Below are 103,875 nucleotides of genomic sequence, written 5' to 3'. Positions count from 1 at the left end.
AAAAAGTTTTGGAAACTGGTTTAAACTGTCACGTCAAAACCCTCTAAATATTGCTTTTAAATATAAAAATTCCCATTGGAACAAACACGTTAATTGCATGTTAAGTTTAAAGTGACTGTTATACAAAGACTAGTAGTAGTATACAGAGTAGAAAATTATTTAAGCATATATATATTTTGGACAATACATATATGCACTTTTTGCTTGTAAAATATACAATTTGAACAGCATAACAAAAGCTGAAGAATAAACTATGGAACTATTTGATACTTAATTCAAGAGGAGATTTGTGAACTTCATCTGCTTATATATATGTATTGATATAAACCATCTGTTATACTCTGTTATACTCTCATCTGTTATATCTTTTCATAACAGATAGGTTTTTAAAATGTTCTTTTACACCATAATATGTAATGCGAATTTCTGTTATTAAATTATCTAGACAATCATTGATACTTAAAACAATATCCTTATTGTGCATAACATTAGAATATATATCTAGCAATCAAAAAACTAAATTGTAGGACTAAAATGTCCTTTAATTTGGCAGTGCTTGTTGCTCTGTTTATAAGAATGCTGTTATAATGAAATGTGTGAAAGTTTTACCTCTTTATCATTAAATATTTTGTTTCAATTTATTATCTATATTTAACAGATTTTTGCTCTGTACACCTGAATACAAAATCTTCATTTTTTCACCTATCTCCATGAAATTCTGTATGTATACTAAACAGGGCAGCAAGCAATAGGCTACTTTAACACTAGAAAGGCTGGTCGGAGAATGTACCTAGAAAGATGGGCAGGGGTCTCTGACCCATACCTTTTTCCCTGGCAATTTTTGAACATTTTAATATTTTAAAGCATGGTATATTTTTATGATAGAGTTATAACAAATAATTAGTGGGTGAAGCAATTGGTCTGAATCCATTTTGATTGACTAATGTATAGGTCGAAAGAGGGAAATCTTGAGTTTCACATGCAGTTGCAGTCAGGTAGAGCTAATGCTCTTCCTTCGGCCACCACTTCCTTGTTTGTCAAGATTGCGACTGTGCAACAGAAACCGTTTTGTGTTCTAATCTGTGCGAGTCCGTAACAACTGTTCATCGTCAATACCCTGGTGCAGGCTGTAGCTAGCCATCCCTATGCCAGAATTAGAATTTAGCCCCCTCCCCTTTCCAAGTGGGCCCTGTGCAGGTGCACGTGCCTAGTTACAGCCCTGCCCTGGTGTTGAACTTCTTACTGCTCGAAGCATTAGGCGATGGTATAAACAATTACACATCCGACAGTTTGTTTTGCATGTAGTCCACAGAAATCCACTCGCAGTGGATGCAAACATGCTCGCAAAAGTTTGGGACAAATCTGACTACTGTATAGACATGCTGTGTATCCCAAGGTGGACATATTGAGCCCCTTTAATTTGGTTGGTAAAAAAAAAATTTGATTAGCCATGTAATTTATCTTAAGTGTCTATGTTCAATATTTTTCATAATGTACGCATTTCAAATTAGGTGATTCTTTTTGAAATGCCCTGTATATTTTTATTTAGTTTTTAAAGCATTCTGAGCAAATGACCTCTCTCGATGTGTGTCAGTGTGGAGGATACTCGAGTCTGGGGGATTTGTATTTTTTATATTCCTAGTAAGGATTTCAGTGTTACATTGCTTCTAGGTCCTGAATGGGATCAATATGTGTGATCTTGATTTATTTTTTTACAGAGTTGAAAGCGCCTGAAAATATGCTTTCTGAGGGGTTTCCAACCAAGCTTGTCAATTTAGATTTGAGAAAATTTAAATAATTCCAGTGATGTGGAATATGTATCTGTAAGCAATGAGTTTCTTGTAAAATAATTTGGAATCCTTGACGTCCTATTGACAAGGAAGTGTCCCACTATATTTTATACACTTTCATCTGCAATAGTTTTTTTGCAACCGATTGGTGGGATATTATTGAAATCTTGGATATTTATGGCATCAAGTTTGGGTGTAGGCAGGGGTGCAAGTGCCCCTCATTCATTTTGGAACAGCAAGCTTTCATTTTTGGAGCAGAAATTTTGAAAATGAAGTAGAACTGAAAACTAACTATATCTGTAATATATAAGGAGTAATTTTTCTGTGAAATGCCAAAAGTGTTGCCAAAAATGATTGGAACAAATAATTCTAAATAAATTTCCTTCACAAATTAAAGTCCCTTTAAATTTTTTCTGAAGTATCTTATCTGTCACTACTAAAACATGCATTACTGAAATGACGAATAAAAATTATTAAATAAACTTAGATAAAATTATTAGTTAAACACCATGCATGCCAAAAATCTAGGTTAAGCAAGAATTTCTGCTGCTGGAACACCAAAATTTTATTCATCCTGCTGATATAGTAAAAAAAAAAGTGTGTGCAGAATATAATAAGGGTTTCCATGAAAAAAGGTTAGCTTCTCACAGAATTTAAAGAAATAACTAAATTTAAAAGAGAAATATAAAAAAAACAAGAAAAATATAAATACCTTATTTACTTAAACAATTTCTCAACATAATAGCATGTTAATGGATTAAAAATGTTTTTTCCGCTGTTTTCTTAGCCTGAAGCCTGTTACAATATTTTCTATACGAATCATGAGTCGCTTTCAGAAGTGCAGCATCTCAATGACAATTTTTTTCAAATTTTTCATGCTCTTGAAAATGAGATTTTGTGTCTTATTTCATTAAAGCGTTTGATGGACAAATTTTGCATTGTTCAAACAGACTTTTGTTAGCACTGAACTCTCTTTCATTGTCTGCGTTACCATGTGCTTCACCAAAACTGGCAAAATTTTGAACTTTGGGCTGCTTTCAAGGTTACAAAATTTGAATGTCTACCTAATATCTATCTATCTATTCTCTGAACTGATTTCACTTCTTGTAATTCTTTTCATTGTAGAGCAACCCATTTACCACACATAATTAACAGTTCTGTTGGGGATACAATGTTAAGCAACATCCCAGCAAAATACGTGAGAGAGTAATGTACCATCCCAGCAATGCACGAGAGGGAGTGCGATAAACAAGAAGAGAGGGGTGCAAACAAAACATTTCATTCTCTCCGACAACATGTTTGAAAAGGTAGGACCTTTTTATTTATATATATATATAAAGGTCCTACCTTGGATATATATATATATAATAGCTATACAAGAGAACCGTTGCTACATGCTGCGCAATTGGCGCAGTAGGACAAGGTTTTTCATTGATGCTTCAATGTGGTTTGCATTCACTGTTTCTAGTATCATTTCCTTTTGCATCAGCTGAGGCACCGTTGTATGTAAAATTTCATTCTGATTCACACACATCCATCATCAATACTGTTGCTTTTTTTCACATAAGTTTCACTTCGCATAGTTTTCATTCTCTGAATTCTCATCACCACTGCTTCTGGATTTTTCTCATGAAATCTCTGCCAACTTCCAAAAAAAATTTCTCTTCTGTGAATCGTTTGTCATCTGTTCGTCATTTCTACAGCAATCATAAGCACATACATATTCAGGGATGGGATTGCTGTTGACTCTTTTCGGAGCAGTTTTGGAGCAGAAATCTGTGAATTCAGATCAGTGCGCAGAATCATTACCTTTGTGAAAAAAGAAAATTTTTTGAACCGAGATAATCAGATTATTAAATTTTGAACATTTTAACCAGTTATAGAGTTCCGGCGTCAAAAATCAGTTCTATATAAACTTACATAAGTAAGTTTGATAAACTTACATCCACTTGTAGGGACGTAAAAATTAGTCATAATCCAAGCTGGACATAAAAAGAAAAAGTTTACTACAGATCAAACAAATAAGCATACATTAAAAAAACCATGACATTTTGTTGACTCTGTTTTCCTCCAATTTCTCAAGAACACTACACATTTTTTCTTTCTGTGTTTTCAGGCGAACTTGCCCACTTTCGATGTCCACAAAGTTTTTCTCTTTATCCTCACTTCTATCATTTTCTCTGCAGTGTTCAGCATAGTTTTTGATGACAACTGAATTTCCAATTCCCTTTCTTCTGCTTTTAGTCTTTGATTCTCATCTGGTCGTAGAATTTTCTTATCAAAAGCTTTTTGGTGCTGAAGTCTGTCTTTAATGCGAGTTGTGAACAGTTTTCAGAACATTGGCATCACCATCAATATCTTTAGCATTTTGAGAATGCTATACATAGGATTTTATTTGCCTAATGCCATTAATACTTTCAATCGAAATATTTGATCTATGCTGCAGGAGATGTTTGTTTACACTAAAGACCCACAAGCAAAATTTTGAACTTTGCACTTCCATCCAAGTTTTTCAGATCAAATATAGATCCCCAATACTTATCTAACATTTGATAACTCACCTGTATATCTTCACACTGCAGAGAAATCCATTCATCCAAGAGAAAAGGGGTATCTGAAGGACAAACAACTTGCGGTGCTTTGAAACAATGTACTTAATACATGATAATGAAGAGTTTTCCAGTTGGGAAACGGGATACAAACACTTCATTTTTTCCAGCATGGTGTTCTCAAAAGGTAAAACTTTGAGCAAGTGCTTGACAATCTAGCACCAGTTGCAAGTGATCTATCACCTCTAATAAAAAAATTTTCTTGGGAACATTCCCCAGCTCAGCAAGATTGGGTTCTATTTCAACATCAACAACCACATTTTTCATTCCACTTCTCACTACTTTCTATAGCTACATTCTGGAGCTCAACAATTCTAACACTCGGAATATGTTCAGACGTCAGGAAACGAGCCCTAATTTTTCTCAAAAGAGGAGTTAGCTCGTCATACAAAATGTGTATGAGGAGCTCCTCTTTTTTGAAATAATGTCAGAAAGCCATTGAAAAGTTCCAACACGTCTTTCAGAAACAGCTTTCACCAAAACTTTATCTGAAAGGACTTCCTGGATTTGATGCAGTCAAGATGAGTCTGATCTGGACTCCTTACTTCTGAATCAATGCTGAATTATCTTTCATTAATTCTGGAATTCTCTTTCATTAATTCTGGAATTCTCTTTCATTAATTCTGGAATTTTCCTTCATGAATTCTGGAATTCTCTTTCATTAATTCTCTTTCATTAATTCTGGAATTTTCCTTCATGAATTCTGGAATTCTCTTTCATTAATTCTGGAATTTTCCTTCATGAATTCTGGAATTCTCTTTCATTAATTCTCTTTCATTAATTCTGGAATTTTCCTTCATGAATTCTGGAATTCTCTTTCATTAATTCTGGAATTTTCCTTCATGAATTCTGGAATTCTCTTTCATTAATTCTGGAATTCTCTTTCATTAATTCTGGAATTTTCCTTCATGAATTCTGGAATTCTCTTTCATTAATTCTGGAATTTTCCTTCATGAATTCTGGAATTCTCTTTCATTAATTCTGGAATTTTCCTTCATGAATTCTGGAATTCTCTTTCATTAATTCTGGAATTTTCCTTCATGAATTCTGGAATTCTCTTTCATTAATTCTGGAATTTTCCTTCATGAATTCTGGAATTCTCTTTCATTAATTCTGGAATTTTCCTTCATGAATGCTGGAATTCTCTTTCAATAATTCTTTGGGATTATTTTTTCTTTATTCATTATTATTTCTTTTAATTCTGAAATTATTTCTTATTAATGCTGGAATTATCTTCCCTTAATTCCGGAATTATCACTCATTTATTTTGGAACTGAAATTATCATTAATTCTAGAATTGTCTTTCGTTAAATCTAAAGTTAGCGCTTTCATTAAAATTTTTGGAATTTTACTAATACTGAAATTATTTTTCATTAATTTTGGAATTATCTCAACGATGCTGAAATTATTTCATTTATTGTTTTAAATTCCTATTTATGCCATAAGAAAATAACAGGGGAATTGTGTTTTCACCGAGTCACGTGATCTTCCGACTAATGATGTTGCGGACGACGTTCTCAGCACTGTCAAGGCTAAAGCCGGGTTTTCCTAGGAGTAGAATTTCTGCACCGTGTGCAGCGTGAAAAAGCTGATTGGTTAAAAACTTGAAATTCAGGTTTTTTTGACCAATCAGAGTTTTCACGCTGCAAATGCTGTAAAAACCTGCTCCTAGGAAAACACGTGAGTCTACAGCCTGCGGTAGACCCAAAACCAGCAACCAATGAAAAAGCAGCATTTTATGACGTCAGTAAATAGGGAGTGGAGAAGGTTTTTTCCTCTGACTCTTCGCTAGAGCTTGATGGCAGAATATGATCTTGGTTATTTGGCACGATTGTTGATTGACGCCAACATACTTGGCGACGTTTAATGATAGATATGCTTAATTTTACAGGTGTTTTATAACCCCAATTAGTACAGTGGTTAGAACGTAAGATCGGCGTTACACTATAAAAGTTTGATAAATTTTCTTTTATAAAACTTGGCAAAGATCTTTTATAAATTTTGTATCCAATTTTTTTTTAAATTTATTTTATAAATGAAATGGACCACATTACACTATATAAAAGATTTATATGAAATTGTTTTTGCAAAAGTTTTCGTCCGTTTGTCAGTCTTCGTTAGTCTTGTGCTGTTGCTGGTAGTAGTTATGGATGAAGAAATTTTTTTACCATTTGCTATAGGAAATTTATCATTTGCAACCTCTGTAATGTCCTCGGTTTTAAAAAACATGAAACTTATGTGGATGATTGTATTGGATGGAGTAATTTGCGGAAGAAGCTCCAAAGACTGGTTTTACCAAAGCAAGTTGGTGAAAGTCCAAAATACGCTTTTAAACGTCTTCATTTCGGATTTTTACAAAGTCAAAGTCCGTTTTAAATGAATCAGTTAATCATCACGAACTTATTAGTTCCTGATGATGATTAGTTTATGAATAATAATTCATTAATTATAAAAAATAATGAATTAACAAACGAAATAACCACCATGATGAGTTTTGGATGCTATTTAAGTAATTGATGCTCATAATTAATTTACTCCTACCAGTTAAAGCCCGTTTTAATTAATTTAACATCATTAACTCAATCGTTCCCCCAACCATCTTGATTAATTAATAATTGTCTAATAATTATAATTACTAGTGTGAATGATACTTATTGATGAATTAATAGTAATAAGTATTCAAGTAAAACTTATTTCGTCATGAGATGGCGCGCGGAGGTGCCGAGCATGGGCGGAGGTACGGGGGGGGGGCATGGGGGCGTTGCCCCCCAGCATCAAAGATGAAGTCGACTATCTAATCCATATTATGTATAGATGAATTGATACATCATCATCATCGTGTCCTCCCCCCCAGACTTCCAATTCTATATCCGCCTATGATCGTGACCTACGTGAGTGACATGTGTATTACTTTCGAAGGTCACGCTATGATGCCGAGTGCGCTTTATCCACTGTCCCGCCTTTCCAAGCATTGAGCGCATGATTATCCCGCACCCCTCTGGAAATGTTGGGACCCTAACTAATGGCATTGAATACAAGTGAACCTAAACCTGGATGAAATGAGTAATTTTGTGGGAAGCGAAATAATCTAGTTGATCTATAGCAAAAGAAATACAATTTCAAATTTATGGATTCATTATTTTTTATTTCGTGAAGGGTTCGTTTTTCGGATACGGAATTTTATGGAGGGTCCGGAAAGCGGACCTAAATTTCGGATGAACAGACCCCTAGTAAGTGTAAATTTTTGTGCGCCACATTCGGCTCGGAGCCCTGGGACAGTGCCCCGATTGCCTCAGCCTAGTTATAGATTCTTGCGGTTTTTTTTTCAACAATAAATATGATAGAAAATCAAGTTTTTTTTTTTAAATCCAAGAAATACACACGGAAAAGAATCTTTTTTTGTCCCCAGAGAAGGGAGTGGCAACAGGGCCGCAAATGGGGGGGGGGGGAAGCAGGTGGGTCTGGTGCCCCGGGCGCTGAACCAGAAGGGGGTGCCGAATTCACCCTTTAACTGCTTCTACATTACAAGGGGCGCCAAAATGCCGACTTGCCCCGGGTGACAAAATATCTAGTTGCGGCCCTGCGTAGAAATAACAGGTTTTTGAAGAGTTAATACGTCACAGTGCAGGATAGGAAGTGCATCAGCATAACTCTTTTATCAAACATTGATGAGGAGGCAATATTTGATAAAAGATTTCCCACCTGATATTGGTTTACTGTCAACTATCTCAGATGATAATGAAATAAATGTATCATCTATATGAACCAACAAATCCAGTGATGTGTCAGTCGAGCCCGGATATAGCGAAGTGGCACGTGAAAAAAATTCGACAGATCCGATATTCGTGAAAACCGATACAACGCAAATATTCGAGTTTAATGAAGAAAACGGAGTCCTCAACCTATTCGCGATGATGGAAGAGGTGGTCCTCGAACAGACTTAAATTATAATTAAAACTATTTATGTATGTATCACAAACATTAAAGATGTTCACGTAGCTTTTGAATAAAATATTAATACCCGTGTACTGCAAGTCAGTTGCTCTCAAAGTGTGAGTCGCAGCTTCTATGGGTGAGTCACCAGCCTTTATCAGAGCCAAGCTATCTATATTGATGTGTAACTGTTCAGTGATTTGAAGTAGCACTTCAAGTATTAAGGGAGCCGTGGGTAAACCGTGTACTGAGACAAGGGAGCCATTAAATTGTTATCAATATTTCAATGGTTCTAACGTTTAGAAAGACTTTCTTTCAAACCTAGCAAAACTCCGGTCTATCGTCAAGTTACTACCGAATGAGTTGTGCCGGAAATGTGGGAGTGTACCTAACAGTCTGAGTGCCTATCTAGTGTTGTCTGATTTTCCAGTGCTGCCATCGATATTTTAAATTGTGAGTGAAGTGTAATGATTCAATATTTGTACTGTTGTAGGATTCTTGCTCTCAGTGGCGCGACTTTTTAACGTGAGATCGACTAGCCTTCAGGGCTCAAAGTTGAAAATCAACCAACGCTGTGGCGTATTGGCTTACTGTGAGGAACTCTGACACAAATCTGTAGTTACGTCGATCCTTCTTTGAGTGGTATAGGGGAATGAACAGAATCAGAGCATTATCTAAAGCTAGAGATCGCCATCTAACTATCGCGTTGACAAAATACACCCGAAGCCGATTCTCGCAATAGTAAGGTAGTGCTTCAGAGAGATATTCGGGCTTTTTTCTTGAAATACAACTTTCGATTTTATGGAACTTAATCCATTGAAAAAAAAATCGATCCACCAGTGTGGCTCCCCAAAGAAAAGCTTGGAAACAACCCCGCCCCCTAAAATTTGCGGACTCGTAGATTGTCACCCACGACATGTAACCTTCATTGACCCATCCAACCCCAATCTTTCTATAACCCATGTCTGTAAAACTTAAGAGCATCATAAGGCCCCGGGCATGGCCCCCACATCCTGAAGCAGGGCCCCTAGGCTGGGATCTTTCACGGGCCCCTTTATGATGAATTTATAGTTGAAAAAACAAAATGGTGAAAATCATCCCGGACCCCAGGGCTGGAGCCTTGTCAGCCCACCCCTTAGGGGGGCCACGGCTCCAGACCGAGTGATGTTATAGGACTCCCACTACCTGATTGCAAGTACCAGAAGTATAGGGCCTAATTTACATAAATACTTTACTTTCGGAAATAATATACCATTTCTTATATACCAACCAAATACCATAACCCAATTTCATATTTTCGTACCCCTCTATTTCTCAAACAATCATCACTCGAACTCCTTACCCCCCCCCCCAGTGGCGGATCCAGGGGGGGGGGGCGATGGGGGCGATCGCCCCCCCCCAAGAGCCTTTAAACAATAGGTGAAGGGGCGATCGCCCCTCCCAAGAGCCTTCAAGCAAACATAACTCCAGTTACCTCACTTTTTTTCTTTATTAATCCTTAATTTTTTTAATTAATTTCCTTTTTTTCTCAAAGTTCCTTTCCCTAAAATTTGTTCCCCAAGTTCCACCTTGAGATTTCTTCTGCTGGTAAGGTCGAAAAAATAAAGAAGTCATAGCCGGAGGAGGGTCAATTGTATTCCCACCAAGGTTCTACAGGGATTCCATACGATTCGGCTGTCACGCTGCCTTTTCGCTTACCCCCTAGCGCCTAAGGGCTCGTGTAGAGAGGCAAAAAAATGTACACCCTTCAGTTTTCTTGGTAACGCGCAATAAAGCACAAGTCATCCAATAAGATGAATCATCGTTTTCTAGCCTTTGTTATCTCTTTTTTTTTAAATTCAGTCCTGAAACCCGCAAGCTGGACGTGAATCAAAAAATGACCATGTCTTCGAAAAAAACTGTTTTCAGTAAGCAAAAATTTAAAAATTTTAAAATAAATGGATGTTAAGAAAATTAATTCTATTACTTTTTGTAGCACATCTGGGGTTTTCCCAGAGAATGAAGCTGCATTCGCTTACGGATTCACTGATAATGACATTAACGGGGGGTTCCTCTACAGGGTGAGGCTAACGGGGCTCAGGACGATTATTATCATTTTTTGATTTTCACTCTACAAATTCACTATAGTGGGGCCTAAAAGTATGAAAAATCTCAGCAAAGCCCCCCCCCCCCTCCTCGAAAACGTAGCTCAAAAGACCTGCGCCAGAAGGTGAGCATTTGAACACACATAGCTTCTCTATAATATCTATGAAAATATAGGCCTCTGCCCCATCTAATAATTAAAGCCTTTGTAATTTGAAATAAGTACCTGGATTAAACATTATAAGTGGATCGCGCGTTAATTATTATTATTATAAGTTAATAATGTTAAAGGGCAGGTAAAATGTTGAAATTCACGCCCCCCCCCCCTCCGGTCCAGCGCCCGGGGCACCAAACCTACCTCCTCTTCCCATGTTTCGGCCTTGAGGAACGTTATAAGTGGAATCCACTATATAAAATTGATTGTGTGGAGTCGGATGTTCTGCGGGAATTAAATTTAACCACCATCTTTTCAGACAAAAAATCTGAAAATTAATATTGTGCACTTGATAATCATAATTAAATAATAATGAAAATCATTTCAATTTTCATGAAAGTAAGCTTTTGCTATTTAACGTATCTGTGGCGAAAAACTGTTTTTGAATAGGGTTTTGACAACCATATAGTCTGCACAAAATCGAATAAGAAATTTATTATTTTAAATCGCGCAATATTAGAATTTCATTAGGAAGTTTTTTTACTCTTAAATTTTTCTTAATTATGCAGACAAATTAGTACCCACATATTTTATTGAAATATGCGTCAATTATTTCTTGTTATCGAAAACAGTCTATACTTGTTTCAATAACTTTTCAATGCTATATTTTCATATTTAAAAACATTTTCATATTTTATCTTGACGTCCTATTCGAATAAGCAAGATTTACCATTTAGTATTTCGTGTATTTGTGTTTCCAAGATTTTATATTTCCTGATTAGCATTCTCTGAAACTCCTGCTAAGGTGGTTCCAAATTAAAGTTTTCATCCTTTATGAGTTGTTTATTTGAAACCGAACCAGAGATTCAGGTTAGGAGATTGAGAGTAATTTTGATAGATTTAGATGGCTTTTTTCTCAGCCAGAGATATCAAGGAAACAGTTATTTTCCGGATATTATGCTGAGGTGAGCTCGGAAAGAAAAGTCATCACGTCTCCGCCGGGACTCGAGGGCCTGCAAGAGGGCCTGGGTTCGAGTCCCGGCGGAGACGTGATGACTTTTCTTTCCGAGCTCACCTCAGCATAATATCCGGAAAATAACTGTTTCCTTGAGTAATTTTGATGTTCAGTCAGAAGCGCATTTACGGTTTTGCCGATTTGAAGGCTATTCAAATTTCACCGCCCTTCCACTCTAGTCTAATTTTCTCGACTACTCTATCCACGAATTTTCCATCCCATGTTATAGCCCTCCCCCCACTCGTGCAAGTACACCTGTATTAAAGTCACTCTTTTAAAGGTCCGTCCCACGAGAGTTTGCTAGGTGACGCTGGATAAGATAATTAAAGTTAAAGATAATAAAAGTCTTTGTCAGGATCCGCGGTCGTCTCGGGCCTCGGGGAAGCAATAATTTTTAAGGCTTTCAATACAAAGGCAGAGGAACGAGCGTCTTCCTATGTGAATGACCGAACAAGCACGGTTTACTTCACGCCGGCTGTTATTTTTGCGGATTATGTCCGACAAAGACTTTTATTAACTTTAATTATCTTACCCAGCGTCCCCTGGCAAACTCTCGTGGGACGGACCTTTTAGTCATTTACATGTTTGCACCCTGTTTGGTCACACACGTGTTTGACGCTGGTTTTGGTAATTGTTTCGTTACTTACACGCGCTCTAGACAATACGGTCTTAACGCATTCCCCGCGGGCGGGGGCCTCAAATGCAGAGGGACCTCTGGTTTAAAATTTTAAAAGTAAACGTGTCTCGCCAGGTAGGGGGCTCAGAAAAATTACTTTTTCCGAGGGCCCAGTATACGCTTCTGACGGCTGACTCTAGGCCACTCACTGAACTGGTCCCTCACTCTTTATGTCACTCATTTGATCATTCATTACTCCCGCTCTAAGTCACGCTTTTGCTCATTCACGTGCTTGCAAACTCTCTAGGTCACTCACTGACACGGTCACTTGCTGTCTGGGAAGAGGTGGGTTTACATGACGGTTATAAAAATTTCACCGCCCTTCTCCCATTTTGCTAATTTTCTTGGCCACTCAATCCTCAAATTTGCCGACCTTCTGAACTTGCCGCCCTGGGCTATAGCCCATTTAGTTCTGTAAATAGGACATTGTCTTCAGTAACGGGGCATGAGGATGGTTAAAATCAGTGTTGCAAAAAAAAAATTGAGGGGAAAAACTGAAAAACTACCAGCAAAAAAAAAAAAGGCTGATGGAATTCAATTTTTCTAGAACTAATAGAGATATGAATTATTAGTACAGTAGACTCTCGCTAATCTGGCACATATCACACCAGGGTGTACTGGGTTAACGAAATCGCCGAATTACTGCAGATTGATTGAAAAAGTCCATTTAAATAACAAACTTCTGCTCATAAACATGTGCGCACTGTTTTCCTCTTCTATGCTCGGAGAAAACCGGCCTAAAAACACCGGATTACTGGAGGGATTATTGAAAGTCTGACTCTATACGTAGTAGGATGGGAAACTTTATTTGAAGACAAAAATGGGTTTCAGACGCAAAATATTTTCATAAATCGGGTATACAAAGCTGGAAATTTGTGATTTTTTAAATTTTATCGTCTCGTTTGAAAATTATAAGTGATAAATGAGGAAGTTAAAGGTATTATTTGTAAATACAGACATGTCATAAATGGGTGTTTTATTGTGTGTAGTACTTATTTTCATTTTAAGAAAGGATACAAGTTTGGTGTGCTATAAAATTGTTCACAGAAAGAAAAATTAACTGTCTAGAACGTGAGTAACTGAAAGAAGACTGCTTAATGTTCTTTACATCAATCGCCAAGTCCTCGAAGCGTATACGTGAACACGAAAAGTTGCTGGAGTGAGTGTAGCTCGGCTTTGGTTGCTTGAGTTTCCAGCAGCGGTTCCGAACCTTTTCAGTGCATACGCCAAGCAGATCATGAGTAAATACTAAACAAGGTATTGAGCGAAACAAGAGGGACCACCTTAGGGACCCCATGGATGGAAACAAAGTCCCTTTGGTCGGGTCCAGTGCCGAGTGGGGAGTACTGAGCTGCTACGAGACAAGCAGAGCCAGTTGAGGGCCCCACATGGATCTGCCGGCAAATAGATAGAATTCTCTATCGAACGAGACAGACCACAGAGGGCTCACCTGGAATCATTGATGTAAACAAAGCTCATTTGGCCGATCCCATCACCGGCATTCAAAATCTGAACAGGGAAAACATCTACCCTGTGCTGTACTGAAACCGAAACTGCCTTATCACGGACCCTACATATGAGAGGACAAAAGCTGCGCCGCATAGGTTCAGCTTTTTATCTGAAGCCATGAAGTCATTTAAAGTTTGAGCGGTCACAAGAATTTTTCGCAAGCTCAGTGCGACTCGTTACGGGTAAGGGGGCTGTCGGTGTGCGCGTAGTAGCCTACCTATTTATTTGATAACTACTTTGTTGTTGTGCGTAAAGTTCATGCTCCCAAGGGTGGAGCTGACAGGGCCGGGGACGATTCTCATCATTTGTTTTGTTTTTTTAAGCTATAAATTAACTATAAAGGGGCCCGTGAAAAGTCTGGTCTGGGGGCCCACTAGAGGCTTTAGCCTAGGGGCCCGCTCTAGGATGTGGAGGCCATGGTCAGGGCTTTAGATAATTTTTTTTTCCTTCAAATGTTCAAGGATCGTCTCTCTTAAACGAGGTTTCTTGTATCCGAGTTAGCTTAGAATTCATTTCCTCTGGTTGACCGAGATCCTTATTTTATTCATATTAATTTGCCTAATTGTTATCATAACGTCACAAAGAGAAACGTTTAATACTTTCACAGGGATCAAAAAAATTAAATTTAAACGGAAAGTATCTCTCTACTTTGACTTGAAAAGCTGGAAAAAAAGCATTTATCGAATACATTCGGATGAATTTTTATTTGTGCGCATTGTTTTGTCCGGTTAACTGTGAGCCTTAATTTTTAATTTTTATCAAGCGAAGGAGGAAGAAATAGTATTCTAGGAACATTTTAAAATACCAATTCTTCATACGCTTTTCATATTCTGCTCTCTTTTCATCTGCAAAGTGTTTATTTATTTGTACAATTGCTCATGATACTGTTAATAAAAAAACATTTTTAACTGGTAATGTGCATCAGAATTCCTTACAATGTTTATAAATATAACACACATTATTCAGTCTGCACCTCAAACTTTAAATAAGTTTTTAAATAAGTATGCTGCATATTGAAAAAATATAATTTTTATAAATATAAATTTTAATTTAGATTTAATTTTTAACTGCCTTCAATTTTTAATTAATTTTTATTTTCAATTAAAATGTAATCGTAATTAATTTTAATGTTAATTTTAATTAATTTTTTAAATTAAAATTAATTGAAAGTTTTAAATAATTTTAATTCTTAATTAATTTTTTATTAGTTTTTTTATTTTAAGTACGTTTGGCACCTGCGGACACTAGGTTGGGTCTCACCGATCGACATCTTCATTGTGAAAAATCGCCCCCCCCCCAACACATCACCCTGGATCCGCGCCTGTACCCCCCCCCCCCCTTGTCATTAAAGGCAGCAAACGCGAACCCCCCACCACCACCGCGAGTGGTGACGTATTACTTGAAAATATGAGACCCCTTGTATCACATATATATAAATATGACCATTCGTTATAACTATATATTCAACATTATTTTAGTATTGCATTGCAGGTTCACTAGGACGGAATTGAATTCGTTATAACCGATGAGCATCCAACTGTTTGTTTCTGTTTTTGTAGGCTGATGTTCACATATACGGTATTAAGATATTTGTAGCTCCCACTGACTACCTTATTAATCATTTTCTAATTTCCTTATGAAATCATAAAGTATAGCCTATACGTAAACTTCAGCAATTGAAACTGCAGTATAGAAAGCATCAGCATTAATCTTTTTTCAAATATAGGACGAGGAGGCTAACTTTGATAAAATAAAACTTGATAAAGAGCGACTTTTATCGAAGTTGCCCATTACACTATGAAATTTTTTTGTCAAACGTATTTTATAAATGATCTTTGAAAAAGAACTTTCATAGTGTAAGGCCGGTATTACACTATCAAAGTTTGATAAAATCCCTTTTATAAAACAAAAAATTCAACCAATAAATCTCATAGGTTACATTCGAGCAAATGCTACCGATAATCTTATTGGTTGAATCTTTCAAGTTTTATAAAAGGACTTTTAGAAAACTTTTATAGTGTAATACCGGCCTAAGACACGCATTGCGAAGGTTGTAGGTTCCGAATCCCACTAACTCGACTGAGGTTTTTTGTTTTTCTCATTACTATCTTCGTTTTTTTAATGTATGATTAAATGTGATTCATTCATATCACCAGTATCCAATCAAAATAAGCATGATTTTATAAATAAATGTTCTATTTATATTATGTCTGACGATAGAATCAAAACAGGATCAATCACACAAATTCGCGCCCCAGATTCTGAAGGGGACGGTCGTGTTTTTGCTCGCTCCAACTAGGGAGCCATTTCTTTTTTCGTTACAGGTCCCGACATGGCTAGGACTAAAAAGAAGCCGAGGCAAGCCGCAACCAAGCCAGCGCCTGCTGCCGAGAAGAAGCACCACTGCCTACTGCATCACGAATCCTTTGGCAAGAATTCAATTGCATGGAAAAAATTCTTCTCGGAAGTGGACTGCACTCGGAGGGACTTCAAACTTCGCTCCAGAGAGGAAACAGCGAATGACCCCCATCTCCAGAGCCAAGCCGTGATTCTTCTCATAGACGTCGCGGCGAGCATCAACCCTAGGATCACCACCGAGATCCGATGCGAACTTGAACGACAATTCATGGAAATTGTTCAGTCTCATCGAACCTCGTCATATGAGAATGACGTCGTGGTCAGGCTACGAGATCTCAAGGGGACTTCCTGTCTCCTTTACGAGGACGAACCTGCAAGTGAAACCCTCCCGGATCAGGCTATGCCAAATCCGTCCGAGGTCACTTCTTCTACTTTCAGATCTCAATGTCCGGGTGCTAATACATTTACACCCGAGGTAATCGCTGCTAACGAAACGACGCCTCTCCCGGATGCTGAATCTTCCACTCTACCCCTGGAGCTACGAGACAAGCCCGTCCCGTATGCTTCCCCTGAAGGACGTATGGCATCCACTCAACCAGACAGAGATCCAACGATCCCGACTCAGGTCACGCCCGATCAGCACGAAACCCCCGTCACGTCGCCCATTGGTCCAGCGGCCTCCAACAGCCAATCAGAGCAAGGCTCCGAGGCCTGGTCAATCATGATTGACAGCAAGGGGAAGTGGTTCGGCATAGACGCACATCTATCCGAAATTTGCTCGGAACATTTCTCTGCGACCATAATCGATGGTCGGATCAAAATTTCTTTTCAGGAAAAAAAAGACTTTCTGGTGGCAAAAGACTGGCTACACAACGAAGGGCTCACGCCCAAGCCAAAAGAAAAACGCTCCGGCCTCTTCTCAGTGCTACTCAGAGGTCTCGAGAAATCTGCCAAGGCAACCGACATAAAGACGGCCCTCGAAACCCTAGGTTTCAAAATAAGAAAAGCTGAACTCTTCCGCAAGGCAAATCCATCCAAGCCAGGTGTCTGGAGAGTTACGCTCCCCAAAACTGAAGAGAACAGAAAAATTCTGCTTCTAAAGAACATTCACCACCTAGACATCACTGTGGTGCGGTTCATTCGGAACTTCCACACATTCCAGTGCCACCGGTGCCTCGGATTCTCGCACTTTGCGGCAACCTGCACACTGCCTTACAGATGTGTCAAGTGCACGACCTCCCATGAGCCGGGAAAATGCAGCAAGGTGCCGGGATCCGATCCACCGGAGTGCGTCCTGTGTTCTGGACCGCACCCAGCGAATTTCAAAAAATGTCCAGTCTTTCTCGACATTACGTTGCAAAATAAGAAAGAGAAAACCAACTCTCAAGGAGGAAAAACCAGCATTCCCTCCCTCTCTTTTTCCAGGAGCAACCGGCACTCATCCAAGTCTGTGCTCCCAGCGAAGGTGCTAGACAAATTTGAACTTTTCCTAAAGGACAAATCGTCATCACCGCCAGCGGCCACTACCAGGGGACCCCCTGGCCTTAGGTCAACGGGGTCACCTCCATCCAGACCTCCGACAGCAAACTCCAGCCGAACCGTCTCGCCAGCCCGCCCGAGTAGTGAGTCGAGAACGCTTGAAAAAGTAATAGATGACTTCACCTCCATCGTTAGCAACATGGCCGCCGACAATATCATGGATGGACTTGCGCTCGACGAACTTCGCTCATTTTTCCATCAAGCGGAGCGACTGAAAAAAAGATGGACGCTGGAGATAACTTAGGCCTATTCTAAGTTATCGAACTTCACTTTATTTTCCTGGTATCCTCTATCCAAAAATTCAAAAACTTCTTCAAAAAAACTTAATAATTCAAAAAAAAAAAAAAAAAAAAATCTTTTATTTTTTTTTTAACTAACATTTATTCTATTTCTTAACACTTTTCCCTATCGTCTAGGAACTTTGCCTTCCCATATTTTATCTTTTCAGATCCTGGATAGCAGAGAGGTCCAGCCAATCCCAGGGCTCGAGCTTAAAGGTCCAATCACCGAGGTCCAGTCTCTCCGGCTTTCTTCAACAGCTGTACTTCTTCACTAAAACGACTAACAACATGGGGTTGTGACGGCATTACTCAGCTCCGGAATTAATTTTATTAATTCCGAGATACAGATCCACTCTTCAAAATTTACCACGACGCATATTCCTGTCGCATTGTTTTCTAAATTCTCTCCCCCGGCACTTTTGTGCAACACTGCAAAAAATTACGAAATTTAAACTTCATTAGCGGATTCGACCCAATTTTGACCATGGACCTTGGGTCAGGAAATTTATTTCTTGGCTCATTGACACTTAGCTGCCAGGCCTTTTGTAAGCCGCTGTAATAGCCCTGAGGGCAGGACTCGGCACAAAATCCTCGCATTCCGCCGCAAAACAGGATGAATCTTGTTTTTTTTTAAATCATATTAAGTTATTGTCAATAACACAGCCCAAGAAATTTTAAGGATCAAATCCCTGTTAAAGCAGAAAAAATACAAATAGAAAAAACATAAAACTTAATTGTTTCAATATTTAAATTGCAAAGGTGATTAATAAACTAAAAAAGTAAGGGGTTTAACGCAGATTTCGCATGAATAGCTAATATGAAATGACTTATAAAATTTATTTTTTTGTTTCATAGATTTTTTTTTAATTATAAAAAAATCCATGTTTATAATTTTTTTGAAGGAAAACTCATTTGTTCTTGATGATTATATCCTTGTAAAAGAATGCACTTCTTTCAAATGTTCTCTGTAATCACAAAATGTTCTAAACTTTGCAGAACGGTTCTCTTCAAAGCAAGAAATGGAACCTTCACATAAAATTTTGTGGGCATTTCTTACGTGTTTCCTTAATAATGGGGGGGGGGGGGAAATTTAATTTTGAAATCCTTTTTTACAGACGCCACAAATTTCTCTCGCCAACATGACATACAAGTCCTTTATATATTAGAAACCTTGATACAAGTCGCCAAGCAGGACAAGTCACCACTAAGCGAGGAAGGGAGGGGGAATCTCCCTTTTTGGCGGCGTCATAAATGATGCTTTTGATTGGTTGCTGGTTTTGGGTCTAACTAGAACACACGTATATGAAGGCGTCTTAGGTCTACCGCACGTTAGGAAAACCCGGCTTAAGGCGACTTGATAAGGGATTATTAATTTTTTTTCCCTTATTCTAGTGGCTATAGTCAAGGCGAAGCCCGTTGACGTCATACTCCCTCCAGCCGGGGCTAGAACTCCTTAATACATATATGAAGGCGGCTAACGAAAAAGTGTTTCTCGTTAGCCCCGCCCTCCATCTCGATGGTGCAAACTAGAACCCCTATATACACCCATAGTATATGAAGGCGTCTTAAGCCGGGTTTTCTGAGAAGTAGAATTTCTACGCCGGGTACAGCGCGAAAACGCTGATTGGTTAAAAACCTGAAATTCAGGTTTTTTGACCAATCAGCGTTTTCACGCTGCGCGCAACATAGAAAACCTGCTCCTACGAAAACCAGGCTTTAGTGCGTCCGTATTTCATGTTCCGAAAACCCGCGTCGTCTCCGATTGGTTAAAAACCCGAACTTTTTTTCAGTTTGAAATTATGTTTTTTTTAATCAATCGGAGACGACGTGGGTCGGTTGACGACTATGGGGTCATTCAAGTATTACGTCAGCATGGAGAGGGTTTCGGATTTGCTGACTTTTGATGACAAGGTGGGGGGGGGGGGTTGAAGGTTGCTTACGTCATCAACCACCCCTTTTTGAAGATATGAAATATTCTAAGCTACTGACGAAATTTTGCTCGGCGACAGGGGGGTCAAAAATGACTGAAAATCTACTTATGTAATACTTGAATGCCCCTATCAAAGAATTTTGGCCTTACAAAATCAATTGCGACAACCAGGGTTGCAGTGATTTAAAAATCAACTTTTTTTTAAAATCCCCGATTTAAATCAATTTCTTTCAGATATGAAAAAATTATCTGTTTTAATCGAATAAAATTATTTATGCAGCTCTAAAGTGATTGAAATTTTTATTAAATTATTTTAAATATCAATCAATTAATTTAAATATATTTTCAAATATTTTTATAATATTATATATATTAATATGTACATCAAATATCAGATACCATAGTCGTTAGTCATACAAATTTAGCTGATAAATGGTTACCCAAGATTTACAATGATGAAGTTAGAGGATGTAAAGTTGACTTAGAAAATCAAAAATTGCATGGCAATGGATGGATATACATAATGAATAAATTCTGTGTTATCAAACGGTATGGTAAAGCCATCCATGTTGATACTACTGACACATCTGGCTTATCACACGTTGGAAATTATTTAGCAAATGTGATTTTTAGTTCAGTGAAGTCAACAGAAGAAAACTTCAAATATAACATATCAAGTTTTGTTACAGACAAAGTTCTGTTACTGCAAATATGGTTTCTTCCAGAAAGACTCTGGATAAAAAGCTTGGCTTTTCAGGACTTACATATTGGTACAGTGTCCACATTTTAAACTTGTTAGCTGAAGATTTGGTTAAAACTGGTGTAACAAAGTATGTTACAAGTATATTTAAATACTTCCGCAACCATCTCTCAAAAGCATGGTATCATGTGTAAGGTGGAAGTGCATTGGTCTTCCTGCAGACGTATGATGGAATACTTATTGCGATACTCTTGAATCTTATGTTAAAAATTTGTCAGGTGTTACCAAAGTTTGTGAAGACCACAGATCTTAAATATTGATTCAAAAAGAAATGTCAAGGACATAATTGCAATTCTGAAACCAATAGCCAAAATGAATGATTTTGTACAAAGGAACACACACACACAAAACTGTTCCATAGCTGAATATGTATTGGCATGGAGAAAGCTGCAATTGAAGATAAAAGAAGCATCAACATCGAACAATAAAAAGGTTTTGTCATCAGAGTACAAAAATATATATGAACAATCATTAACAGATGCACACTTTGCTGCATTTATTAAGCAAAGCTTAAGCTCAGTGTTAACTTCTAGGGAATTAATGTCACAAAACAAGAGAGAAATAAGGGTTTTGAATTAATCAAACAAAAATGTGGCTCTGGTTTCTTGGCAATTACATTAAAGTTTTTGGGAAAGTTGGAACCATTTTTCATGCTAAATTTTTTTTAAGGTTGTTGATACAATGTCTGATTTTGAGTGGTGGAATAGTTTTTATGTTTTGGGTAAAGATACAATTACAGAGAGCAATATGTAATTTGTAAATATGCTAACTACAGCCAAATCATCATGCCTGTGTTGAAAGGATTTTTTCAATGTGCAGTTCATTCCAAATAGCGAAACAGATTAAGAGTAGACAAAGCATTCAAACTAGTGTTTCTAATGAAACAAATGAATAATTATTCACACGGTTAAATTATTTAATACTTGATGTGTAAGATTTATTTATATTCAAGAAGTGTTTTTTCCCCCTTTTCTTAATAAAATGTTCCGAAATATTTCACAAGTATATGATTCTTTATCTTTAGTTTGCAAATATTTTTTAGTCATTATTTTTGTGTGTGTAAGTTTAAATTTCTTTAATTTTATATTCTTTAAAGAAAGCATAGATTAATGACTAGTATGTGTTAGTAATATACAGGGTGATTATAAAAAACTATCCGGACATATGGGCCCCTAACTATCATACCATTCACAGAAACTGAATGAAATTTTGGCATAAGGTATTTTGATGTATGCGCTCAAGAATGATATGGAAAACAACAGTGTCACTCTAACAGTTACGGTTACAGTGAGAAAATTTCGAAAATATCAAATGGCAACACCAAGTTTTTTGTATTGGAATGTGATCTCCATTGTGAAAAACCCTAAATAGCGTTCGAACGGCAACTGTAGCATGAAAATCACCGGCGGTAGATAAGCTAAAAGTGAGGACAACCAATAAGGACAGAGAAGCAGCATAAAATAAAGCATTTTATTGTGTTTCACAAATTTTCCACATGACCTTGTGGAGGACTAATCAGGCTGGGATCTCAACCGAAGAAACGGTGTGATGAATGAAACGAACATTAATGCTCTGGTGCACGGCAAAGTCCTTTTTACTTTTTCCTTGCCTAGCTCCGGGGAGTTTTGTGCTACAGGTGCCATTCCAACGCTTTTTAGTGTTTTTCAGTATGCAGATCGCATTCCAGTACAAAAAACTTGGTGTTGCCATTTGATATTTTCAAAATTTTCTCACTGTAACCGTAACTGTTAGAGTGACACTGTTGTTTTCCATATCATTCTTAAGCGCATACCTCAAAATACCTTATGCCAAAATTTCATTCAGTTTCTGTGAATGGTATGATAGTTAGGGGCCCATATGTCGGGATAGTTTTTTTATAATCACCCCGTATATATTTTATATATTTTGTTTAAAAAAATCAGCAAAATCAAAAAAATCTGATTTAAATCAAATAAATCGATTTTTTTTTAAATCAAAAAAATCAACCCTGGTGACAACGTTGGTAGTATTGTAGGGTGAATGTGTCCTAAACTGTAGGAAGGGTCACTGTGACCCCTTCAGTCTTTTTAGATATATCCGTATATCCGTTTGTATCTCCGTTGCTAAGATAATCTCATAAGGATCCATCTATAAATATAATGAAAAAAGCTTTAGTGTACAATAAGAACATGATAATTCTAACCTTTTGGTTTATTCTTACTTGAAATATGGGAGCAGAAATAACACGCAGGGTCACACAGACCCCGTCTATCTTTCTAGTGTTAAAGAAAAGAAAGCCTGTTTTGAAGATAGAGAACATCTGCTGGGAAAACTGCTTCCCCTGCAGGAAGAAAACTCTCCGCAAGCTCTTCAGCTTGGAATTCCCCCCCCCCCCCCCCCCACAATTCACCTGAACCATGAAAGGTGTTATCATCAATACTGTTAAACACACTTAAAACATCTCCTACTTATGCAATTTTATACTATTACAATGTGCATTTACCCCGTGTTTTGGGCAACACTGGGTACTTTTGCCAGTTATAGGATAGTTTTGTATTGCTCATGCATAGTATCATGTTCACGGGACTTCAGCTCTGGTACCTTTTTGGTTTTTACATATAACACATTACCTATAGGGGGATAGCATGCATATAGTATCATAAAAACACCCTAATTTTATCATTTTTGTTACGTTAAATTGTTTTTGAAATGATACACATCCCAAGATATGGAAACATGAAACAGGTTTTTATTTCTGGTATATAGTCTCGTGTGTCTCTGATCAAGGAAGATATCTTGTCATAGGAAGATAATTGTCAAATGGAAATTATTCTCGTCTACCATATCAAAATATTGGCTTTGTAATTCATTACAGAATAGTGGAGGTGATTAATAACTGCTTTCAGCAGGAAGAAAACAGATTTTCTTCAATGCAGAGTTTCCAGCAAAATTTCTGACCAAAACTCTTGAAGAAAGAAATATAATTCAAAATGTTTCCAAATACCTCCCACATGGTTTTATGGTCTTTTTTTTAAAGTTTTAATTTTTTTTTTCCTTCACAGAATTTTTCCCCCAAACTTTCCAGGTTATTGGGTTCTACAATGCTTTTTGGAGACACAAAACCTCTCAGTAAAAACACAGGTCATGTAAAGTAATAGAAAAATTTCAATGAAACGTATATTGGTCTTGATCACTAAATTGTGTTCCCAGCAGTTTAAGTCAAATATATTTGGCATAGAACTTTTTTCATTGTCACTTTCTATTTACATTCTTGTCTCTGAAATGTCGCAAGTTTATGATTTTTTCAACAATGGATTTTTAAAATTCACTAAAACAGATTTTCATTTCTTAAGAAAATGTCTTTCTAGCTGTCCCTAGCCCATTTTTTCAAATTTTAAAATGATAACTTTTTATCTTAAATCAAGAATATAGTCTCATTTAAAATAATATATATTTTTAAGATTGTATACGCTCACATATTTCATGTTTTTTTTTTAATTTTAAATATTTTTTTATCAATAGTTAATAGCCAAATGAAAGTTTTGCCCAGCTTTTTTTCCCATTGGTGACATTTGGAAACGATAGGTAGGTGGTAACTGATGTTGCAGGACTTGAACCAATCAAATTTTGTGTTGAAAAGGTAAGAATGTAGCCAGCATTTGAACTAACTTTCAAATTAATTACAGTTGGAAATAATATCACAAATTCATTTTATTCTTGAAAAAAGAAGAGTGTTTTTATTAAATGTTCTTCTCCGGGCTACTTTTTTTGTGAATCAAATAATAGTAAATTATTTTCACTTTACTACGTTTCAGTTCAGCGACTTCTATTATTTCTGACAAGCACATGCTTTCAACATGCTTAGTTTTTATCAGTGTTGAAACATGTAAAAATGTCTTTGTCATGGCATTAGGTAACTTGAAGTAAGGTTTGATCACAAGTTTTCACGAGGGGAGGGGGAATAAAAACTGAAAAAAAAAATCCAGATTTCTTGGTTGGAACATCAAGCTATAATAATTTCATCTGAAGACTTGGCTTTGAGAGTGTCTCTAGTACTTTAGCAAAATGAAATAAAAATTAAAAATTTGTTGTCCCCCATAAAATTGACGAAGTAAGAAACACGAAAAAAAAATGCAATTGAGGAAAATATTATTCAGAATATCAGTGGTTGCCCAAGTTGAAAATAAAATACAAAAATAGATGGAACATGTTGCGAGTGTCAAGCATAAGTGCTGAAACAAGGCAAAATGCAACGTCGGATTCGCTTATTTCTTAGCATTGCTAAAATTCAAATTTTTCACCATGAATTTCAACAAACTTTGCTGTGCTGACTATTTTATTTATCAGTCTATAAACATTTTTTGGTTGATATTTGATTTTTTTAAATTTTTGCCCAATTTCGTAAGAATGACCCATATTATAAAAAAATTAACATTTATAAAAAAAATTCAATTTATCTTGCAGTATATCTGACAAATTCTATTGATGAAACTGAAACATAATTTTACACAAAAAAATAGTTTCATACACTCACAATATAATTTCATATGTATGCATACTTATTTACACTGAATGTTTCTTAAAATATATAATAATCAAAAGGTCATAATAATCACATTGTTCCAGACAATTACTTGATATTAAATCCGACTATACATACATATAATAATAAAAATCTATACACTGACCACCCTGTTTTCACTTTTTGAAAAACCTCATATATACCACTGCTCCTAAAATAACACATTCCAGTAAAATTATACCAATTAAAATAACTTTGTTAGTGACAACTTTTCTGTACATGGTACGAAGAATTTTTCGACTTCTTGTTAGATTATCATCAGTGTCAACTAATCGTTCTTTTGTTCTGATAAGTGATTCCCTTTGAGTATTAAGCTCATCTATAACAGCAACGCCAACTTGATCGGTTTCTTCCGCAACTTGCTGCGAACGTAAAACGCTTTCAGAAGTTCTTGTTAAGGATTGGTCCATTTGCAACAGGCGATTTCTATTTGCAGCATCTCCACCAGTCATATTCTTTTGTTGAGGTGTCGGCCTATCCAACAGATCATTTCTAGCTGAAAACACTGATGGCTCGCCAACTCGTTTTTTCATCTGTACAAATTCTTGCTGATACTGCTTTAAACGAGTGTTCATGTGTAATCTGTAAGGATTCGGAGCAAACTTCATTTCATTTTCCATTTGCAGAAGAACACGTTGAATTTCATCCATTTCTCTCTGGAGGCTTCGCAACATATTTTTACGATTTTCCCCAACTGCTTTAGGAAGGTCTTTATCAATTTTCTTTGATAACGCATTTTTCATATCCACATAATCTTCTTCCAAACTTTCGAAATTCTCTGAAGACATTCTGCTGTAAAATAAGAAATGGTATGAAAGCAAATATAGTTGTTATGAAGACAGACAGTTTTTTTATGGTGTATATTACATTGCTAAATGTCATCAATAGCTAAAATTTTTTCATTATAATTGAATAAAAATTCCAAAACTTAGTTAGAGATGTACGCAGATTGCAAAAAACGTTTTAGGATGGGACTACAAGACCCGAGCTCCCAGTGCCGTTACTTCTCAAATTTGTAAACCTTTTCATTGATAAGTTTTTTCTGGAGACTACCTCAATTAAAAATAAGATACTGAGAGTCCCAAGAAATTTTTAGAAACTTGGGAAAGCAACGTTTTTATATCAGAAGCTTAAGAGAATCGCTACAGCAAAATATTTGAAAGTCTGTGTTTTATGAGTAAATACCACTACTTAATCATACACACATCTTGTAAACATTCCTCTGGAGAATTTTTGCTGAATTGGTACTTGTCTGAAGATGTGTTCCGAGTGTCTGGGTTATCCTAATGTATTTATGCTGTCAGATTTATATATATTTAGACGTCTGGTGGTGGTGCCTGAATTTTCATGGCATATGAGTATAGGCCTGTTTACATGTGTTAAGTGATTAAGCAGTTGACTAAATTCTAAGTCAAGTACTTTAGAAGTTATGTGAACATTAAGGGCCATTTACGTAGGTTTAGTTGGCAAGTGATTAATTGGTTAAATAGATAAGTAGAATAAGGGGATCAGGTCTAATTTTTTGATAAAGTAGGCACTATGGGCATGGTCTCGTATTATCCAATGAGAATTCACTACTTGATCAATTACATTGGGACAGATTCTACTGCTTAATCATTTAATACACATAAATGAGCTTGATCGTGTTGAAGGTGTCTGCTCTGTGCAGAGACTATTTCAAATGGTCATCTGACACATTTTCATACCACCTTAAAGTTGGGAAAACAGCAGAAACCAGAAGACCTGTTCACACAAGTTGTGATTCAGTTAAATATATTAAAGGTAGTTGAATGCTTGAAAAACACTCCCAATGTAAGTAATTAAGTAGTGAATACTCACTGGATAATAGGAAATGCTAACTCAATCAAGAAGATAGACTGGTTACTATTCTACTAGCCGACTTAACCAACTAAAGCTCAATTTTCCTAGAACCAACTTTCTTTGTGCTGTTTATCACATGAGCGGCCCAGTGACATGCTGTCCACTTGCCAATAGGAAAAGCAGTATGACTGTTTTCTTATAGAGCACAATGCACCTCACACCAGCCTTTTACATCTGACATGATTGGCTGACTGGTTCTAGAGGAGACAAATGTGTCGTATGCCGCATGTTTTGCCAATCTTCTCTGCATTTTTGTGTATTTGGTATGATTTTTTGTTTTGCAAAATGACAAATACATATGAATATGTAGGGGACAGAACCATGGTGGTTGAGTGGTCAGTGACGGACTCACATCGCTTCAAACCCGACAGTGGTGTTCGCCTGCAACTGGTTTTCTGTGGTTCCCAACTTTGAGGCACAAATGATCTCCCCATTAAAAGGATCACCACAGAGCAACAGGCATACAATGGTACAATTATTTAACCATTACACTTCACTCATAGTGAGAAAGATTGATGGCTATACATTACATAGAAACAAACTTCACATTAGGTTCACAACACATACACGCATATTCCGGAATGTACCAATTAGTTATAAATTCTGTAGAGGAATGTGTGCAAGGTGCATGCATGGTTAAGTAGTAGAAGTGGTAGAGGACAGAACGGCTGATACGCCACACTAGGAAAATACATAGAGTGATAAAGTTACGCTTTATTCCCCAAGTAAAATGATCCTATTCAGTTCATATGACACAAAAAAAACCTGCTCCTAGGAAAAAACAGCTTAAGGGCCATTTACACAAGCTTAGCTGGTAAGTGATATAAGCCTTATTTTCCTAGGAGTAGCATTTTTTATGCCATGTGAACCAAATAGGACCATTTTACATGGAAAGAAACTCTTTATCATGCTATGTGTTTGTGTTTTCCTAGCATGGCACATCAACTGTTCTGCCGTCCCCATATCTCCAGTTAAACTTTTGATTTCTGTGAGAACACAAAAATGCAGAGAAGATGCATTTCACTCCTTTAAAATCAATTTGCCAATAATGCCTGGCATCAGGCTTCTTGCACTCTGTAGGGAAACAGTCATATTGCCTTTCTTCTTGGTGAGTCATGGGCATGTTGTGCTGGGTGATTCATGTTGTATGTGACTCAAAAAAACCTGCTGCTATGAAAACAGGGCTTTAAGCTGTTTGTTTCCCAGAGAATAGGTTTTTTGGTGCCGTTTGCAGCATGTGAGAATGTGGTATATATATATATAGTTAATTACTATTATATATATATATATATATAAATAACTTGAGAATAATTCTTATTATTTGTCTTTCCAGAGAATATTTTCAAGGATAGGCTATTATATATATTTATATTATAAATAACAGAATATTCTTAAGAATAAGAAGAATATTCTCAAGTTATTTATAATAGCAGTCCTGCCAAAGAATATTTTCCTAAAGATTATTCTCGAGAATTTTACATCTCTAACTATGGCATAATTATTTTTTTAGCACTTTTCTTTTTTGTCTGCCATTTTCTTTCTATTGCGGAATATTATTTCCTTTAACAATGCAAAAGGTTGCCATTATTTTTTTTACTGCTGGTTATTGTCTGTCCGGACACATCCATCCTTCTGGAATACTTTGATATCTCTGAGAGATGTGACATGGGGTGTGTTTGGGACTTCAATGTTCAATGGTTATCGTCTAAATCTGACGACACCTCCTAAAGGTCACCAGTAATAATAGGCTTTTGTATAGACCACAGCGTTTGAAATGAGTCCTTTAGCATGTTAGAGGGTTTTTTTGTTTGTTCGTATCACTATCATCAACAACCACAATTTTCAATCCACTGCGGGATGAAGGTCTTCTAAATTTTTCCATTCTGCTCTGTCTGAGGCTTTAGCCACCCAGTTGACTCCTGCCACTTTTCTGATCTTGTCAATCCATCTTGCATGGGGACGCCTTCTCGGACGTTTAACACCACGGGGGTACCACTCTAGAATACTTGTGGTCCATCTGTTGTCCTGTCTTCTTGCAATATGTCCAGTCTATTTCCAGTTCAAACGTTTGATTCCATGATATCATATACCTTTGTGTGGTTCCTTATCCAAGTGATTCGTTTTCTGTCTCTCCTTGTGATATCTAGCATACCTCTTTCCATGCTCCTTTGTGTTGTCTGTAGCCTTTGTATTGTCTTGCTTGTGAGCGTTCATGTTTCAGCTCCATAAGTCAGTGCTTGTAGCACACACTGGTTAAACACTTTTCTTTTCAGGCATAATGGCATGTGACTCTTCAGAATTACACAGTTTTTGCCAAAAGTGCCCCATCCAATCCTGATCCTTCTGTTTATTTCATCAATGATTCCATTGTCCATGGTAATTTCTTGTCCCAGGTATACATAGCTTTCTACTTCTTTTATCTCTGTGTTGTTGAGCAAGATTGTCCTCTTCAACGCAAACAGGTTGAACATAACTTTAGTTTTTTGCAGATTCATTTTCAAGCCTACCTGAATACTTGCCTTCGCCAATTCTTGTGTATCATTTCTTCTAGTTCATCTGGATTACTGCTGATAACAACAATGTCATCTGCAAAACGCAAATGGTTGAGAAATTATCCATTTATTTTAATTCCTTTTTTATCCCAATCCAGTTTTCTGAATACTTCTTCTAAAACAGCGGTAAAAAGTTTTGGTGAGATAGTATCACCCTGTCTGACTCCTTTTCCATGTTCAATTTCTGCTTTTCCTTTATCCAAACGAATCGTTGCAGTTGCTTTGTCATATATTTTCTTGAGAGAGAGAGAGAGATGTAAGTCTTCTCTACCCTAATTATATCTAGAGCTTTAACAAAAGCAGATGTGAAGACAGAATCAAACGCTTTCTCAAAATCAATGAAGGCCGTACACAATGGTAATTTGTATTCCTTATGTGTCTCTAAGTTCCCTGATTGTTTGGATGTGATCCATTGCACTAAATCCACTTCAAAATCCTGCCTGTTTTTTGGTTGAGCTTCGTCCAATTTGGATTCAAGCCTATATGTCAGCACTTTGGCAAAGATTTCATAAATTACTGATTGGTGGATAGTTCTTGATATCCTCTTTTTCACCCTTTTTGTAAAGAAGAACCATCATTGCATTATTTCAATCTTCAGGCACATCTGATTTTGTGAGACAATTTGTGAGCAAAGCAGCCAGTATACTGGCAAATTCTTCTCCTGCTTCTTTAATAATGTCTATTGAAATCCCATCTTCACCTTGGCATTTCCCTTTTTTCATACATCTTATAGCCTTATAAACTTCTTCTTTCAGCACAGGTGCTACTTGTACAAATTTGGCTCCATTTTCTTTCCTTCCTGCTCCCTTTCCCCTGTCCCGATCCTGTTCATGTTTGTATAGAGTATTATAAAATTCCTCAACAATACTAATGATTTCATTTCCATCTTTTGTGATTGTTCCATCTGTCCTTTCTCGTGCAAAAATTTCCTTCCTCCCAACACACAGTTTTCATTTTGCTGATTGTAAGCTCCTATTATCTTCCAATGCTTTCTTTACAATATTGCAATTAAACTTCCTGACATCTTCATCTTGTCCATCCTCAGTAGTGTTATACAGCAAATTAAATCAGTTCTTCAGCTGTAACTGGAATTTATATTGATGTTCTTGAAACTTTACCATATCGATGACAGTTTTTCTATTTTTGATAAGTTTTGCTCTTTCCATTCTAGTGTTAAGCCTTATTCTGCATCTAACCAGTCCATGATCGCTTCCTGTATTGAATTTGTTGAGAACACCGCAGTCTTGGATCATATGCTTCTTATTAGAAAGGATGTAGTCGATCTCACTTGTTGTTCCAGTTGGGCTTCTCCACGTCCACTTTTGGGGTTTCTTCTTGAAAAACTTTTTATGAATGAGAAATCCTATTCCACTGGTTCTTCCATTATCTGTTCCCTTGTAGTAAAATACATGTCCACTGGCAAGTTCGATTTTCTCCTCTCCTTTTCTTCTTATTTCACAGATACCTAAAATGCCCTAATTTATTCCTTCCAATTCTTCCAACTCCTGCAAACCATTTTCTGAAGAAAGAGATTGTCCATTATACGTGGCCAAGGTCATCATCTTATGGCAGCCTGGTCCAACCCAGACATTCTTAGCACCCTCTGTCTTCATATCTTGCTGGTTGCTGCCGTAACCAGGGGGACACTCAGACTGCTGGGGACTGAGGGACTCAGTTTATTGACAGAGTTCACATTTCTTTTTAGAGGGTTTTTGGCCGTAATCCTCCACGCTGGCCAGTGCGGGTTGGAGGAAGCCCATCCGCGTCCGTTCACCACGGGTTAAACATGGCTACTTACAGGCTGCACCCTGCAGATTGGACTTTAAGCCTCTACTCCTAGTCAATTCTTTCAAGTCCTCATAATGAGGCAATTAAAAGGTCTTCTCCTAGTTAACAAGTAAAGACTATTCAACAGCCCGTTTGTTCGTATATTGTATCATAAATACCATTTTCCCAGAATGTAATATTGTTTTTTGTGTTCGAATATCTTATTCTCACGTATTTCCAGGGTTGTTTGGTTTAAATCTTGGTTTTAACGAAGTGATTTCTTAAAAAAACCAGTTTGGTTTTTCAAAAATCAAATAAAAGTGGCCTAAATATCATTTTTTCCTTGAAAAATATCATATTGGTTTATTATTAGCCAAAATTTTCCATTTTTACCACATTTTATATTCTTGGGGACATTCTGATGATATATCTTTAAATGGTATAAGGTGGTATAAGTGGTTTTTTTCCAAAAAGTCTCATAAAAGTGGCCTGAATGTATATATATTATTCACATAAAGTATCTTAGTTATTTAAAGTGATATACAGAAGCCAAAATTTCTCATTCTTACCACATTTTCTAACCTTTAGTTACATTCTGATGCTCTATCTTTAGCAAATTCATGAATAAGGATTGCATCACACATCTGAATGTAATGGTGTATTATCTCGTAGGGTTTTTTTGTATTTTTCCTTCATAAAGAAGCAGCAACAGTAGTGACACTATCATGCTAGGGGCACACACACACAGGTAGTCTTATAATCCAATAAAGACACAAGCTGTCCCTAAAGGACAAAGACTAGTGTAAATGACTAGTAGACATAGACTAGTACACTAGTCTATGTCTACTAGACATCCCCTATATGTCAGAAGTTCCTCAGGAATATTAACGTGGGGGCACGTTTGGTTTGCTAAAGGTGAATTGCAAGTGCATCCACATCATGATCATGGCATACTCTGATCTGTTGTTGAACAAGAATTTTTGTGCTTTCACCTCATAACCAGAACATGGTGGACAACATATTTAACATTTCTTGAGTAAGTTATAGTTCAATTACTTCACTTTTTTGTGATGTTTCCATGAATTATGAAATCGTGTAATGCTATAATTAAGTTATCATTTTGCCATGACTGGCTATTGTTTCCATTCAGTGAGCAAATTTCCCAAGTGTTGGATGATGTAATTAATTTTACATTTTTAAGTATTTTTTCCCCTCCTTTACTTAATAAAATTCCATTTCTTGAGGAATATTCATGTCAATTTTTAAGTCATTCTGACAAACATTCTTTTTTACAATGTTTTCAAATCAGAATCTTAATATTAATCAGAATCACCTTGTGTATCGTAAATCATTGCTAATTAATCTGCATTATTTATACTTCATTAAATACATTATATTCCCCTATTTTTTATTAGTTTTTGCAAAATAGCTTCCTAATTAAGCATACTGAAAGTAACTGGAGAAAAAACATCTTCATATGATTAACATTAAAAGAATTTTCAAACACACACAAAGCAATCCCTTGAGTTAAATTAAATTGTAAAAGTTGGTTTTTATAAAAATGTAAGAAACATTTATTAATTAATTAGTATGGGAATAGTGTTAATTACATTAATAAACATTTTTAACTTAATTAATTCTTAGAAGTTTGAATGATTTTTCAGAAATTTTATTGTTTTTAATGTTAATACTATTTAAAACCAAGAGAACCTGGTTTAAACCAAAAAAATCCATTTTTTGGTTTTTTTCAAAAAAAAGTTCTTTCACCAACTTTGCACATTCCATATCTCCATTAATTTTTTGCATACTAGCCCATATAATTTTAATCCCGCAAATGTATTTTTATTGAATCTAAAGACTGTTTTTGACCAAATCCAGAGAGCTTCTTTTGTCCGATCATTGCATTATTTAAAGTAGAGTCCCGGTCTTGATTATTTTCAATCCAGTAACTGGTGTAGGATGTTGTATTTTAATCTCGATCCTAAGACCTGTTTACATGTGATAAGTGATCTAGTTGTTAACTCAATTTTAAGTTGTCAAGTGCTCTAAAACCTGTCCTAATGTAAGTGAAGAAATTATGAATAATGAACCAGACTACATTTTTCGGCACATGTGCATAGTGCCTACTTAATAAGAAAAAAAAAACATAGATAGGACTATTCTACTTATCTATCAAATCACTCACCAATTAAACACTTTTGAACAGGTCTTGATGTTGGCATACATGCAAAAGTACTTGGCAAATTTAGTTAACTACAGTAGAAGTCTGTTATAACGACAGTTGACAATCATGGGAAAAATTGTCGTTATGAGCAAATGTTTTTTTGCAACATTAACTCTGTGACAATCACTCGTTATATTGAGATTATAACAGATCATTACAACAGACTTTTACTATACTCGATCATTTAATTAGTGTAAACGGGCCTATAGTATCATTCTTTTTTGGGGATGTATTGCCAATTTCTTTCTTTAGCAAAGAAAATTGTCTGAAACCATGACTCCATCCTACTCTTGGCGATTTCTCATCATGCTTTCGGGTGTTTTTCTCGCCATGGAAGTAAATCGCCAAAACCCAATTTGTATAATTCACGAAGGCCGGGATCGTGGGCAGTTCGCAAAAAAATAGAAAAAAACAAATACGCCCATACTGAATGGGGCAAAGTACAAGTCATTTATACAGTCCGAGTAAACATTTTTTTTTAAAATCACTGCATGTAGCAACGGTTTATACATCAACACGAATACAGTGGAAGACATGTTACTGTGCTTAAAATTTAATTAAAGAGACGAATTTTAGAAGTTCTGGATTATTCAAGAAATTCTTATGGCGCAACACTCTATACTAATGAGTTTATTGACATGTTGCTTATAAATACCGCACATGAAGAGAGCATTTATATAATTAAGCATAAATTTTATACCAACCCACAAACACAAAATGATCCTCAGTTATAGAAAATAAATTGTCGTCAAATCGGTCCAAAGCATAAACAACATAACTCGTGAAACTGATTTCTCGAGGAAAAGGTAGTTTTTTTTAATTACTTCTCTTTTGTAGATGAGAAAAAAATATATACATACATTAACTTTATCTTTTTTTTTTCTTTTTCAAAGCACTGCACAACATAAAATTTCACAAAGATTCAAAAATATATATTTAAAAACTTTAAGTCACTGGAGATTAATTTTAAAAATTTAAAGAAAATTTTTTATCAGTGAATCCAGTGGTAAATCCTTCCTCCATATGTGGGGGCGCTGCAGCCGCTTTGTTGAATGTATGTGCCGCCAAAACTCAAGAACGTATCGGTTGGAACATCGTTGGAGCGATTTATTTACACAACAAAAATAAAAAAGGTGAAATCTTTGAAGCGTATTGAAATATACATGTATTAGCCATTGGCCGGCTCACTTTTCGCTCCTCAACGAGAACAATGAAACCCGTGTAAGTTTTTTAATTTCATCATTTATTTCGTGAGTTATGATTGACGGTAACCAACGGTGAGATTTGTATGCACGTGTTGAGACGCCTAGTTTAAATAAACCGTGATATCAACCAAAATTTCACCTTTTTATATTTATTGGGAGTATGCCCCCCCCCCCCTCTTTTTCTTTCAAATCGGCCACAACTCCGGTCTATTGCCATAGGCAATTTGATACCGATTGAGTTGTGCCGGATGTGTGTTTGTACCTTAAACCCCGTTTACATGTGAAATATTACGGTAGCATTTGGAGTTAGCACCCGCTTGACGACTTTTTCCCTTCGTAAGAAAAGAAACGAAGAGCAGTCGTTGGTGAAAATTCTTGAAGTGGGTTTTAAACCCGCTTTTTCTATTTCCCATGGAAACGGGGCTTTACAATCCGAGTGCGTATGTAGTATTTCTTGTGAATTTTTTGTGCTGCCATCTGTATTTCAAATTGTGAATGAAGTGGTTGAATGTTTGCATTTTTTTAGACCTGTTGCTCTCTGTGGCAAGACTCTTTAACAGGAAGATCGGCTCACATTCGTGCCTTGAAATTGGGAACCACAGAAAACCAACTTCAACTGACTACCACTGTGAGGATGGTGGAGTTCGAACTCTGGTCTCCACGATATGAGCCCGTCACTATGCCTATTCAACCACCACAGTGGTGAAGGGCCCATACTGGGATCTTAAGCAGATTCTTGGCCAGGCTTTTTAAGGGCCTTTCTCGGTGAATTTTTAGTGTGAGAAAAATAATTGCTGGGGGCTAGAGCCCTTTCAGCTCCACCTTTGGATGGGGAAGGCTATGATTAATAGTTCCGTAAACTCTATTTGTAAACAGCCATAAAAATACTTATACAGATAGTACAACTGATTATAATCACCACTGTTTCAATAACTTATGGAAAAAATTAAGTTTTTGGAATGCCTCTAGAGAGAGAGAGGTAACCCTCCAACAAGTGCTTCAAAATCTGTCCCAACATTAGTAGCAATCAAGTAGTGCTCATCGGATAATAAAAGGCCATGCCTACTGGCGCATATGCATAGTGCCTGCTTAATAAAGATGGGACGAATAGTGATTGTCAAATACTGAATATTCGGTAGCTGAATATCAATTTTCTTAAAATTCATCATATTTATAAATAAAATCTGTTTTTAATTGAAAATAAAATTACTGGTAATTTCAAATGATAGATATCAGATTTTAATTATGTAATTTATTAGTTAAATAAATATTAAAAAACTAGTAATTGAACAATTTTTATTGTCATGATATTGTCAGTCAAATTTAACAATGGTATATATATAGGTTAATATTATTCTGTTTTCAGTTTCATATTTTCCTTATACTAGAAATGCACTCCCTACGTAACCTCTTTCACAAAAAGAAATATAGGCCTACACTCACACAATAAAATATAACCAGTAAATTTATAACTTATGTGAAAAATTCCAATTAATATAACTTCTGAAAATTGGTTTGTTGTGCTTAGATTCACAGAGATATTTGGCCAAATACTCAAGCATTATTCAGCAAACCAAATATATGACAAAAGGGCTGAATAGGCCGAATCTCTAGTACTTAACCCTCAACCCCACGCATTAATCATCAACATGCCACTCCCTTGAAAAGAAGTGCATCCTTTTATCAGTACCTTTTGAGCAGGTTGTTTATACATTCTTGACAAATTTATGAGATTCTGTTTTCTTTCTGTTATTTCATTTGTCAAAGTTTCCGTGGGGTCACCACACCATTCACATAAGACATTTTTTGTCTGACAGCTGTAGTGTTGAGATCGAAATATCAACTCGAAAGAGAGCTAGTTTTCTCGATAACAGTTTCAAATTAATGGTGAAACATCAGATATTCTGAGCAACATAATATTTGTGTGACCGACTGTGTTTCCGACTTAAAATAATATTAATTTTGGTGCTTGTGAAAATATAGTAAACATTCGTTTAATTTGTAGTATATTTTTTAATCACATCTGTTCAGTTTTTAATCATGAAAATTGTGTTAAAAAAATTTAATACATAATTAAAAAATTTTTTAAAAGTCACGTATCCCTCTATTTTTTTTGAATGTGTCTTAATAAAAGAACAAATTTTTGGGAAAATAATTACACAGAAATTTGAAAAATTATTTAGTGAACTAATTGACGAATGAATGAAGGCATGTTAAAAAAAACCATTTCTTTTATAAAGGCTCTTTTATGTTGATTTTTAAAATGCATTAATACTTGCTAGGGTCAAAATGACTCCATGATGCCAGTTACGCACAGAATTTTCGCAATGCCAGTTAAGGGTCAATCCAAAGAAATCAAATACTCTTATACTTATATCCACTTACAAACTCAGCCCATGTAGTCCTAAATTACCCTTAACTGTGGCATACGTTCTAAGGTACTTGATGCTTGAAATTTAGTTAACTATTAAATTAGTTAACCCTATGTAGGGCACAGTCTTTGCATTTTTCTTTTGTCTTCTTTCCTAGATTTGACTAGCGCTTTTGAGTAGCTGTCTTTTATCTAGTCAGGTTTTAGTGCATTAGTTCACTCAAAACTTTATTGAACGTTGGTGGTAACCAAAGAGATCTGTTACGCCATTGCGATGCATTTTGAAATTTAATTATTTTAACCCTGTAGAGTGTATGGACTGGGTCTGAGAGAGAGACCCAAACACATATATTTCTCTCATTTACCGACAGGTAATAGGAATAATTTTCTTGAGGTTCTCACTAATCTCTTTCTGTCAACTTTCCATCTTCGTTGGTCTGTTAAATTGAGAGTTTATTGTAACATATTTAATCGCGGTGAACTATCACTATATACATACAGTAAAACCTCCTCTAACTGCCACATTGTTTTATACCGAATGTGTCCCATAGACTTGACATTACAAGAAACCTCTGAACAATGATTTTCGCACTTTCGACAGGGAGTTGGGAAAAAAATATGCGTATCGAATGAAAAAAAATAATTTTTAAGGGAGTTTCCTGGCTCCCCAAACTTTATGGGGGAGGGGGAAAGAGAAATGATTATGTATAGTTTCTTTCCTTGGGTACAAATGCCAGATGTGTATATTTTAGACAGTGGAGGGGGAAAAAATTTGAAGAGATCATATAAGGGACAACAGAAGACCTGTTGTCAGCACTCTAATCACTAGAGGGGTATGCAAGTTATTCGATTACTAGAAACCCTTTGTTTATTCGGTACTCCCTACCCCAAGGGAATGTACCGTCTAAAAAAAATTTGTGCTCACAAATAGGAATAAAATCTACAGGGAGTATTAGTTTTTTGAGAGGGATGTGTCTCTTTTTTTTTTTAACAAGAATGTATGTCAGAGCCTATATCTTCAGCTATCGAATTGGACTTAATAATTCCCTGGAAAAAAGATCTAGTTGAATGTCCAGTGTGAACAAAGAACTATTTGGGGTTGCAGGTGCACCGTCTTGGTCCAAATCAGTTTTTCTCTCTTGTTTTACCTGAGCCCTGCAAGCCTGAATCTCAGGATGTCATAATAGTGATTGATTAATCAATTATTATAATATATTATCAAATTTGTATTTGCAAAATAATATTTTGAATATATTATATTATAATAAATATATTTGAATATATTATATTATAATAAATATATTTGAATATATTATAATAAATATATTTGAATATATTATAATAAATATATTTGAATATATTATAATAAATATATTTGAATATATTATAATAAATATATTTGAATATATTATATTCATATATTTTTAAATAATCAATTATATTAGTTGCTAAATGGTTTGTCATTTCACATGTTATATACACATAGATAACAAATTTTAGTGGTTTTTTTCCAGAAATAAAACTGCCCTCTCCCAATAATGGCCACTTCGCAATAGCAGCCACATTTTCACTGTCCCATTAGTGGCCGTTTTACTGTGTATTATTGCTCATTCTTTACCTATTTAACATTAATCCATTTGTTTTTTGGTTTTTTTAATAATTAAGAGTGGTTCAAATCTTTAATTCTTATTTCAAATTTTTATATGTATTTTGCAGACGTCCGAAAACTCCTGCAAAGAGGTTCTGCACACCAAAAATACAAAAATCCTCAATTAAAGATCCGATTGAAGTATTCTGTAGAATACGACCTTTAACTAACAGGAATGAGACAGTATGTGTTCGTGCTGCAAATACCACAACTGTGATCTTGATTCCTCCAGATAATTTATCTGCAAAAAGTGCATATAGAGAGGTTTGACATGTTATTGTATGTTTTTAAAAAACAATCACTTGAAATTAACAAAATCATGTGCTTTCTATTTTTTTCCCCGCAAAATTATTATACAATTTTTTCTAGGTTCATTACTCTTTCAAGCATGTATTCGAAGAGAACGCTTCTCAAGAAGAAGTATTTGACGGAGTTGCTTTGCCACTTATCCAAGAGTTGTTGCAAGGGACAAATGGTTTGTTTTTTTCGTATTTGCTATCTTAATTTAATTTCTTTCAAAATGGTATCAGCAAATACAAATACAACGCCACAACAGGCAAATTGCCCAACGAGGTGGCTGACTTAAGAACATCATGGATCCCCGAGCCATTTTTTGGAGGCCCTACCTACTACTACTACACCACACACGCACCCCAACCACACACACCCCCCACCCCCACCCGCGGAACCCCCAACGAATCGGTACATGCGGGAATGTACGTGTAGTGAAACCTGACGTGAAGTGAAGTTTTGTTGTTTCTCTGTAATGATTCAATCCAATGTTTCTCTGTAATGATTGATCCAATGTTTCTCTGTAATGATTGATCCAATGTTTCTCTGTAATGATTGATCCAATGTTTCTCTGTAATGATTGATCCAATGTTTCTCTGTAATGATTGATCCAATGTTTCTCTGTAATGATTGATCCAATGAACAAATCCTTAATTTGTTAAGTTTAATCTTAACATGATTCCTTAACTGACATTATTTGTTTCACTAATGCAGATTAGTGAAGGGAATCATGCCAAATGAAATAGTATTTTTTTTTCAAACATATGACTTTCCTCCGATTTTTAGCATGTGAAAGTGCTCATCCTCCCTGCTCAAGTTTGAGAACAATAAACCCAGAAGAGAAATACCTAGGATATCTCCCCCCCCCCCCCTAAGAAAAAATGGCTAAATTAATTTTTTTAGGCTCAGAAAATTCTTTTTCATGTTGATGGAAATGCTTTCATAAATTCTGAAAATTTTGCATTGCCCTTGGACTCCAATTTATTCACCACACACAGGTAAGTTCGGGTACAATGACAATTTCTTAGTAGTCAAGTGGATTTGTGCTCATCATAGTTATTAAATTGAAATGCATTGTATATCCATAATAAAATGCTGGACCTGAAGAAAAAAATTACATTTATAAAAATAAATTGTTTATGTGCTTTGTATTTCTTTAGCATTTTACTTCTCATTAAATATGTGCTGTTAAATTCTATTGATCAAATTTCAAATATGCTAATACTGCAGTGCTCAGTATTTCAGAACTCACTGAATTCAGTATTCGTCCATGTTGAAAACTTGTCACTTCATTCATAAAAAAAATAGCCCACCTTTGTATTGTATGTTTTTTTATACTTAATGTACTTGTACCAGTTAATGCCTATTCCTCCAATGACATCCTTGTCTTTTTTTGTCCTTTAGAATGCGCGCTTATTATTACTTCATTACTTAAAATTTGATAAATTAGCCATTTTTTGTCATTTTCAACATTATTGCATTGAAATTATATGTATCAAAAGTTTTAAAATTCTATATTTTGCAACAGTTTTGTCCAATTTTCTGAATAGCTAAAGTCTTGGTTTCCCATGTACGTCTATGCTATAGCAAAACTTAAGATACATGCTATCTTCATGCAAATTGTGTAGCATCCTTACTCCTTATGTGTCTTTGGAGTAATTTTCATTGGCCAAAACAATCATATTTGTACATTTGACTTGTAGAACCAAGCTTGAAAACTTTAGCTCTTTTTCTTTTAGAATTTATATTTTAATGCAAAATACTGTTTGAAAGAAAAAAATTTGCATTTCTATCATTTTTTTTTTATGTTTTTTACCTCATTAAAATAAAATTAAAGAAACAATGAAAATGTTTCATACTAACCAAATTTTGCATGTACTCACAAAACAGCAATTTGATCATGTCCAACATGAAAAGTATTTAATTTATATTAATAAGCAAGTTTGTTTTAATGAGGCTCAACGGTATTTGATGTTTAGTTAGTTTTTCATCTTCAATTTTTTTTTTCAAATGAAGAAAATGTAATAATTTGGACTTATTCAAATTTATCTTTTGTTTCCCCCCTCCCAACCCACTATTTCACAAAAGGTTTACTTTTCACGTATGGAATAACGTCATCTGGCAAAACTTACACTACAACAGGCTCTCCACAGGATGGGGGCATACTGCCCAGAAGTTTGGATGTTCTTTTTAACAGCATAAAGGACTATCAGGGGATAAAATATGTAATTTATACTTTATTCATTTTTGTTAATTTTTTCTTGTCATGCATGAAAAGTTATGACATTTGTACTTCTGTAAAACATTTTTCCCACTTTCCTTTCCTAATTTTTTTTACTGATAAGTAGTTATATCATAACTAAATTTTGTTTTCATTGAATTAAACCATATTTTCCCAAACTTTTTGTTCCATTGCCCTCTTCAGAAATTTTTTTTCTTATCTCCCCCAACTGAAGCAAACCCATCGGATCCTATGTTGTACCCGCAGCTTCTATCACCCGCCAGGGGGTGATATTGCTCACACTTTGGGAAGCACAATTAACTATGAATCCATTGGTTTTTCCTTTGATAGTTTTGCTTTTTTTTCTCTTATATTTTCATCTCAAAAGAAAGATTCATTGCGAATGGAAATTCATTATTAAAAGGCATAGAAAGCATCAACTCCGAGCATTTTTTACTTTTTCACTAAATGTAGGCTGTTAGATTCTATTTGTTCAAAATTCAAATACAGTCATACTCTGTGTTCAATATTTCAGAACTCATGGAATTCAGTGTTCGTCCATGTTGAAAATTCGTCTCATTCACAAAAAGTAACCGATCTTTGAAAGGCTTTGTTAGTTACGAACAACACTACTTCTCAGCTCCTTAGAGCCTAGGGATTGCTTACTAGGTTTATCTGTTTCAGCAGTCATCGTGAATTCTAAAATGAATTACAAATGAGTGCCAAGGCACTATTGTATATTTGAATATAATTAGGGAGCTGCGGTTTTTTTTCAATGTTTTTTTCATATATTTTCTCAAATCCTAAACCCTTGAACATTCAATCTAATTCGCTGTTCCCTATTAAATATCGTAAGAATGACCATGAAAATATCCTCACAGGTATATTGAAATTTTCTTAATGTGTGCAGTTAACAGTTACTTAGTTATATATAATTATCTTCTGTTATCTATTTTTGTAAATCCTGCTTATAATATTTTTCTGCTTTGTACAACTTATTTCCTTAGTCCCAACTTTTACTAATATTTCAAGATTTTCCATTTAGAATGTTTCCTCATTTACAATGTTTTTTCATGGCGGTTTTTTGAAAAACATTATGCTGGTTCATGTTCATCCTATTTCGAATTTGGTTTAAGCTCAGTCATTCAATTTTAAATCATATAAAAATGAAAAATATGCTCACCAGAAGTTTTTATGATTTTTGTTGCTATTAAGTTTTAAATAAAATTTCCAATTATAGCATATGATTTCTGTCTTGTAGGTTTTCAAACCGGATAGAATGAATGGTTTTGATATACAGTCTACCAGTGAAGCATTACTTGATCAACAAAAAGAACAACCTATTTATAAGAGCAGACAGAAAAAGTAATTCAATTACTTATTACAAGATCATGTAATCTAGTCCCATTTCACTCATCCCATCATACCCTTGTGTTGATACTCTTAATAGCCAATTTATTATGACCACATAAGTTCTAAGCGAATTAGCTATAAGGTGAAACAAGTCATTGAGGAATGCAGCCTCAGAAGATGTATTTTTATAAGCTTCGGTGTGTATTCTCCTCCTCAGGTTCACATGACAATTGGTCTTCAGAAAATACTAGAACTTTGAGAACTATTGATGAAAAGATAATTATTACAATTCTCAAAACTTATTTTGGTTTCAAAGATATTTCAGTGATTTTAGGGAGCTGATTTCAAATCTGGCATTGGTTTCGTCAGATTTGCTCTAATTTTTGAGATAATTGCATACTCAACAATGAGATTGTATGCAACTTAAGTATTGCCATTGAAATTTAATTTTCACTTTATCTTAGTAACTAGAGCCAATCTCACAAAACCAATGCCAGAATCAGAATCAGTACCCTCAATTAATACCCCAAAACCATTTAAATTTCCTTAAGAACGTGAAAAAAAACTGTTGAGCAGTGTTATCAAGTTTTATCCGAATCATTTTCATATTTTCACAGTTTTACCTTTGATTGTTAAATTGATTGAGAATTTTTTTACATTTCAGAAAGGAATTTCTTGGTGAATGGGCCAATCGGATAGTTGATGAAACTAAAGTTGAAGATGCTAATTCTGACAATAGTTTTGCAGTCTTTGTGTCCTATGTAGAAATTTATAATAACTACATTTATGATTTATTAGAACAATCACAGCAAGAACCTGGAGGACGTCCTAGGTATGACAGCAAATTCATTCAAATTTTTTACATAACATTGTGATTGAACTTTGGGAGGAAAGAAAATCAAGATTTTGAGTCCTAGGAGCTTTAACCTTCTTTTCCTAGTAGCTCCAAGGCTACTTCTTGACCTACTTATTAGTTAAATGTCCTACTTTTATTTTACATCTCAGAGGAGCGTGATTCTTAAAAAACTTACATATCTTCATAATTTGCTGTGCATCGAAATTTCTGTGAAACTAGTGGACAGATTGTAATGAAATTAGGTATGAGTACACAGTTATAACAGAGAAAGAGATGTACCATGCAAAGGTCATAGTACGCATGCATGATTGTCAGTAAAGCTCATCATTGCAGGAATGTCCAAAATGCACGTTGCGAGATCGAACCGAGAATGAGTCTAATATAAAGTATGGTCCCCTCTCACAGTCAGACAGGTCGCACAGCACGACGGCATACTGGACACAAGGCAGTTGAGGAGTCTCTGTGGCAATCTGTTTCACTCCTGCAGCAACACAGTTTTCAGCTCTGGGATGGTTCTCGGAGGGGGATGGCAAGATGCAATTGCCTTCCCAAGAGCATCCCATGCATGTTCTATAGGGTTTAATAAATTAATGTTTAAAAATAAAACATTGTAATATACAGAAAAGTAAGTTTTTCATCATGTTATATTCCTATTGTGTTCAAAACATTATCAAAAAGCATTCATGTAGGTTTTTGACAGTTTTAGACAGTTTAAACCTGTTTGTGACACTTGTCATGTCAAAAACCCAACCCTGCTTTAAATCTAGATTTGTTTATTTCATGAGTGGCGCAGGAAGTCCTCATATTGGTTACCTTAGACACAGTTTGTTTGTCCCTCAAAGAAAGAGGGAGATATCATGTGATCCAAAAAGCCTCACTGAAGAAAACCCAGGCAGCGCCGGGTATTATAGCTAGTCAGATATAAAAATAGTTTTACACTATGTATAAAAAGAAAAAAAATTCTAAAATGATGAAGTAATGTATATGGTTTTGATTGTGCATATAAGCGTGGATAGGTATATGTATGGTGTGTAATGTACTAAACCAACAAGTTTGGCAGGTTTTTGACGGTTCAAACCGTGGTTTAAACTAAAACCCATCACAAACCTCAAATGTTGCTTTTCAATATAAAAGTTCCCATTGGAAATGTGTTAATTGCATGTAATGTTTAAAGTGACTATTATACAAAGAATAAATATTTAATATGATTCTAAAATAATTGTCTACTCTCTACAGAATTATTTTGCACAAAATATATATGGTTTTTTCTTATAAAATATACAATTTGAATAAAGCATAGCATAAACACTGAAAGGAAAAACTATGCAATGATTTGACATTCTCTGATTCAAGATGATTCTTGACCTTCTAAAATTTCTTCAACTGCTTATATATATGGGTTGATACAAACCATCTACTATACTCTTTTTGCAACAGATAAGTGTTTAAAAAAAATTATTACATCATATATGTAATGTAAATGTTGATTTCTGCTATTAAATTATCTAGATAATCACTGATACTTAAAATAATACTTTTACGACTGTATTCACTGACAGAGTTTAAATTACAATCACAGGTTAAAGGATTAGAGATCGACATGAATTGGTAAAAATCCTAAATTTAATGAATATGTCTGTCTCCAATTCTTTCACCTGCGATTGTAGTTCAAACTCTGTCTATGTATATGGCCGTTATTGTGCAAAACATTGAAATGTATCAAGAAACCAAAATACAAGATACTAAATTGTAAGACTAAAATGTCATTTAATTTGGCAATGCTAACTTGTACATGATACTTAAGAAACTCCTGTAACTTATCCTTAGTCAAACTTAGTTTAATTATTACTTTTGCACTATGATATGGTATATTAACTAGCATTTATAATGCAATGGTTTCCCAATTGAAGCTGTATTTAAATGCGCAAAACAAATGCTTTGGGTATCAAGTCCTGTCAGCTCTGCTTTGGTTGAAAGTGCTCTTTAAAACTCTGAATTTATACACCCCAAGCTCTAAGAAATTTTTAGGTGAAAATAAATAAAATAAAATAATTAGTGTATTAAAAGATTTTGTGTGAGAGTTTTTATATGGCAGATCAGAAACTTTAAAATATCAAAATAGATTTTTTTTTTCTCAGTAATTATAATTCCGAATATAAAACCCTTAAGTCTACATAAAAGTGTTTTGTTATTTAACACAACTATCAGGTTAAAAACTATATGACGACAATGGCAATAAGTTTTTGACTGTTTTAATACTGATTTAGTTTCTGAAGTCAAAAACAACTCTGATGCCCTATCATACATATTTTGAATAAGCAGCTCTATTACGCTTAGCAAATTGAACACAGGTAATGAGTAGCTTAGATAAATAAGCCATAAAATTATATTTGATATGTTCTAGACAGAGTTGGCAGGCTTTTGACACATGACAGTTTTTGGCAGTTTAAACTGCAGTTTAAACTGTCACGTCAAAAACCTCAAATATTGCTTTTCAATATAAAAATTCCCATTGGAAAATGCACACGTTGATTGCATGTAACGTTTAAAGCGACTATGTTATGCAAAGAATAAATATTTAATACGATTGTAAAATAATTTTCTACTCTCTATAGCAGCGGTTCTCAACTGGTGCTTCGCAGAGCCCTTGGGGCTCCTCGTGCCTTCTCCGGGGGCTCCGCGGCCGCTCAAGGAAAATATTAAAAAATAGTAAAATTTAAAAAAATAATTGTAAATATTTTTGAATAGTAAATATATATCAGTAACTTTGATGAATAATTAAAAAATTGGTGTACAGGGCTCCGCCATAGAATTTTTTTACTTAAAAGGGCTCCACGAGTCAAAGAAGGTTGAGAACCGCTGCTCTGTAAAATTATTTTGTGCAAAAATACATATAGTTTTTTCTTATAAAATATACAATGTGAATAAAGCATAGCATAAGCACTGAAAAGAAAAACTATGCAATGATTTGACATTCTCTGATTCAAGATGATTGTTCACCTTCCAAAATTTTTTCATCTGCTTATATGTATATGCATTGATATAAACCATCTGTTGTACTCTTTTAACAACCAATAAGTGTTTAAAAAAGTTTATTATATCATATATGTAATGTTGATTTCTGTTATTATTAAATGATCTAGATAATCACTGATACTTAAAACGATACTCTTATTGTGCATTACATTGAAATATATCTAGCGATCAAAATACTAAATTGTAGAACTAAAATGTCATTTAATTTGGCAATGCTAGCTTGTGTATGGTACTTAAGAAACTCCTGTAACTTATCCTTAGTCAAACTTAGTTATTCTTTCTTTTGTACTATGATATGGTACATTTACTATCATTTACAATGCAATGGTTTTCTAATTGAAGCTGTATTTAAATGTGCTTTAGGTATCAAGTCCTGTCAGCTCTGCTTTGGTTGAAAATACTCTTTAAAACTCTGAATTTATACACCCAGAGTTAAGAAATTTTTGGGCAAAAATGAGTTTGATTAATGCTGCATGACAGTTTTATATGGAATAAAATTATGGGCGAATCAGAAAATTTAAAATATCAAAATAGATTTTTTTTCTCAGTAATTATAATTCTGATTATAAAAACCTTTAATCTACATAAAATTAAGTGTTTTGTTATTTAACAAATCAGGTTAAAAAAATATTTGACAACATGACAATATGTGCCGCTGTGGTGGTCGAGTGGTTATAGTGACGGACTCGCGATGCGAGGATCCGGGTTCGAACCCCACAGTGGTGGTCGGCCTAAGTTGGTTTTCTGTGGTTCCCAACTTCAAGGCGCAAATGCGAGCCGATCTCCCCGCTAAAAAGTCTCGCCACAGAGAGCAACAGTCCTACAACGATAAATCATTCAATCACAACACTTCACTCATAGTTAGAAAAACTGGTGGCAGATGGCAGCACTACACATAACAAGCATTACAGAGAAACAACAAAAACTTCACGTCAGGTTTCACTACACGTACACGCACATTCCCGCATGTACCGATTCGTTGGGGGGTTACGCGGGGGGGGGGGGTGTAGTAGTAGTAGTAGGTAGGGCCTCCAAAAGGATGGCTCGGGGATCCATGATGTTCTTAAGTCAGCTACCTCGTTGGGCAATTTGCCTGTTGTGGCGTTGTATTTGTATTTGTATTTATTTGTATATGTTTTTGACTGTTTTAATACTGATTTAGTTTCTGAAATCAAAAACCTAACCCTGAGGCCCTATCATACACATTTTGACTAAGCAGCTCTATTCCGTTTAGCAAATTGAACACAGGTAATCAGTAGTTTAGATAAATAAACCATAAAATTATATTTTATATGTTCTAGATTCTTATGTTAAAAAATTCAAAATTGCAAATTATAATTAATATTTTGTTTTAATTACTGTAATAAATTAATGTTTAAAAATAAAACATTGTAATATGCAATAAGTATTTCATCATGTTACATACCTATTGTGTCAAAACATTATCAAAAAACATTCATTTAGGTTTTTGGCGGATTAAACATGTTTTTGATGCTTGTCATGTCAAATGAAAAACCAGTTTTTGGATTTTTGACATCAAAAACCCAACCCTGGTACTAACTGATATTCACAATAAGTAATTTAATTATGTAACCGTGATTATGACTCTTAAAATTAGTAATCTAACATTTTAACATACATCGTAATTGTAAATATATAAATAAAAATACAATATAACATGTCTAATCATTATAAGCTGTTGTCTGAACCATATGTGTTTATAACTCCCTTTAGACCTGCTGGAAGGACTTTCTAAGTCCCTTGGGGGGTCACGTGTATGTATTTATGTGTTTTTATGTTTATACTTATGTGTATGTTTGTGTATATGTCTGTGTTTTTTGTGATTTGTTTATTTAAAAAAAAATAGGCCCAAAAAAAGCTCTCCTGTGGAAATCAGTTCCAATGTAAAATAACTACTCAAACGCATGAGTCTAAAAAAATATTGTTTATTCCTTTATAGATTTATTATGTGAGAATGTGCATTGTATATACATAATTGTAATCATCGAACACTCCTCGAGAGTTGCCTATCTTTTGAAAATTGAGATAGTGACATTTACCATATTTCTATGAAAAATCGCTCTGGTGGTAATTTTTTGTATATATATTCAAAGCTCAATTGCTCATACATTAGTTTTTCAAAAAAATTAGTAAGGAAAAACCTGAAAAAAACTTACTGCTTTCGAATGTCAGTTGATTGTCATTTAGCATGTAATTTTTATTGAATATTATTCACATAGTTCTTGAAATAATTTATTAAATGTGTCTAAGTTAAATTTTATCCTATGATGCATAGGCCAATGTGGCTCTTTTGTTAAATTCAATAATTGTCTGCCCCACTCCATCCAAAATGTAGCAATTCTGAGGAATGCAAATTAAGTCTTCAATTTATATATGTGAAATAAACATTTGAAAAAAAATTATTTCAGGCTTCCACAGTCAAAAATTCTAAGAGAAGATTCAAATACACATAGTATGTACGTTTTTGGAGCAACTGAAATTGAGGTGAAGAATGCGGATGAAGCGTTAGAATTGTTTTGTAAAGCCCAGCAGCATAGAAGAATCTCAAACACCGCCCTAAATAATGAATCCAGTCGCAGTCATAGCGTGTTTACTATACGAGTAGCCCAAGCTCCCTTAGATATTAATGGAGCTGAAGTGATACAAGTAAGAATCATAACTTTCATACGTTTCTTATCGATTCTAAATTACTTTAGATTTATGCATTTTAGCAAGTAAAAGATAATCCCAAAGGGATTATATACAAGGTTGTACCTTATGAGAATATCTAGTACTCTAATATTTTTTTAATGTTTAGCAGACATGCATGCTGTACTTCTATTACTTCCAGTCTATTCTACTTTTTGAAAAGGCTAATCATTGTGTGATACTATTGCTGCTCGAAAGTGAAGCTGTGTCTTGTTTAAAAATTAAATTACTTCGCCTAATTTTTTTGCATATAAAGCAAAAAGATTCAGTTTCAGTGCATTTAAATTCAATTCAATAGCACAGGGCTTGCAAATATCTATGAATGAAAAGGTTCAAAAGAAATGTGCAGTCAGAGTGACAATGAAGTCAAACAATTCTTAGTCATAGGACAGTCCTGATGCATTACTCTCACTATCAATGATTGACTTCTCTATTTTCTTGCTATCTAAATTTTTTTTTGCAAGATGTGTAATGAAAAATTTATATTTCTTTAATAAAGCAATAAAAATTTTATTTTATTGTTGAAAGGATAAAAGCTTAATGAGCATAAGTCAGCTGTCGATAGTGGATCTTGCCGGTAGTGAAAGATGTGACCGAACACAAAATAAAGGAGTAAAGCTTAAAGAAGCAGGTAAGATATATTGCAAATTATTTTTTTTTTGTGTCAATTTTGGAAATTTTAATCAACTTCCACCCTTGTTCGAAACGTCATCAGTCCAGGGTTAACCATCTACCGGGCAAGAGTTTTCTGTCGGATCTTTCTCAAAATGGCGCATCAAAAACGTTCCAAAATTGGCAGGCTTCTCTAGTGAAACACGTTACCTACCCCCTTTGCAAACAGCGTTATATGGCACCACCGATAGTGTGGTGATAATAAAGATTGATATTTCGGTACCGCTCAGCCAGTAACACTTTTTTCTTCCTTAGTACGAAACCTTTTTTTTTACCCTACAGTATTCTCAATATGCCATATTCAAAGGCAGTAAGAACAAAAGTCTCATTGACTCCGAAAACTGGTAGACAACAACTTGCACTCAGAGTTTTGATTGTTTATTGACTTCTCATTTCTCTTTCAGAAAAAAATTTCATGATAATATACTTGGTCATTTATTTGGTCACTCACTGCCTTGGCTCTTTGCTCTCAAGGGCACTGTCATTTACTTGCTTGCACCCTGGTTTGATCGCTCGTATGATTGTACACTAAATCTGTGCTTCTCAGCTGCCGGACGATGCTCCTGTACCGGGCACTGTCATCACTGAAACTGTAATGAAGAAAGTTACTTCCTGGATTCTATTTTTATCTTTCCAAACTAATTTCGTCAGACAGATGACAATAATGATACGACAACCTTTTCGTTTTCTTAAGAGTTTTAATTCGGCTTTATATTTTACAACATTTTTTAAGTCGGCCAAAACATGTATCAGTATAATTTTCAATGTAATATATATTGTGAGGGGACACAGAAAAACTATCTGTGGTTGCTAATACAGTCGAACCCCGTTTTAACGAATACCGTTATAGCGAAAATCTCGTTTTAACGAACAATTTTCTAATCCCCCAGATAAGTTTACATAGGGGCATTTTAAATAACATGGAATTCCTTTATAACAAAATTTTGTTATAACAAAGTGATTTCTATGGTATTTTGGAGTTCATTATAACGGGATTCGACTGTACTCTATGTTGGCCAAAAATCGTTTTTGTTACCAAGTCATTTCTTTGGCTCCGGTCAATCTTGCAGGATACTGAAATTGTGTGCTGTGAAAATTTTTTTTTTAAATTTTTCAATTTTTTGTCAAAATGTTTAAAATTTTTTTTAGGGATTTTTTTAATTATGCTATGATTATGTTGTCTAAGCTGGGTTCCCCCTCCACCTTCCTACTTTTTCTAATTTTTTCAGTGGGAGCCCCTTAACTTAAAGCCCCTGTATTTTTCCCCTTTGTAAGAATTTGAGTGTATAACAGTCATTTAAAGCCCTGTATAGTGATTTCCACTGTGGCAGTTATAATGTGGATGAGTGAAATTTTAAAACCGTTCAATTGGCTAATGTGTGGTGAGAACTTTGTTATATATATGTGAAAGCTAAGAGGTTTTGGGAAAACATTAAAAGCCTATTTTTTTTCAAGTACATCTTTGAAATGTTGTGAATCTTAAGAACAGTACAGTACTCTAGGCAACTTCATTTTGCATTTATTTGATATTTTTATGGCATTGCACAGTAGTTTAAAAAAAATTTATGTGGATATGGTCTATGGTCACCCCCCCCCCCCCAATGTCTTTTTGATTTAAACAACGAAATCTAACAAGGTTCTTTTATCCAAGGTTTCGGCTTTCTTTCTTTGAAACTGAGCACAACTCTGGTCTATCACCGTCTATGGGCAATTTACTACCTAGTGAGTCGTGCCGGAAGTGTAACAGTGTGTGTACCTAACAGTCTGAATGCATATGTAGTGTTGTTTGATTTTTCAGTGCTGCCATCTATATTTCAGAAGTGATTGATGTGTTATGATTGAATTGCATTTGTACTGTTTGTAGGTCAGTTGCTCTCTGTGGCGAGACTTTTTAAGGGGAGATCGGCTCGCATTCAAGGTTTCTGCTATTTGAAGGCTATATTTCTGATTCACATCAAATCAGATTATTGGGTCCTATTGTGCAATCTATAATAGGAAATATTAAATTCTTGGCCCCCACAAAGGTGGGGCTGACAGGGCTCTAACCAATTTTCATCATTTTTTGCTTTTTCACACTATAAATTAACTATAGAAGGGCCCGTGAAAAGCCTGACCAGGGCCAACAGAAGATCCTAACCTGGGGCTCTGCTCCAGCATGTAGGGACCATGATTTAGGTACAATTATTTTATGTTTTTTCCCTGCTTCTCTTTAGGTCGTATTAATTCATCCTTGATGGCATTAAGAAAGTGCATACAATACCTACGGGACAACCAGACCCAAGGGAATGGTATGAAGGTAATTAATCATTTTTGTAAGCTATAAAGTGAGTTCACCAACTTTGGTACACCTGTAAATGAGACAATCCAAAATAAAATAGAAAAAAAAACAAAATATGAGTAAAACATAAAAAAATGTATGTATTGTTTTCGTGTACATTCATATCTTCACAATTTTTCTATAGTAGAACAAGCTTTTTTTCGAATCCCTTAGAGAAAATTTCCTATTAGTTCAAGAAACTTCTGAATTCCATATCAAAATTTTGAAGATTTTTGGAGATCACAATGGATTTGCTTTGTTCTGGGATGTATGAAGTCAACCAAAAAAGCCCACCCCCTTTGGACATGAAACAAATGATTTCCTGATTTTAATTTGAGATCAATTTGGTTTTACTTGAGCTCCACCCTTGAGCATTAAGAGAAATTAGTTATTGTGTGGACATTAACCCATTAAAGGTGACTTTGATTTTTAGAAAGAAAAAAAACACAGTGGAAATTACTCCCACCATTTCTTGGCAAAGAAAAAAATTAAAATTTCGAATGGCAAATTTTTTTACTAACCGGCATTAATGGGTTAATATTCATAATTTAGTGAAATATTGCATTCATTTAAATTCAATGCTCGTTTTTTTAAAAAAGTGAAATATTCTTAGTTTTGAAAGGTTCCTCATACAGCCAGATTTTTATAAGAAAAGGTATTAAAAATTTTTATTTTATGAAATAAATATGAGTCTAGTGGCATTCGTTAGAGCTTCAGGTTCTGGGAGAAATATTAATATGGGTATCCATCTGGTTTTTCAAGTGTATAGTGGAATTGATATAAAATCTGTTAGCATGAAATAATTTTGGTGACTTCATAAAAATGAAGTTTTATTGTTACGTTTTGCTATTTTTTTTTTTTTTTTTTGCAAACTTTACAATTTTTTACTCTATTTTTTGAAAGCATTTTTTAGTAATAAAGTATTGCCTCACGATATTCAGTGGCTTGTGTGTTATTTATTGCAACCTCCTAGAACAAGGCTTACTCTAACATTGTTTTAGATGATTTTTAGCTGAATCATAAAGCTGATAATAAATACTAATAAATTAATCAAAAGGAATTTCATCAAAGCTTTACTGCATGACAGGTGGTTGCTATATTGATCACAGATACATACTTTAAAAGCTTCATGGCAATTAATGTTACATCAGAAATGATTTATACAAGGAGTGCATATTATTAAGTCTAATGCAATGACTTTTGTAACGTCAGTTTTTGTTAAATGTTTCTGTGAATGACAGAAATAGCACCTGTGATAAAAGTAGGCATTAAATATGCAGGCTTGTACGTTTTTAAACTAGCTTGAATCAATCCTTTATTTTTATATTTTTCTTACAGGTGGTATCTTACAGAGAGAGTAAACTTACACATTTATTCAAGACATTCTTTGAAGGAGAGGGCAAAATAAGGATGATTGTTTGTGTAAACCCAAGAGCTGAAGACTATGAAGAAACAACGGTAAGACAAGATATTCTATAAATGGGTGTTCTATCATGGCAACATTGCTGTAGATATGGTGCGCAACAGAGCCAGGCAATGTCATTTATGCCACAGACGAATCTACCCTGCCTCATAGTAGACTGCCCATTCTCACTCCGTGTATGTATACAATGATGATAAGAACAGGGGCTATTGTAAGCAAGCAGTTTTACAAATTTTTTTATTTTATAATATTAAACAATAAGCTGCCTATTGGTCAGTTCCAAGTTTGGAAATTAAATGGTAGCACCTCTTTCCAAAAATACATAACACACATCTCAAAAACAATCATTTATGTTAAGGATTCAACTTACATATTGCATTAACCAATTCGTGAGAAATTTCTCTGAAGAATGTTTACTAATATAATGTAGTAACTGAAGTCTTCCAGATAATTTTTGTTCGGATGTAAATAAACTGCTGTACCAATTTTTGATATCGCTCTGCATCCTTTATCTCTATTAACTGTAATTTTACCCGCCCTTCATTACATGTTATGGAACACATTTGTTTTTTCCTTAAATGTGAGAAGATAAATTTGTTACAAAGGAATTTTCCTAGGTAAACTTTTCAGTTTTCAAAATTTCGTTGAAATAAAAACAGTTGATAACACTAATTAAAATAGAAAGAGGTTTATATCTCTCAAAAAAAAAAAAAATTTTGATAAGGTATTCTGTTGTTATCATGGCTATCTCTTCAAAAATTGGGATGAAGGCTCCAGCCCAGAGGCCTGGAAAAATTCTCTTAATTTTTTGTTTTTTCAAGCTACAAGTTTACTATAGAAGGCTCTCTAAAGTTTGGTCTGAAGGCCCGCCAAAGATCCTAGCCTAGGGAGTCTTGCGGCAGGATGTGGGGGTTGTTGTAAAAGCTTGTGAGACCTTATTTTAAGGCAGATAACTGAGAGATCCTCATTTTTTTTTCAAAATTCTACAATTTCGTTTCTGAGCTAATTTACCCCGTATGATTTTCCATATGATAAAATTGTACCAATTATAGCATAAAACAAATTATGAGCAACTTACCGTTGTGTTGCCACTTTTAATTTTTTGTTCGTGGGTCTGTATATTTAAATATTTTGTAATTATCCACAGGCTGTAGCAGTTTCAATTTGAGAAGAGTCATCCAGTATTTTGTTTTTTACTTCAACCTGTTGTTGATATCCTGTTTCTGCCAAGACAATTTTGGTTTTTTTATCTGCGTGTACGTTGCTAGCCATGACCCCAACATCTAGCAGCACGAGCTCCTGGACTAAGATCATTGATGGGCCTCCACACCAGACTTTCTTACGAACCCCTCCATAGTTGATTTATAATGTCTGTCACAATGAGGCTAACTAAATAAAAAAATGGGCAGTAAACTTTCAAACGAGGTATCCAAAACTTTAACATGTTCGTGATAATTCTGACTTCCTGGGCTCGCCGCCTTTCGATGAAACCAATATCATACCAACCAGGGTCTCCCAACAAGCTGCTAAAACAGAACTGTGATTTCTTTGGAAATACATGTATTCACCATGTTAAGTGACGCGTCCCCCTCTCCCCCATGTTCAGTGTATGTCAAAATGTGTGGATGATAAAAAAAATAAAATCTTGTTACCAGCAACAAATCCCTGTTGTTTATAATAGGAGTCATGAGCAGCTGCAAAGAAATAAATTTTCCAATGGCTCTGCCAAACAAGATAGACACACACATTTCATTTACATCATAAACCGTTAAAAAGAAAGTTCCTTTTGCAAGAACTCTTGAAGAAACATATAAAGTGTATATCAAATTTGTTTGGGAATAGAAATAATAAAAAAGCAATGATACTTCCATTAAAAAAAAACATTAATGTTTGAGTGAGGAAGGTATATCCTCTCTCTCACAACACCTATTCCTGAAGGCAAAGCAGCAAAAATGCTTTGACTGACATTTAAAAAATATTTTTTCCCCGTCTTCCAGGTAACTTTGAAATAATACGGGATAAATAAAAATTATGAGATATTCTGTGATATGAGAGGCAAATGACAAGGAACTATATTTTTATATTATAATTACTGAGAAAAACAATATAATTTTGGTGTTTTAAATTTTCTGATCTGCCCAAAATTTTATTCCATGTAAAAATTCTCACGCATCATCTGTTAATACACAAATTAAGCTCATTTATTTTCACCTAAAAATTTCTTAGCTCAGGGTTTATAAATTCACATAGCTAAAGAATATTTTCAACCAAAGCAGAGCTGACAGGACTTGATACCCTAAGCATTTGCTTTGCACGCTTAAATACAGCTTCAATTGGAAAACTATTGCATTATAAATGCTAGAGTAAATATACCATATCACGGTGCAAAAGTAAGAATAACCAAGTTCTATTAAGGATAAGTAACTTGAGTTTCTTAAGCATCATGTACAAGCTAGCATTGTCAAATTAAATGGCATTTTAGTCATACAATTTAGTATTTTGATTGCTAGATATATTTCAATGTTATGCACAATAAGAATATCGTTTTAAACAGGGTGGTTTGGTTTAAACCATGTGGTGTTTTTTTCAAAAAATCAAATGAAAGTGGCCTAAATATCATTTTATCCTTAAAAAATATATTGGTTTACTATTAGCCAAAATTTTTTCATTTTTACCACATTTTATATTCTTGAGGTACATTCTGATGGTATATCTTTAAATAGCATAAGATGGCATAAGTGGTTTTTTTCAAAAAGTCTCATAAAAGTGGCCTGAATATATATTTTTTTTTCATATAAAGTATCTTAGTTATTTAGTTATATATACAGAAGCCAAAATTTCTCATTCTTACCACATTTTCTAACCTTTGGCTACATTTTGATGCTCTATCGTAAGCAAATTCATGAATGAGGATTGCATCACACATCTAAATGTAGTGTATTATCTCACAGGGATTCCTTTTCCCTTCACAAAGAAGCAGCAACAGTAGTGACACCATCATGCTAGGGGCAGGTGGTCCTATAATCCAATAAAGACACCAGCTGTCCTTAACACGGACAAAGACTAGTATACTAGTAGTTACATTACCTCACAGACATTTTCATTTTCTTTCCCATAAGTAGTAGCACTTCTCCATACTGTATATCTCCCAGTCTTAATATTCAATAGTTATTTTTTTATACTTTCACTGTTAAGCCCAGTTAATCAAGGTTCTACTGTATAGTAATAGCAGATTTATGAAAAATAATCAGCTATATACAGGGTGATTACAATCAAAGTTTTGATTCCAAAACTATACAATAAGTACTAATGAGAATGACTTGAAAATTGCATGGATTTTTTCCCTTTTACCAAATAAAATTTCATTTCTTCAGGAATATTTATGTCAATTTTCAAGTCATTCTGACAATTGTTCTTTTTTTACAGTGTTTTGAAATCAGAACCTCAGTTATAATCACCTTGTATATCGTAAATCATCACTAATTAATCCACATTATTTATGCTTCATTAAATGCATTATATTCACCAGTCCTTTGCCTTTATAACCTATTGATTAATGTTTGTCATAGCACGTAATGAAGTTTGCTGAAGTGACCCAAGATGTGATGATTCCCAGAGGAACTCCGATATCTACTCCTGTCAATTTTGGCTTAAAAAGTGGCCGTGGTAATTTATTTAGAGAAGCAGTTCGCAGAGCACATGAAGAGGGTGGTAAGAATTTTCAATATTTATAACAATTATGAAATAAACCTGGCACCCACCCAAACTCAAAATTGTGTGACATGTGCAGTGTTAGCTGTGCAATTTTTCAAAAAGACACTGTATATTATGTGCCTGGCGGTTGAATCAACTAGCCATGCATTTTCATCTACCTTTTTTGAATAAGTGTTTCCTATTATTAATTCTGTTGAGAATCTTTTCTTTACAGGATTTTTTTTGGTTTAAGCATAATAATGATTGGGTAATGAAGCAAATGATAATCTGTGACAAATGATAATTGTGATAATCTGTGACAGTTTATGCTAATTAGCTATAGCTAATATGATGCCCCATTTTTATTATGGTCAGCCAAGGCATATAATATTGTGGTTTGAAATGTTTCTTGGCCAATTACAAACGCTTTTCATTAATTTGGCTGACATTTTCTTCTATTTTTGACTATTTGTTTTTTCTTGCCAGATTTTTTTGTATTTGTTTTGATGCAGTTTTAGATCACCATCAGAATTTTTTTTTGCTGAAGAGAATTTTTTCAGAATTCTTTTTTTGATCTGGGGAGAGATTTCTTACTGCTTTATTCTTACGTATGTGGCAACAGGCGTGAACTCATGCAAATCGGTAGTGCTGATGTAATACCGACATCATGTTTCCTTGTGTATAAATACGTAACGAATATTGTAACTGGCGCACTTTCCCTTTTCAGCTAACATGTTCTCATAGCTAATTTTGTTCTTTTGTTGTTGTTGCAATAAACCTGAAGTTAAGTTTCTCTTGAGAGTCTTCATTGCTTAGAGGGCTGCCTTATGTATGAAAAATCATTTTGTTTACAAAAATCTATTGCATATTTGCGGGGGGGGGTAATTTTCTGTGAGGAATTTTAAATTTTAAATGTGCAAAAAACCTCTGTAATTCTTATTCTCCATTGTTGGCATTAGTAGCAATGTTATAAATAAATTTTAAAAAGTTTTTTTGAATTTTTTTCCTATTGTCTGTTACAATTATATTGATTGATATTTGAATGTCTCAGCCATGAATGCTTTAATTTCGTTTTTCTTTTTAAAATGGCTGCATAAATTCCTGTAACTACATTTTCAGTTGATTTGAATGAAGTATTAGAGCCTGCTGTATACAGCTTAGGTCCAGAATTTCCTCAGTATCTAGTAAGTCCAACTACATAATTAATTTTACTTAATTTAATTTTAGAATTTGAGTGTAAGAAATAAGAGATGGAAAAGAAAATCTTGAAGAAATTTCTTCTGAATATGTTCCCCCTTATAATTTGTATATTGTACTTATACAAGAAATATGATAAGTAAGTTTTTTTTCAAATGAAATTTCAAACGTAACCATGATTACAGGAATGTGGTTACATTATTACATCTGTTATGTACAGAATTTATTTAAAATAGTATTAAAGAATATGTTAAATCAATTTTATTTTTCTGTTATGTGAAGATTGAAAATCCAGATGATGAAGATGCCTTGAACAACCTAATAGAGTTTCTTAATGCTCGTAAAAATAGAAGGAATGCTCTTTTGCAAGATCAGAAAAGACGAGGTCAGTAATATGTTGAGTGGTGGAGATTTTTTTTTTTTCACAGACCTGTCAATTTGAAGTTTTCTTTTTTTTTTGGAGGTTTAAATACCCCACTCATGGACATATCGCAAATACACTAGGGACTAGGGCTGGCTAAATCTATTGCCCAGCATGCAAAAAGTTTGACCACACATATTTTTTTTACGATAGCGTATAAAATTTTGATTCGGGCGTATAAATTTTGAGATTTGTCCAGCTTTGCTGAATATTTGGTTCAGCCGAATATCTGTGTAAATTTTAGTATATCAAACTAATTTTGATATTTAAAAAATTATATTAATTGGGATTTTTTTCTCATAAATCAAAAATTTACTGATTATCTTATATTGTATGGTATGTATTCCCCCCCCCCCTTGTGAAAGAGGTTATGTTAGGGTGAATTATCTCTAGAATAAGGATAGCATGAAACTGAAAATAGAACATCCTATTGCAATAAGGTTGAAATGCACATGAATTACACAAGTCAACTTCACTACTGAGGGATGTATCTAGACAAAATATACATATTGAGCTATTGAAAGGAGCAAAGAACATATCCAAAGAGGAAAAATAAGAAAATAAGTCATGAATTTTTTATGATGCATTACTAGTTGAGAGTAAGTAATGGTTGAAATTTTCTTAACTAGGATGTAAAATTGCAACAAGTGCAGAAAAATAAACTATTCTGTAAGTAATATTAAAATACAATATATAATCTTTAAATTTGGTTGTCAGTGCCAAGGCAATGAAAATCTTTCAATTACAGCCTTTTAATATTTATTGAAATAATAAATTTCATAATTAAAATTCAATCATCTAAAATTGCAGATAATTTTATTTTCAATTAAAAACACTAATTTGATTCATAATTGTGATGAATTTCAAGAAAATTGATATGTGGCTGCCGAATATTCAGTATTTGGTCAAAACTTTAGCTGAATATTTGGTTATTTGGCCAAATCACTATTCGTCCCATCCCATAATGCTTGTAAATACAACTTGTTCCAGCATGCAGTAATTCAGTAAAAAATCCTTAGAGGAATGTCTATGAGATGGTTGGTGCACTCTTGTATCAAGGTATTCAGGTAAGTTCAAATTGAGCTGGATATTTCTATTCAAAATTGTAATATCACACAAGACCGTAGTTGTCAATATCTGTGTAATTTGTATTAAACCAGTTTCCCAAACTTTTTGTCCCATTGCTACCTTCAGGGGGGTGGGGGATCTCATTGCCCTCAGCTAGCATTACCAGATTTAAAAACTGAGAAATGAAAATGCTTTCACATACTGTTAGTAACATCACGTTCTCCAATTTTCACAACAGATAGCACCACTATACTAATAAAAATCTGTCATCACAGTTTTTCCCGACTAGAACAGAACCAATGAAAAAAAATACTGATCCCTCTCCCTTTACTTATAATGAATTATTCCCACCATCTGGTCAGTTTTATTGCTTTGCTGTCTATGCCTGGAGAATGGGGAGGTTCTCTTTGGCCAAGAGCCTTGTCCTTTGTTACGTTTATTGGCATTTTTTCTAAAAGCTTGTTAAGGGGGTTGTTCCATGAAGCGCAGGCAGCCTCCTACTTTGATGCTGACTGTCAAAGCTCTGCAGTATTCCCAGCTAGCTTGTGGTGGTTGTTGGAGGCACTTTGCAATTTGAGTTGAATAAAGACATTTTATTACCTTTTTTCAAGCCGTGTCAGTTCAAACCAAAATGTGGAACAGCTCCTTTAAGCTCTGCCCTCATAAGGTCTTTGGTTTTTTTTTCAGGAGCATTGCATTTTTGCCAGAGAAGATTTGCCATAGAATCCGCATTGAGTTGGTTTTCTGTGGTTCCCAACTTCAAGGTGCAAATGCGAGCCGATCTCCCCTTAAAGTCTCGCCACCGATAGCAACAGACCTACATACAGCACATATGTAATTCAATCATAACACATCACTCACTTTGTTTCGGAAATATAGATGGCAGCACTGAAAAATCAAACAACACTACATACGCACTCAGACTATTAGGTACATACACAGTTACACTTCCGGAACCATTCAGAAGTAAAAAAAATAGGATGCAAAATAATAACACTCAATGCTGATTCCTAATGGCGCATCCCCTGTAGCAAAAAAGTAATACTCCCAAAAAGAAAACCTTCTGAAGGTAGAGCTTAAAACTGTTCCGTGGTTTAAAATAGACTAGTTTTTCCCAAAGGGGACAATATCGCCCCCGAAGCAATGGAAAGATCTATGAGGGCGGTAGAAGCTTTGGGTTTAGCATAGGTCATATGGGTTGATTTAAGTTGAAGGTGATGAGAAGAAAAATTTTTTAAGAATGGGGCGATGAAACAAAAAATTTAAGAAATTATGGATTGGATTGACAAGGCTCAAAGAAAGATAACGAAATGTGTATGTTTGATGCAAAGTGCATCACAAGCCGGCTGGAAATACTTTTAAGCTTTGGTGGTCAGCATCAAAGTAGCAGGTGACTTATGTTTCGTGGAACAGCCCCTTAACAAGGCTGTAAAAGCTTTTAGAAATGTCAAATGTAACAAAAGACTAAGTTCTTGGCCAAAGAAAATCTTGCCATGCTCCAGGAAAAGGCAACAAAACAATAAAGTTGACCAGACAGTGAGAACAGTTGATGAAGGTATTGGGAGGGGAATCAGTAATTTTGTCTTTTTTTTCTGTTTTTACTAATTTTTAGTGGTTCTGTTTCGCCAAAAATTATTCAGAAGTGTGCCTGTGTAGCTAACAGTATAGGTGCATGTGTAGTGGTGTGTGTGGATTGCTAATGCTGTCATCTGTTATTTGAACTATGAATTAAGTATTGCCTACTTTGGAAGAAACACTGCTTTAAACTGTGGGTATTCGTTTAGTATGTCTATGAAAATGCATAAAACAATTTTGGTGTGATAAAAAAATAAATCAAAATTGCATGGATGTATTAATTTGAAAATGTACTATGGATCAGCTTGTTTTCATCTGAAGACTGAATTGTATATTTTTTCCTCTCTATCATTGCAGAGGAAGAATTTAGGCAGAGCTTATTATCTATTGATAAAGAGAACGCATCTTTACAACAGGTGATGAATTATTTCATTTTGGTTAAAAGCATTTATACCATACTAATTTGCTGCCTATAATCTGGAATTTTATATATTCATCTATGCGAATTTGAAAAGTTCTTTAATCTGCAGTGGCTAATCATTATTAGCATCATATGTGAAATTAGAGAAAGAAACACCATTACTCACCTTTTGATTTGAATGTGCACAAAAGATTGTATCAAAAAATAGTGAGGAAAATTTTTTTTTCTCGAAACATAAATTCAGAGCAATCGTAAGATATGGTAATCCAACTTTCTTTTTTAAGTATGCATTCAATGCTCATTTTAGCGACCATTCCATTACTACGACCGGTAGGATAAGTTAAGTCCCAAATGTTTTCATGGAACAACTATCAGATATGTTTTACTTTTGATATAACGATCCTCCCAATATAACGACAGGACAAAGGGGGTCATTATATCGAGCGTCAACTGTACTCCCTTCCATCATATTCAAATAAAATCACTAAATTATTTGTTTATAAAATTTGGAAAATATTTTTTTCTTATATAAAAACTCTCATTGACCTTTAAATTTGAATGCTTTTTAAAAAGATATTTACACGTCCATTTCTTCATAAGCAAGGGAGGGTGGGGGTGTTCCCTTTTTTATTTTCTAAAACATTTATTTTATTTATTTGAATATCAGAAAAAAATGGTAATATACGCAGTTTCTATAATCCACACCAAGAAATTCGGATGTTATTTTATGTATAGTTTGTGAGGATTATAAGCCACGGGAAATCTATGGTATATATTTTATTAAAATATAGAATTGTCTTGAATTCAAACTTTAATTTTTTTTTAATAGTTAAAATATACTGTCCACATTTTTATTGTATTCTGTTTTCATTTTGCCTTTGTGTTTTTCCAATAACCCCCTTCCTTTAAAAAGAAAAAATTTTATTTTCTTAAAGGAAAATACAGTCCTTCAAATGGATCTGAATGCACGTGTGCAGCAAGTTAAGGATCTAGAATATAAATTGTCAAGTTCTGAACAGGCTCTACACCTTGCTCAGCAGAAACTTAACTCTTCTGAGAGAACCAATGATAATCTGAAAATAGAAGTAAGTTTTTAAATCTTTATTAATTATCAATCTATTAAACCACTTATATGTATGTATTTTTACAAATGAACCTAGTGAGTTGTGGAGAAATGTATTTGAAATACCTGTGGTAACAATAGGTTCAGAATTAAATGCTCCACTGTCCTTGGTTATCATGTTACCAAATAATAAAAATATGGCTTAAACAGTATTGTTTTTATCTTTTGCCAAAATATATTAGTTGTATTTATCTTTTGCCAAAATATATTAGTTGTATTTATCTTTTAACAACTTAGGTTTTAATTTGAAATTGAAAACAATCTAGTAATTGCTGAAACTTTTATTTGTAGTTGCAAAGAAGGGAAAATACACTTACAGAGAAAGAAAAAGAAGTTGCAAAAATAAAAGTTAGAGAGAGGGAGCGAGTACAACAAGAAAAAGATCGTGCAAAGAGAATGATGGTGAGAGTAGTTTGTTTTCTATTTTTATTAGTGTGATATATTGTGGTGGGTTTTTCTTCCTCGTCACCATGTCTATTTCAAAATTATTTTTTCTTTGAATAATCAAATGTCACTAATAAGGTTATCAATTGTTTTGCACTCTGATTCTCATACAGCTCAATGAATACACAACTTAGTGTTCTTAAGTGAAAAGATTATTGTAGTGAAAGTGATTGAAAGAGTAATTACTGTCCAATGTGACTAATAATTATTCTAGAAGCTTAAAACAAGATTGAAACTGCACTTTTTTTTAAACTTGCCATTTTGAAGAATGACCTAACATCAACCACAAGGACCAGAACCACATGAACAAGTAGATCCGCTACAGAATTGTTATATCATAACGAAAATCTGGAGGTTATTAATTTTTTCTAAAATCGTTTATGCCATGGAACAAAGTTATCAGAACAGTTGGGGATTTCATTTCGAAAAAGGTCTCTTTTCATTCTCCTAAAGTCATTCTTCCGCTTTTTTGAGGCTTAGTTCGTCCTAGACTGGAGTATGCTGTAAGGTTTTGGAGACCATACCTACAGAGGGACATAGACTTGGTTGAAGGGGGTGCAGAGAAGAGCTACGTGTGTCCTTATTGGCACATGGGGCTGGAGTTATGAAGAGAGACTTCATTTTTTGAATATGTTTACATTGGATGAGCGCAGGTGTCAAGGAGATATGATCGAAGTGTTCAAAATTTTCAATGGGATGGATAGGATGGACCATGAACTTTTAGTACACCGCCAATCGACTGCTTTTACAAGGGGACACCAGTATCAATTGTTGAGGGACAATGCAAGGTTATGGTGTCGCAGGGAATTTTTCTCTAATAGGGTTGTTAATAAATGGAATAGCTTACCCCCGGAGGTAGTAAATTGTAACACAATTGACACGTTTAAAAAGAAATATGATAATCATGTTGGGGTAAATCGAGAAGCTATCCATACTTAGAATAAGACAACCATAAGTATTCTTTATGGGTATTGTATAATATTTTATCATGTGTATATATTGTTTATAATTTTTGTTAATTGCATTTTTAATTGGGTTGTTGTATTTTTGAAATATATGACATCCATATTTTTATGGACATCTTTTTCTCAGCCACCTCGTTGGGCATTTTGCCTGTGGTGGCGTTGCATTTGTAAATCTCATGCCTTGGCTAAATTATAATTCTCAAACAAACTTTTTAGGAATTTTCTGTAGCCAAGAAATTAGAAATGATCATTAACATTGTTTACATTTTTTTATTTCTTGATAGGAAATATTGATGCTATTTTATTTGTCATCACTAACTTTTTTTTCTCCTTGACTTCAGGACAAAGTCCTAGCAGCAAAACAAGCAGAAATTGAAAGACTGCTATGCTGCAATGCTGAAAAATATAAACAGCTGGTGGATATTATGAATCCTGATAATTGGGAATTCGGAGGTGAAATTCTTGATCATGTCTCACTTCCTCAAAAAATTTTACCCAGTGTTAGCAAGAATAGCACCCCAGTGCAACCACGAATGACCAGAGCCAAGTCAGCAATGAGTAAGTAAATTTAAGATTATTAGTTCAGCAAAAGGTTATAAATGTATCTTCAAGTTACTTGTGTCTTTGTCCTTTAGGGACAGCTGGTGTCTTTATTGGATTATAGGACCACCTGCCCCTAGCATGATGGTGTCACTACTGTTGCTGCTTCTTTGTGAAGGGAAAAGGAATCCCTGTGAGATAATACACTACATTTAGATGCGTGATGCACCCCAAGAATATAAAATGTGGTAAAAATGAAAAATTTGGCTAATAATGAACAAATATGATATTTTTCAAGGGAAAAAAATTGTATTTGGGCCACTTTTATTTGATTTTTTAAAAACCACTTGGTTTAAACCGAACAACCCTGGTCCCTGTCCCCATACTTTTACTTTTTATCAATAAACTCGTATGATGGCATTGATAGCAAATTCATAGATGACGTGAAACTAATGGGAGTAGTCAGAAAGAAATCAAGGTGATAGGGAGTTGCTCCAGACTAAATTAAACAGGATTGGAGCATGGGCAAATGAATGGGGCATGACGTTTAGCATTGACAATTGTATGATCGTTCATTTTTGTTCAAACAACCCACGTTTCTCTTATGAGTTGAATGGTGTCATTATCCCGGATGCAACTAGGGTCACCGATTTGAGAATTTTCATTAACAAGTGGCCTAGCTTATCTAAACATTATTCAGCGGTGGTCAAAAAATCAAATATAATGTGGGCACAGTAGCCCGGCCGATAAGATACTCGCAGGGGGTGCAAGAGCTGCGCCAAACTGCGCCGAAACGGTTCTCTTGCTACATGGTGCGCCAAGACGCCAAATCCTTGCGCATTTGCGCCAATTCTTGTTTCTGGTTCGCGTAGGTACCGCTAATGCACTGTAGTGCGTCAAATACCGGGAATTTAGGAAAAAGAAGCATGAAAATTTTGTTCACGGGACGCGTTCTTTCCGAGACGCGGAAAAAAAATACGGAGGGAGAAACTTTAATTTTTTTTTCACTTCCCACCATCTACCACAATCGCGTTATGTCGTGACCTTGGAAAGTAGTTCTACTACCTTGAAGTTAAAGTCCTATACTGTTATTGGTTAACCGGCGGGCTATCAAAGTCCCTGAATGAATATGCCGAATTTTCCGATTTCGAAGACCGTTTTTTCTCCTGCAGGTTATATACTGAAAATTACGGTAATTTCGCGGCTGCCAACATGCGTTCTAAGACCGCATACATCGAAAAGAGGATTAGGTTACTCGTTAATTTACCGACATTTTTCGAAGATCATTGGAAAAAAATGGGATCTGTTAAAACTCCAGCTAAAATATTCATAGTTTTGTCATCTAGTCACTATGCGGTCGTGTGATTATCGTCGGCAGTTGCCGATCGTGGCAATTTCACATTGCGAAAATCCGGATTTGGTGAACACAGGGGCAGCTCGAGGAAAACAATTTCTACCCATGTGGAATCTGTTTTTGGCACTACTGAAGGCGTTTTTTTTTTTTTTTTTGGTAAACAAAGCTTTTTTCACCCTTTCAATTCCATTCAGCACCCCTCCTAGAGCGGCGCCCAATATGGCCGCACGGTTCGCCACTGCATTGGTGGGGGAGGGGCATGCTCTTAACAATAGTCAAAGGAAGGAATTTGTACTAGGAGCATGTGCTCATTTTACATAACTTCTGTGAGATACCTTTTTTATATTAATGTCCTACCTTTCCCAAACATGTTGTTGAAGAGAATGAAACGTTTGCACTCCCTCTCGTGCATTGCTGGGATGGTACATTACTCCCTCACGTATTGCTGGGATGTTGCTCAACATTGTATCACCAACAGAACTATTAATTATGTGTGATGAATGGGTTGCACTACAATGCAAATAATTACAAGAAGTGAAATCAGTTCAGAGAATAGATAGATATTGGGCAGACATATTCAAACTTTATAACCTTGAAAGCAGCCCAAAGTTCAAAATTTTGCCAGTTTTGGTGAAGGCTTTTTTATCTTCAGCATACGATAATGCAGACAGTGAAAGAGAGTTCATTGTTAACAAATGAATGAAAGTCTGTTTGAACATTGAAAAATCTGTCCATCCAATGCTTTAATGGAATGAGACATATAAAATCTTATGTTCAAGTGCATGAAAAATTTGAAAAAAATTGTCGTTGAGATGCTGAACTTCTGAAAGCGACTCGTGATTCGTAATCTATTAACATCCTATTTTAGGTTGAGAAATTGTTTAAGTAAATAAGGTATTTATATTTTTCTCATTTTTTGCATTTTTCTTTTAAATTTAATAATTTCTTTAAATTTTGTGAGAAGCTAATTTTTTTTTCACGAAAACCCTTATTATATTTTGCATGCACTTTTTTTGCTATATCAGGATGAATAAGATTTTGGTGTTCAAGCAGCAGAAATTCTTGTTGCCTAGGTTTTTTTTTTTTTTAGTATGCATGTTGCTTAATTTGAAAAGAGTCTCATAATTTTTATTCGTCATTTCAGTAATGCACGTTTTATTAGTGACAGATAAGATAATTCAGAAAAAATTTAAATGGGTTTTAATTTGTGAAGGAAATTTATTTAGAATTATTTGTTTCAACCATTTTTGGCAAAACTTTTTAGGCATTTCACAGAAAAATTACTCCTTATATTGCAGATATAGTTTGTTTTTAGTTCTGCTCCATTTTCAAAATATCTGCTCCAAAAATGAAATTTGCTGCTCCGAAATAGATGAGGGGCACTTGCACCCCTGTACTCGCCTAAAGTACCAAAGGATGTTTAGAGGTGTCGAGAATTTGATACCCGGTTTCTTCCTAGTCAGAAAACTTTCCTGACACAGGGGTACAACAAAAACAGTGACTTGACCACAGCAAAAAATTGCTACTGCAACGAGTCCCCCCCATCGAGGTGTTAGTGTACCAACCTCCCTGAGTATAAAGAATAAGCCCGCCACTCGGAATCGGCAATAAATTTTAGGTTCCGCTCTAATTAGCCCTCGTGTGCAGAAAATGACCGTGGTGTGACAAATATCATCAATGATCAGATATAATGCTCAGTTTCATTTTCATAAAGGTCTCTTGTCATTCTTCTAAAGTCATACGTCCGCTTTTCCGAGGCTAAGTTCATCCTGGACTGGAGTATGCCATAAGGTTTTGGAGACCATGCCCATAGGGGAGCATAGACTTGGTGTAGTGGGGGGCAGAGAAGAGCTATGCATGTCCTTGTTGGCACATGAGGCTTGAGTTATGAAAAGAGAATTTTATTAGAAGTATTATTTTTTGAATATGTTCACATTGGATGAACGCGCAGGTGTCTGGGAGATATGATCAAAGTGTTCAAAATTTTCAATAGGATAGACCATGAATTATCAATATGCCATCAATCCACCACTTTTACAAGGGAACACCAGTATCAATTGGTAAGGGACAGTTCTAGGTTATGGTGTCGCAGATTTTTTTCTCAAATAGAGTTCTTAGTAAATAGAATAGCTTACCCCCGGGGTAGTAAATTCTAACATAATTGACATGTTTAAAAAGAAATATGATTAACATGTTGCGGTAAATCGAGAAACTATCCATACTTAAAATAAGACAACCATAAATATCTTCATGGGCATTGTATAATATTTTATCATTTAAATATAGTTTTTAGTTTTTATAATTGCATTTTTAACTGGGAGTTGGTTGCTGTATTTTAGAAATATTATCACATCCATATTTGTTATGGGCATCTTTTTCTCAGCCACCTTATTGAGCATTTTTCCTGTTGTGGCCTTGTATTTGTATTTAAATGTCCTTCCAGCAGGTCTATAAGGGTTACTTAGTGATTTATACACTCATTGCCATAAAAATTTGCGCACCAAGAAATAATTGTGGGATCGAAACGAAAGTTGGCCTGAAGGTACATACGGGCAGATATGCAAATGATTAGAAATGCAGCGTGATTGCGCATTGCGTAATGCCACTAGAGGGCGTTGAACTTCGTTCTCCTTGGAGTATAAAACAGGTAAGCAGAGCTTGCTGGAGTGTATTTAATCGTTTGCAAAGGAAATGCTGAGGTAGACATGCCATTACGCCGCCGTCGAAGACCATATGAGCATTTGTCAGAGTTCGATAGGGGAAGAATCATCGGGATGATGGAAGCTGGGTGGTCAGCTCGGCGAGTAGCTCGTCAACTAGGCCGTTCTGATTTTACTGTGAGGAGGTGTTGGGACCAGTGGACAGAAAAGACGACCAGGTTCAGGACGCCCTCGACAGACCAGCCGTCGAGAAGACCGTCACATCATCTGAAACGCACGCGTAGAGCCTACTTCCTCATTGGCCGCTATCCAGACACAGGCAGCAGCTTCACCCGAGCCCCTGTGTCTTCCCGAGCCATCGCAAGGCGCCTGGCTGAAGGACATCTGGTATCGCGGCGCCCATTACGTGTGCTGCCAATGACACCCACCCACCAACGCCTCCGTTTGGAGTGGTGTCGAGCACGACGGGATTGGACTGCAACGGAATGGAACCAGGTCGTCTTCAGTGACGAATCGAGATTCAACTTGAGCAGTGATGACAATCATGTTCGTGTGTGGAGGCCCCGTGGTGAACGCTTCAATCCTGCCTTCGCTTTACAGCGACTCACCGCTTCCACAGCTGGTGTCATGGTATGGGGTGCCATTGCTTACGATATATAGTCATCCCTAATATTGATCCATGGCACAATGACAGCCCAGCGGTACGTCCATAACATCCTTCAGCCACATGTGTTGCCACTCATGGCAGGGCTCCCAGGAGCCATTTTTCAACAAGACAATGCTAGACCACACAGCAAGGATGTCACAAGACTGCCTCCGCCACATTACCACCCTTCCCTGGCCTGCTTTATCCCCAGATTTGTCACCAATCGAGCATATCTGGGATCATTTGGGACGGCAAGTTGGACACCCTACGAGGTTGGTCTAACTAGAGGCGCATTTACAGCAACTGTGGAACGAGATGTTTCAGGACATCATACGGAACTTGTATGCCTCAATGCCCACTCGTATCGCATCGTGCATTCGCGCTAGAGGGGGTCCAACAGAGTATTAAAACTTCTGTTCATCTGTACTTTTTTCAGCAATAAATGATCCTTTTTCTTGGATTTTCTAATCACTTACTTATATCAACGTAGTACTTACATGTGTAAAATTTCGTTTCATTTTGACGACTTCTTCTGGGTGCGCAAATTTTTATGGCAATGAGTGTAAAATGATTGAATTTTAAAGTTGTAGAAGCGGGAAAAAAAATCTAGATATATAGCCCTGATATAGATTTTTTTTGGAGCAGTATTGTCTATAACTCTTTTGGAATAACGTTTTATTTCTTTTCTAACCATTTATTATTTAAAAATGAATATTTATATTTTATTACCCTATAAATATAGTTGTGTGTTATAGTTATAATACTGTTGTGTTGTTCACTGTGGCGTTTGTTATTTGGGATCTTATTTTGTTATATATATTATCTAGACCTGCCAACTCTCTGGTTTTAGGTGGGCCATTCCAGATTTTCACTCTTCCGCCTGCTCTCCTGATTTTGACAGAAAATTAGATTTTTCACAACTTTTCACGATGTCACGTCAATGACTACTGTCACCAGTAAGAAAAGCACCTATGGAGGGCAGCCGTGATCATTTCTGTTCAGCAGCCATAAAAAAAGTCTTGATTACATTTAAGCAACTGGCAAAGATGTGACTTACTTTACTTAGCGTTTATCAGGGGATGACCTTGGTTGCCGAAATTCCTGTATAATCATTATTATATTCTATTAACAGCCATGAGTCATGCAGCGAACACAATAAGGTTTTTTTTCTCAGCAGCATTATATTTTGAAATTGTTTCACTGTTGACGTCTGCTTTTGTCACTTGTAGTCCAAAGTATACCATTTGTTTTTTTCAAGTCAAAGAATTTATTGAAGAAATAGTTAAACATAAACTTGAGGCGTTACTTTGATTAGAGAAAAAATTGAGATTTCAAAGCTTTCAGACATCGATGCAACTTCACTTTTCTTCATGAAAGAATCAGAGTTTGAATTCTTCGCAGTACAATAATAACCTTAATTTTGAAAAACCTAAGGATCTTGCCAAGGCCACGAAAGGGATTTTGAAAGTATGCAACAAAATATAGTATGTTTGTTTTCTCAATAATTGAAGTTTGTGTCATTTCAGTCCAAAAAAATTGTTTTCACTCAGATTAATTTTGAGATAGAGAAGCTTTTTTTCTAGAGTTCTGCTGTATGTGACCTTATCTTCAACCTAACAGCTGTGTTCAATGTGAACACAGCTGTTAGGGTGAAGAGTTATATTAAGTGAAAATTAAAAAAAAATAAGATGGTGGCAGTAAGTCATATTTATCTTTTTTTGGAGCAACATTTTTGCTAAACCAGTTAAAAAACTATGTGACTTTTCATCTGAAACACTTGCTACAACCAAATCAATATTCAGAATAGACACTATGGCATGATGATAATAATTTTTTCACTTTCCAGAAAGAAAAGTTAAAGATAATGACAGGTTCTAGCATATGTACTCATTCAACACTGTCTAGTTAGAAAAGAGACTGGGTGTGAAGAGTACTGGAACAGGTTTTATGCTCCTATGACATGACCTTTGAGTTTAATGATTAAAAAACAATAGAAATTATTTAAAGATACTTGTAGTTAAAAATTTTACTAAAAATATTGCAATCATATATAACAGACATAGAGTACGGTAATTAATTTAGGATAGGTTTAGTAGTAACATATGGAAGGTGCTTACATCAAAGTGAATCTTTGTGAACAAGGAAGCCATTGAGTTGCAGATCTAATTTTGTTACCAGCCTTTAATATATGTGGAAAAACAGGCAAAATAATTATATAATGTCTTGATTTGATGAACTTGCATTCTGTAATTTTTTATTTTAGGTAGCAGCAGCTCATCAAGCTCTAAAAGAACTGCAAATTTGCCACAAGCAAAGTCTGACCCCAATGTTGCCAGAACTGATAGTGAATCTGCAACAAGATCTAGCCAATACAAAGTGAGATTCAAAAATATTAACTAAAGTATAGTTTTTGTGGTTTTTTTTTTTGCAAGACATACAGAAAACTGAATGTTATGTGAAAATGCTAATTTTTTGGGAAGATGTAGATTTTTTTTCAGGCAGAGATGTTGATTATTTTCGAAGGAAAGTTCGCCTTTTCAAAAAATTGGCATCTCTTTACATAACATTCTAGTTTTCTGTATATCTTGCTTAAACAAGTAGAGTGCAACATTGTGTCATATTTTTCGTTTTTATTTTTATTTGTGAAAATTTAAGGTCAAAGTAATTAAATTCCCTTGATTATTCAAACGTGTTGCTGTATGGCCAGTGTGCTTACATTAATGACTTTCAAAGTAAAATATTTTTTCATTATGCAAAAACTTTCATAGTTGAAGGAGAGAACATTAAATTCTTTTTGTCATTTTTATGCTAAACAAATTTTAATTAGTGGGGTCCAATCTATTTAGTGAGAAAATGCGATGTCCAGTATTTTGCTGGTCTGAACCGGCTGCCATAAATATGTTGAAATATGCTAACTTTTTAATCAAACTTGGTAAATTTTAAGCTCAAGGGAAGCACAAGAAAATTTGAGTTATTTAATTCTTCAATACAGAACCTTTTAACTGACCATATATCAAAATTCTATTTTCAACATTCACATAGGATTTATAAGTGATATTTGCCACTATATGTTATTTTGCTATTCTGTAATTTGCATCACTACACAATTTCTTGACTGCTTAATGCTTTACTTTATAAAAATGGTTTGTAATTGTTAGCGAACTTACCCTCAATCTTCACTAATCATTCGAGAAGATCTCTACTTTTATTTTTATATTGCAATTAATGCTTTTTTGAAATTTTACATTCACTTAACGATGATGAAAAAGTGTTAGATTTTGTATTAGACCTTCATTATTAAGCTTAATAATAGAAGCTATATCAAGTGAATCACAATGGTAACCTCTTCAGCAGCATTTACGAGGTATCTTGCCTAACTTGATGCTTTGTATTTTGGCAATTACGATATATTTCACCTTTTTAAAACCCTCTCATTTTGGCGATGACGAACCCAAACAACTTGGTGACTTTTTCTACATGTTTTCCATCCTCTCAAAGTGTTAAGCCAGGTTTTCCTAGAGGCAGGTTTCTACAGTGCATGCAACGTGAAAACTCTGATTGGTCAAAAAAAAAACTGAATTTCAAGTTTTTAACCAATCAGCGTTTTCACGCTGCACCCAGCGCAGAAATTCTACTCCTCCCGGCTTTACATCAACTGCCAGTGAGCGGAGTCAGCTGTTGTTCAAATTTTGATAACAGAAGGAGAGAGAGACATGTCAGTAACTCTGTACCTTCTACTCCTTTCCATTTAGGATAGATAGTTTAGGACAGAGCTTGGCAAATTGCAGGTGCCAGGTTGACTAAAAAATCGGTATGGAGCCTAAAGTAATTTATATCTGTGGTTCTCAACTGCCGAGCCCCTTACATAATTCATACTGGGCCACGAGTGATTGAATGGTTTGTTTTTCTCCATTCATTTTCCATTAGTCGTGTGTTTGACCGGGCGTTCCATGTAAAAAAAATAAATGGAATTGGGCCACAGGCTTCTAAAGGTTAAGAACCGCTGGTCTATACGTTATTGCTAAATTAAGATTCCAAGGATGATGCAAAATTTGCTGAATTCATTACATCACTTCATGTTAGAAGATTTAATCAAATTCTGGAAAATTAAAAAAATATATTTAGGACAGTTATTCTTGAGCAAAAACCATGGTTGTGGGCTCCTAAAAAAATTAGCTGGCACCTAAATATTTTTTCTATTTTTCAAGCCCTGGTATAGAAATATGTGTACAGTGCTGTATATAATAGTAAAAGAGAGATGGAGTATTTCTCTTCGTCATTCTATTATCCTCTGAGTTGGGGACAAAGCATTATTGCCTGCACAATATCCAAAAGGTGTCTTGAAAAAAGGTGTGGCAGCTTACAAAAAGTTAGGTTATTTCCACTGCTCCAGTTACAGTGGGGATCAGTGAAATTTATAAAACCTTGTTAAGGAAGAATTCATTTTAGTTGAATGATAAAATAGCCATTCAATTACTAATAAATATTAGAACTTTCCTAGTTAGCATTGTTGAATTTTTGAAGTAGCTCACTAGTCATCAACCTTCTTACAGATTTAGATCACCTATAGTCCGTTTCAGGTTAACTTTGCAGTGAAGGGGAAGCTACGAGGGAACCGCATCACTCGTTGCTATGGGAACGAAAGCCTCTTAACCAATGTATCAATGCGCGGCCTCGGTAAGGTATGGCCGATTCTCGCCAATCTCACTGAGAAAAATATTTTTTACGTGTAATGTAATTGCACAGTTAAATTAGTAATAATTACAGAATTAAAAGAAAACCATTGACGATACTTTCAGAAATTAAAGTGAGGTTTTTGAAATCATTTGTTTTGTTTTTTGATTAGAAAGCGTTTTAAAATTTAGAAAAAATAATTATCTTCTATCAGCGTGTCACTTACTCTTCATTGATATGCCGTAAGTAACATTAAAAATTTCAAAAAAGTCATATATTTTTCTGCAATATTTCCCTTCCCTCAGCTGAAATTTATTTACAAAAAAAAAAATCCAAACAATATTATGAAAGCAACGTATAATTTTAAAATACTGTATATTAACCATGGCTCTCAAAAAAATGGGGATTTTTACTTTTTTCTTCAATTTATATGGAAAAAATTAATGTTAAATAAATTAAGAAGAAGCAGGTTAACTCTGTTTTCACGTGTAAATGCAGGAATAGCACCAAATAATAATAATGATACGGAAAAGTTTTGAATTTTTCTACTCACTTTTCTTGCCGAAATTTCCGTCACTCGACATCCCCCTTCCCCGAATGGTATACGTCGATGCCACTTGTTTTTCCGACAGCTTTAGTCTTTTGTTACGGTTGATGTGCTGCTCATGGTTATTACGGATTATTCTTATGGAGTTTTGTTTACAACGAATATTCAAAAACCAAAAATATAGTATTCAGGAATGGAAGAGCAGAGAACTTTAACGTGGCTATCTCTGGTGAAAATTAAGACACGACTGTCACATAACAGATGAAAGCCCAAACCACTGTGGACCCCCCCCCACTCATTTATTGTATCTGAAGAGACGCTAAAGGCAAGGGGCATGAGGAGAAACAGGTGGGTGGAAGATGGCGTCCGTTCGTGTGAGTGGAAGTCGCGACTCTGTCAACACTCTCCGTGATCAGAAACTAAAACTATCCCATAAACATGGCAAAAAATAAATAATTAAAAAAAGGAGGACCTATAACCAAAACTTCTGCACCCATAGAGGGCCTCTCACAAGTCACAATAGTATCGGCACTCTCGTGGAAGAGAAACACTTCTTGTAATCTATGAGTGAATATCTGAACTCACTGAAGCCTATTTTTAGGAGAAAATAAAACTGATTGAATATTCGTTTTTATGTAAGCCTACAACTGCATGTAAAACTGAATGAAAAATTGTATCATTATGGAAAATTCAACCAAATAACGAAAAAAAAAAATGTATATATACAGTATATAATTGTGTAACGAAAAAAAAAATGTATATATACAGTATATAATTGTGTAACGAAAAAAACACGACAGTGATATTGGCGGGGAAAATTCCTAGGATATCGCGCCAGAGTGTCGTTGCCGTTGCTATGGATTTTTAATAATGGTAACCAATATTTTTTATAATTTAAAAATTTTAAACAAGTAAACATCGGTTCAAAACGATTTTTTTTTTCAGTATTTTTTTCAAAATCATAGAAAAAATTTAAATATTCTGTATAAAGGTTCATCTTAAACCTCCGATATATGAGAACTATATTTTGCGGCGAAGGAATACACTCTCTACCTTTCTCTTCACTGCAAAGTTAACCTGAAACAGACTATAGTTTTTTGTGTTTTCCAATCATTAACATCTGTACTTTCTTTTGAATTGAGTTGTTAAAAAATTGTTTTTCAGAGTGTTGCTGTTTCAAATATCCGTCATCGAAGATCTCAATCATCAAGTGGAGATGTATGGTTGGAACACAATCCTACTGGCAATCTTGAACTTGGTAATTCAATTCAGGGTTACCTTGGTTTCTTTTGAAATTTTAGTTCAATCCAAGAATATATATTGTTTCAGAAACTGAATATAACAGGGTTCCCAGCAACCTGAAAGAAAGGAGAAGCAGGGAAAGTCATTGAATCAGAAAATGGTCAGGGAAAATGTTAAATATTTTTCAAAAGTCAGGGAAAATTCTTAATATTTGGGAAAAATCAGGGAAATTCTGAAGGGAAAAAATTAAAAGAGGATTAATTCCCATTCCAGAGTGGTTGGTTTTCACTTTTTCCTCCATAAAAGATTATTTCTTTCAGATCCTCTGGGAAAGAATAAGAAAGCCTTATCAACAATCTTTATCTAAATGAATGAACACCAGAACTTTGCCACTGGACTTATCCAGCTTTATCTGCATTTTCCTCTGGATCCCTACTAAAGCCCCATTCACATGTGCAAGATTGGGGATCGTTTTGGTGATAATTACCAGCATGGCAACTTTTTTCCCCTCGTAGGGGAAAAAAGGTGGGAGAGAAGCTCGTCAAAAAAGCCCATCTTTCTTGGGGTGGATTGGTGGTCGACACCTGCCTTCTCTCCCATAATCTGCGAAAACTACTGTAAGCTTTTTTGTCAGCCATCTTGAATCAAGCACTTTCGTTTAATCCACATAACCAGTGACGACTTCCGGAAAGAAGAGGGGGATTACCAGCGTAAACTAAACGTCATGTGAATGGTTTGTAGCGAAAATCCCTGTTATCGGGATGTTTTATTGCACATGTGAACGGGACTTAAGAGACAGTTTGGTATGAGCAAAATGTCTTATCAGTTGAAGGGTGGGATTTTACATACTGGAAACCAATGTTGGTCAAGGTCACTGAACCTGCTTTTTCAGTACATGGATGAAGGGGAACTAAGGAGACCCTCTTTTTCATTGTCCATTGTCGAAGACAAAGCCAATACCAGTTCTAATTTCTTTTCTGAAAAAATTGTGTATCCTCTTGCTTTTTTGCTGCCTCTGTATGGGGGCCATTCAAGTATTATGTCAAGAGGGGGGGGGGTTCTACCTGTGGGTTGTATGGAAGGCAGCTGGATGGGATGAAACAATTTGTCAGTAGTATGTATTTTTGTTTATGGAATGCTCCTCCTTGCTACACAGTTCACAGACATTGCAAAAGACACCACAAATGAGTAAAATTGAAAGAATTGTTTTCTCTAAATTTTTTTAGTAGATGGGTTGAAAATATGTAATGTTTGAAAAGAGCAGCTATATACATTTTTGTCAATGTGAAGTTTATATAGGACAACAAGATTCTTTCAGGTAAGCCTCTGTTGGCCTGGCAGTAAAAGATCCTCCATTAAGTGTGAGATGAGTTTTTAAGACTATCCCCCCTCCCCACCCCCCAGAATGCAAGTCATTCCTAAAAAGATTTCAAAGCTCAAAACATGTTGCTCCTTTTTTGTTTGAAACTCTTTTCCAGATCTCATGTGAAAACTTATTACCTGTAACCTGATAAGTTGGAGGCTGCATGCAGCTTCCGCAAAAACACTTCCTGAAATTGATTTGGATTGGAAAGCTGCCCCTGATTTTAATGTTCCTGCATTTTTCAATTTTTTTTTTAATCTCTCACCCCCTCAAAATGCTCTTTCGTATCCCCGGTTAAGAACCACTGATTCTAGGTTTTGTAACTCTGATGCTACCCAATAGCAGTAGATTGTCTTCTGTATTTTTAGGACATGCAGAGGCATAAACAATGTTTACATAGCTTTGCAAAGAGCTAGAAATGAAAATGCTTCATTTATCGAAAACCATGATACTGACATTGAAGATGGACAGTGCAGTAAAACCATCCAGTTCACCTGGACTTATTTACATAGGACCCTGTAATTTACACATTTCGCACTGTGATTGTGGAAGTGTTTACGAAGGAGCAGCATTCTTAAAAAAACTTGCATGTCTTCATAATTTGCTGTGCATCATGAAAGAGAGTTTACTCAATGGACTTTGGAAGATTCCTCAAAAAAAAAGGTAAAATATTGTTAGGAGAGACAGGATAGAATTATCTGTGGTTGTGCTAGTAAATATTGATTTGTTCCCGTGAAATATCCAACACTTTCTATGTGAGTTCATAGATAGCCTCATTGAAACTGGTACTAAAAAAATTCCTTTTTTCTAAGTGCAATATTCACTGAGATATTCAAATTTAATACACTGGAAAAAAAGGGGGCTAAAGCAGAAAGCTGGGTAAAAACAGTGTTAAATGTGGATAAAACAGTTTTTCTGCATTTAGAGCTGTTTTTCCCCCCAACTTTCCTCTGTTTTTCAAATTCGAATATCTCTGTGAATTGCACTTAGAAACATGAAGTTTTTTTTAGTTAGCATCAGAAGAGACAGGGCAATAACTTTTTAACTGGGTTTTTTGGCGCACGGGGACGGTATAAAAGTTTTTTAGTAGTTTTTTTTATTTTAATAACTGTACAACCCCTTGCAACATGAATGACATATTCTGAGTACTGCATCTCTAATTGGAAGTATGTGCCTCTAGGATCAATGGTTTGCCAGTAAAGTGCCATACTCACTGTTTGCCATGCACCCTGTATAACATCAGAAAAATATATAAAGTTTGTTTAATCTAGTTTTTATAATTTTAGAGGTTTACTATAGCTATATAAAAACAGCATTATTTTCATATAAATGGGAATTCAAGCAAAAGCAGGTACATATTTTTCTCTAATTATTTTAAGGTAAAAAATTAAGGTATTAATTTATATGGGTTTCGTTATACAGTTTAATTTTCAAATTATAGGTACAGTCTTGCAGCCTAAAATGAAAAAGAAGAAATCGGTCAGTAAACTAGAAGTAAAGGATGTGACTAAGCCATCAGTTTCAAAATATGTTCTCACACATCAAGAACAAGATTCAAATGGCGAACTTGAGACGCAGTTGTACAAGGTTGGTTTTTCTCACATGTACTTGATATAATTCGAGGTTACTGATATTTTCAGGTAGCATAATCCTTTTCAGCAGTTTTTGCTCTTATTTAGTGATAGTTTGATAAATCATTTGACATATTATACAAGAATAAATGGATACTATTTATCTGGTACTGTTGAATGTCAGAGCAGGTTTTTTTTTTTTTTTCATCTATCAAATGATTTAGTATCGTGAAAAATACTTTGAGTAGTGTTCTGAAAGGAATATTCCCCTAAATTATATTCGTTAAATGAGATGCTCTTTCATCATAACTTTTTTACCTGCTACATAAATTCATCGAACTTTTCTTTTCAACTGCAGAGATGTTGAACACTTTTTTTTGTTTTGTTTTCAGGGTGATGTTATTCCTTCCGCTGGTGGTGGAGCTCAAGTCATTTTTAATGATGTTGAGAAACTACGTCAAGAGTCTCCTCCTCAATCATGCAGTTATAATCTTAGGTGATGATGAAGCTTTTTTCATTTTAAAAAATTATAATTCAAATCTTCAATGAACTTTTTTAAAATTTGTACCACTAGAAGAAATAATATAATCTTTATAATCTTTCAAAGTCTACTGTTTAGGTATTATAAACATTTTTGTACTATGATATCTTAATAATACTAATCAACTTTCTAAATTTGCCTTGAGTATATATTTATGTATACTTTTTTTATGTAAAAGCATGAAATGAGCAGGGTTTGTTATTCCTAATGCAGGGGTGGGAACTCTGCGCCAATTGCGCCGCACTGCGCCAAAACTAATATCTTGCGCCATCCTGCTCCAATAGCGTATTTTCGCATTTTTCTGCGCCAAATAGCGAATTTTGCCCGGAATTTCGGAAAGGACGCCAAAAAATTTTTGTTCCTGCTAGCCACGAAACGTTTCTTTACGAGAAGAGCGTGTTTTATTCCACTATACTTAAACTATCGCCTTAAACTATCGGCCCCTGATCGGGCTTTCCATCGCGAAACCCCGATATTGTCCGTGATCGTGGAACTGAAGATGGTTTGCAATGCCTTTGAGCTTTAAAGTGCAAATTCGAGTGTTTCCGTTTAAAAAAAAAAGTCGTCACTGGAAGCAGCAGAAATTACTGTAGTCGATTGTCATTGTTCCGATGTTTCGTGAAAAAAATTTTCATTCCGGGAGTAAAAAGCGCATGTTCGCCGAATTACGAATGTTAGTTTAGAAACTTTGCCGAATAACGAGCGTTAAATCGCCAATGTTGCCGAATAACGTTAAATCGCCAATGTTGCCGAATAACGAGCGTTAAATCGCCAATGTTGCCGAATAACGAGCGTTAAATCGCCAATGTTGCCGAATAACGAGCGGTAAATCGTCAATATCGCCAAATAACGAGCGGTAAATCGTCAATCTCGCCAAATATCGAGTATCAGATCGCCAATCTCGCCAGATAATGAGTGCTGAATCGCCAAACATCGAGTTGTTTCCTCCGAAATTCTCTCCCATTTTGCAACAATTTCTTTCCAAGTATAAAAACATTTAAAACTTATAAATTTTTTTTAGCTCATTTGAAGTGCTGCTGTTCAAGGCAGCAAATAGTGTCCTCAGTAAGCAAAAATCATCTTAAATAGACGGGTGCAAAAAATTTTATGACAGCCGCTCTTTCAAACAAGGTGTCAAAAGCCTAAAACACCAAAAACAAAAATCAAGCTGATGAAAAGATGTTTGATAACAAAAGACAGTGCAGTTTTATTTTGAAAAGGGTTGAGGGTTAACGAAAATATTCTTGTTAATTTCACTGCTCCAATTTATAAATATCTGCTCCGAATCCCATATTTTGCTGCTCCAAATCCAGAATTTGCTGCTCCAAATCCTGAATTTGCTGCTCCAAAACTGCTCCAAATCCTGAATTTTGCTGCTCCAAAGCTGCTCCGAAATGGACTTGGTCACTTCCCACCCCTGCTAATGTTACAGATGAATCTTTTTATCTGCAAATGCTCTCTGTATTGGCACAAATAATAATTATTCTACTTTTTTTTTTTTGTAAAACTAGTCATATGTCTCACTAGGGAGTTTATTATCATATTTCACTAGTAGGGGGTCTTGCTATAGAGCAGGGGTCTTCAACCTTTCTTGAGTTGCAAGCACTGCCCTATGCTTATCACCAAGCAGACAGCACCCCTTACGACAAGGGTGCTCGATCTTTAGAAAAGTGTGGGCCACTTCATTGGTTTAAAAACGTGTTGTGGGTCAAATAAGTGATCTGTAGATGTGCTGAAGGCTGCTAGGGTGGTTTGTGAATGTGCTGCAGGTCGCTTAGGTGATCTGTAAATGTGCCGTGGGCCACTTAAGTGATCTCTACATATGTCTCAAGTTCCTTGCTTAAGTGATCTGGAGTTATGCCACAGGACACTTAAGAGTGATTTGTAAATATGTTGCAAGCCTCTTGTGTGAACTGGAACTGTGCCATGGGCCACATGTCATCTGTTATTTCATCATGGGTCACTTAAGTGATGTAGAACTTTGCACTGTGGGTCATTTTTAAGTGATCTGTGAATTTGCTGATAGTTTATTTTTGAAAAATTTGGGTTTGAGGTCACAGGCCACATCAGAGTTAAGCATGTGTGCCTTTCGGCAATTTTTACATAAGTATGCTTGAAATCAGCATAATCTTAATTTTCAAATGCAATTTTTACAGTGTATTTAATTGAAAAGCTGATGAAGTGCTCACGAGCATAAAACCTGACACAAGCGTTAAGGAGCAACAGGTTGAAGATAGCTGCTATAGAGAGTAGAGGGTTTTTGCCTAAGAATCAGACCAGTGAAACATTTTATTATATATTCATTACTTTGGCCGGGCTTACACTAGGAAGTTTTATAAAAGAACTTTTATAAAACATTTATAGTGCAATGCTGCTTTAGACCCAGATGTTGGTTGTATTGCTGTTATCAGTTATAAAATAACTTTGAGGATGTGTAAGTGTAAAACGTTCAAAAATTAGAGCTATATAATTGGTTAAAGTAACATAGTTAATATTTTCTTTTAGCTAATTTTTTTATTTGTCAGAAAATTTTGATTTTTATAAAAATTAAGTATCATGCGTGTAAAACATAGGCTATATAGCTATAGGCTTTATGCTAAACATATCCTAGTACAGATGTTACGAAGTTTTTGTATAACAAATATTTTCACTGTTTTCTTCATTATGAACTATTTATTATTTATAAACAGGAATTTTTCCTCCCATGATTCAAGATGTCAAGGTTTTTTTGTTATGCACAATCTATTCTTTTCCCATATATATCAGCTGTAAATTATAATTTAAACTTGCTTCTGATTTTTTTTTTTATTCCTTTTTTTCACTTTTTAGAAAAAGAAGCGCTGAAAATGTACCATTGAAGAATATTGAAGAAAACGTAGGTTATATATGTGCTCACAACATATAATAATTTTTTTTTTTTCAATTTAGGACGGTGGTTCTAGATAGATGAAAGTTCTTTTGCTTTTGAACTTGTGATTTGAACAGTTTCTTTTTTTTACAAATTTTCAATATTCATGTATTCATTTGGAGAGAACTGGAAGTTCATAACTTATTCATTACAACCCTTTGGTTCGTCCCAACTCCCAACTAGAATTTCAACTATTCTTGATTGATTATTTTTGTTGACCCATCAAAAAAGTGGTACTCTCATTTTCTTCCCTTTACAGTTTGCCAATTTTTTGCAGTTTGCCCTATTTTGAATGGTGCAATCAAAAATTGAGTCACCACCTCTCAGTGTTATGGATGTGATAAATAAGGTAAAGAGTAAAACTGAATTTTAAAATTACCCATGAAGATCATATGATAACTCTGAATTAGTTGAAAGACAACTTGGCTTGCAGGATAATCAGTTTGCAAAACATTCTTGACAGGAAACCATAATGTTAAAATCATGAAGATTGAAATCATTCTTCTTCAATAGTGTGTGACTAATGTACGTAGTTCTGGCCACAACCACGCTAACATATCCTGATTCTATTGAGTCAGTTACATCATCATGTTTTTGCCACACTTGTTTATCTCAAATTTAGTGCCATTGCAATGGTGAAAGTTTTAATAAATGAAACCCACTAATTCTTTTCAAAGCAGAAGAATGCACATTATAGTAGCTGAATACTGACTATTTTGGTGCTATTTTTGTCATTAAAACTCAAATACTATAATTTTATATCTCGAAATTTGATGCATAAATTATTAATCTGGAAAAGATTATGGGGCAAATTTTTTTATTACTATTATATGTGTTAATGTTCGGCATTGTTCTTGCAGTGTGCTGTTGCTGTTGAATGTCATGGTGTACCATCAAAATTGAGGTGAGTTTTTAAATTCATTGAAGTTAGTGTTTTGATAGACGCATAAATATAAGGTGCCAAGCAGTCATATGTTTAGCTGACTTTTTCGAGACTGCCTAGGTTTAAATCTTAACCGGGGCATGAATCTGCTTCACGTTGGTCCAGATGTGATCTTCATAACAGGAGAATGAAATATAACAAAAATGTTCTCAGATTTTAAAGGTGCACTATTCACTATGAACATGTTATTGCAGCAAACTCAAGACCAGTGGTTCTCAAAACTTTTGTCTTTCGCAGCTCCTTTGCACAAGTGGACATATATCTGCAGCTCCTCAGAATATTCTAACAAAGAACTGCTTCATAGTATTGAATAGGCATTCGTTAATAAGGACAGGTCACAGTGGGGTGCCCTTAGGAGCTGATGTGCACACTTTGAGAACCAGGGCCATCTTAAGAGTATCATGGGGTCTCTGGCAGTGATTTTTCTGTGGCCCTGTATGGGGAAAATTCTCAAATTTCAAATAGATCTCACTTTGTTGAGGCCCCCGAATCATTTTTGGGTGGGCCCATGTATTGAGACAACACTGTTGAGACGTACTACTCAAGACTTTGACTTCAGATACACAGTAGAACATCTCTGAATTTTGCTCAACTGGGGCTGAGAAAAAAAAATCAGCTGCATATGAGAAAATCTGGTTAAACGAGGGATTTTTGATTTTAAGAAGTTAACCATGTTGCATATAAAATTTATGTTTAGTTCTTCTATTCAAAGATTTGCAAATTACAATTAAAAATTCAGGAAACTGTTTTTAATGACCAAATAGGGATTTTCATTCTCTTAATGATGTCTGTGCATAAGCACTGTAAAAACATAATACCACTCATAATATTGACTAAAAAACGAGATTTGTTGAAAGCTGGTTCAGGGAAAGTTCTGATTTAGGGGGGACCCCAACTAAGAGAGGTTCTATGTATATACATACCACCAGACAAATCAAAATCATTGTTCTTACTTATTATGGACATTTTTTTCTCTCAAATGTTTTTTAAAATTCTATCATTTTTACCCTTTTTGGTATAGTAGAAATCACTAAACCCCTTATAAAATGCCACATCTTTTTAATGAAATATGTTTTCTTATATGATTTGCAGCAGGTTGAAAATAAAAGTAATTAGTAGAGCTCGGAAGTTTAGGCACTAAAAATGATTGAAATAGGCAGACCTAAGGGCATTAAAAATACCTAAAACAGGCAATAAAATAAGGCATTTATAATTTATAGACGGAAGAAAAAAAACAAACTCAGATATATTAAGAATCCAAAAACTAGCTGAAAAATTAGGTGCATTTAATCCTTCTACTGCTTTAAAATTATGGTTTTATAACAATTGCATTATTATCAAAGTTAAACTGATTTCAAGCCCAAAATAAAATAGTAGTAGACCCTCAGGATTAGGTTAATTACAGGGCCGCCATTACCAAGCGTGAAGCCCTTAAAGAAAATTATCTATAGGGCTCGTTCAAGTAGCTCTCGTTCAAGAAATAATTCCTTTTTATTTGTTGTATTATTTGGAATAATCATTACCATCTCTATAGTTAAAACATAACTACCTTGTTCTGGTGTAGTAAAAATGTAACTCTTTTTATATTACCACATATGCGAGAGTCCTTCAAGCACGGGGCCCTGTGTGTCTGCATCACATACCTGTGTGGGCAACTCTGGTCAATTCAACCAAACACTAAATATGTATGTGAAATAAACAGCTGTGGTTGTTTGTAGTGCATTTATGGTGTAAAAAAAAAATCAGAACATGGGCTCCAGAGCCCTGTCTGCTCCTACCCTGCTTGTGTGAGCTATGATGTCAACTGATGACTCCTTGGTACAGTCATTGGTCAGCTATACATATGCAATGCAGTTCAATGCCTAAGCGAAACAAGATATGGGAAGCATGGGGAGAAGCAAAAATTTCTAATTTCCGCCGCTTTTCTAACATAGGCTGCATTCATCAGAAACAAAATCATTCACATCTAACACCATCTGGTCAAAGCAAAGTTAATGCATGGCAGCATCATTCCTCAGATCAATTATTCACATTTAAATGGTGCTGGAAGGTGTGGAGGGGCTTTCTGATTATAATTAGTACCGAGAGAGTTAGAAAATTTTAAAAAGAACAATTCTTTTCTTCTCAATTCTCAAAATATCCAAATTTTACAGATTATGACCTGTGAAATTCACTAATAACTTAAAAATATGTTAAAATAGGCATTTATGGAAGTAAAATTTCAGAAAAGGCATTTGTCCAAAAAAAGGTTGACAGTAGGCAAAAAAGGGCATTTATGACATTTTGCCTGAACTTCCAGGCTCTATAGCATAGTTTCCTAACCTTTTTTGTTCCATCGTCCCTAACGCAATCTAACCCATAGGATCCTATGTTATACTCGTAGCTTCTACTGTCCCCCCAATGGGGCGTTAACGCCCACGTTGGAAATCACTGCTCTATAGGATCATTATAGGGAAAAATGTTTCATGGAGAAATCAACTTTACAAATTATCGGGGCATGTCAATCTTAAAATAAGGTGGTGAGATATCTCATCGATGCTCTAAGATGGTTAAAAATTCCTGCATCTTCAAACTTTGTTGAAGTATAAGAGTTTCATTATATAGTTCCTGGCTTCACTTTTTTTCCCACCAATGAATATACATTTAATGCTTACACAATGTAATTAATAAACTTTCTTTTTTTCATTTAAGGAAAGAAAAATAGATATGGCAGAGTGTGCTGAGATGAACATTCCATCATCATTCTCAAACCTATCAGGAAAGAATTATTGAAAATGAAATGTTTTCAATGATTTGATTTACTTGAAATGACTTGTTTTTATTCATATATTTACAAACTTGAATTTTTTTAGCAAGTATTTACTTATATATAAAAAATGTATATGAAATTAAATTTTTTAACTTTTGTTCATCTATATAATCATTATATATGTATATACATGTATTGAGCAAAATAAATCGATTTCTTTTTAAATTAGTTCAAATGACATTCAAAGGGAGACAATCTAACTACTTTCATTAGAGTTTGACTATGTGTATATTTTATAATCCTTGCATTATAAATCTTTGACCCTCTTTCTATTTTTGTAAAAAAACAAATTCTCTTATTGTAGACAAGCAATTATTTTGTATGATACATGATTTGATTTTACAATAAAATATATGAATATAACTTGACTAGATTTTTTGTGCTTTTGGCATTTATTTTGATGACTGATATAATCCAGTTTTTTTTAAATCTAAAATACTGTTATGATCTGAAGGTGTAAATTTTGCTGCTTTGAAGAAAATAATAAATGACCAATCCCCCATCAAGCTGTGTTGCTCTTAAAAAAACAGCAGTGTTTTTTCACTTCAGTCAGACTCAATTCAGTCATGTTGGAGAAATGTCTAGTGCAGGGGTTATAAAACTGCTGTCGATTTTTGTCAGGTTGCCACGGAGCCGAGGTCCAACAAAGGTTTTCGAAAGATTCTTTGTTAAACTGCTTTTGGGAGCTGCAGATAAGCTTTGATTAGGGGAAGGGGGTGCTGCTGATGGAAAAAGTTTGAGAACTTTTTTAGTTGATAACTCACAGCTGCCCCTTAGGCTAACTAAGACAACCTGATTTGTTAAACAACAGAGGTGAAAATCAGCTACCAACAATCGGTGTTCCATTCCCTACCAGGCTGAGTGGCTTGTAACCCAATTTAATTGTATTGTATCAAACTCACCATTTAGACAGAATTGTGGTCCAACTTTGATGGTGGGGGGGGCACCTGCATGCAACTAGAGTCGAAGTTTAGTTTGTCGGTGAATATATACATATTTTGTTTAAATTTTTTGGTTCCCAAAATCATGTGATCCTTATAGTTGTAATTATAATATAATTTGAGAGTTGAAAAATAATTTCAATGAAGAATAAAAATCCAAGTAGGCGTCATGTAAAAACGGGAAAAACCGGGACATTTTTGCCAAAAATTCGGGACGGCTAGAAAAAGTAAGAAAACCGGGACTGTCCCGGGAAATACGGGACGTATGGTCACCCTAGTTAAGCGGAATATACTTGCTTTAGTAATTTTGAATTAATTTACTTTTTCAAATACAGTTCGAACGTGTTTCAGAATATTTTTCTTTGTTTCTGTGAATTACAGTATTTGATTCCTTTACTTTTAATTTACATTAATTAAACAAAAACAGCAATAAAAAAATTCGAAAAATGATCAAAGTTATCGAATTGCAACATATATTTGATGAAGATGAGGAAACGCTTTAAAAATATGTCTGTTCAATATGGTTCGAGTCACGATGAAGCAGGTCAACCACTCTAATTATTACTAATCATTTATGAATCTTGTCAAATTAATTAAAATGATATCCTCCCTCAATGGATTGTGTTTGATTGCGATCCAAACTATCAACGTGTTCCTGAAATAATGAAAAAAATGAGTGTAATAAAATTTGTTTTTTCTGAACAATTTTTCTCCTTCAAGATTTATGCTCGTAACTCGAAAAGTTTGTAAGTCGGGAAGCGACTACATAAAAGTTTTTTTAACGGGCCACAAAAAGTTTTTGCACCGTGCCGGGCTCTGTAAACTACGGGTGTGTGTGTGTGTGAGTGATAATGAATACTGTATATTCTTTGCAACGCAGGAGAGAATTACGTTGCGAGAATTTTCGTTTCGATTTTTTTTTTCCAGTGTCGTATTTTCCATTTGCTCAAATGATAGGTTCACAAATCTAAATTTTTGTTTAAAAATATAAAAAAGTTTTCAAATTTCAGAGTAAAAACCGCATACTCGATGTTTTGAAATTTATCAAGTTACACAATTTAACATAAGCATCTATCGTGAATATACCGAAAAGAGGTTTTGCCCAAAATTAAACAATTTTCTGCTCTTCAGCAGACTTTTATGGTGAGTTACAATATAGACAAATTATTTTCATAACGTAACCGTCTTTTCAGCTAAGATTAAATACAAAATTCGATCGTCAAATATATTTTACACAAAATTATTAAAAAAGTAATAATTAATAAGTGTTGCGTCGATGTCAGTATAAATAAATTCAATTGCCCACTGTGAATGAGAACTTCGTATTTTTGCAAACTGTGCGAAATTGTTCTATAAAATTAAATACTAAACGTTTCGATTGATTTGCGATCAATTCAACTTTCTAATGTAGCAGAGGCGGCGAAATGAAAAAACATTGAGGGGGCTGAAAGTTGCCATTTGTCCCTTATATACGGGCTCGAGCCCTTATGCAGGAGAGGGAGTGGATTACTGCATTTATATTCATTAATTATTGGGGGGCTCAGCCCCCCCCCCCTCGTAAAATTTATTGAGGCGCTCAAATAACCTCAGTCCCCAGGTTCCGGTTTCTATGCAATGAGGATGTTATTGCAATCGATGATGAAACGAGTTTATGTTTTGACTGCTGAACAATATTAATACAGTTCCAAAAAGAAAAAAATTTTACCTCAGTCCATATGATAATAATGGATTCAATTCATTAAAAAAAATTAGTTAATAAAAATGGTTCAAATTAATTTATCAATAATCAAAAGGGTTTAATTAATTAATCGATTAAAGGATTTTTAATTAATTAATCAAATAATTAACTCGCAATTAAAAGATAATTGGTTGTTTATCAACGAGCATCATCTTATTCCAGACCGGCCGTAGACTCATAGAAATTTGATTCACCAGGCCGTGGTTCCAAAAAGGTTGTGAACGACTGCTGTATGACAGACATAGACGAGAAAACAAGCTGCGATGATTTACGGGATAGGCAAGGAAACTATGTACTACACATGAAAACAATTTTCTTGTTTGGTGACCACAAAACAGGGTGTGGGATATTGAGAAAGGAGCAAACACGGTTTTTTTGGTGCATTTATTTACTATTCCCTCAAATACTTCGTACAAAAAAATCACTCGTGGTGTGGTCCCATCTTGCACTCGGAACAAAATTTGCAATCATTGACTAGCCAAGACCAGACAATCCGCAATAATTCTATTAATCGCATCGATAGCTAAACAGAAAGGAATTACTTAAAATTACTCAAATGGTTGTTTTTAGGCAGACATCTTGCCATTGACTTATCGACATCTCTGAAATTAAAAGAAACCATGATCAAAAAGACCTCCAGACCAACCATGGCCCCTGCTCTGTCCCCCTAGGGGATATAAGCTGGTTCGTCTCAGGAGACGTGGGCCATGGTGGATCAAGAAGACCAGAGCTCAATCACACCAGCATCAGCTTGTAACGGCAATCTATACCACACCGTTAATTGATTCTAAAAAAAAACAAGATTACACGACTCTCTTAGATTAGGGGCCAGAAACATGTCCATTTGTGTGGTGTATATTGAAACTTTTTCAGGAGCATCTTTTTCGCTGGACACATATAATTCTTTAGCCGTCGTTTTTCTTAGGGTGACCAAATAAAAAGTTAATTTTTTTTACATTTTAGTAACTATACAGCCCCTTACAATATGAATGGCGTATCTGACCTTCAGAATTCTGAAGTGTGCACGTTATTTGGATATATTTTCTTAATTGGAAGTATGCTTCTTGGATGAAAGGTTCGGGAATCCCAGGATGAAGGGACTTCCCTGAGCATCTTGTATTATATTCCCAGTGGTGAGTTCCGTAAATGTGAGTACCTAACAGTGTGAGTTCGTATATAGTGCGGTGTCTGACTTTTCAGTGCTGTCATCGATATTTCAAATTTCGAGTGAAGTGTAATGATTGAATACTTGTATCGTTGTAGGCCTGTTACTCTGTGTGGCGAGACTTTTTAGCGGTAGTACGCAAGGTTAGTATGCAACGGTAGATGCAGGAATCATTGATAGAAAAGACCAGCAAATAAACGAACAGTTTTTCTTTTTACTAGTATGCCAAATGGCTGATGGGCCAAAAACTCCACCAGTTAACATGTTGAAAAAAGGCTTGTAGTACGAAAAACTACCAAGAGATAGAGAGCGGAGATGAAAATGACGTTCGAAAAGAAAATTGACCTGCTCTGGAGAGAACCGAACCCAATGCCGTCTTAACGCATGGGTCCAACCAAGGCCTCATGAGAAAATGGGCCTCTCAAAAATGAGATCTGATAAAAATTTTCTAGAATCTACCAGATAGGGCCTCAGAAAAACCACTTGGCCCGGGGGCTCATGATGATCATAAGGCGGCCCTGACTGAACTACCAACCTTTCACGGGTGAGTGCTCGACGCATGTTCACGATATCTACAGACAAAATGTTCGGAAGCCCGTATTCTGTTCCCTGATTGGTTAATTTAGTAGATGGTGGTCAGGCCTGGCCATTTATCGTTGGCGACAAAATAATAACGTTAGCAAACATCCTAACATAAATACCACGGGAAAAAAATACTTGAAGCGGAATAGAGCAACTATTGAAAAGAAAAGCCCCCCCCCCCTCCTTTTCATTGGTTTTTTTGTGATATGAATATCAATTTCAAGAAATAATCATTTATTTTCATATCATCGATTTTTTTCTCTTCCTTCTTTATTGTGTAAAAAGGCAAAAATATGTCTATATGCAAACGATGGAACAGATTCGCCACGCTAGGAAAATACAAACACCTAGCATAATTAAGTTTTTTTACGTTTCTGCCGACCGCAAATGGTCCTATTCGGTTCACGCGGATTTATTATTGCAGATTATATAATGAAAAAAAATTCCTTCCCCAAGTTGAGGGGAGGGGGTTATTTAATGTCTGCTTTGCCCAAGGCCATGGTCCTCACATCTTGGAGCAGGGCTCCCTAGGCTCTTTCGCGAGCCCCTATATGATGAATTTATAACGTGAAAAATACTGAGAAGCGTCCCAGGCCATCTCGTCCATATTCCTGGGCCCCAGGGCTGGAGATCTGTCAGCTCCACCCTCGTGGGGGCCATGCCCAGGGCCCTTGAAAAATTTGGTTCCTGAGGTGTATACCCCGAGCAGGGCCGCAACTAGATACTTCATCATCCGGGGCAAGCCGGCATTTTGGCGCCCCTTGATGTAGAAGACACAGTTAAAAGGTGAATTTGGCGCCCCCTTCTGGTTCAGCGCCCCGGGCACCAGATCCACCTGCCCCCCCCCCTAGTTGCAGTCATGGCCCCCACATTCTGGAGCAGGGCCCCTAGGCTGGGAAATTTTACGGAGCCAAGTCTATCTCCGCCTATGCTGGTGACCCATGTCCACCCACAATTACGGGTCTGACAGAGCTCAGGAGATGATTCTTCTAACGTTTTTATATTTTTCACAGAACAAATTTACTGCGGGGGATGGGAAGCCAAAGATCTCAGCTGATTGATGTGGGGTAACCTATACATTTTTTGTGTAAGTTACCGTAAATGTAATAAATCCGGTGATTGTGGACCATCATGGCCCCCACAGCCTGAAGGGGTGTGGGTCATAATCCCGACAGACGAAATCCCGACAAGTCACAATCCCGACAGACGAAATCCCGACAGGTCAAAATCCCGACAGGGTCGAAATCCCGACAAGTCAAAATCCCGACACGGTCAGAATCCCGGCAGGGTCGAAATCCCGACAGGTCAAAATCCCGACAAGTCGAAATCCCGACAGGGTCAAAATCCCGACACGGTCGAATTTAAAATTTCAATTTCGCCGTATAAGCCGCACTTCGTGATTTCTGTCGGGATTTGAATTTCTCGCGGCGAGGGGTGTGGGGGCGCCGATGAGAATGATAAATTGCGAGCAAATAAATTTTCAAATTTTAATTTTATCGTATAAGCCGCACTTCGACCTTTCGACTTGTCGGGATTTCGTCTGTCGGGATTGTGAACGGAACCCAGCCTGAAGCAAGGCCCCTAGGCTGGGATATTTTGTGGGCCCGCAGACCAAACTTTTCATGGGCCCTTCAACAGTGAATTTGTAGCATGAAGGGAAATGATTGTCCCGGGCCCTACCTAACCTTGCGGGGCCATGGTGACCATTATATATTGATATCATCTTGCCCTTCCCCCAGAACTTGTCTACGTATGCCTTACACGGGTGGAACAGTGTCATCTTAACACAAACTCACCCGAGTCTGGCGAGATCGTCTTCAAATTTTCTTTAGTATACATGTATTTTCTTTAGTATTCATAGGCAGACCATTTTTAGTCAGGTAGGACCTCAGAAAAATCTTGGCCAGACATCCACCAACGTCTCAGGTAGCTGTTTAAGATCTGAAGTTCTCTTACATAGCCAGAAATTTTTTGTGCGGGGAGAGAGAAATCTACTCCTTTCAAATGACCTTGCTTTGATTGCACCCAGCATGATGTTAATTCTTGAAGCGATTTCCAATTGGGCTGTTGAACAGCAACAATCACCCACATGATTCAAACACTTCTGACACCATGGAGAAGTGATCAGCCCAGTGTCCCAAACTTTAAATTTTTTCCTCCTTGTCAACCAATAACTTCTGAGGGGGTGATGAAATGGTCCAGAGGAGCGAAGGCTGTAACGAAATGCCTTAGAATTTCCCTATAGATTAATGATTTAAAACTCATCTCGCCTATTGCTTGCTAGCACCCTAGAGTCTTGAGCTTCACGTAGGAAATTTTTTATTTCTGAATCGATTCTGGAATTATTTATTCTAATAATGCAGGATTCTCATTAATTTTGGAATTATCTCATTCATCCCTAGAATTATTTCTTTCATTCATTCCTAAAATTATTTCTTTCATTTCTTTTAGAACTATTTCCTTCATTTATTCTAGAATTATTTCTTTTATAAATTCCGAAATTACAGTATTTATTTCGTCTTGCATAAATTCTGAAATTACTTTTTTCATTGATTTCGAAATTATTTCTTCAATCAATTCTCTGGAATAAATCGTTTTTCAATGTTTTCAACTATTTTCAGAAAATTATCAGCGGTCCACACGTTGAAGACACCTGGCTATATAGTACTTATCATAGCGGTATCTTTGTTTGTCGCATCTTTTACTCTAAAAACAACGATTTTTCTCTCCTCGTCATTTCTAATTACTTTATAACAGTAATTACTAGGAAGATCCTCCATTGCGATCAATGTGATTTGGTCCTGAGAAGCGACTTTTGTTAAATTAATAAAATTAAGCGTAAGATTAAAAATTTTAAAAGATAAAAATCGAAAAGGGGAAAAATAAAGAGAGAAAATTTGCCGAGAGAAATGTATAAAGAACGTGATGGTAACCTCTCCCAGCAAAATTTCCCGCAAAAATTTACCTTTTGACTAAATTTTTTCATTCCAAAAAATGTGTTGCCATCTACCGGTGAAAATTAGTCAAGTATTTTACAATAGAAAAGTACATTACAAAAGTACTACATTAATATTTTCAGACAGCGCTCCGGCAGCCTTCAGGCCCGTTTACACGACGCAAGCGCTTTAGTGGGTAACTTAATTTTTAGTTGCCAAGTACGATACAATGTATGCAGACGATAAGGGCCGTTTACACGGCTTTAGTTGACAAGTGCGCAAGTGCAGAAGTGATTTAGTTGGTAAGTCAGATAAGAACGGTTCTATTTTTTCCGGTTAAGTAGACCTATGCGCATGCGCCAGTGGGCGTGACCTGCCGCGCTGGAGGGGTCTTTTTGCTCTCTCACGGAGGGGTTTATTTTGATCTCAAGCGTGAACCTGTTCATACTCCGTCGTCTCCTGAAGTTTCGCTAGAATTCCGCCGAAATATTGGATGGTGAGGTGGCCAGAGGACACAAGCTTCAAGTTTATTGAAAAATATCTTCGCCATGAATGTTTGTTGAACTATAGAAATGGAAATTACCTTGTTCAAACAAGCTAAAATTATTCGATGTTGGGAAAAGCTATGGAATATTCTGTCGACGTGATGTCAGGAGTTATATATTTTTGAACCTTCAATTTTTTTTATCTGGTGGGGAGGATTTATATATTAAAAACTGGAGAGGGGGGTTTCGAATATTTCTCTCGTCCAGAACGAATTTGCTGCCATCTGTTGTAAAAATACATGATCAAATATTTAACATAAAGATGTCATCTCTATAGATTAAATTAAAAAATAATAATGATTTCGAAAATTTGGAAATAATTTTTGTTTAATGAATTTTTATTATTTAATTTTTAACCCTTAGAATTTCCTACGAATGTCAAGAATCTTCTCCCGTATTTTCGGCTTACATAATTCATAATTATCTCCTCTTTAACATCGATTAAAATATCATATAATCGGTATTTACAACTTTGAGGAGAAATAGAGAAATCTTATATTTCTTCTCGATGACTTACTTAAGTTTATAATATGTTGTGTGTTCTTTTTTCCCCTGTGGCGTCATCTCTCGCCCCCTTACGTGGGTGGCAGAGGCGAAAAAAGGGGACAAGCGAATTGTTTCCCTTGCGTGACCTACTTCTTGCTCAGTGTGTTGCTCTCGCGCAAATGAGAAAAGAGTTTCTCCTTTTTTATTATTTGGAATTAATATTGTTAACCTATGTAAATAGTTTTTTAAAATTAAATGAACTTATCAACCGTTTCTTCAATTGGAGTCAGAATATACATCGTCCCCAATGTGTATCATATAACTATACCCCCCTTGAGTAAGTGAAAATGAATAAATTTATATTCTTTAAAAAACATATCATATAATGTGGCTCTGATCACAGTATTCTTAAGTTCTACCTGTTCATCTTCATCCATCGTTACGAAAGCTATGAGCTTTAAAAAAGGCACCTCTCTGAATGCCAGATAAATAAAAAATTATTACTATTATTCTCCCGCGCGTTGTGCGTCTGTCTCTCTCCGTGGATTTGAGTAGACTGAAGCGCGCATGCGCTAACTGCGCTCACCTCCGTAAAAATTATCCAATGAGCGCCTACTTACCACTTATCGTGTGGACAGTTTCAAGAAGAATCGGTAAGTTGAAATTAAGTTACCAACTAAAGCGCTTGCCTCGTGTAAACGGGCCTTAAAGACATTGATACGCTTTGGGACTAGCGTTTCCTTTTTGACGAGTCCGCGAGAGGGTTGGTGGTTCGATTTCCCTCAGAGGCAGGTCAATTTTCTTTCCGAACTTCATCTCCAGTTGGTATCTAGTCTTTTGTACTTTGTATCAACATTGAAGAGTGACATTGTTTTCTCTCAAAACAGGGCTTCAAGCAACTTCGACTTTTGTCAGTTGTGTGACTTTGACACGCAGGTCATCTTTTGTTATCGAGGGCCTATTCAGTTTCAGTACTTCCTTCGTTAAATAAGAAGCCCCTGTAAAAGGTAATTGCTCAGTAATCCGAGAACTCGACTCTGAAAAGCTGAACGGAATAAACTATAGTTTAGTTGTGATCTGAACCAAGAACATTCAAACATGTAGGAAAGTAAAAAAATATTTGTTTCAGCTAAACAGCAGAGTTTACATTATTTCCAGTGCAGCTAAAGCTATAGTGTGCAAACCAGATGCAGTTTGGAAGCACGATGTGATTTGGCAGAAAGCAAATAAAATGATGAGATGTATGTAGCCCACGCGCGTTTTCAGAGTAGTCTATGAGCTACTTCAATGACGTACACCGAAACGAGCGGGCACTGGCGTTGCGTTGCCCATAGTTCTGCTTTAACTCCGTTACAGGTTGCAGTCGCCATGTTTGATGATAGCCGTCTGCTTAGTGTTGCTGCTAATGCGTGAATGTAGAGATATCAGATACCAAATCGGCTTTTGCAAATCACTAGCGACTCGGCTTGCGCGTGGAATTGAACAAATCCACGAAGTGACGGTATGTCTCTATAATTATTCGTTTCAGCAAAATACAGAGGTTACTCGACAACTGACAGATTGAATGTGTACAACACGTATATTAATCGTGTTGTTTTTATTTCCGCAATACTTATTTGATGAACTGAATACAGAGAAATAAATTAAACCTTTCATTTTTATAGGATCCCGGTCTCGAAATGTTTTAGGGCACATATGATGATTATTATTTCGACAATGAAGAGAAAGATTTACACATGAGTGCATATGCTTCTAGGTTTGATTTCCACTCGCTCCTTTCACATTCGCTTCCATTATTGGATGCGACAACATCTATATTTATTTTGTTCAACCTCTTTCGTTGGAACCCATCCTTCATTAAGCGGTGACAAACTTGCAGCTTTTATCATGTAAAACATGCACGTTCAACCGATGTCTTACGGGCCAAATGTGACCCTTAGAGTTATCTGATGTGTCCCGCAAGCTTAAAACTGATTTTGTAATAATTGACACATATTTCCAGATCACTTAAGTTACCTGCGGTGCAGTTCCACACGACTACTGGATTGCGGTTCAGTCCCAGAGCACTTTTGTGACTTGTGGCACATTTACAAACCACTTGAACGGCTTGCAGCACATTTACAGATTACTCAAGTGACCTGTGTCTAAATGCCTGTTCACACGCATAAGCAGTGGCAGATTAAAGTTTGTCGAGGCCCCAGGCGCAAAAGAAAATATTGGGCCCCTTAAATTAGAAAAAAGTGTGAAGTTTGGGGTTTTTTGGGGCCCTTTAGAAGTCTGGGCCCTGGGTGCACGCCGTTAAATCTGCCTCCACACATAAGTGATTTAGTAGTTAATTCAATTTTAAGTTGTCAAGTGCTTTAAAATTTGTACCAACATGAGTAATGAAATAATGAATTCTCATTGAATAATACAAGACCACGCCCACTGGCACTTATGCATCACACTTACTTAATCGAAAAAGTAGATCAGTCAGTTTTGCTTAACCGTTAAATCACTTACCAGCTAAACCTGTGTAAACAGACCTTAATATTGACATACATTCTAAAGTGGGATGACTGTCTAAGGTAGGACCCACTTGACGACTTAAAATTCAGTTAACTACTTCATCACTTTAAGTGTATCAATAGGCTTTCAGTTCCAGATCATTTAAGTGTCCTGTGCTACATTTACAGATCACTTAACTGACCTGCAGCACGCCTCCAGATCACTTGAATGACCTGCAGCACATTTCCAGATCAGTTAACCCTTTCTGTTGCTGTGTCCTTTTTCAAAATTCCATCAAAAAATAACTAATTTTCACATAGGAATCATTTAAATCCTATTAACTAGCTTAAGATTTAGATTTTCTGTCAGAGATGGCAGCATCATACTGGTTTTTTTTTTTTGCAAGTGGTAAAAAAATCTGCTGTTTTCTCTATTTTTATGATGCTAGTTTTAAAATTTATTTCCTCATTTTTTTTTTTTTTAATTGCAGATTGTTCTTTATAGATTTTGCCCTATTTGTTGAAATCGAGCCATTCAATAAACTTAAGACTAGTTTAAAATCAAATTATGGAAGTTTTAAAAAGGTGGTTCTATACTGAGGACACAGCACACCTAGAGCAATGAGATACACCAAGGGACGTCAGTGTGAAACCACCTCTCTGAGATGAAGCGACCTTGTTTTTCTTCATTTTCTCCCCTCTTGTTTACTAGAAAATGGGTTACAGCAGCAATGATGTTGAAACATCTCGGATGTGTATTTGTTGAGGAGTTTCGCGGGTTAGAATGGAAGACACAAGATATATGTTATTTTTTGTCCCACGTGTAACCATTTTTTCATTCTAGTGGTTTTAGTGGCTGCTGACGACTACTTTCTATGCTCTCTCTACTGTTTTAATTTTATTTTCTGGAATTTATTTTGCCTTGAGTTCTCCTCCCCCAAATATTGTGCATTTATTGCTTTTATTGGTGGTGAAATTCCTGTAAAATTCCTTACAGAGGAAGCAATATTATACTAATTTCGGAGCTTCCCTCTAATCCGGAATCTCATGCATCTGATGATATCCCAGATAAAGAAAATAAAACAAAGCTTACTGCATAAATTATGACGAAAATGATGCCATTCCCCAATGCCTGGATCATCTTGACAATTTCATATGGTTCAGGAGAAAAAAAACAAAAAAAAAACCAAATTTCAAGAAAGAAGGAAATTCATCTCAGGAAATTCTATCAATGCTGGATACATCGCCAATCTTGATGTTCTTATTCTTTTTTTCAGTGTCACTGATGGAAAATTTGGTTTTTCGAACAAATTTATACGTCCCTCAAGAAGGAAAATTTACACTGCCTTCTCATTGAAAGAGATGTACCGGCTATCAATATGTTTATGTTGATTCAAAATCTGTGGCAAGGGAATTTTCTAAACAAAATGTTGCTTTTCCTGCATTACACACTAGGAGAGCTTTCAGTGTTCTAGGTGGGCGGTGTCCCCGCTGTGCGACCACTTGTCGTTCGCTGGATTTTAATGAAAATAAAAGAATAGTTGCAAAATACATCTATGAGTCCTATATACAGAGTATATGAAGTTAGTTTGGCTGAACTTCTTTTTTATATAGTGCCCCCCTCAAAGGATTAAGTAACTGACAGTTAGATTACTCAATAAATATGCCCACCAGGTGTAAATCCAGGGTTATGTGTCGGGAGGAGCAACTTATTGTGGGGATTTGGTGGATCGTTCTATATATTTTACAGGACAAACCCATATTCTGCTCTTGGACCCCATGTATGTGTGCCTAAGCAAAGGCAGACATCTTCAGCTATGAATGGAATGGAAGTGGGGGGGGGGGGGGGGAGATCTTTAGCTGCTAATGAAGCTGGCACAGACATCTTCAGCTGCGAATATAGTGGAAGTAAGAATCCAGAGTGGTTTTGGAACAGGAGATTTATTATGTAGGTTTGTTGGATCATCTCTGGATAGACAAATTTTCTCATATTTTCTCTCTTGGAAGGGGGGGGGGACACATGAAATCAGACAAGTGACCCCTCACTCTTTTAAAGGCTGAACACCCTTGATGTAAAACTTGATCGGTTGATCATTATTGTATCATCATTTTCGCAGCAAATTCTTAAGCATTCATTAACTGACAAGTGCATTGAAACAATTTGTAAAAAGAATGTCAGCAAACATAAGTTATATTCTATGTAGTTGTTCTGAATCATTTCACTGGATCACTTCCCCCAGCAATAGAGGGGGTAATCTCATGATCTCATTTCAATCATTAGATAATTGCAACATTAGTCACATTTTCCAACTTGCACTACCAGGTGTGGGACAAGCTGGCACAACTCCTCAGGTATGTTGGCATTGCATTATGGTTAATAGGTTCTGAGGAATAAATGTAGGTTAGTAACTACAAAACTTATTTCAATACAAAAATGCAGAAAAAAATTATGTGCATGTTAAGCACTCAATATCCTGAAATAACAAACGAATGTCAGAAGAAAACTTATACAAAAAAACCAAAAAAGAACGAGGAAATCATTATTTCAGTTTCATGTCCACCAAGAAAGTAGGCTGATCGCAATTTTTGTGTAATTTTGCTGCTGTAATGCCAAATCTCACACAGTAACTTGGCATATGACATGGCTTCAACATATCAACATGCCCGTCAGTTGAGATACCAACTTTCCCTAACACGACTGTTTAAACGAGGGCTGTCTCATTGTTCCACAAAAATTGTATGAAGCATTCCAGCACTTAAACACAATCATTATTGACCACTCTACCCATTGCAGCTGTTGAAAAACGTCTTAATATATTCATAGGCTTTGTTGAATAACAAAAACTTTTTGAAAATTAAAAAAAAAAAAAGGAAATCTTAAGAACTTGCTGTCCTTTTTTTTTATCACCACCCTGAAACTACAGTGGATAATGCAACACTCAATACTTGGGCTTTGTGTATGCCAACTAGCCTCTGTATCCCCTATTTGTGCCTGAAGTTTTCCATATGTGATTACAAAATTGGAATCCGAGGGCAACACAAAATTTTCGGAATTTATGTTAGCATGTCTATAAACATGTAACCACACAAAAAAATTACTTTTCTAATTTCCTTTTGTTAAACCTGAAGTTGCATAACATTAATTTGTTCATGAATTTTGTTTCATTGCTTATATTGAATTCTTTAAAATTAACAAAAAATAAAAATATTGTTCTTTGTCAATAGGTCATGGTATTGTCTAGATAAGAAGATGCCTATTCCATATCTATTGTGTGCCTATTCCACATTACAGTTCAATCAAATTGCATATTTCTGAGGCCATCATTCTATTAATCAAAGTTTAATCAATGGAGTCTGACGAATCTTCTAACGAAGAGGTGCTTGATTGTGAAACTGAACAAAAGCAGGAAAGTCAAACTGATTCTGTGATTCAACCACAGATGGATGATTCAAATTCAAATGTCTATTCCAATGAATCTAAGCATTCGATTACCGATGAAGATGAAAATGCATCACAAGAGGATAGCTCAAATGATAGCGAAAATGCTAGAAAAGACCCAGACTCAGAGAAGTGTCTGAATCTGACTATTGCAAATAGAACAGAGAACGTGGAGTGCATCTCTGATCAAGAAATAGCGGATGTTTCAAATAGTTCTAAAGAGGGTATGCAAACCATTCCTGATGCAGATGAATCAAATTCAGGCGAAACTGTCAGCTGGAAAAATAGTGGTAGTAATTCAGGTGACATCCATGGATCTGAATGCATTGATTTTTCATCAAAAGCAGTTAATAATGTTTCTCTTGATTCCCCACCAGCAGACATGTCAGAGAACCACAATATTGAACAACTCATTGAATCTTTGGATGGCTCTAATAGTGCCAGTCACCCGCAGACCTCCCCTAAAGTTGCACAGGGAACTGTGCATTCTAGCCGTGATGATGAGAAAAAAGATGGAATAAACTTGAGCCAAGCTCTCGAATCCTTCCCTGATGTTGCAGATCACAAAAATGATGGACAACATAACATAAAATATGATGAAGGTGGCATCCAATGTGAAGCTATTGATTTTTCTACTTCTAATGTGTCTAAATCAAAGTATAACGATGCATGTGAACCTACTGACAAGCCCTCTATCGAGAAAGATCTTCAACAAGAAGATAACTTGAGTCAGAATGCAAAGTCTGATGAATTTGAAGATAAAATGGATGTTGACGGTAACTCAAGCAAGGTTGGTAGCGAAACAGATACAAGTGCATTAAAATCTACGATTGGGGATTGTAATGAGCTCAACAATGATTATTCTGAAACTCCAGAAGAAGTTGGTTTCTTAGACGCTTTCAAAGGTCATGTAAAAATAGGAAAATATGTTTCAGTAAAAGGCGATTTCACTCTTAAAAGTAGTAAAGCTCTCATAGAAAGTCCATCGCTTGTGGCGCCATTTTTACTCAAAGAACCTGATACTTTTCCTAAGAAAGATGAAGGAGGAGGAGAAGAAGAGAAATGTGAAACAAAAGATTTTTTCAGAACGTCAGTGGGTGAACTTCTGGTTGGCTTGGGTTTCAGCCGCGTGAACGAGTGTGTTCAGAAGGATATGATGCTTAAAAAATTGAGACAAGCCAAAAAAGAAGGGAAATCCAATACCTTAGAACAAGAAATCGAGAAGTATAAGTCTGGGTATTTAGAAGCCAAGAAAGCTAACGAGCCGTTTTCATTTTCTAACAAGAAGTGCAGCTTCTGTGGTTTTGTCACAGAATCTGCCGTAGTTTTTGAAAGTCATTTGCTTGCTCCACACGTTACTAGATATAGGGAATACGTGTGTAACTATTGTTCATATCTACACAGAGATCCAAAAGAAGTACTAAAACACATGAAATTGTCCCATGATAAAATAGGATACATTCAAGCAACAACTGCTTGGTTAGATTGCCCATATTGTCCTTTTGAAACAACATCAAAAGCAAAACTGAATACTCATTTGGTCAGATGCTTGAAATGCCATAATCCCAATACAAATCAAGCACCACAACGAGACTTTGATTTCCCATGTTTGACCCCAAAAGCAATAACCGTTGCTGTAGTGAAAGCCTATGAAAAATCCTTGAATTCTTCGCAAAAGAGCAGAAAAACCAAAAAATATGATGGTCTACCAGATTCTCATAACCAAAACCTTCAACACACATTAAGTCAAAGACATTACAAATCCTTTCTACCTGCCGAGGGTGGTGTTCATAATCAACCAGGCTTTGCTGGTGCATCAAAGAATGTGTTCTCTGGTATAGATGTGCCAAGTCAATCAGTTCCATTTGGTCAAAGTGGTAATCAGTATTATCAAGCGATGAACAATAGCAGTGTTCGACAGGCATTGCATGGTAGTTCTACCTCTGTGTCCTCATTTCCTTCATATTACATGGACGGCAATCAAAACAAAACTCATTCTTACAGCAGGATTGGTGGCACCCAGCAACCGTTTTACAGAGACATTCCCGAATCATCTGTTGGAAACCACCAGCAACCAAAACTTCAGGGACCGTATTCGGCTCAGATGAACAAGAACGTTACTTCTTTGAATAGCCAGTATCATCCTGCTAGTCTAGTAGTTTGTGAAATTTGCGATGGCTATATCAAGGATATGGAGCAGTTGAGAACGCATATGCAACTAATACATAAAGTGAAAATCCATCCAAAGATGCTCGTGAGTAGACCTCCCCTAAATTGTCAGAAATGTCAATGGAGGTTCTTTACTGACCAAGGACTCGAAAGACATCTTCTTGGCGCCCATGGTTTGGTAACATCCAATATGCAGGAATTGTCCACTAGAGGCAAGGATTCTGGTTGCTGTACCATCTGTGGTCGCATATTTGCGACTAAGCTGGTTGCGCATATGACTCAAGCCCACAAGGTCACCCTGAAGCCAGCTCATCTCTCGTATAAGTGTACTGTGTGCTGTGCTACGTTTGGGTTGTACAGACTGTTTGAAAATCATGTTTATCTGGTGCATAGTGGAGCTATAAAAAGACCAAGCGGAAATCCAAATGACACATCATCTGGTTGCAAGAAGTTTTCAAAGTCTGGTGTTACATATGAACGTGAAAGTCACATCGGCAACATTCCAGAGAAAGAGAATGAAATTTCTTAATTGATGTGCAATTACTAATTGAAATGTTTTTTAAGTGCAGATTTTCACGATTTAATATTGACAGCAGTTTCGTGTCAGACTGATATTAAAATTGTTTATTAAGTCACTTCGCTTGGAAAAAGAATTGAGTCATTTCGCCTAAAAGGATTTTTTCCCCTTAAAAAACCCTCTTTCCAGGCTCTTTAAAAACTGGAGCATTATACATGTTATTATTCCTGATGTTGAATACTCTTTGTTTCGAAAGCATTTATCTATCCAGATTAATGAGAATGTTTGATATATTACTTGAATGTAGATAAATTGTTCTCTTATTGTGTTAATATTAAAAAAAACCCCCCACAAAGCTGTAATTTATCCAGGAAGAGGAATCTGTCAAAGAGTTTGAAGCAGTTTTCTGCCTGACAAATTTTTTTAAACTCTATTTTCATATC

The 103,875-nt window shown here is 35.5% G+C and overlaps 3 protein-coding genes across 5 annotated transcripts; 2 read left to right on the top strand and 1 right to left on the bottom strand.

Annotated features, from left to right (window-relative positions):
* Positions 1–24,334: 24,334 nt before the first annotated feature.
* On the bottom strand, positions 24,335–34,438 carry Vti1b (Vesicle transport through interaction with t-SNAREs 1b). Of its 2 annotated transcripts, none has more exons than XM_089236404.1 (2): positions 34,326–34,418; positions 24,335–25,989 (listed from the first exon to the last, which is right to left on the bottom strand). In XM_089236404.1, exon 2 carries the CDS (start codon positions 25,983–25,985, stop codon positions 25,314–25,316), a length of 672 nt encoding a protein of 223 aa, XP_089092530.1. In that variant the 5' UTR covers positions 25,986–25,989; positions 34,326–34,418; the 3' UTR covers positions 24,335–25,313. The 2 variants fall into 2 exon arrangements, with proteins under 2 accessions (XP_089092530.1, XP_089092531.1); XM_089236405.1 differs by having other exon boundaries at positions 25,053–25,986; positions 34,326–34,438.
* Positions 34,439–34,659: 221 nt separating this feature from the next.
* Positions 34,660–86,800, top strand: LOC149083208 (kinesin-like protein KIF23). The gene is made up of 24 exons (XM_089236403.1): positions 34,660–34,842; positions 38,914–39,109; positions 39,215–39,320; positions 41,225–41,361; positions 42,619–42,722; positions 43,375–43,542; positions 49,032–49,269; positions 49,840–49,942; positions 52,197–52,279; positions 53,639–53,758; positions 57,293–57,434; positions 58,536–58,600; positions 58,896–58,998; positions 62,035–62,093; positions 63,034–63,183; positions 63,513–63,623; positions 64,972–65,188; positions 72,094–72,206; positions 76,216–76,309; positions 79,098–79,243; positions 79,620–79,723; positions 82,598–82,643; positions 83,537–83,580; positions 86,311–86,800. The coding sequence occupies exons 1-24, from the start codon at positions 34,832–34,834 to the stop codon at positions 86,321–86,323; spliced, it is 2,673 nt and encodes an 890-aa protein (XP_089092529.1). The 5' UTR covers positions 34,660–34,831; the 3' UTR covers positions 86,324–86,800.
* An 8,775-nt stretch (positions 86,801–95,575) lies between these two features.
* On the top strand, positions 95,576–103,550 carry LOC149083207 (uncharacterized). Of its 2 annotated transcripts, none has more exons than XM_089236401.1 (2): positions 95,576–96,322; positions 100,533–103,550. In XM_089236401.1, exon 2 carries the CDS (start codon positions 100,655–100,657, stop codon positions 103,442–103,444), a length of 2,790 nt encoding a protein of 929 aa, XP_089092527.1. In that variant the 5' UTR covers positions 95,576–96,322; positions 100,533–100,654; the 3' UTR covers positions 103,445–103,550. The 2 variants fall into 2 exon arrangements, with proteins under 2 accessions (XP_089092527.1, XP_089092528.1); XM_089236402.1 differs by lacking the exon at positions 95,576–96,322 and adding an exon at positions 96,377–96,577.
* The last annotated feature ends 325 nt before the right edge of the window (positions 103,551–103,875 follow it).

The sequence above is a fragment of the Pholcus phalangioides genome, unplaced genomic scaffold (assembly GCF_987345545.1).
Source record: "Pholcus phalangioides strain wild (caught in Gottingen) unplaced genomic scaffold, Ppha-v1.0 ptg000009l_1, whole genome shotgun sequence".
Lineage (NCBI taxonomy): Eukaryota > Metazoa > Arthropoda > Arachnida > Araneae > Pholcidae > Pholcus > Pholcus phalangioides.
This window is presented reverse-complemented; position numbering and strand designations above follow the sequence as displayed.

What these genes read in the sequence shown, in the direction of transcription:
- Vti1b (XM_089236405.1), bottom strand. Translation starts at nt 25,985, where the DNA reads ATGTCTTCAGAGAATTTCGAAAGTTTGGAAGAAGATTATGTGGATATG.
- LOC149083208 (XM_089236403.1), top strand. An exon ending in ATGGAGCTGAAGTGATACAA is followed by an intron (nt 49,270 to 49,839) that starts GTAAGAATCATA and finishes TATTGTTGAAAG; the next exon opens with GATAAAAGCTTAATGAGCAT. An exon ending in CAGAATTTCCTCAGTATCTA is followed by an intron (nt 58,601 to 58,895) that starts GTAAGTCCAACT and finishes TGTTATGTGAAG; the next exon opens with ATTGAAAATCCAGATGATGA.
- LOC149083207 (XM_089236401.1), top strand. Translation starts at nt 100,655, where the DNA reads ATGGAGTCTGACGAATCTTCTAACGAAGAGGTGCTTGATTGTGAAACT.